Consider the following 144,179-nt stretch of genomic DNA (forward strand, 5'->3'; position numbering starts at 1 on the left):
CCCCAAGGGCATTTATTTTTTCTTGGATTGCCACCCAAATGGCCCTTTTCTGGGACTCAGGCACGTTTAGTGACCTCTTACCAAAGAGCTGGTCATGTCTTTCACTACTTCCTCAATGAGGACCTCCAACTCCTTCTCACTACATTTAGTTTTTCTTCTTCTCCCAGCTGCAGAATCCTTGCTTTTCTCAGAAGGTGATCTCCCTGAGCACCTACAAAATTACTAACATTGTCTGATCTATAGACTTTCAACTTTACTTGGGAGTGCAGCGGTTGCTTTATCAATTTCCTATATTTTCTCAGATGTGGCCATGGTGCAGTTTGTCTCTGTGTACTGGGTGTTGGCTGTTCTGCTCCTCTGCTGTTGCTGCTGCTCCCAGTCTCTCCAAACACCAACTGATTCAGTGCACCTGCATGGTTGTGGCCACTTCCTGGTTGGGAGTCATGTGCTTGTTCTGGATTGGCTGAATCCAAAATTCCTGTTTTTTTGAATTACCGATTCGGTATTTACCGATTCGATATTACAGATTCTGTATTTTACCGATTCGGTAATGGGTTTTCGGTAATATTTTTACTGAATTCTAAGGAATCAGTAACTATTACCGAATTTTACCGATTCAGTAATTCTTACCGAATTTTTACCTGCATCGCAAATACCGATTCCTTATTACCGATTCGGTAAAAATCGGTAATAACGATTCGGCATTTGTGATTTACCTACATCTAGCCCTTAGTCTTTAAAGACTTACATTTTGCAGTTTGCAGTGCACATTTTTAGAAGATTTCTTTTATTGCATAGAGTCACTGCTCTTTTTATTTTGTTTTAGACATTTTGCTTGATTTCTTTCACACTCACATAGGTGGTCCTTTTCTGGAGCGGCCGGTACAGGGCAGCGCACTGTTGGGGGGGAGTTGATGAGGGAAAATTGCATTAAAAAAAGAAAACCACTTACCTTGCACTTGCCGCATAACCAAGTCCGCAATGCGGCGAGGGCAAGGTAAGTGGTTGTCGTTTTTTATGTTATTTTCCCTCATCGTCGTCTGCTGGCTCCCCCCACGCCTGACTCAAAACGCTTATCTGCACCGTCTGCTGCTGGCCCTTTTGTACACCAGCAGGACAGCAGTGTTGTGATTGGTCTGAGCAGGTGGTTCGGCGCTCATATAGGGAGTGAGAGCATTTGCATGTTCTCCACCCAGGCTGTGCATTACAGTGCAGTGGAGAACATGCTAAGTATGCACTACTGTTTGGCCAGCGCTAGACGGCTGACCAAACCATCATGCGTACTTAAGTGCCCCAACCACTCCTCCCCCTGCTGGCCAGCCCGTGAAACTGCCTCAGAAAAATAAAATGATAATAACATTGTGTTATTATCATTTTATTTTTCCTTTTTCCACTTCTCAAAGAGCAGTGGGGCGGCTCTCCTATGCCTCAGCGGAGGAGCTACGGCTGAATTTGAATATATATGCAAAACTGAGAACTGGAGAAGCCTGGTCATTTAGCCAGCACATGTGTCTTTATTGGTCTTGGCTAAATACATTGAGGGGCATATTTATGAAAGGGGGTGTGTCGTGCATGTACCACACAATGTGATGCAAGCATGACAAGTCCAAAATGTGATTTATGAAGCCAGTCAGGGCCACCTTGCCTGGCCCTGAATGTCTTCATGAATTTGCAGTAACACACTGCAGCGCAAATCGCTGTGTTGCATTAGTCTGCCCTGAGAAAGCATTCCATGGGCATTGTGTAGGTGTTCCCACCAACTCCCATGTTTTTTTTATGCATTCCCAGATTTACCAAAAGTGGTAGACCTGGGAATGTGCCAAAAAGGTACGCCTTCTCAGGGGAGGAGTAATGAGGGGATTTCTCCTCATTACTTTCTCTTTCTATGTGTGCTGCATTCTGCAGCACACATAGAAAGAGGAATATCCCTCAGCCTTGCTTCTGTGCAGGATTCCTGCACAAAAACAATCCTAAATGCAACACAGGCACCCTTGCACCACGGTGCAAGAGTGCTTGCAAAGGCGCTAGGGAGAGAAAACAGGGCCAGGGCAGGGAGAAAGCCAGGAATGTGCTGTATTCCTCTAAATGTGGCGCATTCTTTCCCTTTCACTGTCACTCAGCACTGCACAACAAGGTGACTTACTAAGCTGCACTTTGTGACTTTGTTATAAATATGCCTCTGAGTTTGTGGATACTCCCCTTTCCGCAAATTGACCCCCCTTCATGTAAGTTGATTGGAGAGTCAACATCGACTATTCTCGGCTACCTCAAGAAATGGGATGTTTACAGAGATGTGGCTTCAGCTTTGTAAGGAGAACTCTTAGATTACCTTTTTTCTAGACAGAACCGGCCAGGGACTAGATTATTCTGGCAGAACACTCTAGAAACTGAGTACTCAGAAGAAAACGGTGTCTCCATACTCTCCACACATGATTTCTCTATCATAAGCTTGACTCAAATTATTGTTCTTTAAACTATTATGGAATGGTTAATGAACACCCCTTAAATTGCACAGCTTAGGCCATTTCCTCTACTCAGACTGCTGGAGATGTGGTAATTCAGCTTGCAATTTATTACGTATATTCCAGGAATGCCCAAATTTGTCTAGATATTGGTATTCCGTAATTCCGTACACAACAATTTGGCCGCAAGGTAACCCCTTCACCACAATTAGCTGTTCTCCATGTAATGACTGATATTGTCCGTATTTCCAACCATAGAAAGCAGTAGATGGCAACAGGTCTATCTGTGGCCAAGATTTGTATCAAGCAAGATTGGGGGAAAACGACAGCTCCCGACCTAGGTGAATGGGTGACTGGACTTAGGAAAGTCACCTCCTGTGAATGTTTGATATAAAAATTCAAGATTAAATGGTTGTATTCTCCAAAATATGTGATTCCTTTTAACATCCCCAGCCGTGATCAGGGTATTGCTTGAAGACCCAATTGCCTATTGGGCGACTCGTTATTTTTATTTGATAGAGGCAGTCAACCCTGACAATGCTCTAATGTAAAGCTGTGTGTACATGCTATCCTTTACCTACTTAGAATGAGAAGCCATTGCCCCAAAACCTGTATAACTACCTCTAGCAAGGGCAAGTGCAGAGTAAGTCAAGTGGGTCTACCATCAACAAGACAATGTTAGGAGGGATCCAATGAATACTGTCCCAATTTCCCCTATCTCACAGCTCTGGGGCGTTGTCCCTGACTGCACTCTCATTCTGTGCGACCTGCGTAGAAAGGGACTGTGCACCTAAATATGTAAAAGTAAATGTCCTTTCAGCAGTGCAGGCATTTATTCTGACAGTCTACGGCTGGCCTGGGGAGAGTACATACTTGAAAGATACAGCCACCATCTGAGATTTGGGGCTTTGGCATGGTCTTTCACTGCCAGAAGACCTGGTTCAATTTTCAAGAGGCATCAGGGCGTGGCTTCATGCACCTTCCCGGGGATGCCTGTGGGTTCCTTGGACCCACCACCCTCATCCTAATGGTTATCCGCAGGAGTCACTCTAGCTGTGCACTACTTGTGGCGCACAATGAATGCACGTACAGGTGGCCCATTTACCCCTGCACCAAAATGTGTAACATGATGTGGCTGCATGGACATTTCCTCATTTGCATGGGGTCATGTGCCCAAAGAAATTAGAGAAAATCCCCTTGGGGTTCAGCAGGTGTAAAAAATATGCTGGAAGATAAATATTTCAGGAAGGACGCATACATGTCTATGACTTCTTCTGTAATCCCAAAGTAATGAAAAATGTGCCATAGAATATGCTGTTTGAGCACATATTTTAACAATGTCTGAAAGAGCCATCACCTAAACTACACGCTTGGTAAATCAGACACTGTTCACAAGTGCTAGGAATTTGGTGAAATGATGCAGCTGGCTTCAGGCTAAAGGGGAGATGGGGATGGGGTGGGAGAGTGCCGGGGGCAGCATTTCTAATGGTATGGTAGTGGTCAGGAACAGTAGCCTCATAGGAATAGCAGGCCTATAACCTTTAGTTTCCAAGCCAGCAAGGCCAGGATAAAACATTAATCAATATATCTATATGACCCCGGTGACGTCCACCTTTTGAATACCCAACTGGGGCACGTCTTCAAATAATGAATCTGTGAAAATGGGAATCCATCGTTGTTGCACACGTTATTCGAATTAAAGGGTCCTGCTGGGGAAATAGGATGTTGCAATAATGTGCATAAAATATATATTTTCTCATTTGTGCCTCGCACAGTTGTAGAACAGGGATGCTAAGGGGGCCTTTGTGCAAATGTTCCGTGAATTCTGACTGGGGGCATGAGGACCCCACACTGGGTTTTAATAAGAAGGCACATATTTTTCAGCATGCACCAGTTCCAAGGTCGGTAATCTCTTTAGGCAATGTCCATATTTGTGTGGGTTACTCATTTGCTCTTTGTGTACTTAGTAAATAATTAGAATAAGCAGGTCTTGCGGGAAATGCAAACTGGTAAACACCCGCATGTGAGAGGAAGGGGGTATAAATTCACCTTTAAGCCCGAAAACGGCATGCCAGAATTCCCAACCTCCGTCACAATGGCACCTCTTTCCATACTTCTTGGCTTGGCTGCCCTGGTATTGGCTGAAACAGCACCTGCGGTAGGTTATTTTTTTGGATATGTGTTTTATCAGATTTTCTTATGACCAAGCCACTCGTTACTTGGGGCACATAGCAAAAAAAGCAGGGGAATCATCTTACAGTGATTTGCATTGTGGGCCTGATTCACAAAGGTAAACCTCCTCTTTAGGTTATGTTTACGATTTTTTTTGCTGTTCACAAGGCTAATTTACGCATAGTGGGGCAGATTTACAAGCCCCTTGCGCTGCCAGTACGGTACGTCACTTTTTCTGACGCAATGGCAGCACGAATATCTCTGTCCCATATTTCTAAGTACAGGAAAAGCCACCCTGTGTGGCTTTTCCTTTCCTTGTAAATAAGGCCCTTTTACATGCAGCACTTTGCGTGAAAGGGGCGTTCCTTGGCTGTTGCTGTGGGTGTTCTCACACAACACCCAAGGAACCAGCCACATTTCCAGATTTAGGAGAAATCGTAAACCTGGAAATGTGTCAGTTTGCTACGCCACCCTAGGGGTGGCGTAGCCAGGTGCAACGAGGAGAAATGTTTTCATTTCTCCTCGTTTTTTCCTCTTTCAATGCATGCTGCATTCTTCAGCACCGAGCTGGTGTTGTTAATCCACAAACTCATTTGTTTTAATTCACAATTATTCTCAGAGAATAATTGTGAAATAAACCACACAAGCCTGTGGATTAACAACACCGGCTCATTGGATGGTGAATTGTGTATTTAACTTGTGCCACTAGAAACTTTTGTGTAAAAAAAGTACTGTTGTCCTTTCTAGTGTACAATTTGCACCTAAACCATTCATAGGTTTATAGTATTCTACAGCAAGCATTGAAAGAGAAAAATGCCTGTAGTGATTGTTTTTGTGCATGAAGGTTCCCCTTCCTCCGCAAAAAAAAACAATTTCCCTATGGCGCAGACATCCTTGCACCATGGTGCAAGGGTGCCTGCGCCGGCGCATGGCAGCTGTTTGTGCACCAGCGCAGGGGAGAGCACAGGAATACAACATATCATTGTAAATATGTTGCATTCCTGTGCTCTGAAAGTGCAGCAGAGTGGCGCAGCCAGAGGGCTTGCGGTGCCACGCTGCAGCACTTTCTTGTAGATCTGCCCCAGTATCTTTACGATTGCCTATCTTTTTATGTGAGGAGTTTCCGCCATGCATGTGGGACTCTGGAGTAGTAAAGATACTACTCGTAAAATTGATTTGTGAATTGCCAAAAAATCTTAAACTTACACAAAAGTGTCTGTTGACATTTGTGAATCAGACCCACTGTGTATTACTGCCGCCTTCGACCATGCCGGGTTTGTTGTAAGAATCCGACTTTGCTTTTACATATATCCAAGGTGCTGCACGTGTCTCTTCGCTTCTGGTTGGCAGCTGGCCCTGGGACTCAGGATATTGACTTTGGACGTAGGAGTGGCTCCTGCTGTACTTTCTATTGGTGACCATCGAGCCCTTGAGGTTTCGGTTAAAGTAAAGCAGTGAGTTGCAGTCTGATTACCGATACTTTTTTGGAACAGTGTAGAATTGTTGTCCAGAAGATTGGATGGATCAAAGCTAGCATTAGGAAGCCACAAAACAAAACTCTCTCCCAATGATACTTTAGTTCTGCCCGGTGGAAAATTGAACCCTGTTGTTGCAATATTGCATTATGCCAGGGGACTTCTGCGACCATGAAACCATATGTTCTAAAGCCAGGTTCATCTGAGACTACATCCTCGTGAGCATCACAAAAATGTAATGCACACAACTTACCTCGGAACCTAGGGGATCATGTGACTATCGTTTCAGTTTATTTATGGGGAATAGCACCGGTTGTTTTCTTCAGTGGGTTGATTCTACAGGGCAGAACCTGTTTCATAAATCTGTACACTCACGTTTGCGACAGGTAAAATGCATTTTGCCATGCACGAGAGGCAAAATGCAACTCTGTAACTTGTTACCAAATAGTATTTTGCTTTTGTGATTCGGTATTAGGAAAGGGTGTGTTTAGCACGTCCCTTCCTAATACCGAAAAGCACTGATATGTATGAATGTTCTGCAGCCAGAATGCAATTGCAAAACATTTATAATATTCCGACTCCTTAAAGGAGGCAGTAACCCATTCACAAACAGGAAGAGATCCCCAAGGAACCCCTTTGAGAATGTGGGTGAAAACATTTTTTTAGACCAGGCACTGGTCTCACGGACCACTGCCTACTCTCAAAATGCAGCCTGTTTTCCTTTAAGGTAAGCCGACTTTCTTACAAAAAAAAATATAACTTTATTTAAAAAGCAATCACTGCCTTGGTGGTTTGCTGATCCAAGCAGGCCAACATCCCAGTGATTGTAGCCATTCACAATGGGTCGCAAAGTGCGACCTACCTCATGAATATTGATGAGGCAGGTCCATTTGCGACCCATTAGGAACCACAAACAGTGTTTGAGAGACTCTTATATAGCTGTTCGCGATTTCCTAATTGCAAATTGCAAAACTTAGGAAATTGCAAACAGACTTTTTTGTACATCTGGGACTTACGTATTACGAATTCTAATCCTAAATTGTATTGCTTTCCTTCTACTGTTTTCATTTTTCCGGGTATTAATGCTGCCCACATATTGGTATTGTGATATATTACATTCTTTAATAATTAAGTTGATGTTTTCAAGAATTGCTTAAAATGTAGATTGATTTATCTGTATAATTATATCTACTCTTAATTAAAAAAATATAAAATGTTTGCAAAATAATATTTTTGCCTAAAAAGGGTCTACTTCAAATGGTACTGCTTAGGATATGGTACTGCTCTGGGATTTAGTGTAGTTCAAGTAGTTACAGTAGTGGCATTGACAGCCCCAGGAAAGAGGCCCTCAGAATGTATTTGTCTGGTTGAATGAAGCCTAAATGCCATGTAGCTGGTGACGGAAATGGAATCATAAGTAATGAAAATGGACAAGAAAAAATCTTTTTTTTTCACTTTTTGGCTTTCCCAATGCCAAAGTCTAATGAAGGTCATATGGACCGTGCTTTGAAAAGTGGGGCTTCGAGCGCTGCGATGGGTGGAGGTGCTAGACTTGTGCTTCGTAAATTAAATTAATAATGAGACATTGGTACTTAAGATGATTTTTGGTTCAGAACGTAGACACCAAAAAAAATCCATGAAACCTTGAGGCAACAAGCCAAAAGCAAGTCACATATTTAACACTGTAATAAGGAAATAGCCCCTCCCATACGTGATCCCGCCCCCTGGGACACGTGATCATTTTCGGGGCGTGGTATCTGTCACTTTTAGGTAATGAGCACAAAGGTATCCCAATTTACTACTATAAATATCTGCTTTTTCTTCTTTTTCCAATCCATCTGTCAATGTTGCACAGTTTTAATGGCAGCAACACTTTGAGAAGGGAATTTTAGGACAAGTCTATCTTTTTATGTGCGAAGTTCCTGCCCCAGAGTCTCCTCAGTCGTAAAGTTACTACTACTAACATATTTCTGCATTCTCTTTATGTTTTAAGGGTGACACTGCCCTGGAGACTAACGATTCGAAATCCTCTTTGTCGGTGAAAATTCTGGATGCCGCCTTTGGAAAGCCTGCGAACAATATGATTGTTGAAGTATATAAGCAGACGGAAAATGGGAGCTGGAGTTTCTTTGCCGATGGGTAAGTTGCAGTTTACAGAAAAAAAGATATTCACTGACAGTGCTGATAGTGTGAATTTTTTGCACAGATCAGAAAAAAATATACATGCAGGAAATACCCTTTAAGAAATATAGGTGAGACATGGTTAAATATACACTTGCGGCTCGCAGAGAAATACTCTATATTAGGAATGTGCGAAATTCCAGTGCGGAAAGTGAAACGTGGAAAGTTCATGCATTTATGTTTTTGCACATGAAGTGGAATTACACTAAATCAAACTGCTTAGGTTAGTCTTGAGGCATTAAGGTAAATACATTGCCCCTCGCAAGCAGGTGTCACAGCCAAGCTCCCCTTCTGGGGAAGTACCTATAAAGAGCACTGTCAGGAGCTGTGGTGGCTGGTAATTCGAAAGGGGGTGGCAAGCAGGGCACACAGGGACAAAAATACACCCACCCATCTACATGCACATTCACTCACACCCCCATGCAATCACAAGCGTGCACAGATACACTCATTATTCACAAGCATACACACAGACCCATTTATAGAATGTGTGCACAAACACAAATATATTCGTACATACACACATGCACTCGCTTACCAGTCATTACAAAAACAACTTGGCAGCTGCACCAGTCATCTCGGCTGGCAGCCGGGAAACCTCTGAGGTTCCTGGAGGGATGGGACTGCCACCTCCCCTCATTGTCTGACCTTAGGTCAGCTGATCAGGGGAGGCGGCAGTCCCTTACTCATCAGAGAATGGGATGGGGTCAGTAAGAGCTGCTGGCTCCACACCAGTCTGTGATGAGGTGTCACTGATTGACACTCAGCCCTGGGTACTTTAGGGCTTAGAACTGAAGTGCCCAGGCCGAGGCTATCAGTGACGCTCCCTCTCGTCATGAGAGTGAGGACATCGCAGTGCTTTGCAGAGCTAAGGAGGTCACGCTCCCCTTTTTTCAGTCCATGGGGATCAAATGCAAAAACAACATTTATTCACAGTTTCACATCTGGGGGGGGGACTTTTCATGCATGTTCATTCCCTATGATAGCTGAGACTTCCAAAATCCAAAGTGAATGTGAATGTGCCTGTCTACATTACCTTCATGAGGTTCATGGAAAATCCAGGTTTCTCACACACATAACCACAAAGAAGAAGAGGTTTTTATAGCCTATTAGACTTCTGAGAGTCAAAATGTGAACCCCCCTTTAGACATGTGAGCACTGCAGTGCTATGTATCAGGGCATCAGTGCCTTTCTTATCCATCAGCTGCAGAGTTTACAAAATCAAGGTGCCAGGGTTATCCGCCCTGCTACTCATTTTAGGAAAGTTACTCAGATAATAAAATAACTCCACTAGCTACCATCCTCGGCCAGAATGTATGTTCATAAGATCACTAAAGGCAATCAAATGGAATTCAATATTTGACACAACTATGTCGATCATCAAGTTCACTTTTTTGTATAGGTTAGCTGGGCAGCGAACACATAACTTGTCATTGTATGTGGGTATTGGAAGAGGAGGCTGTCAAAAGTTTATTTTGCAGTTGTAATTATTTATTATATTTTCTGTAGAGCGGATGCGATCCAAGAAAATGTTAGTGTGCGGGATATATATATATATATTTATATATTTTCTCTCCTCCAGTGCCGGTTTGCGCACCTTGGGCTGTCATGGAACGGTCCCGGATAGGCCACCGACCGGCCTTCAACATGTACCAAAAAAATACCTCTTCTGTTCCGAAGTAAGCCAGGACACCCAGAATGTGTTTGCGAAAATTTATTCAGCAAGTGAAAAAGTGCGACGCGTTTCGCCGATAAGGCTTGCTCACGCTCGTCAAGCATACAATGACGGCCATTTTTAAAGTGCTCAAAACACACCCCCAGTGTGCGCATATTACCACCATGGTAATGCGGGCTGCCATCTTATACAAGTACTAATAATACACATTCATTATGTACATAATGCATTAATGTCATGATTGAACCTTGTATCGTAATTAGAACCAATATTGAAACGTCTACATATAAAACGACGTAATTATAGACAAAAGTTACATGTTGTGCCTCATGTTCATAAATGTGAAAAAACACGAAAAACAATTTTAGACCAGGCACATTTAAGATATTTGAATTCCTTGATCAGACACATATTAAACCCAATGCTAAGGAGTTGTCACAATATCACAAAATAGTTGTACATCGTACATCGCGGTCACGTGTTCACAGTGTACATGACATCTAGATTGTCATTGGATGTTCGACTGTACGCCTGTAATACGCCTATTACAATTGGATCTCGCTGTTGGGATGCATATTGTAAACAACGTGCCGGCTGTGTTCATATTGTTGACTAGTAAAGCCCAAGTGGGCTAAGTAGATATCCATACACTCACAAAAATTCAGGTACTGTATGATACATATTGTTCAAATCCTTGCCCCAGTGGGCTGGTATTATACCAAGATATTGCCAGAAAAAAGTTGGCACATAATTCCCAAAGTACGTCTCCAATATGTCCAAACTCGTGCAACAAGTCCTTGCCCAAGTGGGCGATTACAACTCCATACCGCATAAGGCATTGACAAGGTAAGTATATGAGGTTCAACAAGGTCATTTTTCAACTGATTCATTGTATCCAGCAGTTCCCCACATTGCCTGTGAAAAAATATAATATTTAAACTATTACAAATTAATTAAAACCATTTAAAAATTATTTTAAAATACAGACAGCAAATGTGCTAATTCATCAGATACATTTAATTATTCTTCATACAAATGAACTGACAGTTCCTCACTGGTGTTAAGCCCTAATGGAGTCAAGCATTGGAATTCAATTATGTATTTGGACTCTAGCTTCCTCCTAGAGAGTTCATAGTTCCCAACTCTTATTCCCAGTTCAACACAATCAATGACCACCATACGTAATTTAGTCTCATCCTGCATATGGTATTCAAAGAAATGCCTGGCGACCGGATATTGTCTGTTGAGGTTCCGTATCGCTCTCAGATGTTCTAATACCCTCTTTTTTGCCTCATGCTTCGTACTGCCCACATAACACTTGTTGCATGGGCATATCAGTACGTAGACACTGTATGGGGTATTGCAGGATAATCTCTTTCTGATAGTAAATTCTCTGGAAGTTCCTGGTATCAGTAGGTTTTTACAATCTGTGCTGAATTTGCAAGCTTTACATTTCTTGCAGCATCTAAATCCAGCATTTGTAGCATGGTCAAGTGGATCATTCTCAGTCACGTAATTGTGACTAAGTTCGTCCCGGAGGGATTTACCCTTCCTGAACGTGATCTGGGGGTTGTCACCTAAATACTTCTTAAGATGTTCATCAGTATTTAAAACATGCCAATGTTTTTTAAACACTTTTCTCACATCCTGAGATTGTCCAGAGAAAGTGGTAATGAATCTGATGGTTTCAGATTGTGTCTGGGGTGGTTTGGGAGCTAGTAGTTCATCCCTAGATTTCTTATGACTCCGTTCTACAGCTTTGGCAATTACTTTGTTACCATACCCTCTCTGCCTGAACCTCTGGCACATCACAACTTCTTCTTTTTCGTATCCATCTTGGGTACTGCAGTTGCGCCTGGCGCGCAATAGTTCTCCATAGGGGATACTATAGACAAGACTTTTAGGATGGCAACTCGAAGCCCTCAAAAGACTATTCCCAGAAGTGCTTTTTCTGAAGAGTTTAGTGGTCAGGATGTTATTTACCACTTCTACCTCCACATCCAGGAACTCCATCTTAGTCTTACTGATATGTTCTGTTAAGATTAGATTAAAGGTGTTAGCATTCAGTTTGTCAATAAACCGTTTGGCCGAGTCCTCATCGCCATTCCAAATGAAAAAAATATCGTCTATGTATCTCAGCCACAGGGACACATTGTTGAAGTCAGCCATCTCCTGGACAACCTGCTCCTCACACCAGCCCATGAATAAATTCGCGTAGCTGGGGGCGAAGCAGGTTCCCATAGCTGTGCCCTGTGACCGATGATACATGACGTCATTAAAGAAAAATAAATTGTTAGTTAAACAGAAGTTAATCATAGACAGAAGCATTTGTGAGTGTAGTAACAATGAGATAGACCTGGTGTTCAGAAAGTGCCTCACTGCTTTCAAACCTTGTTCGTGTTGAATACTGGTATAGAGACTACTGACATCTAAGGTAACCAGTGTGAAACTGTTCTCCCAGTGGATACCATTGATGATACTCAAAAATTGGGTGGTATCCTTGACATATGATGGTAAGGCCATGACAAAATTTCTCAAGTAGTGGTCAATATATTTGGAGGTGTGCTCAAGGAGGGAACCTATGGAGGACACAATAGGGCAACCCGGCGGGTTGCATTGGTCTTTGTGGAGTTTGGGGAGGAGGTACATTATTGGGACCTTAGGGTGGGCACAGTATAAATATTGATATTCCTCCGTTTCTATCAACCCTTTGTCTTTCCATTCCAATAGGAGGTAGCCCACACAGGGCTAGATTGATTTGAGTATTTGCCTACAGAGCGCATAATAGCCCATCTGTGGGCATTATTATTGGTGTATAATAATAATATTATTATTTACCTTAACAAAATATGTATTTTGTTTATGGGATGTTTCCCAGAGTTGTGCTCTGTTTATATCTTATGTTCAATTTGGAATTTTAAGATGGCGCCTCATTTGCAAGCAGAATTGTAAATAGCCAATCCGTTTTCTATGTTGTTGCAGGCAATGTAATGTTTAAAAACATGGCGGCCAGACGCTTCGGTAAACATCGCGAAAGGTTGTTACTGAAACGCGTCTGTTGGTTGTGCGAGTTTTCTGTGAAAATAAACAACAGAAACGTGCCTCAGGAGTGCTTTTCTTCTTTACACGGGATCGTGGTTTCAGAAGGCGTGCTGGTAGTAATATATATATTTCCACAACGGGGGAGAAACAGATGTCATATATATATATATATATATATATATATATATATATATATATATATATATATATATATATATATATATATATATATATATATATATATATATATATATATATATATATATATATATCATGTGATCAAGGCCGGGGCAACCTGGTTGAAACGCGCCATGTTGGAGGAGAATAAAATTGCACTTTAAGAACTTACCTTTTGTTGCGGTCCATTCCTGTTTGAGAAGCGCTGGGTGGAGTCTTGCCCTACTTCGTGCTCTCCAAGGACTTGGTTGTCATATATATATATATATATATATATATATATATATATATATATATATATATATATATATATATATATATATATATATATATATATATATGTATATATATATATATATATATATATATATATATATATATATATATATATATATATATATATATATAATCCAAGCCCGAACTCCGCACAGGTAAGTTGAAACACCAACATTTAATTAGAGTAAAGCAAGCATTTTATATATATTTTGGGGATCGCCACTGTGTAGTTAGGTTAGACTTTCCATAGGAAGAGCAGGGTTTGGGTATGTTACTTTACGTTAAAAACACCCAAAAAGTCACTGAAAAAAATCTAGTGGCTTGTATCTTGATCTTTGTGTCTCTGAATAGTAGGTGCACAAGCCCACCCAGTGACATAAACATAGAGGGGGCAGTGGGGCTACGTTTATGTTAACGTCCATGGACAATAATCCATTGGGCGATGAGTATCCCTTCACAGAAGCCTTTTCTTCTCATAGTGAGTGGTGATACGTAGGCAGAGTGTAAGAGTTAGGCAGTGGCACTTGAAGTTGAAAACTACAGCCACAAAAAGTGTGGCCAACACTAAGACCAATTGATTTGGAAAGGGTACTCAAAAGATTGTGGCATACTTATGAAGCAGTTGCCTCTCCCTTGCGCCATACAACGGGTCGCACAGGCGACGCAACTACTAAGTAATTGTTATCAAGCTATGCAAGGCCACCTTATGTTGCCCTGAGTGGCTTGATAAATCTGCAATAGTGCAACGCAGCACAAATGCCTGCATTGCGTTCCTCTGCACCAGGGAGGCATTCCATAGGTGGAGTATGGATGTTCCCATGCATTCACCCATGGATTGTGGCGCATTCCTAGATTTACCATGAGTGTTAGACCTGGGAATACGTAAAAATGCTACACCTCCCCAGGTGAGGCGTAACAAAGATAAATATCTGCATTTCTCCTAGTTTTCTTCTTCTTTCCATGTGGGTTGCATTCTGCATCACACATAGAAAGAGGAAAAAGCCTCTAAGGATTATTTTTGTGCGAGGTCTCCCTTCCTACACAAAAACAATCCTGCTTGCAACGCAGGCACTCTGGCACCATTGTGTAAGGGTGCATGCATTGGCGCTAGGCAGCACATCGTACCCCAGCGCAGGGAAAATACAGGCATGCGCCGTGTAATGTTAAATACAGTACATTCCTGCCTTTTCTCAATCACAAAGCGCAGCAAGGTGGCTTGTGGCGCTGCTTGTTTTTTTGATAAATATGCCCCATTATACAGTCAATTCAGGGAAACACTCCAGCTTAGTTAAACAGCTAGGCATGTAGGTAAATGGAGGCATTTTATGAGATGATTTGGCACGTGACAGGCCTGGAGGTCTTTGATGGCGACAGAGCTGGGTTGTTGGAAACTGGAATGGTTTTAGAGCATGATGGTTTCTCTACTGGTTATTAATGTTGGCAGAATGAAACAAAGAGTTAGTTTGTGAATAAGAGCCTTTGAAAGGCTGGGGGTGCTGAAACCGAGTCAGAATAGTGCTGTAGGAAACAGGAAATGCTTAAGATCATGACAGGCCATCTATTGTCTTTCCTAAAATGCCAATATCACACCAGGCAAAATGCTAATACCCCATGAGTAGCAGGTCCTAGGTGTTGTATGGGCATGTATGAAGAAAGACAGGGCGTGTAGGACCAACATGAACGTATTGGGGAACAGAAGCAAGGAAGGTGAAGAAGTCATGGGTACATAGATAGTGAGGGCCCTGGCTGGTAGTGAGTGGAATCCGGTTATGCCAGATATTTATTTTTTTAAAGGTGGGACGCCGTTCAAGATGTACTAGGGTCAACCAGAGAGAACTTCTGGACTCATGGTGACTGTCTCCACTCACTACCCACAGTATCTGCATTGAGATGCCCTATTCTCATTCTAATGAATAAATACATTTATCAGTCACACATCGGCTTAAAGCAAGTAAGAATGAGGTAGAGGGCTCTTCATTTCCCTAGGTACTCAGGCGTCTAAGAGGGCAGAGGCAGTAGGCTTAGACGAGGTTCCTCAAAAAGCACTGAAGGCTTGGCCTGTGTTAGCTAGGGTGGTCTGCACTGCGTTGCAGCACACAAGACCCCACTGCATGTTGTCTACCTGAGACTTTAGAGTGTCAGCACTGTTGAATGTAGGGGTCCTCACTGTATTGAAGACAGGAATCCGTCCAGCATGCACCATATCATCTTGGTGGTTTGGTCTACCTCCTTTAGCTGATAAAGACGGGATGCCCTCTTTATAAATGCACTTTTGACGTTGGTTGAAGTTCTTCTTTTGCCAGTTGTATACCAACACATACAAAAAAACAATATCTCAACCAGTAATTATTTTGCAAGGCAATTTAAACACAGACAATAATCAAAAGGAGAGTTGGAACAAAGGCAGACCCAAAATAATTGTTAGAAAAACAAAAGGTTCTTATTTGCAAGTAATTATAATAGCACTACAATAAATTATATGTATAAGTAACCATAAGTGAGTTGTGCACTGTATGTGCTTGTGATTGTGAATGGTGCAGAGACACAATACAGTGAGAAAGCAGCATGAACAGCGCTAAAATAACAGAGTTTGTGGTCAATCACAAAAAAGAAGGTGCATACAGGGTAAGTATTCAGTTTTTAAATTATTTAAATTGACTACATTGGAGCCAAAGGTAACGCCGGATGGTCAACAGCGTTTCGACCTGTCTGAGTTCGGGTTGTCATCAGGACCAGGTTACTTGTGTTCGTAATAGTGCTGTATAGGTAAAGAAAAACAGGAATGAGGCCCAGGAGTGACCATGGATCAATTAATAAAAGAGCAAGGTAGTGTTGAGAGGAAAAACGACCTGAAGGTTGGGTGGAAGTGTCCCAAACAGAGGGTGGAGGGGAGAAGACTGTCCAGGTGGTATCTGGGGGGGAGAAGGGGGGTGATTAATGGAATGGAATAGGGAAAGGGTAGTGAAATATAAGGCCAGAAGCTCATATCCATACTTGCAGGAGACAGGTAGAACACCGTAGGATTGATGACTGTCCCTTGGCGTACAAAAGATAATTCAAATAGGTGAGGAAGAATAAGCCCGAAGCAGAATTGGCTGCGGGAGAAAAAGGGGTAGGGGTGAAGTGGTTAATAAAATAATATGGCTGGCTGTGGAAACCATCAAACCTAACGTGGGCACTTTTTAACAAAAGAATATGGCTGGGTGTAGAGACCGTCAAGCCTAATGCGGGCAGCAAAGGCAAGTACCTGATGGAGATTAAACGAGGTGCGAATAGTAGGAGTGATCGTCGTTACGTAGGGCAATGGATGCAATCCAGAGTGTGCAGGCGAAGGAAGCACCGCAGCAACTACCAGCCATGGTCAATGGCGGTCAGGGCGAGGGAGAAAGTGAAGCTGAGTCACCTTAAGTAAAGTGCAGTCAAAGCGAAGGACAGTAACACACTGGGGCACGCGAGCAGAATGAAACGACCCGTGCGGGTGCCCAAAATACAATGGTGCAACACTGGGGGCCAGCGAGTGGAACTACTTAACAGTGGAGGGAGGCGGGTCTCGTGATATGGGCGGAACTAGTCCAAGAGCTAGGAAGCAATCTGTGGTTCCCCAGGGGAGCAGAAGAAGGAATGGCAGCAGGACGGAGCACCCGAGAAAGTGACTCGTGAAACATTGGTACTCTGTGTGACACGTGGAGCCACGCAACATTTTAATTAAATTAAAACACCGAGTCCATAACAAGAAAACATTAGTTATTGACAATAAATGTACACTTTGAATAAATCAGTTTGCATACAATAATACAGATAAAAAATACAATTACATTTTGAATTGAAAGTTAATAAACACGAACAAGTGCAGGACTAATGATACAGTAGACCTGTCCGAATGGAAACATTATAAAGGGGTAAATAAGAAAACCAGAACGGAAATAGACTGGAAGGTGAGTATAGGGGTGAACGACTGGGAGACCTCGAGGAAGATCACTCAAAGTGAAAAAGGGATTATTGCATCATAGCAATTTAAATATTTACATGGAGAGAAATACAAACAAGGAAACCGTTGTAATGGACACAATGTAATACAAGGAACTGCAAATGCCATAGAGCAGATATTCAGTACAGTTTGAAGTTAAAAGTCATAGGTGTATACAATAACTGGTAAAACATAGGGTACTGATCACAACAAGGAGGACAGTCAGAAGAGCCACTGGGGGTGTCAAGGTGTATCAATAGTCGTATTCCACTCATCATGTGTGCTGAGACCATTATTGACAGAATCACATCTTGTGGTCCAACGGCATACGCATTTGTTCAGAAGCATACGTAAATTACCACCTCGCATGGGTAGTACTGGTTGATGAATAACTTGCGAGACCATATCAGTTTCAGAATGATTATGGCTTTTGTAATGTGAAACAAAGGGAGCTGACTCAACGCTGCATCTAATGCAGCTCCTATGTTGTGAGATGTGTTCTTTGACCATTTGGGTTGTCTGGCCAATATATAGTAAGTTACAGGGGCAGCGGATGGAGTAGATCACGTTAGTGGTCTTGCAGTTAGAGAATTGTATGAGTTGGTAAGATAGATTGAACTAGACAAGAACCAAAGGAGACAGTGCATGAGTATTATGAGAGATTGTTACAGATATTTAAACAGTGCAGTGGTCTGGATGTGATGAATCTAAAAGTTATTGCTAATATGCCCCTTGATGAGTGTCAGCGAGTGAATCTGGATGCCAGCTTGCAGGGGAGAGTCAGAGAAATAATCCGGGGTAAATTAACAAGGGCCAGATCGCCGCTTTATCTGCACTTTTTGCCGATAAAGCGGCGATTTTTCTATCACCCAATTTCCAAGCTGTCGCTAACAGCAGTTAGCAACAGCTTCCAGGAGATAGCGACCAGTTTGGGGCCCGCTTTGCATGTCACTGATATTTATCGCTAATGGCATGCACAGTGGACGTACCCAAACTGGTAGCGACTGAAAGCAGTCGCTAACACAGCTATCGCCTATTAGCAATACCTGTGACGCGATAAAAAAACGCGTGCTAACCGCGATTAGCACCAGGATTTTACACCTGGTTAAAACCTGATTTAGCTATAATAGTCAATGGGAAGTGGATTCTCGGCCAAGTCCCCACCTGCCTATTAGCGAGATTTTCCTTAGTGTTAGGATTTTTAACGCTGGAAATCTCACGTTAAAGGTGGGATTCGCTGCTATCGCTGGATTTTTTATCGCTGTAGAGATAAACGTTGGTAATACTGCATTATCTCCGCGATTATATACAGCGATAGGAGGCGATAAAAAAAAGTCGCTAAGCGCGGTTTGCGATAATTATTGTAAGTTATTGCTAATATGCCCCTTGATGAGTGCCAGCAAGTGAATCTGGATGCCAGCTTGCAGGGGAGAGTCAGATAAATAATCTGGGGGTAAATTAACAAGGGCCAGATCACCACTTTATCTGCACTTTTTGCTGATAAAGTGGCGATTTTTCTATCGCCCAATTACCAAGCTGTCGCTAACAGCAGCTAGCAACAGCTTCCAGGAGATAGCGACCGGTTTGGGGCCCGCTTTGCATGTCAGCGATATTTATCGCTAATGGCATGCACAGTGGACGTACCCAAACTGGTAACGACTGAAAGAAGTCGCTAACACAGCTATCGCCTATTCGCAATACCCGCGGTGCTCTAACCGCGATTAGCTCCAGGATTTTACACCTGGTAAACACCTGACCTAGCCATAATAGTCAATGGGAGGTGGATTCTACAGCTAAGTCCCCACCTGCCTATTAGCGAGATTTCCCTTAGCAATAGGATTTTTATCACTGGAACTCTCACATTAAAGATGGGATTCGCCGCTATCTCTGAATTTTTTATCGCCGTGGAGATAAACGTTGGTAATACTGTGTTATCTTCGCAATTAAATCCAGTGATAGGAGGTGATAAAAAATCGCGCTATGGGCGGTTTAAGATACTTATTGCAAGTTGTTGCTAATATGCTCCCGGGTGAGGATCCTGAAGAGAGTTCTAGTCAGTGGTTAGCTGTGCTTTCAAGAGAGACAACCTTGTAGCTGCACGTATCACATTCCTTTGAGGCTAGAGCCCAGCCCCCCAGTGATCATATAGGGATCACTCCTGCATCCCTTGGGGGCCCAATGCCTGCATGGAGCTAGTATATGGCATTTGTACTGTTGGACAGATTCCCAAGGGTCATACTTATTTGTAGATCTGTCCTCAAGATGCACCATGATGTTGAGGCTATTGAAGGTATTTTCTCAAGCTGCCCATCCTCCAGTCATCTGCTTCTTCAAACAGCCATGTCATTTGAAGATTCTATAGTCACATCTTAAAAGTTGGCACCGTAATTGTTTGCCAATATTGTAATATCAGCGATGTCTAGCCATGGCTAGAGATAGAGAAATAAAATTCAAGCAATACTTATCCAGCTGCAAAGTTTGACTATATATCCTAAAAGTACCAGCTTTGTGTCTGTCAGGATTACAGTTTGAACACCCTAACTTAATGCTTGGAAGATCAACTCTCAAATTTGTAGCATTCAACAAAAATGGTTCAGCACACCATACAATATATAATGACAGTATTAATGAGGTTAATAATATCAATAAGCCATGGTGTTTTCTTTTCTTGTTTTATTCCAAATCTTCACATACAAGTAGCCAACGCGTTTCGTCCGAAGGACTTCTTCAGGGCGAATAGTAATCAAAATACTGTTTTGTGTTCTGGACTTTAACAGTGAGAACCAGTCTCCAGCTACTTTGGTGGAACCAGTCTCCAGGAACTTGGATGGCAAATATCCTTTATTCTGTGATGGACTGGTCAAATCTCTGTTATAGATATATTCCAGCAAAAAGAAAGGATGTCACAATACACATCCGTGGGAGGTGATATCAATATTCACCTTCGGTAAGCAACATGTCTCCGTTCTCCTCGGTCTCCTCGGTCGTCGTCTCGGAAAAGTAGTTCGAACTACTTTTCTGAGACGACGACCGAGGACCGAGTCCATTCGTTTTCAACCTTCCTCAGATGGTACGCAATCAATGGGTAATCTGTGAACATCCGAAGGGACCTATACCAGTTCTCTTTCCACATCAATTGGCTTTTGTACCATAACTTCATCAACCACTCTGAGGAAGGCTCATTTCTTGTACACAGCTGTTATTCAAACCGTTAATCTGAACAAAGCGGTGCCGCCGCTTCTTGTGTTCCCTCCCTATTTGTAACTGAATTTCCTCCCAGTTTGTCATCTGAGAACAAAATCGTTCAATGAATAATACTCTTGCAAATTCCATATTTTGCAAATCACTTTTTATATCACAAGTCCTTGCCCCCGAAAATCCTGCAACATTACCATATGGTGACTTTTAAAAATACACTATAGAAGATTTCTGAATAAAAATAAAAACAACAGCTGGATAGACATTTTTATTAACGACACTCTTCCTATTAATGTAAGAGGCAACATGGACCACCTATTCAATAGACACTTCACCTTCTCCAGCAACTTCACATTGTTCAGTTTGAGGATATCAGTGTATTTATTTGTCACATAGGTCCCCAGATAGCAAATGGGATGACTACTATTATAGTTCTTAATTATGTCCGCAGGCAGTATTGACGCCTGCATATTAAAAAGCAATGTATCGGTTTTATCTTTATTAACTTTGTATTCCCTCAGGTTTGTATATTCTTGAATAACGTTCAAAGCCACCTTAATATTAACTTGGTCAGCTTTTAAGTATAGGACTCTATCATCTGCAAATAACTTAAGTTTGCACATCCCTTGCAGCAGGGCAATGATATTTGTGGCACTACTTATTCTTTCTCCTAACGGTTCAATGAATAGGGCAAAAAGTATAGGGAACATTGGGCACCCTTATCGCGTGCCACATTTAAATTGTATAGTGCCTGCTAACCTTGTTTTAATTATCAGACAAGCTTCGCCCCCTTGCTATAGTTTAATAAGCATTGCCAATATTTTAGCTGGATATCCAAACCCAATTGACGAGGTCGAATGCCTTTACAACTTTGATCATTACAATTACAGCTTTGTCTTGACCGCTGGAAAAGAATCCTATAACCCGAACCAAATACTGTGTATTTGCTGCTATTTTTCGCTTTGGTAGAAACCCATACTGATCCTTATGAATCAGCGCATGACCCACCACAACTATACCTAATGCCCCTATTTTGTTAATTGCTTGTAATCTCCATTACGCAGGCTTATTGGGCAATAACATTTGTATTAAGGAGATCTTTATCTTTTTTAAAAAGCTTATCACCACTGACTCTTTAAATGTCAAAGAAATGCCCAGTCCACCTCTTATTTCATTAAACATTTGTACCAGATGCAGCATAAGTTCTTTCTGAATTGGATTTATTCCTTAGTTGGTATTCAGTTGGTGCCAGTTGCCTTTGCATTAAGCATCTTTTGTAATGCCTATTTGGCCTCCCCATATGAAATATCTTGCAGCAAAGTCTCTACCTCGGTCTAGGTCAAACACGGAAGCCGAAACTGCCTGTAAAATTCCTCAAGATCTGGAGACAGAATTAGAATTCCCAAAAATATTTTTTATAATATCAAGGTCATATTTTTGGCCTTCATTCGAGTTGGCATCCTTAATTTCCCCAGTACACAATGCAACGTGTTTCAGATGTGTTGACCAAGTCAACAGCCTGCCCACTAACTGGCTCTCTTCATACAGTTTCTGCTGAAACGTTTTTGTATTATTGATCTCTTCAAGGATAAAAATATCTCTCAGTCTTAGCTTGGCCGTGTCATGTTTTCCTCCAAATCCTGGTCTTAAGTCTATCCTTCCCCTTACTAATGCATCTTGTACATTATGTAGAGTACATTGTATGTCCTTGGCTTGAGCTTTTCTGAGCTGAATTATATGCACTTATCCTACCTCTAAATGTGGCTTTGAATGATTCCCATATGACAAAAGACAAGGAAGTACTTTGAATTGCCTTAAAAAATACTCCATTATAAACCTACATGTTGCACCTAGCCAAATATGATCTACTAGGGGTTGCCTATCAAACTGCCATTGTGAGCTTGAAGTTTTAGAAGCTTCCATCTCTATTGTGATCCCCACTACTGAATGATCTGAGAATGCATTAGCCCAAATCATCATTCTGCCCCACTCTTAAAAAAAAATGTGATTAAGAAGAAATCCAGTTGTGAAGCTGTCTTATATCCACTTAAAAAATACGTAAACTGTGCCTGGTTCGGATGATCCAAGCACCACAAATTGACCAGATTTAAAATATATTTCATGGAATCAATAGCCTGTGCCATTAAGGTTTCAACTATTTTTTATTTCTGTTAGAAGTATCCCGTTTGAGGTCCCGTATATCGTTAAAATTGCTTCCCCAAATTGAGGGCCCTTCTTCCATCATTGCAGGAGCAAATATTTCCTTCAAGGGCCCATTATCATCTGGTACTGGACCATACAAATTAAGCAGATCAAAGGGGACTGCTTGGACTCGAACTTTTACCCAAATCCATCGAACCTCTTTGTCTCTTATCACCTACCTTACCTCACAGTCCCCTCAGTTAGAGAGGCTAATAGCTAATCCCCGAACAGCTAGAACTGCTTTTGTAAAAAAGGCATGCAAATATTGTTTTTGTTGTGTGTTTATAAACAAGGAATAGGGTTGAAAAGGTTCTTGATGGTGTTCACATGTTTTATTCCCTGAGACATGTGCATTAGGTCTTTCATTGAAAGAAACCTCTGGAATGTCTCAGTGGCATAGCAGGGCAACAATAGGGTCAGGTGCAAGCAAGGAAAATGCCTCACCACCTCTCATTTATTTGATCAATTGTAAATACAGCTATAATTTGGATGCATTAGGCCCCTATCACAACTGGACCCGGGGACCGCTGCATCTGTCTCACTGTTGATAGCCAGGCCATTTGCACGGTTACATCTGGGTGTTGATTAGATGTTTAGCCATTAAGAGTAGTCTTGGGTGGTCCACATTCTGGTGCAGAGATGAATGAGGCCTTTAATTTGGTTTGTAAAAGAAAGGTCGCAGACTGTTACTATGCTTCCAAGCTTGCAGACAATAAGAATGATGATACATTTACAGCAGCCTAGATAAATTAGTCGTCACTTTACTTTTGACTGCATCTTGCTTTCTTATTTATGAAAGTAAATTGTAGGAAAGTTTCCCTTTTGACATAGTCACCCACCACCTTCTGCCTGGTTTCTGGTGCAACTTTGATTGAAACTGTATGATTATTCCACAATTGGCACCCTTTTAGAATCCCTGTGAGTCCTTAATAAGGGGTACCTCGGGCCTTGGAACTAAAGAGAGCCCCTAAGGGCTGCAACACGATTTGTGCCAACTTAAGGACCCCTCACCAAACTCATGCAGACCTCCATTGCAGCCTGCATGTCTTTGTGCAGAGAAAAATGTAGAGTCGACATGACACCCATCTCTTCGGGCCATGCCTACTAAGCACTGCATGTGGTATATGTATGTCACCCTTATGGCAGGTTTTACAGCCCTAAGGAAGGGTGCACTATACCGAGGTGTGGGGATATCTGAGGGAGTGTATATGTCTCTTTGATATCTAAGCTCACCCTTAGATATTACAAGTGCACACAGAAGCCATGACGAGTGAATAGGCTGGAGACTCGTGATTACGAGTTCTCCAGCTACATGATGGCTTCACTGTATCCCATTGTGTTTGGTACCATCACCTCTTCTCAATAAACCCATACTGATTCCATTGCTGTAATTATTCATTACTGCACCCAGAGAGCACCTTAAAGGTGACCCCTGAAAATCTACTGACTATTAGTATGTTGACTGACCAGTCTTAACCAGCCAGTCACCATTAACATGTTTCTGACCTCCTGGGTGAGAGCCTTTGCTCTTGGAGGCCAGGGACAAAGCCTGCTCCGGGTGGACGTGTTCACAACTCCTCCACGCAGTAAGTGCATTCCAGTGTGGGAAGCTTCAAAGGCCCTGCCACCTTTGTAATGCGACCCAGGCCTTTCCAGAGAGTGGGAATGCCCAACCCTCTGTACCGACCCCACTTTTTGGTGGCAAGATAGGTGGGAAAACTAGTAAGATTAGAAGGAGTGCCTACATTCAGCCGGAACCACCCCTAGGGCGGGGCCAGCTGATGTGGACCCCACGTTTCAGATTCCTCCATCTTGTTTAGGATGAAATTAGCATTCTAGGGTCAGGCATATGCCCACTTCCCACAGAAATGGTAATATAGAGGGTGATGACACGGGAAATAACCTTTACAACGCAGTCATTACATCGCAATACCTTTACATAGCAGTCATTACATTGCAACATTCTTTACATCGCATGTCATTACAACGCAGCCATTACATTGCATGCCACTACAACGCATGTCATTACAACGCATGTCACTACAATGCAGGCATTGCATCGCAAGTCATTACACACGCATAGTACCCTTACACTATCCGACACTTACCCTAGTGTTGCACTCACTGGAGTTAGATTAGTCATTTTTACCCCTACACTATCCAACACTTACTCTACTGTTGCACTCACTGGAGTTAGAATAGTAATTTTTACCCCTATACTATCCAACACTTACCCTAAATGCAATGTAATGGTATGCATTGTAATAGTATGCGTTGTAAAGGTATAATGCAATGTATTGAAATGCGTTGTAAAGGTAGTTTCTACAAAATGCGATGTAATGGCATGCTAGATAAAAGAATGCATTGTAAAGGATGTTGCAATGTAAAAACTGTGATGCAAAGACAGGAATTGTAAATGTATGCGTTGTAACGTCATACATTCGTTGACGCCCTAAAGGTAGGTAGCGCATTGGCTACTACCAGTTACTTCCCTTAAACACCTCTAAATGGAGTATTTAGCTAGCACCCCTGGATCCAAGAACTCAGATTCGACAAATCAAGAGAATAAGGTCGAAAAAGAGTCACTGCTAGGAGAGAACTGCAGCAGACCTGTGTACTTTGTTGCAAAACCGTGCCCGACCTGTGAGCTATAGCATTGCCAAAGCCTTAGGTAGCCTGCCAGCACTTTGAAAATCACATATAGTCTCTCTTGGGGTTGAGGAGGTACTCCTCTGCAGTTTTCAGGCACCGACAAGCAAAGTCCAGTCCATTGCTATGCAGCTCCCAGGTCTGACTGACACTGCAGATGACCAGGAGAAGGTACTCGTGCTCTGAAATGTCAGATCTGTCTCCCCACAGACTATGAAGACAACAGGACCAACTGAAGCTGTGCAACACGAACCGCCAGGGTACTGTACGTCCTGCACCAACCACCAACAGTGAGTGTCCAGTCCAGTCCATTGAGGGACGTCAGTATCACTGAGACCAACTTTGAGAGTGGCCCAGCTGCCTTGATTTCTCCCCTGCTAGCTGTTTGTCCCTGAACGTGATGCATCTATGCGCACCCAGCCCAGTCAGCCAAACACTCTGCACCGAGCATCCCAGCCCAGGTCAGGATGAACTAGCTTTGCCCCCTTGCTCCAAGCCCCCGAAGCCCCTGGACCCACTGGACTCTCTGCACAATGTACTTCATTTTATTACACTATATAGAGAGCCAGCTTCCTACATGAATGAGGGACCTCGATGCACAAATTGTGAAATTTGATTTACATGGCATGTATAATCGCCAATATTTCAGATAGCTGCAGGGCAAGTCCCTATAGCCCTAAAGGAGGGTCCCAATCAGCCCAAGGTATATTTTAATGTTTAGTGGACGTTTATTTATTAATTTGCATGGTTAATTAAAACCTTTGCATCAATAAAACTGCAATGTTACACTGACATCTTAAATGGTTCCACGGAATGAAATACAAAGGATACAATTTAGGAGTGTCACTATCAATAGACTAAAAAAAGAATTCTTCTGTACACATTAGAGACAGGTCCACAGTACAGTCACCCAAGCACACATTAAACGGCATTGTCATTAGAGAAAGGGTTAAAAATATGTATATGAAGAGCAACATGTTCTTCAGATTAAAAGAAGAGTGGATCATAAAGGTGACTCGACACTTAAGTTGGCTTTTTGCAGTATTATTGGTTGTTGAGGAAGTTCCAAGACTGCAGGGTGTTCCCTGTTTCGAGTCTTATATGTACAAGTATGCAGCCATTTGTTCCTTGTCCTTATGTATCACTGCCATGGGATGCCATTCGTTTCTTTTCGTCCCTGAGGAGAAAGCTCACGAAGCCTGCAGTTCATTTGTGTGTCTGTTGGGGAAACACAGGTCAATACCATCTGCCTGCATGACCAAATTCCTCTTTGGTTGGAGAGTGGGCGTAACATTATTTTTCTCTCTCCCAGTAATTCCTTACAAGGGCATACCTAGTGCAACATATCTTCTTTCCCATTTCCATATAGCTGACAGTCGGTTGCGGTCGAGAAGCATTTCCATGGAGGAGTGATGGTAGGATACCCAGTCGATATCTCAGGAATTTTTCTTTTAGAAAGTTAGAAAAGCCTGCATGAAAGTAGGGTTGGGGTGAGGCTCTGTCATAGCTTTGCAGCACAGGCCAACAATGTGTTCTGGCCCCCACTGCTGCCTTCTCTTGGGTCAACGAGATGAGTTTGATGGTTTTAGTTACCACCTTTTTAAAGCTGGAATGAGTTGCAGATGTTGTCCAGAGATCTTGTAGGCCAAGTTGCGTTCTAGTTTCATTGAGGTAGGCCTGGGCAGGCGAACTGATTTTGGTTGTCAGTTTCAGCCATAAATACGAATTTTATCGGTTTGGTTCAGTGCTCTACATTTTGTACTACGCATCTCTCCTGGTGAGGATTGTTTCTGAAGCCCAAACTTCAGCCTTATCTGAGATGGAGAGGTGTATTTGGGGAGGCCAAAGGTCATTCTACAGGCCCTAGACAAAATCCCGTCTAGTGTTGATGTGTCCCTTCCAAGTAGTGGCTCGCTACTGTAAGTATTTTAGAGATCAAGGTGTATGAAAATCTGTTAAATAAGGAATATTCAAGGACCTCCTTCAACACATAAATGAAAGGGGCCTAATCATTTTCGGATGTATGATAGCGAACAATGATTTTTGAAGACCAGTCATAATCCTTCCATTTGACTTTTTCAGATTGTTTAGTTTTACATTTTCATTTTATGTATTGTATCCATGTATTCTATTTGTTCTAATTTAGAAAGTTATTTACTCTTTAATCCAATACTGAATTGCTATATAGTTACAACTTCGACCATACTTGTTCTTACGTTCACATCTTTTTTTAGAGGTGGGCAATAATGGGAAATCAAGGAGAATTTAGTGTCTCCCCTGACACTCACTTCTTGCAATCACTGCTTCGTGGGTCGACGTTCAAGGTTTTCATTATAGTGGAGCCACCTCTAGCTGTGCTGTTTTGTAATCCCTCTCTGTGGAGTTACCAAAGTTAGACATAGACCAGACCAGAAGAGACACCAGGCTTTGCTAATGTTTTATTCAGGGCAGCAAGCAAAGCTGCTGTGTTGTGTGAAACGGAGAGAGCTGAAATCCCCCGTATATGGTAAGATGTGTGTTGCACGATGCAGAATGCCTCAGACATAGAAAGAGGAAATAACAAGGAGAAAAAAGATTTTTCTTCTTGTTACACCATTCTCTGGTAGGTGTACTGATATGACGCAGTCCCAGGTTTACAAACGTTTGTAAATCTGGAACAGCATCAAATGATATGCAACCTTTACAACGTAACTTTTACCACTCAGTGCTGTTACAACGCATGTATTACAATGAAAACCATTACAACGCATTGCGCTGGGGGGCGCTATAGGATAAGGAATAGTTTTAATTTACTATCCAACACCTTCCCTAGTGTCCACGGGGACTGGAGTTGGAATAGTAAATTAAACTATTAACTATCCAGCAGTGCTTAATTTGTAAAATATGAAGTGCAGGTGCTCACCTTTTTGTGGGAAGCCACACCCACTTCCCCAGACTCCACCCACTTCCTTCACTGGCACCACCCACATCCTCAACTGGCTTGGCTGAAAGACACATGTAATACCCGATTTGAATTCCTACCTTAGTAATCTAAATTCAGTCACTACTGGCAAGAAAGTAGTTCAGGGTGGACTAAAGTAATCAGTGAACTGGACAAAACCATTTCCAACATGGCACCAAAGCTCTGGAACTATGGAACAAGATGAGGAAACTGTTCAGCACAGAACTTGGACTTGATTGCGGAGCAAGGAGAAGCAGTTCTAAAGGTGTATAGGTAGAGCTGAAACAGGATGTTCTTTCATCTTGGATGGAAAACTGAAGAAAGGTTCTAGACCTTTCTGGAAGGTTAAAGATGTTTCGAAAAAAATTTGGAACAAAGATTAAACCAAGGTAACAAAACTTTCTAGATGGTGTTTAAAAATGAGTTTACATTATAAATGTCATAGCTGCCAAGGTTTCAGATTGCTATGTGTGACATTTTCATAATTTCAGTGTAAATATGAGTGACATTTCCACAAATATGAGTGACACTTTCTCGAAAGCAATGAAGACAAGGGAAACATATAAATATCAGAAATTACACCCATTAAAGCACAGCTGCTAATGTTTGAGATTGCTTATGCGTGACAATTTCATTGATAGCAAGTGCTATTAAAGCTGTTTTTTAATTTCTAAGTAATCAGCACCCTCCACCCGAACCAAACCTCCAGCTGAGGCTGAACCGCGCAAGTATCAAAGGGGACTCTGTGACAAAAGCAGTAACCTGCGCAGCAAACCACATACAATACAGTTCTGTAATATGCTGGTAGACTTTCTTTATAGCAAGCATATTAACCCTTTGCACTGGTGAGTGTGAAAACTGCCAGTAGAGAATAGTATGTATGACCTCTATCCAGCGGGAACTTTAATCACCCTACTTATCTGTGAGTTTCACTTAGCAAGTCTCTTAGTGTTGCAAAAATAAAACCAGATGCTTCGTACTGTCAAGCAAGGATATTAAACCGTTCAAACTAATAAATCAGCATAACAACTGCTAGTTTAATGAGACAAAACTCCCGCCTTAGATGGCCCAGTACTTACGGCACGGTCAACGTGAGTGTGCCATTTGCAAGGCGCTATGCTATGCTGGAGCCCCCTCGCAACAAACATTTTAAATGACAGGAGTAAAAATGATATTAAAATGTGACTTACTAAGTCTCTTGATAGAAGGATCCACCAAGAGAAGCTGCTGTGGCGCCTTGGAGATTGTTTGCCCGTCTCTCTGAGGAGGTGAGCAGAGCAGTACTGGATCAGAGTTGAACTGTTCTCGAACACCGGCTTCTTGCTTTTCTCGGCCATGCAGCAGGGCACGCAGCAGAACAGCAAGTACTTCCTGGGTGCCTTGGGGCCCGTCTGGCGGGCATGAAATTGAACATTCCTGCTACAGCCTGGGCCCACCGGAACCGGGTCCTCCCCAACCAACAGGCAGTGTGTTCACGTGGAACCTAATGCGACCCGATACTGAAAGCAGGTTTGACCCTAGTTTAACCAGCCCAGCTACTTTGTAAAGCCTTCTTTAAACTCAATCATTAATTTGGAATAGGAAGGTAGCCGGCGGTGCCTCTGCAGAAAGGAGTTAGAGATAAGTGTCTGTCTCCTCTCGCCTCACGAGTCCAATCACGTGACGACAGCCCCCTACCCTCACAAGCCCACTCTCCTCTTTAGTTCACATCCCTTGCTTGGTTATCTGCCTTGTAGCTTCTGGGTGCCTGGCGTGAGTTGGGCGTGAATACATTGATATGGAAATCTGCTCCGGGTTATTACTCAGCTGAGGTGCGCATGCTGTCAGCAGGGAGGTGGATTTAGAGAACTATAGGCTTGTTATCTGTTTCCTCCACACCTGTATGCCATATGAGACTCAGTAGGAAATAGCTTGAAACATACCTTCATTCGAACATTCATTCTGCTGAGATTGGGCTAGGAACCGGACTGTCTGATTGGGTGTTTGCATTTCCACCTTTCTGCAGCGACATTGTTTTTCTTGGGCTGAACTCGTGCCTGCTCTCTATCTGAGGGCGCTGAAGGGAATAGATGAAGGGGGAGGGGGGTGGGGGGAGGTGGAGTTGAAGTGCCGAGAAGAAGCTGAAAAGCATGTGGTTTGAGAAGGGCCCTGCCACCTGTGCCCTGGCTGCGTGCCTCTCGATCTCATCCTCCGGGCACGGCACAGATCCGACGACCGACAACTTCCTTCCTGTTAACTGTTCCAGAGGACGTGAGGTGACCAGGTCACATGCCCCCCCACGGAGCCACATCCATTAACGCAACGACCTGCTCAGGCCAGGCCCCAGCCCCGCCCGGGATCTCGGTATTGGGCAGTGACTCGGTGACTCACAGGCGCGAATATCAACGCAGGCAAGCCCCAGGGCACATTCAATTGTAACATTGTTGTAGCACTCGATTCACCCGGAGATGAGCAGGACCTTTAACTGTTTGTGAGCTGCCTGCTGGCAATTTTAAGTCAGCGAGGAAGAGAGCACAGCAGCTGCAGAGCCGGCGCACACACAGGTGTCAGAGGCTCCGGCACGAGCGCTAGGCTAGCACCTTGGCTTAACGCGTAGCCAGTTTCAACGCAGTCAGCAGAGTACAGTCCCAGTACAGTACATTTTAAAACAACAATGTGTGACACGTGCAGCAGATGCATAGACCCGGCCCTGATAATTAAGTGCCGGTGCTAAGCACCGGAAAGCACCGGCACAAATTAAGCACTGCTATCCAGCACCCCCAAGTGTAAATCGTTGTAAAGGTGAAAGTGAAAAGTGAAAGTGAAAAAGCTTTTATTGTTCAATTATTTAAAATCATTAAAATATACTAACTGTGTAAAAATAGTAATCTAAAAAAGAAACATAAGTTGTATTCCCTGGGCTTTTTCCTCCAGTCAATTAAACGTAAAACCTTCGTAAAATGTCATATTCTGACTATGCAGTTTAAAAACAGTGTGCGTTTAAATGTTTTTAAATTGGGGGTGTGTCCACCTCTCTCCTCCGTCCCGACCTACAGTTTCCTTTTTGCAGCTCGGCGTTTGCGGACAGTCCCGCACGAATTAGGTCTGTAAATTTCCCCAGCCGTGCTACTGTTTGACTTGCTGTAGACGTAAAACACAAGTCCGAAATTTCGCAGCATCGATTGCGGCCCTGAGCTCTGCAAATTGGAATGACCAAACGTTGTCTCTCTCTGGCTAACTTTGAGCAGCAACACAGCAAGTGATACCAGGATTCCTGGTGATAGTCACAGAGTCTGCATGCTACTGATTTATCCGGTCGGGCCCAGCTTGGGATGAACTCCACTATAGGTAGTACCAGGAGCCTCATGTGAGTGATCTTTTTTCAAATTTGAACGGAAAGAGCTTGTTCAAAGTAGGGCTGTGCTTTACCCACTTTATAAGAGGCATCCAGTGCGGGGAGATTTGGGTGAAGGTAAAGGTTTTTGTTGTAATACTTGCGTTGTAACAGCATACGTGGTAAAAGCATGCGTTGTAACGTCATACATCCGCATCAAAATGATGGTTGGATGCATAGGTACACACATGCTCCACCCATGGAACTACTACCAGCTCAAAATGTAATGCAATGCAGCACAAGCTGCAGCGTTGCGTTATATGTATCTAACAAAGTCATGCAAGGTGGTGCGAATAGCCTCTTGTGTGGCTTGGTAAATCTTACTGAAGCCTTTTCATTGTCCTTGCGTTGCGCAATGCAAAGGTTTAGAAAATCTGTCCTGTGATGTTTAGGCTAGCCCTTCTGACACTGTGGGGCATATTGCGTGACTCTTCTTGGCCTTGTAATTATGGCGTAAGGCAATGCCTTACTCTACAAGGAAGGGGCGTTCAATGGCTGTTGCTCTGGGTGTTCCCAGGCACCACTCATGGTTTTTGGCACTGCCCTTGATTTACAGCATAGTGTAAATCTGGGGCATCACCAAATCTGAAAACTTTCCAAAACAGGCATAAGAGGAGAAATATTTGCAATTGTTCTTGTTTTTTTTCTCTTTCCACGTGTGCTGCATTCTAAAGCATGCATAGAACGAAGAAAATGCCTCCTATTTTTGTTTTTGTGCAGGAAGGTGTCCCTTCCTGAACAAAACCAATCATGCCGACAACACAGACACTTTTGCATCGTGGGGCAAGGGAGCCCAACTTGATGCTCGGCTGCAGTTTGTGCGCCGGCAGAAAGGACAGGAATGCACTGTATCTTGTAGATACGGCGCATTCCCGCCCTTTTCTTTTGACTCAGGGCAGCGCAGGTAGAAGGATTGTCACGTTCTACAAGTGACAAGCCTTCACTAAATTGTAAATATTGTAAATATGCCCCTGTGTCCCCTAGTTTTTATAATCCCTTGACACAGTTTACTTCATGTTTCCACCATGCAACATGGTGCATGCGCAACTCAGACCTTTGCGCTGCCCTGAGTGGCTCCATAAATCTGGAGTAAAGCAACTCAGCTGAATCACTTTGTTGCCTTACTCTTCCCTGAGAAGGCGTTCCATGGGCGTTTCATGGTGGTTCCCATGCAACTCACATGTATTTTGACCATCCCCAGATTTACCAGAGTTGGTAAACCTGGGAGTGAACCAAAAAGATACACCTTTTCAGGAGAGGCATGGCAAGAAAAAATATCTTTATTTCACCTTGTTACTTCCCCTTTCTATGTGTGCTTCTGTCTTCACATATAGAAAGAGAAATATGCCTCTCAGGATTGTTTCTGTGCAGGAAGCTGCCCTTTCCTGCACAAAAACAATCCTGCATGCATTGGCGCTAGGCTGCCAAAAGGGTGCCAGCACATGGGAAAAGGAAGGAATGTGCCGTATTGACTTAAATAAGGCACATTCCTGCCCCTTCCCTGCCATGCAATGCACTGCAGCACAGTGAATTGTTGTGCTGCACTGTGTGACGAGTTCGTAAATCTACCCCTGTGTGTCTTCATGTAGAACATTGCTGGCAGAAATCTCCCAGTCCGTCTGGAACATTGGTTTTAAGCAGTGGCGGCACACATAGGGCGTGCTTAGGAGCAGTGGGGTGGGGAGGGGTGGCGAAGGGGGGAGGGGAGGGGCAGAGTGGGGGGGTAGTAAACTCAGACAAATGATGGAACAGAGGAAAGTAATTATTACGTTCCTCCGTTCAGTCGTATGTATGAGTTTACTACCCCCCCCCCCCACCCCGCCCCACCGGCTGCAGCTCACCCTATGTGAGCCACCACTGGTTTTAAATTTCCAAAGACAGACTGTCACTTTGTCGGCTGGCTTTTTTTTTGTTTAAAAATGTTTATTGATGTTTTTTTATAGAGAAAACCATACATATGTTATAGTAAACATCATAAAAGAACATGGAGCCGAAGACATATGTAATAATAGAGAAAGAAGTATAGAAAAGGAGAAAGAGAGGAGGGAAGAGATACATGAGGAAAAGAAAAGAAAGAAGAGCAGAGGAAAGAAGGAAACAAGGAAGAAAGGGAAGAGTGAGAAGCAATACAGGTATACATGTGGTAATAAATTTAAAGCAGTCAACTAGGGGAGTTGGAAGAAAGATACGTAGTAAAGTGGAGCCAAAGGAGATCAGATTTAATTTTTAGGGGAATAGAAGAGGAGGAAGCAATAGCGATCCTATGTTCATCACAGATGAAATTCCACCAAGTATGTACAGAAAGTTAAGAGTTATCCTTCCAACACAATAAAATACCTTCAAATGCAAGAGCAATAAACAGGCCCAACAATCTAGCAGAAGAAGATACAATATCAATATCAGTTGATAATGAACCTAGAAAAACATTCAATAGTGATAATGCGGTGGAACAGTGAAACATTGGCATGCAAATATTCCAAACATCATTCCAAAAAGACAAAACAGAAGAGCACTCATATAACTGATGTTTTAGAGTACCTAGTTCTTTAGAGCATGACCAGCATAGAGGGGTGGCACTTGGGGAAAACTTGTGAATACTAACAGGAGTAATAACAACTCTATGATAAATGAAAAACAAAGATTGAGTAATGCAAGCAGAAATTGATACTTTAAACATTTTGGACCATAAACGATCCCACAACGAGACAAGAAGGGAGAGAGCAAGATCATTTTCCCATGCAGTCTCTGTATTTAATTTAAGGCGATCCGTAACATTTGACAACAAAATTGTATAAACAAGAGCAGCCTTAGGCTGTTGAGCTGAGAATAACGGGTAAAGTTGAGTGGTAGGAGTGTAAACGGGAAAGGCATCAGGCAACGAAAGAGAGGATAAGTGCGATTGAATGGCAGACGTTATAATAGTATATTCCTTAAGAGACGATGGAGGCAGGTGATTGGAAAGGGGCGACCACTCGGTCCCCCCGAACGTATGGCAGAGTGCCTCGATCCCCCCGGCAAGCCATTTTGGGCGGGAGGCGCGTCTCGGCTGGTATGCCCGAAGCGGCGTAGCCGGGGCGCGCTTTTTCCCGCCCTAGAGTGGGCTGGCCTAGACACTGACGCGGCTGGCCACGCCCTCGGGGCAGGCAGGGGCGGGTTTACGCCCGCCCTGAGGATGGATAAAAAGGGACGCAAGACCAGAAGACATCCTCTTGTTCCTGTGCTCTGAAGCTGCACCTCCTCGCTGCACGTGAGCTCGAGACGGAACGAAGAGCCAATTTTGAGCGTTTTAATCGTTCTTGTTTGTTTTACAGTTACTTTGTTGGAGAATGCCGAAGAAGGTGGGAAAGCGCATGACTACTGACCAGATGCTGCGTGTTCTCATGAAGGAGATGTCCGAGCTAAAGAAGCGGGTGGACAAGAATGAGGAAGGGGGTCCAAAACGTCCTTTGGCGGGAGCAGCCCCGGGAGGGAAAAACAAGAGGCCCAGGAGGGGGGCAGCGGGTGAAGACATCCCGGGTCCCAGTGCCCCGCTCGAGGCTCCAACTCCCGTGCCGGAGGGGGGGAATCCAATTCCCGTTGTGGTCACCCCCGTGTCCGAGGATGATATGCCGCCCGAGCTGGCAGCACAATTGGCAGCGTGGTTGGGTAAAGGTAACGAGGGCGCCACGGCTGTCGATGCGCAGGCGCTGATAAAGCAACTGCGTGAGAAACGGGAAGCAGCCAAGGTGCCCGTGCCGCCTGCAGTAGGGGACAAGACACCAGGGACGATTGCGACCACAGAGGCAGCGTCAGGTGCAGGTAAGCGGCCATTGCCGATCGCGAGGGATGAGTCAACACCCTCTCGGAGAGAAAAGTTGGGGCAACATGTTCCTTTGGCAATTAAGGAAAAGATTTGGGCGGGGGAGTATGTGAACATTTTCTCACTGCTTGTTGATCATTATGAGGTAGAGCATGTAAAGAGTCAGAAGGATCTCATGCATCCGAGTGTTTGGCGCGCAAAAATGGCCGCCTTTAAAGTGAATGAGAATATCGGCAATTGGGGCAATGCTTGGGGAATCTTTACATCAATCTTGGGGGAACGTAGACCTGAGTTGCTTTCCGAGTTCCCAATCTATCAATCACGAATCATGGGGTACTCGACATCGCACCAGGGTAATCATTGGTTCTGTTACGATAATCTGTTCAGAAAGGAAAAGGAGCATAATAAAAGTTTAACCTGGGATTGTTATGATTCCTTGACTTGGGATAAAATGAAGGAGTCAGGAATGTTGAAAATGCCGTTGGTGGGAAGTAATGTTGGCGAATCCTCCCGGCAATATGCGGGGACGCCCTTTCGATCAGGTACGGGTGCCGACGATTACTCGAAACCTGCCGGCAATACCGGAAAAAGGGGTTTCTGCTTTAATTACAACAGAGGTAAATGTACTAGACCCCAGGGATCGTGTAAATTCAAACATGAATGTAGTGGTTGTGGGTCGTCCCATCCTGAGTCCTCGTGCAGAGCCAAAACGGGTGATAACGGGGGGAGAGGAGGTGCCAAACAGGTCTAATATAGTCCGAGGGGCGCCTTTACCTACCCCAATTGATACCCTGGCGATGATTCCCTGGCTCAGTGAATACCCGGATCGTACTTCTGCTGGGGTGCTGCGGAACGGGTTTTCGTATGGTTTCCGCATCCCGGTAGGGGACTTTCAGGGTGTGGAAAAGTGTAAAAATCAACTTTCCGTCCTGCAGCATACAACCGTAGTACAGGATAAGATCTGGAAAGAGGTGACTCGAGGTCGGGTCGCCGGCCCGTTTAGTTTACCCCCGGTCCAGAATTTTGTTTGTTCTCCCTTAGGGGCAGTCCCCAAGAAAGACCCCGGTGAGTTCCGACTGATTCATAATTTATCAGCTCCACGAGGTCTTTCCGTAAATGATGCAATCGATCCAGAAGTGTGTTCGGTGCGGTACGCATCCTTCGATGAGGCCGTAGCCATTTTAAATCGCCTGGGGCCCGGGGCGCTGATGGCGAAGTCAGATATCGAGTCAGCGTTCCGATTGCTCCCGGTACACCCAGACGACCAGCGTCTCCTAGGATTCATGTTTCAGGGTTGTTATTACATGGATAGGTGTATGCCAATGGGGTGCTCTATATCCTGTGCTTATTTCGAGAAATTCAGTAGTTTTCTACAATGGGTCTTCACAAAGAAAACAGGTTTCCAAGATGTAATGCACTACCTTGATGATTTTCTGTTTCTTGGGGCAGCCGGGGATCTTGAATGTGGCCGGGCCTTGGCCGAATTTTGTGTGTTAATGAAACAGTTTGGTGTGCCATTGGCACCGGGTAAAACAGTGGGTCCTACGACTTGCCTCGAGTTTCTGGGGATCGAGTTGGACTCCATTGAAGGGTGTTTCCGTTTGCCAGCTGAGAAAGTGTTGAAGTTCAGGGCTGCGCTGCAAGTGTGTATAAATGCATCAAAAGTTACGCTGCAACAATTACAGCAGTTGGTGGGACAGTTGAATTTTGCCCTGAGGGTAATACCAATGGCCCGCCCCTTTTCCCGTTCAATTGCCCAAGCGATGGTCGGCCTTAAAGAGTGCCATCATCGCACGAGACTATCGGCCGAGATCCGCCAGGACATGCGTATTTGGTTAGCATTTCTGGCGGACTTCAATGGTAGAATCGTCTGGAATGAACCAGCCGTGTCTTCTGAAGAGCTGGGGCTGTGGACAGATTCAGCAGGAAGCATAGGTTTTGGCGCCATCTTCGGCACGAAATGGTTGGCACAAAGATGGCCGACATGGTGGCATGAGAATGGTCTGACGAATAATATTGCTTTCCTGGAACTGTTTCCCATCTTGGTGGCCTTGAGAACATGGCCCGATGGGTTCAAAGATCACTCTGTCATATTTTGGTCTGACAATATGACCGTGGTCGAGTGCATCAATAGTCAGGCAGCACGTTGTAAACTGATTTTAAGACTGCTTAAGGAAATTGTTTTACTATGTATGCAATTGAACGTGCTATTCAGAGCAAAACATGTTCCAGGGGTGATGAATCAGGCGGCTGACGCACTGTCTCGTTTTCAAATGCAGGCTTTTTCGGGTTTCCTCCCCTCAGCGGACCCAGAGCCGGCACCCTTTCCCGAAGCTCTCTGGTCTCTCGGTGCCCCGAACTTCGTCACCTCGTGGGAGAGAGTCTAGCACCAAGGACGAGGAAGGCATACGAAGGGGCGTTTCGGGCCTATTTAGCCTTTTTGGGGAGTGATAGAGAGCGACTTTGGGGTCACGAGGAATGGGTAGTGAATTTCCTGATGTCCTTACGTAGGGCTGGGAAATCGGTGGCTACGGCCCAGAGGCATCGTGCTGCCATTTCCTTTGTTGCCAGAGCACACGCTATCCAGGACCCAACAGCGTCTTTCGTTGTACAGAAAGCGCTGCGTGGGTGGCAACGCCTTGAGGGTCGCAGAGTAGATGAAAGGCGCCCGATAGGTTTGGATAGATTGTCCCAGTTGTTGGCCACACTCCCGGCCACATGTTCATCCCAGTTTGAGGCGGTGCTGTTCCGAGCCGCTTTTACGCTAGCATTTCACGGAGCAATGCGGGTAAGCGAACTAGTTGCAAGGAACAAACTGGATGTGGCAGGGGGTTTGTGCCAGGAACACGTTCAGATCAGGGGAGAAACAATGACTGTCTCCTTTGTAAAATCCAAGACTGATCAAGATGGGATGGGTGACTGCGTCATCATACGCAGGATTCCTGGGTCCTCCATATGTCCGGTAAAGTGTTTAGAGGATTACCTAGCACGAAGGGTGGCATCATGGGGGGGGACTTTGTTAAGACACGCTGACGCCACCCCACTGACGAAATTTCAGTTTCAGCGGGTGCTTGCGATGTCAATTGCCGCTGCGGGCTTGAACCCGGGCGAATTTGGGACCCATTCCTTTCGGATAGGGGCTGCTACGGAAGCTACAGCCAGGGGTCTTAATGTTGAGCAAGTGAAACGAGTGGGGCGTTGGTCCTCCAATTGTTACAAGAGATACGTGCGGTTGCACATGTTGTGAAGCTGTAATAATATACTCACGCTTCTTGTTTTTGTTTGGTTTTCAGTTACGCAAGCCTACGAGGCGGGGCGGACTATGCAGTCGACCCTACACCGGGCCAGCGGTCTGACATCACCGGCTGTGAAAAAGGAGGTGTGGGTCGTGGGCCACTCATACGTGAGGCGTGCCGCAGACGTATTCAAAGCAGGTGACATGATTCACGTAGCTGGGGAATACGGGTACAGGATGTCCTTCTACGGAAGGGGCGGTCTCTGTATTGACCAGTTTCAAACATTTTTCGAGGGTTTGTTAGGGCGGACAAGGTCACCGCCGTCTATAGTTATAGTGCATGTTGGGGGTAATGATTTGGTCACCATCGGTAGACGACTACTCCTGGAGGCAATGCTTTCCACCGTAAGTTGGTTGGCGAGGAGAGTTCCGGGGTGCACGATTGCATGGTCCCATTTGATTCCACGAAAGGTGTGGCGGGGGGCTATCTCTATTCCTGCTTTGAACCATTCTGTTAGAAAGCTTAACAATAAAGTGAGTAGGTTGTTCCGTTCCAGGACATTGCATTCTATTTCTCATAGCTGTATTAATGATGACAGTATGTATTTGGGGGATGGTGTGCATTTGTCTTGGGTGGGGAATAAGTTACTCTTAGGAGACTTCTTAGCATGGTTAAAATCGTTGAAACATGACCTTTAGGTAGGAGTTGTGTGGGGGGTCCGGATAGCCGGTCAACTATCCGGCCTGTGGCGGTAAGGTCATGATCGGTGAGCACTAATTGGAAGATCCCTATGAGTGGGCGTCACCCAACACGGATGGGAGCGCTCGGGGGAGGTGGCCTTTGGCCCCTCAACGGGGAGGCGGTCCCTTCTAAGGATGGGTCGCCGAAAGAAGAGGAAAGGCGGTCAAGGCCCCTTCCTGTGTAGGAGGGGTTACAGCCCCCTCCTGGGGAATTTCCCGGGGCCAGTGACATCTGCAACGGCAGATGCGGTAAGTTGTGTGGGGTTGGGGGGAGGTCTACGATACCTTCTAGATACCTCACACGAGTCTTCGAACGACCTTTAACTGGCGTCGAGTTGATAAGTGCCCCCGTCAAGTCAAGGGAAATTGGTAGTAGTTGCACTTGAGTACGCCTCAGTGCTGTCGCCCCTCCAAGTGGGGGGGGTATGTCTGGTTAGGGATCTTGACACCGGTTACGACCTTGCCGTTGGCCCTTAAACGTTAGGATGTACAATTTCAATATTTCAAGTAAATGTTTTGTAGGATGTTAGTTCGGCTAGGAGAACCTCTGTATTAGAGAATCTGTTAAGGTTAGCCAAACATCGCAATGTGGTATGAAATTGTACATTAATGTTTAAATGTTTATAATTTTTTGTTTTTAATAAATACGGCCGGGAGGGTCACTCCCTCCCACTTCCAAAAACTTCAAGAACTGTTTCCGGTTTCCCTCCTTTGGGGATTGTGTTGAGAGGGGGTGGCGGGTATCTCAGCCATATGGAAAGGGGCGACCACTCGGTCCCCCCGAACGTATGGCAGAGTGCCTCGATCCCCCCGGGAAGCCATTTTGGGCGGGAGGCGCGTCTCGGCTGGTATGCCCGAAGCGGCGTAGCCGGGGCGCGCTTTTTCCCGCCCTAGAGTGGGCTGGCCTAGACACTGACGCGGCTGGCCACGCCCTCGGGGCAGGCAGGGGCGGGTTTACGCCCGCCCTGAAGATGGATAAAAAGGGACGCAAGACCAGAAGACATCCTCTTGTTCCTGTGCTCTGAAGCTGCACCTCCTCGCTGCACGTGAGCTCGAGACGGAACGAAGAGCCAATTTTGACCCACCCACCAGCCCCTGAGGACAGCCAGTTGTTTTAATAAATTTGATCAATTATTCTATTTCGTTTACAGGTTATTGTTGTGTTGATGTTGAATGTGTAATAAAGATTGGTCTAATTTGACAAGTTTGCGATTAAAGAACTTCGGATGTAAGGTCCATTTATAAACAGGCTTTTTCGGTCATAGTGGCCAATGTAGTTTCGTTTAGTTAGCATTTGTCGTATTTATTTTGGTCGGGCGGTAAGGTCATGATCGGTGAGCACTAATTGGAAGATCCCTATGAGTGGGCGTCACCCAACACGGATGGGAGCGCTCGGGGGAGGTGGCCTTTGGCCCCTCAACGGGGAGGCGGTCCCTTCTAAGGATGGGTCGCCGAAAGAAGAGGAAAGGCGGTCAAGGCCCCTTCCTGTGTAGGAGGGGTTACAGCCCCCTCCTGGGGAATTTCCCGGGGCCAGTGACATCTGCGACGGCAGATGCGGTAAGTTGTGTGGGGTTGGGGGGAGGTCTACGATACCTTCTAGATACCTCACACGAGTCTTCGAACGACCTTTAACTGGCGTCGAGTTGATAAGTGCCCCCGTCAAGTCAAGGGAAATTGGTAGTAGTTGCACTTGAGTACGCCTCAGTGCTGTCGCCCCTCCAAGTGGGGGGGGTATGTCTGGTTAGGGATCTTGACACCGGTTACGACCTTGCCGTTGGCCCTTAAACGTTAGGATGTACAATTTCAATATTTCAAGTAAATGTTTTGTAGGATGTTAGTTCGGCTAGGAGAACCTCTGTATTAGAGAATCTGTTAAGGTTAGCCAAACATCGCAATGTGGTATGAAATTGTACATTAATGTTTAAATGTTTATAATTTTTTGTTTTTAATAAATACGGCCGGGAGGGTCACTCCCTCCCACTTCCAAAAACTTCAAGAACTGTTTCCGGTTTCCCTCCTTTGGGGATTGTGTTGAGAGGGGGTGGCGGGTATCTCAGCCATAATACATTTTGCTGCACATGGAAAGGGATGATTGAGTTACTTTTAAAAATTGATGAACAACCAAAATATCCTTCTCTTTCCAATATTTGAAGTAAAACGATTTGCCTTTATATTTATGGAATTTGTTATACCACAAAACGGAGAATAAGAAACATTGGAGAGGAGAGAGGTTAGAAGAGAATGCATTATAAAGCAGTGTCTGTGTGTATTTTAAAATAGGGAATTTAGTCAAAAAAGAGCAGTTTGTCATGAATACAATATGTTGGAATGAAAAACCTTTTAAGAGGGAATGTTCTAGGAGAACCCATTTAGGCACAGGATTATCAAGGAAATCATAGGCTAAAGAAAAGGACTGTTTAATCAAGAAGGCGGAGTGATAAGATTTAAAGTTGGGGAAACAAACACCACCCTCATTTTTAGGATGGGTCAGTTTATGTAAAGCTATACGAGGGTGTTTGTCAAGTCAAGTCAAGTCAATAATCTTTATTCGGATATTACATTATCGATAAAAGTACACACATAATTACATACATGGTCAAGATAAAAAAAATCACATTAAAATGGGGTAGCATTGCTGAATATTTCCTTATTAAAAACGATAACCGCAAAAAAGTGCAAGGTGCCATTATTATCCGGATCCTCCAATTCATGTCTTTTTCTTTGGCATTATCCAAAAATAAAGTGCATATGCAAGAATTGCCCTTTAAAGTGACACAATATATACACAGAACACATGTCTTGTGCATCAATTAGAGCGAGAGCTTGCTAGGTCATTTAGCAGCATTATTTAAGGCGCAGATTTTATTAAGTGCATAGAGCATAAATCCTGGTTGGTAGACCATCTTGATAAAATGCAAAGTACAATGTCAACCGATGATCATTAAAAGTAGACAGAATTCTACAACTCAATATATGCAAGTAGAAAATAAATAACATCTTTGGATACCAATAAAACATTTTGGCCAGATAGGCATTAGTTCTCGAATTATTTTGATTCATATATTTGCAGATAGCAGCCTAAATTAGAATGTGGATGTGCAAAGTGCAAAGAGCAAATAGGCCTCTTCCAAGTGCATATTAATCACATTGGTCTAGTTGAATGAATATTAATTCATAGAGGAACGGGATCGGGTAGCCATTTTTAAAAAAGTACACACACAGTATATTAATTCCTCATCTCTAAGGAGAAGCACAGTCTTATATGCCATTTTAAGATTCTTCATATTAGGATGGTAGCCCATGGGGAAACACAATAAAAACTTTATGGATCCTACTCTGAGACGAGACAGAAGACTAAGGGGTGTTTGTCATTCCACAAAAATTTTGTACAAATAGAGTTGATGCAGGAAAAATACGAATTGGGGATTTTGAAAGGGAGCATAGATACAGTATAGAGGACATGGGGAGTAATCATCATTTTAATCGTATCCAATCTACCCCACCAGGAAAGGAATAATGTAATGTAATGTAGGTGTACTTATAGAGCGCGGTCCTGTCACCCAAAGGGCATCCTGGCGCTTGAACTTCGGGCGGTCACACTTTTCACTGATCAGACATTTCTAGGAAAGAGATGCGTTTTTAAAGCTTTCCTGAACGGGAAGTAGTCCCTGTGGCTTCTCAAGGAGAGTGGCAGGGAGTTCCAGAGTTTGGCCGCTGCAACACTAAATGAACGGCCACCCATCCTGACTCTCTGAAACCTGGGGACCACAAGCAGTTGTGCCGAAGAAGAGCGGAGGGGCCGCGAAGCAGAGTACCAGGCAAACATATTCTGCAAGGGCACTGGACCCTGTTGATGTACCGCCTTAAACACCAGGCACGCCGCTTTATACAGTACACGCAGGTGCACCGGTAGCCAATGTAGATCTCTTAGAGCTAGAGTAGAAGAGCTAAGATTAGGGTGGGAAAGAGCCAACTTGCCGGCCATATTCTGCACCCGTTGTAACTTCCCCAGCAGATTTTTTGGGGCCTCCAGAAGTAGCGCATTACAATAGTCTAAACGACTTAGTATGGTCCCGCGGACTACTTCTGGCCTGGCCTGGGCGGGGAGGAGGGGCAGAACCTTACACAACATGCGTAGCAGCATCATGCACGTAGAGATGGTTTTATTGACGTGCATGTCAAGCTGTAAATTTGGGCCGAAGATCACCCCCAAATTACGAGCTGATTCCGCGGCCGCCACTGGCTCGGGAAAAGTGGCAGGCCAAAAGTTCTCTGGAAGTACCCGCGGGATCCGGTCCATGGAGCAGTAGAGCACCTTCGTCTTTGTGCTGTTAAATTGTAAGGAATTGGCCCGTAGCCAATCCGCTGTGGCTGCCATACAGCAATGAAATGTCTCCAACGGGACCGCGTTGTTACCTTCCAGAGAAAAAGCCAGCTGGGTGTCGTCAGCGTAGTTAAAAGCCGAGACACCAAAAGATTTTATAAGCTGGACCAGGGGGCGGAGGTACAGATTAAAGAGTATAGGGCTGATGGCCGAGCCCTGTGGGACCCCCTGCCCTACCTTCCGTGGCTCAGAACGAAATGGAGGGAGCGAGACCAACTGCTGCCGGCTACCAAGATAGGATACCAGCCAATCTCTTGCTCCCTCTGTGACCCCACACTCCTCAAGTCTCCTGATAAGGGTCCGATGGTAAACCGTGTCAAACGCGGCCGACATGTCGAGCAGCACTAAAAAGGCTGCCCGACCACTGTCGACACGCGAACGAAGATTGTCCAGTACGGTTACCAGTGCAGATTCCGTCCCGTGCCCAGGGCGGAAGCCAAACTGTGACTCATCGAACCATCCGATTTCCTCCAGGAAGCCTGAAAGTGAGCAGGTCACCCATTTTTCCATGATCTTAATAGGAAAAGGGAGCAGAGAGGTTGGCCTATAGTTGGAAAGACAGGCAGGGTCCAACGTTGGTTTCTTGAGCAGAGGTGACACTACTGCTAGCTTCCAACACTCTGGAACAAATGCCAGATCCAGAGACTGGAGGCAGATGGAATACAAAGGCTGGAAAAGTTCCGCCTGGAAAACCTTCCAGAATTTGGGAGGCAGTGGGTCAAGCGGAGAACCCGAGGACACCGTGTGTGCCATGCTGCAAAATTCCTCAAAGGAGGGACAGGGAAAAAGTCTTAGTTGGGGTCGACTGGAGGAGATATGCGGAGCTCCCAAACTAAGAACTAGGTCGCTCAGCTGGGATCGACTGGGTGATCCGTCCGGAGCTCCCAGACTAGGGCCAAGGGCACCTGGCTGGGGTCGACTGGACGGGCCAACCGGAGCTCCCGAGCCGAGAGCTCCCAAAATGAGAGCTGAGTCAATCGGCTGGGGTCGACTGGGTAACCCGTTCGGAGCTCCCAAGCCAGGGCTGGAGACATCCGGCTGGGGTCGACTGGACGGGCTAACCGGAGCTCCCAAACCGAGAGCAGGAGGCAGAGAATTTTTTAAGCCATCTAAGATCTTTGCAGTCTTCTCCTCAAAAGCACCCGCCAGGAAGTCACACAGGGCCTGCAACGCAAAGACCGTGTTGGCCACGCATACGGGATGGGACAAGTCCCTGACAATTTTAAACAGGGCTTGAGACTTATTAGGCGCCTGGTTCAGAGTGGTAATAATGGGGACCAAATCGGAAGGAGGGATTGGAGTTTCTTTAAGAGGGAATCAAAAGTAAGTTTAAGTGTATTAACTAAGGAAGTTGAGAACCAAATACCAAGGTATTTAATTTTGGAGGGACACCATGCAAATTCAGTAGCACTAAAAATATACTGATAACCAACCGCATTTAGGGGCAGAACTTCTGTTTTGGATAAATTGAGCTTATATCCTGATATAGAAGAATACAGCCGCACTTCATCCAAAAAGTGTGGAAGGGAAGAAGTAGGGTCAGCCATATAAACCAGTACATCATCCGCATAAGCAGACAATTTAATCTCAGTAGAGGGGAGCTTGAAGCCAACAATCTTGGGATTGGAACAAATGCGTTCTAAAAAAGGTTCAAGACATAAAATAAATAATAAAGGAGAAAGGGGACAAACTTGCTGTGTACCCCTAGAGAGAGAGAAGAACTTGGAATACTGACTATTAACGAAAATGCTGGCCCGGAGAGAGGAATAAAGGAGTTTGACCAGAGAAATGAAAGAGGGACCAAAACCAAACCATTGGAGGGTGCGGAACATGAACTGACAATTAATGCGGTCAAACGCTTTGTCTGCGTCTAAGGACAAAGCTGCCATTGGAACCTTAAGATTTTTACTATGAGCAATAACATTGGAAAACATGCGAGCATTATCAGCAGCAAGTCTACCCTTCACAAACCCCACTTGGTCTGTTTTAACTGGCCGGGGAATAACGGAGTCAAGACGTAAGGACAGAATTTTAGCAAAAATTTTGCAGTCATAATTCATTAATGAAATCGGGCGGAAATTTTTACATTGTGAATGATCTTTATCAGGTTTAGGGATTATTATAATTAACGCATCTAGAAAGGATCCAGAAGCCTTAGCATCTGCAATAAAGGAATTAAACAATTGTAGGAGTTTTAGAGCAAAAAAGGCATGAAAAGCAGAATAAAACTCAACAGGCAGTCCGTCAGGGCCTGGCGCTTTTGATTTTTTTAAGGGAGTTAATGGCCCGAGTAACTTCCTGGAGAGAAATATCTTTCTCCAATAGTGCAAATTCATCTTTAAGGGAAGAAGGAGGGGGGAGGGCGTTAAAAAAGGAGGTTAAATTTATCTCAGAGGGGTGAGTATTATCAGTGTACAAGGATTTGTAAAAATTATGAAACACCTCAACAATATCTTCATCTGACGAGATAGAGTCATTGAAGATAGGGCCTATAGTTTTACGTTCTGACTTGATTTTTAAATAATTTGCCAACATTTTCCCCGCTTTATTTTGGCCACCAAGAAATTTAGATTTGATTTTGATAAGGGTGTTACAAGCTTCATTGGTGATAATTTTATTTAGGTCCGTTTTAGCTTGGATTAAGTCCTGAAGTGCAGAGGGGGGTTTGGAGGAGAAGTAAATATGTTCAAGCGTTTTAATTTTCTGAAGTTGGTCCTCATATTTCCTTCTGTTTAGTTTCTTTTTTCTGGAGACATAAGAGATAGTAAAGGCCCTGAGTGCAGCCTTAAAAGCATCCCAATTATTAGGGACAGAGGTGTCCAAAGGGTCATTAAGGGAAACAAATTCTGTAAAAAAAAACTCAATTTCTTTCATTAAAACAGTATCAGATAAAAGAAATGAATTACATTTCCTACGACTAAATTTAGAGGAAATAAGGGAGAGGTCTAGGGAAGTATAAAAAGGAGCATGGTCAGATATGAATATGAATCCAATCACAGAATTCTGAATAGAGGGAAGTAGGGATTTACTGACCATAATGTAATCAATTCTTGAGCGGGTATGGTGTACATTAGAAAAAAAAGTATATTCAAGCAAGTCAGGATTGCACATTTTCCATGAATCAAATAAAGGATGAGAGGCAATGGCAGATTGAAAACTCTTATGAGATCTATCAGGCTGAAACTTACTGGAGGATAATCTATCTGAAAAAGGGTCTAACCATTGGTTAACACCTTGGCTGCTAGGGAGATTTTTCTGCTGTGCTGGACTCAAACAGCCATGGGTGTGTTCATGACGAGCTCAGCTCGTCATAAGCACACAACCAGTGTACTGCATGACGAGCTGAGCTGAGCAGGGAAGGGTTTAAAATCACCCGCAATAACAAAGTCTGAACAATCAATGGACGATATCATAACTTTTATGTCTTTCCAAAATTTGGGATCTGGACGAACGGGGCCATAAATGTTCAGTAAAACCAATGTTGTATTTTGGATAACAACCTCAGCCAATGCCCAACGTCCTTCATCATCATTCTGGGATGAAATAATTTGAACATTTAACGCTTTATGAAATAAAATAGCACCCCCCCCCTTTTTAGTAACAGCAGGAGAGAATCATACTTGCCCCACCCATTGCCGCTTCAACTTAAGAGATTCAACATCAGAACAATGTGTTTCCTGGAGAAAAACAACCCGCGAATTAAGGTTAGACAAGTGAGACAATACCTTTTGACGCTTGACAGGGTGACCGAGACCTCGTACCTTCCACGATACAAAGTTACACATGGCGATAGGCGGGAATGATGGGCGACAAATGGAGTAGACACACTTCAAGGAGGTAACTATAAAAAGGGAAACAACAAAGAATCATTGACCAAGAGGAGAAAACTCCCAACACAACCACAAACCTGAAGTACAATGCATCTGAAGTCAAAAAGGATAACCACACACAGAACAGATAGAGAAGAAGAGATTGTTCAATAATACAGACACATGGGACACAGATGACAAGGCAGAAAAGCCAGATAGAGGGAGAACAGGAGATAGGAAAGAAGTCGGGGATATAGATGAAGAGGAAAAAGAAAAGAGTAAGCAGATCAAGGCATAGAGGCCTGATCAGAGAAGAGAACAGCAACCAAGACAACAGGGGCGTAGGTACACCAAAGAGGGGACACATCCCCACGGGCTGCCAATGAAAGGACATATACGTGAAGAAAAACATAAAAAAGATGAAAAAGCGGAATCACAGAAAAGGAGGCAGAAACTAGGAGAAAAATTCAATAGAGACCAAAGTGGAGACAAGAAATGCTACAATGAAGACCATAGGAAGGGAGACACTAATTAGCAGTGTCCATGTTGGAGGAAGAGACACTCATCATCAAAGGAGCTGGTATGGCCATTGTGCGTTATTTGGCAGAAGCACAGATTCAGAATTCCATATTGAATGTTCAACTGTCTCATCCGAGGACGAAGGTTCAAAAATTCCTTACGTCGAGCATTCGTGGCAGATGAAAGATCCTGTGAGATAAAGATGTTGTGACTGACCATTGGAGACGCCGTTTAAGCCTAGCTGCCTTCAAGACAGACATTAACTCTGTAAACTCAAGGAAAAGCATAATAATACCCTGTGGTTTGGAAGAGTTGGAATTCAAACGACCTAAACGGTGAGCTCTCTGTATGTTTAGGGGATGAGATGAAGCCTGGAGATCCAAAAGTTCCTGTAGGAATTTACGGATGAAAGACACCATGTCTGGACCCTCAACGTTCTCCAGAATACTATAAACGCGTAGATTGTTCCTACGATTACGGTCCTCAGTGTGCAGTTTGTTTCAATTTGTGGATCGCTTGTTCCAGCATGGGAATTTTAACAGAGGCATTCTGGATATTGCTCACTCTCTGGTCCAAATTCAACACCTTGCCCTCCATAACAACCCAGCGCTCCTCAATCTGCTTAAGCTTTTCGTTTGTGGCAGACATGAACGGTTGGAGACCACGAACCTCTTCCAAAATGGAGTCTAGGACAGGGTTAAAAGCATTCGTGGCAGACGAAAGATCCTGTGAGATAAAGATGTTGTGACTGACCATTGGAGACGCCGTTTAAGCCTAGCTGCCTTCAAGACAGACATTAACTCTGTAAACTCAAGGAAAAGCATAATAATACCCTGTGGTTTGGAAGAGTTGGAATTCAAACGACCTAAACGGTGAGCTCTCTGTATGTTTAGGGGATGAGATGAAGCCTGGAGATCCAAACGTTCCTGTAGGAATTTACGGATGAAAGACACCATGTCTGGACCCTCAACGTTCTCCAGAATACTATAAACGCGTAGATTGTTCCTACGATTACGGTCCTCAGTGTGCAGTTTGTTTCAATTTGTGGATCGCTTGTTCCAGCATGGGAATTTTAACAGAGGCATTCTGGATATTGCTCACTCTCTGGTCCAAATTCAACACCTTGCCCTCCATAACAACCCAGCGCTCCTCAATCTGCTTAAGCTTTTCGTTTGTGGCAGACATGAACGGTTGGAGACCACGAACCTCTTCCAAAATGGAGTCTAGGACAGGGTTAGAAGAAGACTGAATGGGGGAGGGTGGGTCATTCTTGGGTCTCTTCGGTTTGGTGCCAGTCTGAGACAATTTTGGAGTAGGTGAGACGTTCGCCATTTTGTTATCAAGGTAATGTGCAAAGAAAAAAGTACAGTAATGGTAGGTACTCAGTGATGTATACTGTACGAACACCACCGGAACCTATACTGCTTGTGTAGTCTTCCCATCCGCGGGGAGACTAACGCAGCAATAGGAGCACAAGACCCCAGCACAAGAAGTAGTGATAAATGATGTAACTGCACGCAAAAGAAAACACTTGAGTGAATGTGAGAGAACGAGGTCGAGTTATTCGGATTATTCGTCACAACATCTGTCGAAGAGAGATTAAAGAACCTTCAAGAGAGTCTCCTCCATAGGTCAAAACAATTTAAAAGCACAACTTTGTAGTAAAATCCACATTTATCTTCATTGTAAAAGCATTGACTAGCTTAGAGCAAACAGTCTCGTCAGGTAAAGCATATCTAAAATGGAGGCCATGTTACTTCACATAGAGTGAAAGAAAGCTGCTTAAAGCTTAATATCGTCATGAAACTAGCAGACATCAGCATTGGTTATGGCACAAGAGGAAATCTCAGCATCGCTAACAGTTTATGAAGTAGTAGAAGCGGTAAAGCGCAAGACAGGCTGAATGAGAGACTCGGGAAACGGCGGCTCAAAATGGCGGCCACCCGCGTCTCCAGAGACAAAAAAATTACCGGTATTAAAATACGGCGATGTACGGCATGGAATCAGCCACCGATAGTCTCAACATGATCCCCACACCTTCCGACGACGCTGTAAAGTAGACAGCTGCTCAGAAATGCGGCGAGAAAGGTTTTCAAGGCATCTGCGAGTCCGGTCCACCACGGAGCTCACGGGGATTCCGTCCTCGCTCTCCGGCGCTGAAGCCACGCCCCCCTTTGCGGCTGGCTTTGGGAAAACAAAAGTTCTAACAGATTTTCCTTGCACCATGGATCTGCCATCTCTGGGTTTTTTTCTCACAAAAGCAGCTCTGCCTTAATAGTTCGAAGATACTTCAGTACAAAATACCCAAAACATTGTTTGGCTGGCGGGTGGCACTGCCCTGGGCTGGCGGGTGGCACCGGCCTGCATGCCTTATAGTGGCCAGAGCACCCAGGTAAAATAGCATTTTCATTGCAGTTGCTTTTTATTAACTAATCGGCATGAATATATGCTTAACTATCTAAACGTATACAAAATAAGTTTGGGGCTTTAGATACCATGGGACGCATCCATGAATAATTGGATCGGGCAAGGCAGAACCGATACAGAATTCTGAAAATTGATACCTCGCACTGGCCAGTTTCTAGGGATGGTGATGTTTTAGTTTACAATCGTGTCATATAAATGTCTGGTTTCCATCCCATTTTGTCATTACACTGATAGTGAATACTAACTTGTTATTCACTATTCGTGTAATAAAAAACATAAAGCACCAGGAACTGAAATGAGATCTGCAGTGGCAGATGATGTAAGTAAAAAAAGAAAATCCTAAATTTATATTGTGGTCGGTGCTTGCGGGTAAGAGTGTATTTGTATGTGAGTGTGTGTATTTGTGGGCATTTGTGGGCGTGTGTTTATGTAAGTGAAAATAAGTCTATTATATGAAGTGAGTAAGAGTGAGTGCAAGAGAGACTGAGAATGAATGAATTGGCATGAGTGGCAATATGGTGTTATACATGTGAGTCTGCAGTTGGCCCGGGCATATAAAACCTTACATAGTCACCTATGGCATAATGCTCTCACAGGCGTACCTGAGGCAATTATTGGCATGAGAGGCAGCTCTGACTAAATACTGGCACAATGGCGGTCTATAAGTAATTTTTGGCACAATGGGCACCCATAATAAATATTGGTACCGGGTGTAATTGCGGCATATGGGGCATGTGTGGAAGAATGCTGGTATGCTTGAGAACATTCTTGGACTACCTGTAGCAAAATACAGGCACAGGTTCACTGGAGGTACTTCTTGGGATAAAAAAGGAAAACCATGGCTGAAGGGTGCAACCATGACAAAATACATGCCATGACATACTAAGTTACATTTTTACATAAGGGTCACTAATAATATATTAAGATGGTATTAATTGCAAAATTCTGACACTGGCATTTTTTTTGCAATTTTTGGCTTAAGGGGGCACCCATGAAAATGCCTCTGGCACAATGAAGGTAATTTTTGACAATGTATCTATAGGAAATTTTGAGAACAATGGGGTCAATTCCTAAGGAGCGTCAGATTTCATAAGCTTGGCACACCATGAAAGGACATCACTATTTAATGAGTACTTTCATTAAATGCCCCTTTTTGCTGAATTTCGTTGCTGGCTTTTAGACTCTGCACACTGGGACACTGTTGCCCAGTGCCCAGTCTATGTGCTCTGATCCCCAAAACATGGAGAAATTGGCTAATCCCTGATTGATGTATTTAACTTTTCTATAAGACCATAATATATGGTGTGGAAACAGACCCAAGGAATTACATTTTAAAATTCACCTGTGGACTGCAACACTTATTGTACAATTCACCAGTGGCCTACCTCTGAAACTTGCCACAGCAGTGTAAAATCTGTGGTGCGACCTGTTAAAATAACCCTTTTTCACTAGTAAAAGCCTCCATTTTAATTATTAGTAAGTCACCCCTGTGCAGGCCTGTAACACACAAGTAGGGTGCATAGTATTTACAAGTCAAATCTGTAGAAAATTAATGTTACCATGTCCTAGAGTGACAATGCCCTAAAAGATGTTGTCACTATTGCAGGCCTATCTGTTCTATGTAGAAAATCAAAGTACTATGGGCCCAATTCACAAAGGTAAACTTACTCTTTTGTGTAAGTTTACTTTTTTTAGGTATTCACAAACCAGCAATTTAATAATAACTGTGTGACTGCAGAGCCTCTGCCATTGGGGCAGAGAACTCCACATATATAAAGATAGGACAGACATATCTTCATATGTGCAGGGTTCTCATCCCTACTGGGGAGTCTCCGGAGTCATAACGTTACTATTAAATAGTTTTTTTGTGAATACCCAAAAAGAGTAGAATTACACAAATGTATAAGTTTACCTTTGTGAATTAAGCCCTAATAAAGCATTTCGGTAATGGGACCAGCTAAACAAATAATTCAACAACTAATAGTAATAGTTATTAAAAGCCCATTTCAGTGGTGCAGTCAGATTTTAAAAAAATATTAACCGAAAGTCACCTCTCCAGTTTCTCCCAGCCTGTAATTGGACTTAATAAGGTGTGATATTCCTCCCAAGAGCACATAATAGGATGACCAGAATGGACAGATATGACTCCTCTGAGCTCAGTAGTTTATGCATGTGGAGGCACGTGCCCTCCTGTTGACACCACAGTGTCAAATCCTGCATGACAGAACTGTCTAATGCACGTGAAAAGGTGTGCACTCTTCAAAGAGAGCAAACAGGATGCCAGGGTAATGCTTATGCATCCCCTGTCTGGTTGGTGATGGACCCTGCTTTTGTCCTACCAGATTTTTGTGTCTGGGTTTGTTATTTGTTGCATCAAATTAGGTTTTACTGTTAGATGTGGGAGGACACTAGTATTACTATTGTACACTTCCCACTTTTACCCCCAGCCACATAGTCGAAGTTTAGTATCGACGAAGATCTTCACCATCTTGAATTTGCCATGATACAGTGCTTTTGGGCCACTTTGAAAGTAAAGCAAACAGGAACTATTACGAAAGTAGAAAGATCAGGGACTCTGAACCATTATTTCATTGGCCAGAGAAGGACAAGGAGTGTCTTAGGGTGTTCTTAACCCACAAGCTTGTGAACCCTACAAAGCTGGACCTGCTGGACTTGCAAAAGGATACCAGGTAGACCGAACTTGCTGCACTTGGCATCTGTGACCCATGAGAAGGACCTGAGGAGGTTGGAGCACCGTCTACTTTAGGCCGAAGGACAACAATCCTGATCTCCAAGGATCAGAATGGCTGATTCCCAAAGATCAGAATGGCTGATCCCACAGGTGGTTCCAAGAACAAAAAAATCTGATGAGAAAATATTTATGAAGAATCCCAGCAGGCCAGGGGCAACTGGACCAGGAGTGAACTTTGCTGTTGCCCTCTGACTGACCCTGGGAGTCTCTATAAACAAATATGTGCACCCATGGGGTCCTGGTTGGGAGAGGGCTTAGGAGTGTACACTTGTGGTTGTGTGGGTACCAAAAGAAATTTGGTGATTTTTTTCAAAACGGTTTCTCAAAATCTTCGAGTAATTACCGTGAAAAGTATCCGGTTTGCAGTTACACAGAATTAGATTGACTTTCAAGATTGTCCCAGGCAGGGAAGAGTTTTTTCTCAGGAAAATGACGAAGTCCATTTTCAGACTCGGACTTAAACCCTTTTCAATGGTCCTTGATTAATGTTTGTGATTTTGTTGTCATTTTATTTAGTAACATTTTCCCTATTTTCATACATTTTTGTGGAATTTTTACTGTGTTGTGTTTTTAACATGTTAACTGTTTAATTACTTTTAAATGCTTTGCATATGTCTCTAAGTTAAGCATGTCTGTTCTGTGCCATAACTACAAGGGATTTAGCTCATGTTTAAATTAACGACACCTTTGATTGGACCTGACAAGTTAGTGACATTACTACTTCTGGTGGACTACCATCCAACGCAATTGATAATTCATTTTCTCACAAGTACCATTTCAGATCCTACAGCTATTTTTGCAAATGTAGGTGAAAATTGTCCTTATAAATGCACAAGTTAATCCCATGTTGTATAAACTTTTCTTGTAGGGGAGAACCCAACCCTCATCTGAGCCATCATAGAAGAAGTCTGGCTCATTTGCATGCTACAAATTAGGGCATTACGTCCTACCACTTTCAAAGATCATGTTAGCAACCTAATATAGGTGGTATCCAAAATCGACATGATCTTGTGTTATGTTAAATTGTTCATGCAGTTATCATAGAACTTCAGCTTTGTGAATTATTGGGATGTCTTCATGGTTAAGGCCATTTGACACTGCTTCCTGTACGTCATTCCTGGTCAAAGGTCATATGATGTAATATCCAGTGATTTCATTAGGGTCTAAGGGTGTGTGATATTACTTCCACTTAGGTTTTCAGGGGGTACCTCCAAGGTGCTCTCTGAGTGCATTTATTAATAAATCCAGCCTTGACATCTGTGTGGGTTTATCAACAGGAGGTGTTTAGTAGATAACACCTTGGCGTACATGGAAGCCATCATGTAGCTGGAGAACTTGTCACCATGAGTGTCCCATGTACTCATCATGGCGTCCCTGTAAACTTGTAATATCTATGGGTGAGCTTAGATCTCACAGGAACGCATCCACTACTGGAGATATACCCACACATCGGTATAGTGCACCCTGCCTTAGGGTGGTAAGTCCTTCCATGGGGATGACTTACCTATACCACATGCAGTGCTTGGTAGGCATGGCACAGAGGGATGTGTGAATTCATACCATGTGGAGCTACATTACGCTCCATCCACCAGTCGCACAGTCAATTCGGTAAATATTAAAAAGACTCAATCATTAGTTAAATCATCCATTTTAATCCATTTTTAGTCCATGTTTAATTTCATAACTTTCTCTTTGCCTTCTCCATGGACATACAAGTCTGCTTATTTTCCCATTTGTTTCAAATGCTCAAATAATGCCTATCCAGGCCTTTTTAGTATCATGTTGAAATACATATTCAGCCCAGGCAGCTGTATTCGCTTTGACCCAATTCCTCAGGGGTACCTATAAATTCAAAATAAAAACCACAATTAATATATTACCACTTTAGACGTAAAGCAAAAACTGCTGTATCTCACAACATCTTACACTCTATATCCATACAAGTTCGGTACAAACAATTATACATACACCTGTGCCTCTTAAATCCCAAACATTGTCTTACTTAACATTGTGAATGAAAATACTAAATGTACAACATCAACCAAAAGCTCCTCCAGTGGAACTCAATGCCACCCAGTGTCTACCAAACTGTCCCCCATGTCATGAAAACTTCCCCAAAACCTCCATAATCATTTGTACCTGCACATACTAAATACTGTTCCTAGTCGTTATACCTTCCCATCTCCTCCTCACCGCTGCACCATGTGAATGCAACAAACAGTAATCTGTTGTTTCGTGGTCTCAAATTAAACCCACCCAATATTGCTTCCTTCTTTAACCCTCCCCTACTTGCATTCCAAATGGTGCCAAAAGCAATTTTGCTTTCCCGATCTGCGTCATATTCACAAGAATACGGCGCATTCCTGTACTCATCACTGTGCTGGTTGGTGCACAAACAGCACCGAGCGCCAACGCAGACAAGCTTGCACCATGGTGCCAGGGTGTCTGCATTGCAAGGATGATTGTTGTGCAGGAAGGGACACCTTCCTACACAGAAACAATTATTCATGGTGTTTTTCTCCTTCGGTGTGCACTGCAGAATGCAGCACAAATCAAAAGAGCAAAAAATGAGGAGGAATAAAAGTATTTCTCCTTGTTGCGCCACCCTTATACCTCTCCTGGGCAAGCCAGAGGTGTTGCTGGGAGCACCCAATTTAATGCTGAGATCTACGTCAAAGGGAATGATATTCACAAGGCCGCGTTAAGCAACTGCCTTGTAAATATGGAGCAGGACCCAGTGCCACTAGAGCATCGCAAAAAGTGATGCTCTGGTGGTGGAGGGGCCCTGTACATAAGCCCCTAACAGCCTGATTCATGTACCGGCCGTTTTGCGTGTCCCTAATAGCGAATCATAGCGATTCGCTATTGAGGACACGCAAAACGGCATTCATGTAGGAATTGCTACTTAAATAGCGATTCCTACATGTTCTTTATTTGCGAGTAGCAATTTGCTACTCGCAAATACTCCCCATTCATTCCTATGGGCCAAGAGGCCCATTGGAATGAATGGGGATTTGCGAGTAGCAATTTGCTACTCGCAACTGAGATAGCGATTTTAAGGGTGACAGGGGTGTCCAAAGGACGCCCTGTAGCACCCCTAAAATGCACTTTTGGACTGGTGTTGCGCACACACATGTCCAAAGGACATGTGTGTGTGCTACATGCAACTTTGAAAAATGCTTTTAAAAGCATTTTTCGGAGTTTTTGCTATTTACCGACAGGTCTGACCTGTCGGTAAATAGCGGCCCCAAAAGTCCAAAATCGCTATTTTGTTGTGTGTCATGAATAGCATTTAAGGAATCTCTATTAGAGATTCCTTAAATGCCATTCCACGCAAATATGCGAATTCTTAAATAGCGATTTTTGCATTTGGTATCATGAATACCAAATGCAAAAATAGCGCTCGCAAAGGGCCAGATTCTGAGAATCTGGCCCTTTGCGAGTGCAATTTAGCTACATGAATCAGGCTGTAAGTGTATTGCATATAACACTTTTGCGATTGCAACTCTGTGAATATATGGCGAACAGGATTTGTGAATGCAGAAGTGTTTCCGATATTCGGCCAATAGTGTTCATACTATTTATGTAATGTTGATGGGGAAGCTACGAGTCTTTGCAAAATTAACCACCATCCTAGTTGTGGACATAGTAATTCGGGATTATACCTAACATAATAATGCTGATAATGTAATACGTCATATAATTTATCAACTTTTTGATTTTGTTCAGTAATAACTCGGATTCAGATAAATATTACAGGAGTACTATGCATACAAACACATATGTCTATATTTTTTGTATTAAACAGGAAAACATCAACAATAGGTGAGATTTCGGATCTTTTAACTAACGAAGAAATTGGCGAAGGACTTTACAAAGTTAAAATTTGCTCATGGGCGTACTGGAAGAAAGCGAGCATCACCCCATTCTACGAAAATGTGCAAGTAAGTGGTATACTGTGCCTTCAGCATCACCTGAGACTTCAAAACAAACTGAGGCATGTAACTCATTATGCTGTTTCTGTGTCCAAGAAAACATGTCATTATTTTTTACCACAAACTTTCCAGTCGTACCATGTTCAGCATTCTAGAATTGTATTTCCAATACAATTTGGGTTCGATTATTAAAAAGGAGTCTGTCCAGTCCAGTCCAGGCTGGGCAGGACTTATATTCCACGGACATTTCCCCGGCGGGCTGGAGCCTTGGAGCAGATCGAGGAGACGAAGAGAGCAGGGCTGGTTAGAGCTTTTTAGCCATAGCAGAAGGGCTGCTTTTCAGTTCCTAAGACCTGCCCTGAGGCTAAGGGCCATAATATCAAACCTAATATCACTGCTTTAGCGGCCATTTTCAGCCGAAAAGTGGCGATGAAAATCTCTCACTATTATCAAGGACACACTAGTGCATGTTTCCTTGAGTTGGTAGTCGTTTTTACTCCACTTTGCATGTCAGCGATTATTATCGCTAATAAGCGATTATTATCGCTAATGACATGCAAAGTGGGCGTTCCTCGCAATGACTGCATGATATACGATGCAAACTCAACATCGCACTATTTACAATGCGGCCCCAGTGATAAGAAAAGCCACGCTAACTGCGGTTATCGCCGGATTGTAACGCCTGCTTTCAACTTTACTTAGCTATCTTCACACTGGGAGGTGGATTGACAGCTTAAAGCCACACTCCCCTATTAGCAAGCTTCTCTGACATTATCGCTGGATTTCCCTCTGTAATCTTGATTATTGCCGTCTGTCCCTGTGTTTTACTTCGCCTAAGTGCTAAGCATTGCTGATTTGCTGCGAACACGGCAAAGTGAAAACAGCGATAGACAGAGTTATTTAAAAACGCTCCATGTGTGTTTAGCGATAATTATCGATTGTCCTTGTTAATATGTTCCTTTGTCTACTACTCAAAGGCTTACATTTATATATTTTTTTAGATGTATCTGCTTTAGGAGAGGTACAAAAATTCATCAATGGTGTGCATTGAAATCTATGAAATTGGTAGTTTTCCAGCCATACACTTCTTCCTTTTAATGCTTGGTCAGAAAACAGATGCTTTTCAGAACAGTTGATGTCAAGTGAAAAGTGCACATCCCGGTCTGCAGATTTTCCTTTCCATCATGGAAACCATTCTATGGGGCATATTAACATGGACAAGCGTGAAAATCCTCTCAAGAGTCTATAATATACTGGGTTGCAACACCAACTTCTATCAATATTGTACTCATTATGAATACATTTATCATATACGCATTTTACAGTTATACTTCGAACCAGCCAATGTTCCTGAAATAGAAAAAAAAATCCATTCTTGGAGGTGGAGTTGGTTGCACTTAGATTTGAAGATCCCCTTAGGATGTTGTCTGAGGAAGTGTCTTCAGTCCGCCCTAGCCTGTGGCCAAAAGTTGCTTGGTTTGACTAAGCTGACTTTACATGAAACATCTTAAGTTTATTGATTGCATTCTAACAGCCTACTGCCCCAATTGTCCTTACAGAAATAGTACCGGGCACCCAGCTTCCTTAACTTGAGACTCCAGCAGCGGCGGGCAGCAAATGTAAGCATGGGGTGGCAGTGGGGCCGGGGGGTGAAAAGGGGAGTCGACAGACAACAGAATAGGTATTATTTATTTATTTATTATACCTATTCCGTATTCTATCGGTTCCCCCCTCCCACCCCGCCTCGTCCCCTCACCGCCCCCGCCCAGCCCCACTGTGCTTACCTTTGACTGCTGCCCCTGGACTCCAGGGCATCTTCCTTTAGGTTTTCTGTTGTCAAAAGTCCCACATAGGTGCCAACTACTAATAATATGAAAACAAGAAAACGTTTTCACTGTCCTTTTATATTGGAAGGGAGAAAAGAAATAGGGACAATGTAGCCTAATAGATTGAAATCTGAAAGGCTGGAAAAATTGCCACCAGTGTCCTATCACGCCCTGTAGGCAGCAGTTGAGCAAATTCTTTTTTCTGGCTCCTGGTGACAGAATCCTGAAGAACTGAGCTTGACCTTTCAAAAGTTGTTTTATTCTTACCTTTCAAAAACATCTTCATGCAGCGTCTTTAGAGACAAAGAGTACATTTTTACTGATTACCAAAAGGAAACGTTTTTGTCTTTACAAAGAGCCTTCCCTTTTTGTGAAGTTGCCAGCTTGGGGAAGAAAGAAAGTCCAAACAGACCCTCATGCTGTATGTATTGTGTGCCTTCTCACTTCATCTCATCTATACTATTGCCAAATTTGTCAGGAAATATCCTGGGTATGAAGGACAGGGAGAAGATCAAGTTACAGAGACCGGTGGAGGTCTAGCAGAGGCATGAAGGAGGATATGCCAGAAGTTCTGAGGGTCATGGAGATGGTGCTCCTCCACCACAGTTTTTTCCACAATTTCCAGGGATTCCTCTTTAGGAGTATCCAGGAAAGGAACGCGGACACAGCACTTTGATATTGAGATCCATGCTATCCAAGGTGGGATACATGGTGATATGTTTACTGTCAAGTGCCGACATCAAGCACGGTAAGTATGTTGAAGTCTGTCAGGTCGCAGTCAAACACAATATATTTATTTAGGAGGTGCTTGACATTGAGGAAATCATCACCTTATAGGCCCTTCTACCTATCAGTTGAATGGGTCAACAAGATGAAAAAAGGAGAATAACGTGAATATCATATTCAGACTACTCCAGGACAGAATCGCAGTCGGAGATCATTCTCACTGGCATTAAACCTATCATCTGCCTAAAATCACAGATTGTCATCTCAGAAAGATAGTACTCTACAGTTCTTCAACATTCTGCATCAGTGGTGCCTAGATGCCTGTTCCACCTCAACCTACCCTGCCTGTGCCTACAGTGACTCTGTATCCTGTGTTGGGGTCCCATATACTCTTGCCACTTCCATCTCTATGATCCAATCAGACATCCTAGCTCAAGAGATACCACTGTTTTAAGATATTTAAGGCAACACGCTTTTCATTGGCATTCAAGATCACATGGTTCAAAATCTACTTATCGATCTTAACCAATATGATGCTCTAGATGTCTACACCTTTATACTTCCGCTCAGGTACTTTGGAGGACAAGCTTACTCTCTCTTGGGCTGCATTTAACTCTTTTACTTGTTGGTGTAAATCTACCAATCTCCTTAAGGGAGGTCCATAAACATGGACATGCCATCCTAAACCTTTGTGACAGGTGATTCCTTGTTATGCTGAAAACTTATCACAGCATCTTGCTGGAGTTAGGAATAGTCCATCTGAGCCTCAAATCTTTCCTACTGAGCTTCAAAACCACTTCCCTGCTAGCTGAGTTCTGTGGTTTAGTGGACCAATGCGTCCACTGTAGGGGCCTCTATTCGACCTCATGGTCATTGGTTCTAATCCCGGTTCTAATGTGTCCACTTGTAGGGGCCTGTGTTCTACCTCATAGTCACAGGTTCTGAACCCAACGGGTCCACTCAGCCTTTAATACTTCCGAGGTCGATAAACTGAGTACCATTGAGTTGGGTAGAAATAAACATCTGTTAGTGCCAAGATCCACTTGGGTGACCATGGCTTTACAAATACTCAGGTTATGCACGTTCAAACAAACAAAACAGCAACAACACATTACATCAATGATTGATGCTCTACTCACAGATGACAATATCAATATTCACCAATATGCCGATGATATACACAACTCTACTTGATGAATGTTGCACCTGCTTCAGACAGCCAGCATCTCAAACACAGGGTGCACATCATCCAGATCTAGAGGTCCAGTGCCTACCTGAACCTCGCCTAATCAAGACAGAATACCTAGTATTTGCCAAGAACAACAAGCAAGAAACAGTACAAACCTGGTCTCAATGACATAAACCTTGATTGCTTCAAACCCCAACTTTCACTGAAAGTCAAGTTACTTTGATTCCCCTTAGACAGTGACTTCACCCGTAAGAAACACACTGCCAAAAAACAAAGACAGCCTTGTAACAGTTTACTCTTTTAAAGAAAATGAAACTGTTTCTTACTGGTACGAATTTAGAACTGTTGTTCAAGCTCTTATACTCTTGCATCTGGATCATCCTAGTAGTCTTTTCCCTGGCCTCCTAGACTCCACACTGACACCCCTCAAAGTCATTCTACACTTTGCAGAATGTCTCATCCAGTGTAAGTATGATTGGATTGTCCTCATCCTGACGGAACTCCTTTGTCTCCCCTTGCCGTTCCGCACCATATTTAAAACCAGCTCCATAATTTGCAAAACCATCACAACCAGGACCCCCTTTTATCGTGCAGACACCTTACCATTTCTTGTGACTTTTTTTACACCCTCAGCCAGTACACAACAGGCTTCAGACTAAAAAGTGTAAACAAGAAAAAAACAAGGCAGCGGCCCTTTTTCATCACTGCACCCAGGATCTCAAACAACATCCCTGTATCCATCACGACCGCCAAAACCTTTCACCAGTTAAGGAAACAAGTAACGACTATTGCATTGCAATGCGTTAACAGTTTACAAACCAGTTTCCTGTTGTTAGATTTGACAGTCTGTGACGTGGTCTTCCCCAAACAGTTTGTCTACTCGCCTCCTGTTGTTGCTATTTGTTTTTGTTGGCTTTAGGACTTTGCACACTTTAACACTGGCTGTGCACTTTGCCACTATTAACCAGTGTTAAAGTGCTTCTTCTTACTCCTTAAAACATAATAAAATTGTCCTCCATCAGATTGATACATTTAATACAGTTATACGTCCCTAGTAAAGTGGTACTACATGTACCCAGGGCCTGTAAATTAAATGCTACTGGTGGGCCTGTAGCACAAATTGTGCAACCCACTTAAGAGGCACTTCAAAACATGTTTCAGGCCAGCCATTGCAGCCTGTGTGCAGTTTTAAACTGCCAAATTGACTTAACCAGCCACTAGCATAAGGAGCAGAGTATTTAAAATGTTGAACATGTACTTTACCTTTTACATGTCCTGGTAGTGGAAAACTCTTAAATTATATTTTCACTACTGTGAGGCCTACCTTTCCCATACTATAACATTGCGTTACCTTATTATAAGTAATATGTTGTAACTCTTGTTTAGGAACAGGTAGAAATGGCATGTTGAGTCTGAAATGGTTTGTAATTTAAATATCTCTTTAATGGTAAAGTCAGATTTTAAATTGCATTTCTGAAAATGGCCCTTTTACGAAATTGGAATTTTCTTGTCCTAACCAATTGGTGCCTGAAGCCTGTCTCCTGGGCTACATGACTAGTTGTAGTTGACAGTTGTCCTTTTTGTGTATTCCTCCCAGTGAGACAAAAGGGGCCTTGATGTTGGCAGGATGGGCCATTCTGCTAGGATGGGAGGAGCAGAGATGTTCTCCACCCCACTTACATTTCAAAGGGGCTGCCTCAATTCCCTTACAAAGGACATGACACCAGTCATTTGTCAGCTGAGACATCTTAGAGCCTGGGCAGGGCAAGGAATGAAATTCTAGAACCAAATGTAAGGGAACTCGAGAAGTTTCTACTACTTCAAAGCTGGCACCAAGTATAAATATTGGACCCTCAGACAAACTCAGTTCACTCCCGGACCTGCAGAGGACTCCCAAAAGGACTGTTTTGTACTTCAGAGGACTGCTCTGCTGCTTGAAGCTTGCCTTGTACTCTCAGAGGACTGCCCTGCTGCTTGAGGCCTGCCTTGCTGCTTGATCCCATGACTACAAGAGTGGCTCCAAGAGTCAGGTGGTTGCCATCCTGCTTTCAGCAACATGGACACAACGAGCTCCAGACGCCTCCCTGCAACTTCTGAGCTGACCTGTTGCACTGGACCTGCAAATGGACCTGCCTGAGCCCTGTTGCCCTTTGCTGGAGTAATTTTCTGATCCATAAGGGCAGTCTGCCCAGGTCCTGGACCCTTGGCTGAGATAGTGGAGCCCATACTGTGAAGAAAAGCAGAAATCCTGAGGTTTTGGGTTCTTTGCGATCGCGAACATTGGCCAGTGGCTATGGACTGTTTAGACCCAAACCCAGAGGTTTCCTGCAGAAACGGTTCTCCTCTTGCTGGTGGCCTTACAGTTGCTGTACCCTTAAATTGCAGCACCACACAACAGTACAGGAATACATTTCAGTTGGTATATTTTCAGTAAGGGCAAAATGGGTTTACTCCCTATCAAGGATGTAAACCCCAGGTAAGAAAATGCAGGCACACTGGAAACCGTCTTCCTCCTAATGGCGATGGCCATGGGTTTTGGTGATTGCCTCCCACATACCATATAATGTGTTTTCGTGATATTGGTATCCAGCTGCAGCTCATCCATGAAGCTAAGAAAAAGGTCAACAAGCACTTTAAGACTGTTGGCTGTTTGGGACAGTGATACTGAATCATCAGCGTAGAGCAGGGATGGTACGAATACACATGACTGGTTATGTTGGAAGTGGCAGAGGAACCAGAGTCTGCAAAGAGAAGAGAGTTATTAGCTACATTAACAGTCACAATGGTCTTGGATAAATCTGACACAACAGACTCAATGAAGCCTTTCCACTAGTGGAGCAACACACTGTGTGATGGTGTCCCTATGTTTGCCAAATTTATGGCCACTATCCAAGTTTGAAGTAACCCAAGAGGTTAGGGTAGTCACAGTTCCTTTGGGAATTAATTGGGAATTTGGCGGTGCCAGTGTGCTTCGATTGAGGCTTCCTCTTAGCTAAAGGTGGACAAATGCTGTTATTGAGAACTTCAGGTGAGGCACTCTCATTCATTTGTCCCTGGACCACAGGGGATTCATTGGGGGAGTCGGGGGGAGATCCTCGTCACAGGGCTGCGATTGGAGAGCAGTGCATAAACAATAGTTAGATTGGGCACCTTGCAGGTTGCTAGTCCCCTCCTCTGTATCCAAGTATAGCCTATGTTCTGCCAAATTAAGTAAATGTCAACAAAATACTCAGTTTCACTCAGCAACTTAGATACATAAAGATGGCATTTTAATTCTTCAATAGTCTCCTCCCTTCCCTTCTTCGGTTTCAAGAAATTGTGTTGCTCTGAAAATATGGATGGTTCATCCGAATATTGTTTCTCGTTCTGGGCCACAGCGTCACAATACCAATCCTATATTCTCGTATACCAAGCCAGATTGAGGTGCTACCATGTCAGACAAATTGTCAGAAACGTGTTAGCCAGTCTCCCCTAAATGGTTGGGCAGTACATCATATGCCTTCATATTTACTGACATCGATGGCAATGAGGTAGTTCTCAAAAACTCTCCGCCACTCCACCTCAAGGGAGGTTTACCAGGAAGCTGTATGAATGGCAGAGGCTGAATCACATTTTGTTCAGTAGCCATTGTTTACAAGGACAGTTAAATGTACACACTAACGGGCAAATTTACAAGCCCCTTGCAATATTTTCGCACCGCTGTTGTGTCACTTTTTGTGACGCAGCCGCGGTGTAAACAATGCACCACATTGCGCCTAAGTTACACCGTGACGCATTTAAGGAGATGTGTCACTATTGAAAGCCCTGCGCCACATAATATCTGCGTCAGGTATAATGTATGCTGGGTGGGCGTTACCAGGCAGGAAAGCCTCATAGAAGTGACAAAGTGAAGTATACAAGATTTCACTGCGCCACTTCTAGGACGCAACTGCTGCGAAACCCTGCATCTGCTTGGAGCAGGTGTTAGAAGTGACACTGTGTATTGGGAATAGGCCTCCCTGTGTATTGCTGGGGTTGCATCGTGCTTGCAACACGACTCCAGCAATGTGAGACTTTGCACCAACAGATGCATCAGCAGTAAACAGTAAATACAGCGCATCCATTGTGGCGTAAGGGATTAGCATAGAGGCACAGGGAAACTGACGCATCCGTACAGATGTGTTCGTTTCTTGTAAATCTGTCCCAAATGGTTGAAAAGGTGACACACTAGAATAGAGAAGATTGTGGGGGTAATGAAAATAGATAGAATGGTACATTTTGTAATGTACCAGCATGCCATACCAATAATCAAGATCTACATGTATATCTGACTTGGGTGAGGCAGGAAGTGAGGCTCTGAGTTTCAGATATATGAAGCACTTGAGGATCCTGTTCCAGCAAAGTATGTGCCACAGTCCAATATTTTCCACATTGTATAGTTAGGCTTCATTGCTTGGAGACCAATTACAGTGGAAAGATGGCTGCCATTCTGACATGCGTGAACAAAAGATACAGCGTGACGCATGGATGCAATGACGTCAGAGTGCCATGACAGCTCAAGACATGTTTCAGGATACACAGTGAGTAGAACGATGCCCTCGAAATCCCCGTTCTATGTTCCAGTGAACAAGACTCTAGCGTAATCCTGAATTGGATAACAACAAGTTAAAATTAGTCCTCTAGTCCTTGCTATGCTGACAGCGATTAGCCAGCCGCATGCAGTGTCCACAGCTGATCTCTGCCAGAAACGAAAACCACATCTATTCCGTTCTGTGCATTTCCAAAAACTGTATGCTTTTCATCTCCTTTCCAATATGCACTAACACACCCAACTCTTCTGCCCACAAATGTAAATTCTAGTTTGACAGTGAAATGAGCCTCGCGCAGTTCATCACTAAAATCTACTTTCATCCCAGTGATAGCCCTTCCCCACTCAGTAAAAAACTCTGAGCTAAGTCATAGCTATCACCAAACTTGTCAACAGCTGCAACATATCCCTCGATCTCGACTTCACTCATTTGCCTAGGAAAATTAATTCTACTTTGAAAACCTTCAATCTCTCCATTTCTTCCATACATCTGCTTATGTACAAAATGCAGGATGTCAAATTTTTCTCCCTAGTTATCAAACTTCTTGGTGGCCTGTCAGTCTCTGTCTTGCATAAGCAAATTCTTTCTGCTCCATAACTACATATTTTGGCCTCATCACCTACTATCCTCAGCTAACCTATACTACCCATTACCTTACAGGCTAACTACCTACATTTACTTATTCAAGATTACCTCAGAACTTTCTCTTGCAGTCAGATGACTCCTTGTATATATATTTTGTCTTGCCAGGGAATGCAGGGGCCCTTCTAATCATGTTATGGTTACATGTGATATGTACTGTGCTATCGAACCAACGTGTAGTGTATGTTTAGTAATACTGCTGAGAGAACCCAATGAGTGCACGTTACAAACAGTTGTATAGCACTAGTACCCCAGCTGAAAGATTATTAACATAATATTAATTAGAACATTGGAATGTTGGGAGCTCCATTGAAGACAATAGAGTGCCCTGGGCTTATAATGGCTGGTATAAGCCTGGTGCTCCAACAGTCCAATGTTTCTTTGTTCACAGCTCTGGCTGTGAACAAAGGCTTCAGGGAACCTGAGGGGATTCCAATCCCCTCACGCTCCCAAAAGGCTTTTTTTTTTTTGTTAGAACATTCTGTCCTCTAATGACAGAATGTTCTAATAGCCTTATAGCCCTTCGTAGATGGGCTATACTGCTATTAAAGTCCCTCTCCCTTGTTAAAGGTCCTCACCTTCGGCTCGGGGCCTATAACGCTGGAGAGGGCCTTTTAATAGCCGGTATAACCCTCTACGGCGGGCTATAAGGCTATATTAGAACATTGAAAACAATGGAGTGCTCCGGGCTTCTAATGGCTGGTAGAACCCCGTAGAGCAACGTTCCAATGTTTATTTTATTTCACAGTTGTTGCTGTGAACAAAGGTCTCTCGGAGCCCGAGGGGATGTAAAGCCCCTTGGGCTCCGAAAGGCCTTTCCGCTCGATTCATCAAAGAAAATAGCGCTCGCAAAGGGCCAGATTCTGAGAATCTGGCCCTTTGCAAGAGCGATTTTTGCATTTGGGATTCAGCATCCCAAATGTAAAAATCGCTAATTGCGATCTCGCAATTTTGCGAGGAATGACATTTAAGGAATCTCTATTTGAGATTCCTTAAATGCAATTCAACATCCAATTTAATTTTGCGAATTCGCAATTTCTTGCCGCTATTTACCGCGAGGTCAGACCTCGTGGTAAATTGCGAAAACTCAGAAAAATGCATTTAAATGCATTTTTCTGAGTTGCATGTTACACACACACATGTCCTTTGGACATGTGTGTGTGCAACACCTGTGTAAAATTTCATTTGAGGGGTGCTACAGGGTGTCCTTTGGACACCCCTGGCACCCTTCAAATCGCTATCTTATTTGCGATTAGCAAATTGCTAATCGCAAATAAGGAATACTCCCCATTCATTCCTATGGGCCTTTTGGCCATAGGAATGAATGGCGAGTTATTCCTTATTTGCGATTAGCAATTTGCTAATCGCAAATAAGGAATATGTAGGAATCGCATTTCTTCATGCAATTTCTACATGAATCCCGTTTTGCGAGTCCTTAATAGCGATTCGCTATGAATCGCTATTAGGGCCCCGCAAAACGGGAGTATGATGAATCAGGCTGTTTGTTTTTACAAATTAGAAAAATGTTCCCTCTCGGGGCAGAATGTTCTAATAGCCTTAGAGCACTCCATAGCTGGCTCTACCGGCCATTTAAGGTTTGCAGTGGCAGAAGAGCTTTTGTTTAAGTACGAAAGCTCTTTTAATAGTTGCAAAATTTGTTGGGATTCACAAAAAGGCTTTTAAGATCTTTTTCCGATTCACAAGTAGGTGGGACGTGAAAGGGGTGTATATGTCGAAATATAAATGGAAATTTCTCCGTTATGGTGATGTATTAATAATTTTTTTTTTTAAATAACTTGGTAATCTGCAATTTATGCTGAATGGACTTTATTGCTTTTTTAAAACTGTCCATGTGCACTAAAACATTCTGTGGTGGAATAGTAATGTATGTGATTGCTCGGATTTGCGAATTAAAATGTTAGTTTTTCAGACACCATGTCCCTACTGAAGGTAATCTGTGAGATGGGGCAGGATTTCAAGCAAAATTCATGGGGAAATGTCCACACCTAGGCCTAGCAACTGTTTTAGTCTACTAATAAAAAATTAGGCACTCAAATTAATAAAAAATGCCAATAAATGATTCCAAACATGCAAATTCCAATTTAAGAAGTAAATAATATGAAATCAAGAAACTATTGCAAGAAATGTCTGGAAAGTGATTGTTACACTAAGAATTCTATTTATGTTTAAGATGATAACCCAAGGATAGGACCCCGCTTGGGGTGCAGCTACGAAGCATTTCACATATTTTTTCACTTACCTTGAATTTGTTAGTACTTTAATGTCGCTTTCTGTTTCTTTTCCAGGTGATCTTCAAGGCTAATCAGGTTGTACGCCGCAACTACGTCATTGCTGCTCTTCTCAGCCCTTATTCACATACAATCAGCGCAGTAGTTAGCGAGCCAGTAAATTAAGTTTAGCATCAAATTGCAAAATTACCCACTTTTCTAATCTCGGTTTATGACTGTTAGGTGTTTTTTATGACTGGTATGGCTTGTTTGTTCTGTGCAAATGCATTTCTCGTACTTCAAGTTGCGTTAAAATGTGTATCAAATATAAAAGTTGTCTTCAATTTTTATTGACTCCCTTGTTTTGTGTGGTTTGCAGCAGGATTGACAGAGTATGGCAATTGTGGAATACACTGTTGAGTGTGTCATGTAAGGGCTGAGTGGATTTTCTGAAAATTAGGTTTTTACCAGACGCAAATAAATGTCTGTTTCAAACTGCTTCTAAGTTCTGCTGTTTCAAACTTTTTATCCACTATATTAGACAGTCACCACATCTAATTCCAAGTGTGTGCTGGTAACTCCCACCCACATCGAAATGTGCCAAAGCAGTAACCAAGGAACTGGACAAACATGGCTGAATGCTTTGACCACACATTCCACTGGATAGAAATAGAACGTTCATTGTCCAAATGGAAGAAAACAGTGATGGTGTGTTGAACACGGTTACCATTTCCATCCAATACATTTTTCTGGTTGACTGAGAGGCAAAAGGAGTTAGCATTCAACAAAACAATTTAAATTTGTGTATCCCATTTGGCTACACAATAAGGACCAAGAATCAATGGCTAAAGTTAAGTGGGCTTATTGCAAGTGAGCACGTAATTAAAATAAATGCAAATCAGGCATCATAAAGATACTGAAATCCAAAGAGGAAGTGTGTTTATGAAGTACTTTCAGTTTCAGTAATATTAGATAGGCAATAAGTGCAACCTCAAGGCTATAAATAGTGAAAAACTGAAATTGATGTCCCTTAAATAATTTCAAAGGCTTCTTTTCCAACATGAATATATTCTAAAGTCATCTAACCAGGGTTCTAAGTTTAGAATGAGGATGGTTCAGAAGTGAAAAGTCTCAGGGAGAGATAGGAATGTTGGAAGGTGTCAGCATAGTAAAAACTCCAGTAGAAGTCTTCTAAAACAGGGAATAAGTATCCAGCATATGGCTACACAACCATGAGAATAAAGGGAAGCACAGAGGTCAGTATCTTTCAAAGTTCAAAGGGATCTGCTCTAAACTCTAACATTGCAAACATTAATTAAAACACAGATACTTCAACATCAGCCGGTATCTCTCCCCACTTCTCTAGGGACCAATGGCTTACAAGTCCACCAGTATGATTGCAACATCTCCAGACTATCCTATCCCACAAGCAGAAATTATAGTTTCAGTCTTTGATACCTCGCGGTATACAGAATTAACAGAAGATTTCATCAGCTCGTTAGCTCCTCACACTTCTCCCAAGATTTCCTTCTCATGTCTCCTTTTTACTAATTCAACAATACTCCTTTCACTAGCTATGAAACCTTGAGAAAGCACCTGCAGAGAATAGAACACGCAAGAAAACAAAATGCATTTCAACATTATGTCCTAGTCACATTAACTTTAGTCAAGCATTACAATGTGCACTTCAAATGCATGATTATATGTGCACACATAACTTCAAAATAAATGCAACATGAATACATTCAATACATGAATAAAGTAGTTCATGGTTACGTATACAACGCACCTTCAACTAAATGCCGTATAACTTGGAATATAAGTGTAAATAGATATGAGAGCTACATTTCTTCATGGTTAAGCTAAATATTAAAGTGCACACATTTATGAATCTCTAGTTTCTACACTGAATGGACTTCAGTAGTACATTTTTTCATGGCACATTAATAAAGTTAAGACACACAGAGCACATGGTGCTAAGTGCACATATACATTGCTCATCTGTGACGTGCAAAGGTGGAGCCTAAATTGTACTGCTCCAATGCCCTCTTGATGGTGAATCTAGCCATCACAATGAAGATGTAGATCTTATCAGATGGACCAGTCAGAACTTCATGGATTTCATACAATTACGTCTGGACTACTACTAATGTTTCATGTCATCATAGTATCTACACTGAATTTCATCTAATTCCACAGCCACTCTTTTTTTTTCACTCCCTTCTTTGCCTGTTTGCTTTTATACCACTTAAAGATCACAACTGGGACTATTTCACAAACAGCAATTATCATAAGGGACTCCAAAATGGGATTCAATATCCCAAATCCAAGGTTTACAAACCCTCTACCTACTGCTGCAAATCCAATTCCTTTCCAAGCACCAGTCACTTCTAATTCCTTCAAACCTTCCTTCAGACCAGTAATGTCTTGATATATTTCTTCGTACGCGATACCTTCTGCAGCTGATGCAGGTAATTGTGTAGAGAGGTAGCAATCCCTTCCAGCCATAGTGTCAATGCACTCATAAAGTAATTTAAAGTAAGCATTTGAGGAAAGATATTTTCTAGATAATTCTACATGTAATTCCCTCCCATCAAGTGAATGCAAACTACTATCAGTGGATCTCGATAGGATAAGAGTAGCTCTAGATCTAGTCTTAGATAAACTTCAGGACATGGGTGAATATAAGACTACAAGCAACATAATTAGTACTGCAAACACACATGCTATTATGAACCTATGTATACTATGGTTATTGGTTTCCATTACTCTTCTAGAATCAGATCTTTGCGTGGAAAGTAGCAGCATCAGAGTCTTCATTGTCAGTTTCCACCTGTGCAAATGGAAAAATAAAGTTCAAAGGATGTGCAATTAAACTATTTACAAAGTCTTTGTGAATCATACTTAGCCCTACTCAGTGTTCTAAATGACACCCTTACATTCCTTCAGCAGTGTTGGGCCTAGGTAACCTTCTTAGTTCAACAAAGTCTATTTAAATGCCTCTGATAAAGGTACAATATAAATTCAGTGTGAGATCACGTCAATGATAAATTGTGCCAGTCTATTCAGTGGCAGGGTAAGTTCAAAATGCAGTTCAGCCACAACACTCAGTTCAAGAAGGCTCAGTTGGAACTGTACTGTTAGCCTCAAAATCCCTAAACTCTCACTCTCGGTCATTGGCGGCAAGGTATGTCCATTCAAGTGACATGTACCTTCGACAAGGGGCTCTAGCTCTTTTGGACTTCCTGAGTGCAAGCCCTTCACATTCACTGTCACTCAGGTCAGAATGCTCAGTATCCTCTGGAATAGTGTGTGGCACATGTTCCTCTGACAATCTCGGTATCTCGCTCTCTTGCCTTCTTGGCCAACGTTCCCCAGCCTTCGCTCATGTTACTACAGCATTAGGACCTTCATCAGGGTCGGAATATGGCTCAGTCAACACCACAGGACTAGACTCTCCTGCCTCAGCTTCAACTGTTGACTCATCAAGACCCCACTCGGACTAAACATGTGACATTTCAGAATCTCAGTGGTCCCCTACAGCTTATCTAACCTACTTCCGATTTCTCTTGGTTACAACTGCCACTTCTGTCACATCATCAAGGGAACTTTCGAATCTGCGAGTATTGGCAGTGTGCACCCATTTGGGGAGACCTCTGCACTTGCCAGAAGTTGTTGTCGCTAGAATAACTTGGTAAGTACCACGCCAATGAGGGTCTATGCATGTTTTCCTAGCATGCTTCTTCACCAGAACCCTGTCGCCGGGTCTGATGTCATGGCAGTGCTCCTAATGTGGTGGGGCTGTGGTGGTTCCAATCTGGTGAGACACTGAATGCACAGCATGAGCCAGTCCTTTGCAGTAATCAAGAATTATGTCATCTGTAATGTTCATAAGTGCATTTATGGGTACAGCTGGCAATCTCATCGTTCAGCCCATGATTATTTCATGAGGGGACAATGCTGTCCTACAATCAGGAACACTGAAAAGACCCATCAACACATGGACAAAGCATCAGGCCATATTAAAAATGTTGATGTACACACTTAAGCCAGTCTGGATTTCAGCATGCCATTCACCTATTCCACTATTCCTGAAGCCTCAGGTCGGTAACTCCAATGTAGTATCTGCTCTTCTTGTAATGCCACACATAACATTTTCAGGACCTCTTGTTTATTGAAATGAGTCCCTCAGTCTAACTCCAGAGAAGTCGGGAAATGAAACCTAGAAATTAAACCCCTCAACAACAATTTAGCTACTGTGAGACTGTTATTTCCTCTGGTCGGGTTAGTTTCAACCCAATAGGAGAAGATGCACGCAAACACCAGTACGAATCTTCTAGGCTCGTTCCACAGAGGCATCTCGATAAAGTCCAACTGCATATTGTTGAATGGACCTCCTGATCTCCCTATGTGGCTCAATGTTACTGCAGTTCATTTCCCTACATTCATCAGCTGACACACAACACAGCTGTGACACAATCATCAAGCCATCATTCTGAATCTGGGATTAAACCAAGTCTGCAGGAATGCACAGTACATAGCATCCCTCCCTACATAAGGCAGACCATGATAATGTCTACCCATTGGGAGCAACAGACTGTCTGGCAACACAGGTCTTCCATCTGCCGAAACAAGAATGTGATCATCTCTTTTGACACAACCGGCTTTGACCCAACTTTGCTGTTCTGCTTCTGACACTTTTTCCTGTACCCTCTTAACATCCTCTCACATATTAGCTCTGGTTTACAAAAGTGTGTGATTGGTCTCATCTTCAGATTCGTTACAATATTCACTACTGAATATACAAGCACCATGGGCACAGTATTGTACGACTTCAGTTCCCATCTGCAATCTGGCCAGGCAGCTGTAATGCCGGTAGCAACCTCTTTACATCCTCACCAATCTGAATAGGGGAATCCAAAGAAGTCATGACTCCCTTTTGTGACAATAATTGTCTAAAGCCGTGAACAACATCAAAGCCATACTGGCTAACAGTGAAAATTGTCAATTTCAGATATGAAGAAACCCAACACAACCTAGTAAGAGCGATCAATTCAAACACTTGTGCTGATGTCTCTCCTTGAACTTGCCACTCCTCATCCTTAACTTCAGGCAGGGGTATGAGGGTAGCAGGATTCAAGGTAGCACATCCTTTCAAAGTCACATTATCTGCTGCCATTATGGCCTGCTCATATCTGGTCAGGTGAGTCTTTGGTAAGTGTTGGGTACGGGTCAACAATATCTCAACTGAATGGGACACAACTACAGTAAGGGATGACCCATCACAATAATTTCACACTGCTCTATGTTGACACCTTTTGCTGTCACAGCTTTAAGGGTTCCGGGCAGCGCTGCAGCTACGGGATCAGGCGTAGTAGTAAAATAGGCCACTGGCCTTTGACCATTTCCATATAACCGTGTAAGCACTGAGAGAGTGCAGCCCTCCCTCTCACTGCAAAAGAGAGCAAATGCTTTATTGTAATCAAGAATTCCCAACACTGGGGCACAATAGAGACTTTCTCTCAGCTCTAGGAAGGCAATCAAACAGTTAGTATTTCAAGGTACCAGATCAGACACATCCTTGTGTGTTGGCCTCCGTAAAGGCTTGGCCACTAGGGAAAGTGTGGGAATCCAAAGGCTACAGTAGTCCACCATTCCTAAAAACATCCTGACTTCTTTCTGAATAGTTGGTAGATTAATTTTCAGAATTGTTGAGAATCTTTCTTGTGACACTTTCCTCATTCCCTTGTCAATGTGATGTCCAAAATAGAGGGCTTCTTGTTGACAATACTGCAACCTGCTTGGAGACACTTTAAGTCCATTCTCAGCCAGGTGGTTCAACAGAGCCATGGTGTCTTGTTTACAAGCTTCCTGTGTAGGTGACGCAACCAACAGGTTGTTGATATACTTGAACTGAATTACCGGGTATAACCAAAGGCTCAAGGTTCTTTTAAAGGATCTGATTGAAAATTGAGGGGCTCTCCATATACCCTTGTAAGACTGGCACCAAGCCAAAACACGGTTCTAGAACTGAAATTCAAAGTGGAACTGATTGTCCTCGTGCAACGGTATGGAAAAAAAGCTGGATGTAAGTCAATAACAGTAAAACACTCAGCCTCATGTGGAATTTGAAATAAAATCACAGCTGGATTTGGTACCACGGACAACATGGAATAACTATGTTGTTTATCTTTCTCAGGTCCTGGACTGTGCAGTGCTTTCCGTTGGGCTTCTGTAAGTGCATAATGGGTGAATTACATGGACTTCCCATTATCTCCTTCAAAATGCCTTCATTGAGTCAATCACTGGAGTGATCCAGCGAAAGTTTCAGGGGTCAGATTATATTGCGGTGTTCTTGGGTAATCAAGGTTTTACATTATTGCGGACCGGCTCAACTCTCTTGGTGAGACCTATGTCTTTTCCTGAAAAATCTCAGACCTCTTGTTTCACAGTACCTTTAAGATCTGAAGGTAAATCATAATTTGTCATCAAGGGGAACAGTCAAATGTCTGGACCTTGTCTTGGCCATTCAATGGAAACATCCTCTTCATTGGTCTAATACTCTACACCCTATGGGGTAGAGTAAATGGTGGAGTTCAATTTGCACAAAAGATCATGCCCTACTAGATTTACAGGCATCTAGTCACACACCACAAACTTGTGATTCTCCTCAAAGACTCTATTTTAACAGGTTCTTCTGTCACAAGGCTTGCCATTTTCTTTTTTGCAATTTCTACAACTTGGATTCCTTTTCCTGACAACGGTAGACTTGTAACTTACACTGTTCTGCCAGTGGAGCAGATAGCAACAGTATCAATCAGAAATGATAAGGGTGACAATTCACCTCACCTTCTACAAATGGACCACTCTGATCTACCGCTAAGACTGTACCAAGCACGCAATCCTCCTCCCCCCTCAGGCACGATCATTGTGACAGGTCAGAACTGTAATCTACAAATGCTTTAAACATAGGAAATTGTTGAAACACACTCTGATTTTAGAAAGAATGCTGAATCAAATTTGGGACTGGATATGAATTAAATCGTGGACCGCTCGCATTTTGCTGCAGAATCGGAGCTTGTGGAGACTGCATTACTGGAGTTTGTGGCACTTAAAAATGTAGCATTCTTGGTCTCTGTACATACTGTGACTCCAGGGAATTATTATTCTGTGGCAGTGCAAACCTTAAATTCTAGACCTGGTTCTCATTCACCATGATATGGGGATTAAGATGACATTCCCACTTCCAATGCCCCAACTTATTGAAATAATCACAAGGATTTATTCTCTTCAAATTTGCTACATCAACCTCATGATTCAGGTCAATCAAAACTCCACAACCTCTACCTTGTGGTGGGGACCCATTGCCACCTTGCATCATAGGAGTTCCCTGCTGACGTATTCTTTGTATAGAGCCAACATTCCCTACAAAAGGTAAGCTTGGATGGAGTTTGTGGAGTTCCGCTACGTGGAACTCTGCGAAGTAACCCAAAAACTTCACCACGCCAAGCGGAGTTCCGCTTGGTCACGCCTTTCGTGTTGATTTTCACCACCGGATGTTTGCCCTGTGCTGGAAAATCAATGTGAACAGCACCATGCACAGTTCAAGAGGGCGCTGCTTCTTTTCTGCTGTCGAGTAGATTTTCTACGTGACCGGCAACTTTCTCACCGCGAACAGAAAGTTTCACAATGCGAGAGGTCGTGACCACCCGCGACCGCCTGCATTGAGAAATCGACCGCCTGCGTTGAGAAATCTTGCAGAGAGGTGGACTTTTCTTGCTCGTGCCCGTCAACTTGGTGTTGAGGAGGGTGAGCCAGGAAAAATATCACCAGGAGGTGGATTTTCCTCGCCCGCCATGATGTTGAGGGAAGAACTCCGCTCCATGAGTTTTTCAGAACTCTGCGTGCTCTGCGGAGTGCAGAAAACCCAATAACAGCGCGGCTTAACACCCACTGACCAATCTCAGTGCAGCACACTGGGACACAATCCTCACTCCTCACAGCAGTTCACCCTCCTCAAACAGTGGGAATCACCCAGATTGATGCATCGTCTCCTTGTGCACTAGGATCCACTATACCAACCACAATTTACTCTCACACAAAGCTAAATTTCCCTATCTCAATTGTGCCGTCGATGACGTCTCACGACAAGCACTACAAAATATGACGGACAATAACAACAGTGTTTTCTACACTAATAATTCATTATTATCATGGGATCTTAGGTTTTATAGAGCCAAATATCACCCTCAACTTCTCTGCATTAAGTGCTACACTCACACAACAACCTAAAACATTACTTCATCAACCACACAATCTCTGCATAACACCGCAAGATAGATGTAAGCAAATGCAAACAACCACCTAAATAATTCTCACTTCTCCATGGTTACAAGTGTCTCCCAAACTTCTGGAACTTCATCAATCCTCAAACGCAAGACATGGGCTTTAGGGGCTTGGACTGGATTTGGAAAATTTCAGAATGGGATGTCCTAACTACCTTTGCTTCAGTACCCAACCTTTCTCTGCTACCATCTTATGGTGCACTGGAACGCGGTTACCATTTTTCATCCGATAAATCTTCTGGTTGACTGAGAGGCAAAAGGAGTTAGCATTCAACAAAACAATTAAAATTTGTTTCACTCGTATGGCTACACCAGAAGGACCTGGAATCGCAGGCTAAATTTAAGTGGGTTTATTACAAGTCAACAAATAAATCAATGCAAATCAAGCACTATAAAAATACAGAATTCAAAAAGGATGTGTGATTAGATGAAGTAAATTCAGTTTCAGTAGAATTAGATAAGCAATGAGTGCAACCTCTATAACACAAATAGTGAAAAATAGAAATTGATGTCCCTTAAAGAAATTCACATTCTTCTTTCCCAACATAAATAGATCCTAAAGTCATATAACCAGGGCTCTATGTTTAGAATGAGTTTGGCTCAGAATGAAAAGACTCAAGGAGATTAAGGAAAGCAGGAAGGTGCCAGCATAGTTGTTAGAAAGTGGGGGGAATTTTTTGTGATGCTAGTTTTTTTAGGCCACATTTACAAAGTTATGCATCGAGGGAGATGCATCATGGGAGACAGCCCAGCATTAGGAAATGTGCTGTGAAACGTAAATTTAAATATGTGCAAGGTAGGCGTTCCTACGTAAAATGTATTGCAATACTGATGCAGGGATATTTACAACCATTCTGCATGAAGAAGCATCTCTGGGCTGCGTCATGGAATTTTAAAAGTGCATTAGAATCCCTGCACCTCACAAACCCATGAGTAGAAAATTACACATGTGCTATAGAAACAAAAGAGAAGCCTGGCAGAACAGTCTGGCATCAAATTAGACAACATGGACCTCCAAATCTTGCAGCTGGTAGTGGGACAGAGAAGACTACAACCACCAGCAGACCAAATACCACAACCACCCCCACCTCCACCACTTCAAAGGCAGCGCAGGAGAAGGGAGCGCATCTATCGCCAGAGGACCACCCTCATTGGGCTCAGGGATGAAGATGTCATAAGATATTATCGCCACCGGAGGGCGCCAATTGTGACCTTGCTGCATCAGATCTCACCATGGCTACAGCCACCAACTGACAGGGACTGCAACACAGTCCAAGTTCCTGCCCATCTTACACATGATGGGCTCCAGATCATTTCAGACCACTGCAGCACCAGTGGCAGGTGTCTCCCGGACATCGTTTTCAGCCTTCCTCCATCCGTCCTGGATGCCACTATTCACCTCACACCATAGTAGCCACAATTCCCCAACACACAACATCAACAGATGGAGATTAAAGAAGGCTTCTATGGCATCACAGGCTTTCCACATGTTCTTGAGGCAATAGACTGCACGCATGTAAAACTGGCCCCTCCTGCAGCATCTGCCCATCTATACCATAACAGGAAACATATGTACAATCCTATCACACCAACTTTAGATATTTCACAAGAAACAATGTCACAAATTTCAATTCACAAAATTAATACAGATTGAATTATATGTATGGTTCATTTAATCTTTAAGGCTTTCTCCAAGTCTTCTTTCCCTGTCTTTTCCTTTCTACTTCCCTGTCTCTCTAGATTATTTCTTCTTCTTGTTTTGATAACAACTTCAGGTATTTCATTCACTAGTATACAGTCTTCATTTCGTGTTGAAATTGTTTATTAGCATTTATTAAATATAAGACAATAAAAGCAATAAAATACAGAAATCTTAAATATAGTACCCGGTCTTCTTGACTTGTACTTGGTTGCTCTTCATCCAATTGTCTGTCAGAATCTATTTCTCTAGATTCTTCAGCTTCATCACCTTCAGCTTCTGACGTTTCAGCTTGTTCAGTCACTTGTTGCTCTTGCTGTTCAGGTGGACTTGGTACTCTTCTGGTATGACTAGCATGAATCCAATTGGGTAAACCTGCACACTTCACTGCTGTTGTAGTGTCCAGCATGACTAGTTGTGGTTTATCCCACCTGGGTGCTAGACACAATTTCCTGGTGTGTTACTTCACTAACACCCAATCCCCAGGATTCAAATCATGCACTTGACTTGGCTGCCTTGCAACTGCATCTTCTCCAACCTGATGAGAGACAGAACGCACCAGATCAGCCAATCCTTTGCAATAGTCCAATACCAGATCATCAGTTATATTTATTAATTTATTTCCAGGAATGAATGTTTGTCTCATTACCCTTTCCATCAGGATTTCGTGTGGACTCAATATGGTTTTTCTGTCAGAGTTGCTTCTGAGACCCATCAGTACAAGAGATAGTTCATCTGGCCATTTCAGCATCATGGATGCACACACCTTCCCTAATCTTGATTTGATTATGCCATTAAGCTGTTCAACAAATCCAGAAGCCTCTGGGCGATAAGCACAGTGCAGTTTTTGTTCAATGTTAAATGCAACACAGATTAATCGGATTACCTCAGTATTAAAATGCGGTCCTCTGTCTGATTCAAAAGTGACTGGAAAACAGAATTGCGGTATCAATTCCCTCAACAATAATTTTGCAACTGTTACACTGTAATTTCTTCTAGTGGGGTATGCCTCTACCCATCTTGAGAACAAACACACTATGACCAGAACATATTTCAATCTTTTGCATGGAGGTAACTCAATAAAAATTTGACTGTAGCCTGGAGAATGGTCCTTCTGCCTTTCCAATTTTTTCCGAGCTAACCACTGTCTTTCTACCTGGGTTTTGCTGCTGACAGATTAAACATTATTGGCAAAGGCTCTCTGCGACTACTCTAAACTTTGAATTATACCAATTTTGTCTACAAAGTCTGATCATCTCATCCCTGCCAATGTGTGTTGTCCCATGATATACTCTTGCCATTTGAGAGAGCAAGCAGTCTGGCATGACTGGTCTGCCATCTGAGCACACCCACACTTCATCTTCTGTCCTTTTTGTACAACCTTACCTTTCCAGATTTCTTTCTCTCTCTCCTCAGCTTCTTCCTGCAATTGTCTGACCTCATCCCATGTTTCTAATGCTGAAAAAAACATCAGTTGGCAGCTGGTTTAATCTTTTTCCATTTTCTTATTGATTGACAATTTGTTTCTTGCACAATATTGGGCAATTTTATCCACATATGGATTACCTGCAGTCACATATTCATTTCTTGACTGATGTGCAGCATATTTGACTCCTGCTATTTCTTTTGGCATTTGTAATGCTTCTAAAAATTCCTTCACATTTTTGCTATTTCTGATGGGAGATCCTGAAGAAGTCAGAAATCTCCTCTTCATTCAAAGTTGGCCAAAATCATGCACAACCCCAAACCCATATTGACTGTCTGTGAATATGGTTACTCTCCACTTTTTCCCAATTTTACAAGCTTTTGTTAAGGCCACCAATTTGGCTACTTGTGCAGACTTGACTCCTTGTAAAGAGAATGCTTCAATAACTCCTTACATCTTGCATACAGCATATGCAACACTTAGGCCTCCTTCTTTCATCCTCAAACATGACCAATCCACAAATAATACATGATCTGATTCCGTCAAGGGTAATTCTTTTATATCTGGGCGGGGCTTTGTACACATTTCAGTCACATCCAAACAATCATGATCTGCTTCATCTTTCACCTCTTCACAACATGGATCTGGTAACAATGTAGCAGGATTCATCATTGTGCACCTCATCACTGTCACTCTGCTCCTAAAATTACTCTTTCATACCTAGTCATCCGACTTGGAGTGAGGTGCTGTATTTGAGTTCTTGTTAAAAGAATCTCAACTGAATGTGGCATATAAACCTTAACTGGATGTCCCATCACAATAGATTCACTTTGCTCCAGACTCACACAAGTAGCAGCTACTGCTTTTAAGCAGCCAGGTAAAGCTGGAGTCACTGGATCCAAAGTGGCAGAGTAATACGCCACTGAACATCGGCTCAGTCTGTGTCTCTGAGTCAAAATTGAAAGTGCACAACTCTCTCTTTCACAACAGAATAATGCAAATTATTTTGAATAATCTGGCATTCCCAAGACTGGCGCCTCACATCGACAACATTTTGCAACTTTACAAATGCTTCCAAATATTCAACATTCCAATCAATTGGATCTTCTGCTCTTTTCCGTGCCAATTGGATCTATGGTTTCACCAGCAGGGAAAATCCTTTTATCCACTGCCTACAGTAACCAACCACTCCCAGAAACATTCTCATCTTCTTTTGTGGCTGAGATAGTTGCATTTGTTTGATTATTATTTTAATTTTTTTAATATTTTTATTTGCATTTTTTCAAAAAACAACAATAGAATCACATCATCATTGGTCACCATACCCCGTCCCCGTTCACTGGCACTATCCACATCTCATTCGGCAGAGTCGTATCACCGCAGGCTTGGGGCCCATCCAGACCTGCACGAGCCCTGCCTCTGCTCCTCATCTCACAGTCCCCCATCAAGGCCATGATATTTCCTCCATTTGTTCCATAGTCTCCCAAACCTTTTTGGGGCAGCCCGTGCCTTGTACGTGACCCTCTCAGCTGCCATATACAGGTCCTCATCAGCATCTCCCCTAGCAATTCTCTTAACAACTCAACTCTAACTAACTAAAGCTATCTTAATTATACCTTTCGTTCTGCATGTTCCAGCCATAAATGTTTCCATATTGGGAAAATACAAAATTTGATTGGTCAGGGAAAGGGTGGTCTTCATCATAACATGCTTACATGCCACAAGTTTCAGCTAAACCATTGTTCTTTAACTCAACCCCTTACTTTTTATTCATAAACTTTATTCCCATGTGCTACATGTAATGATACTGCAACAAATTAAACTTTAATGTGAATGCATTTCTTTATGGTTGAACTCAGCACCATCCTGTTCTCACGATGTTGCTCTTGCTCTTGATCTTTGACTCCCTTTCAAACGCCCTGTCATGGCCTTCATGACTCTCCTCAGTGAGCATGCGCAGACTTCGCGTCACTCTGTTCAAGTCAGTAATGTGATAAAGGCCCAAATACACACTAATGATAAAAGTCAAAAGACAAATGTTAATTTCTCAAATAAAGTGTTTGCACTGTATACCACCCACCTCTATTCTATCTCATTTTATTTATTAAGCCTTTCCCCGCATTAGCATTAGTAAAATAGCTTGCTTTTATTTCTGATAAGCAGGTGCCATGCATGCGAGTCTTCAAGATTCCATTTATACGTTTTTGCTTATGCTCAAGAATTTTCCCTCCAAACATTACTTTGTAATCCTACGTAGAGGTAGTTGATGCAGATTTCCTGTTTAAAGCGGTGGTAGTCCTTTCAATCTTATCCGATTAATACATGCATATGCAACCTTCACTAATCCAAATGTTCATGTGATTGCTTAGCAATTTCCAAAAAACTTTATTAATAACTTGTTAGTGAGTTTGCAGTGAGATTGCTTTCGAGCAAGACTCTTTTCTCTCAGACCTTGCTCCAGCAGCATAACTTTAATGCACACAGCTCGATGCACCAATCAGAAAATTGGCACCCTGGGCCTAGGCTCAGCTTGCCCATGCCAAAGGCGGGCCCTGACGATGGAGTTAGGCCCAGATCTCTGTACTGGGGGTGAATGTTAGACATTGTACAGCATTCTGTCCATCAATTGGAGAAGTTTGGCTCAATGGTTAGAGCGGCAGACCCTGATGCAGAGGGCTGGCCCGGGACCAGGGTTCAATTCCCGCCTCGGCGGCTCTTGGACTCAATTTCCCCGGACCTGATAATTCTCGCCTCGGTGCCTTGTCTAATCATGGGTCCCACTCTGTGACTCTGGGCAATAGCTTGCTTAATCTCCACAACGGCCCCAGCAGTGCTTGGATGCCTGGCTTCACCTTGGGGGTGCCCAGGAGTGGATATCTCACAGGAAAGCCCGGAAGGGTTCCACAGCGGTTTGAGTGCAGCGTCGGGGAGCCCTGTTGCTGAGGCAGCTGTGCGCTTTACAAGTACAGCTACATTTACATTTATTTACATTTACAATTGTTCTTTCTGTATAAAACAATATTCTACAGCACTCAATAAAAAAAAGAAACTATCTCTGTATAATTCTAATTGCTTTTCTCTAATTATTGCACATCTTAGTCAGAAGTAGAGAGAAGGGTGAGAAGAAATATAATATAAAAGTTCCATCAGGCACTGGGTCAGACTAATTTGCATATAGCCAGGTTCTGAACTGGGGTGATGCAGTGAGCTAAATAACGGTGATGGATCAAGCCCTGATCTCTTGACTGGATAAGAGTGGTCTGCTTAATTCAGACACTCTGTTCATCACCACCCCCTTTTTTGAATCGTTTTTGGTCACCACAAGTGTGGCAGGGTATACTCAGACATGAGTCCCTTGCTCACTGCACCACCAGGATTCAAGCAAGCCGGGCCGACGACGGCTGAAATGCCAGAAACCGGTCCCCGGAAGCTTGTCTCCTTTCCGGTGAAGAATTGGCTTGGTAGTTTGGTCTGCCCTGTTCCCATGAGGCACTGGGTCAGACTAATTTGCATATAGCCAGGTTCTGAACTGGGGTGATGCAGTGAGCTAAATAACGGTGATGGATCAAGCCCTGATCTCTTGACTGGGTAAGAGTGGTCTGCTTAATTCAGACACTCTGTTCATCACCACCCCCTTTTTTGAATCGTTTTTGGTCACCACAAGTGTGGCAGGGTATACTCAGACATGAGTCCCTTGCTCACTGCACCACCAGGATTCAAGCAAGCCGGGCCGACGACGGCTGAAATGCCAGAAACCGGTCCCCGGAAGCTTGTCTCCTTTCCGGTGAAGAATTGGCTTGGTAGTTTGGTCTGCCCTGTTCCCATGAGGCACTGGGTCAGACTGATTTGCATATAGCCAGGTTCTGAACTGGGGTGATGCAGTGAGCTAAATAACGGTGATGGATCAAGCCCTGATCTCTTGACTGGGTAAGAGTGGTCTGCTTAATTCAGACACTCTGTTCATCACCACCCCCTTTTTTGAATCGTTTTTGGTCACCACAAGTGTGGCAGGGTATACTCAGACATGAGTCCCTTGCTCACTGCACCACCAGGATTCAAGCAAGCCGGGCCGACGACGGCTGAAATGCCAGAAACCGGTACCCGGAAGCTTGTCTCCTTTCCGGTGAAGAATTGGCTTGGTAGTTTGGTCTGCCCTGTTCCCATGAGGCACTGGGTCAGACTAATTTGCATATAGCCAGGTTCTGAACTGGGGTGATGCAGTGAGCTAAATAACGGTGATGGATCAAGCCCTGATCTCTTGACTGGGTAAGAGTGGTCTGCTTAATTCAGACACTCTGTTCATCACCACCCCCTTTTTTGAATCGTTTTAGGTCACCACAAGTGTGGCAGGGTATACTCAGACATGAGTCCCTTGCTCACTGCACCACCAGGATTCAAGCAAGCCGGGCCGACGACGGCTGAAATGCCAGAAACCGGTCCCCGGAAGCTTGTCTCCTTTCCGGTGAAGAATTGGCTTGGTAGTTCGGTCTGCCCTGTTCCCATGAGGCACTGGGTCAGACTAATTTGCATATAGCCAGGTTCTGAACTGGGGTGATCCAGTGAGCTAAATAACGGTGATGGATCAAGCCCTGATCTCTTGACTGGGTAAGAGTGGTCTGCTTAATTCAGACACTCTGTTCATCACCACCCCCTTTTTTGAATCATCAGGCAAATGATGGCAATGACACTCATTTGTACATTATAAATGTAAAAGGCAATAACTGCAGAGCAGGTATTGCGAGACGTGGCACTCCCTAGACAGCTACCTGAGCTTGCACAAACCGCCTTAGGTACGCCGTCGGGGCTCAGTACCTCCACATCCAGCCTCCTCATATCACAAACTCAGGAAGTCTGGGCGGCTAACAACCACGTGGCCCATCTTGTCCTCTTTTTCCTTTCTCTCCTTTCCCACCTTTTTTTCCTTTCCAACGAGGGCAATGCATAAGACCACCAATGACAGCTTACGCCGAGTTAATGATCAACCAGCTATTTGTGTACAGACCGCCACCAGGTCAGCCATATGCAGAATGTAACCCCACCGCGTACGTTGACACCAGAATTGCCTTCACTATATCTGCACTGTATATCTGTACTGTACAAAAAAAAAATTCTAATAAAATCCTTTGAAATAAAAAAAGCGCAGAAATTTCAGGAGACTGAATTAGATAAAAAAACGAATAACTGCTATTAATGATCATAGAGCTTCCGGAGTAGAAAACGAGATCAATATAGACTTTAACTAATGCTCCTGTTCAGTGTGAAGAGCTGTCTAAGCATCATTTAAAAATAAGTGTGAAACAACTAGCTATTAGTGACCAAGTCAAATGCGAGACAGTCAATAACTGAACATTTCGACCTGTAATTAAAATAATCACGGCATGATATATGAGTTCACCTTGCAGAAAGGGTCTGTAATCTAGTAAACTGCATGCTCCTAACAATAAAAAAAGGCTAAATATATTTATTCCCGATAATTTTGCCCTGAGAAATGGTCACAGACTTCAATTCCATTTCACTCATGAAATATGATACATTTGCACGTTGCAAAACACAACTCAATAAACCGAAATGACTGTAAAAAGGATGTGCTGTTCAGACACTTTGTGGTGTCTGCTGCCAACATGAAAGTCAGCACAGCCCAGAAATATAGCATGCACTACCCTAAGCCGGTCTGAATTACAGCAACACCGGAGTGCTTCCAGAGGCCGGCCTGTTACTAGACGTACACAGTGACTGGGGGCATATTACCAAGGGTCATCATCGCCGCATTAGCGGGACTTTTTCCCACTAATGCGGCGATAATTTAATCGCCCTATTACCAAGCTGTCGCTAACACCAGTTAGCGACCAGCTTGTAGGTGATAGCGGGCATTTAGGGGCCCACTTTGCATGTCAGCGATAATTATCGCTAATGACATGCAAAGTGGACATGCCAAGATGTTAGGGACTGAAAACAGTCGCTAACATCGCTATCTCCGATTACCAACTTTTGGAAATATTTGCGCTAAGCGCGAATATCTCCAAAAGCTAACGCCTGCCCTGAGCAGTTCTTAGCTATGTTATCCAATGGTAGGTGGATAACATGGCTAAGAGCATTAGCTCGGTAATGCATGAATATCGCTGACTTTTCAGCGATTTTCGTGCATTTCGGCCGATTTTTATCGCTTAGGAGATAAACCTTGATAATAGCAAGGCTCCTAAGCGATAAAAATAGGCGAAGCACGGCGATAAAATTATTGCCGCTAACCAAGCATAGCGATAATTATCGCTTATGCTTGGTAATATGCCCCTACATCCATAACAACTATATAGAACAGGGATTTTCTCTATGATGCATCATTCAACAGTAATTTGGCTTCTAGGCAGTTATCCGCTCAATTGTGGGTTTCCCTACTGAGCAGACCACCAGGATGTTGCGGCTTTGAGTGACAAATTTTGCAGCAAAAAGAAAGCAACATTTGCGGCCCAAAACCTCAAAATTCACATTATTTTTGCGGTGGGCAAAAGAATGTTCCCGTCACAAAAATACCAATGGATTGTGCTCTATCACCGCTGGAGACCTAGGGGCATATTATCAAGAACAGGCGATAAAATGAACGCCGCTTTATCAGCAGGAAACTGCAGCTAAAGCGGCGATAATGGGCTTGATAATATGCCCTTGTGAATTCCCATAGCAGCCCAGGTTAACACCAGAACCTGGGCAGCTACGGGAATTCACAAGGACATAATATCAAGCCCATTATCGGTGCTTTAGCGGCAGTTTCCTGCCGATAAAGCAGTGATAATTTTATCGCCTGCACTTGATAATATGGCCCTGACTGTGCTATGTCACCGTCTGTAACTTTGCAGAGTGTCCACCAGCGCAGAGCGCCTGGAACTGGAGGGTGTCTTGCTAACGTTACACCAAAGAGAGCATATTACAATATGAAACCTGCTCTTTTTGGCATCTGACAACTTATTCGTGCAGAGCGGCAGGGGTGGAGGGCTGGGAGAGGTAAGGGATGAAGGTGGCTGCAGAGAAGGTTGAGGGTAGGTAAATAAAACAATAGGAGACGTGGAAGGTTAGGGGTTAGTCCACAGGGGACACAAATGTGTGAGGAGGCAGGCTAACTGCTTAGGAGGGGGCTAGCTGCATTTCAAAGGCAGGCAGTAGAGGCATTTAACACCTCTACTGCCTGCTGGCCTGTTGCTCACCCTCTCTTTACTGGCTCAGTGGCAGCACAGAGCCAGTAAAGAGAGTGTGAACTGCAGTTTTTTGTTTTAACATATTTTGCTGGCACTTTTGTAAAAATTGCAGCATTTTTACAAAAGTGCTGATTTCGTGATTTTTTTGCAAAACGCGAAATCCTGGGGGGTCTGACTGAGGTTTTCTCCTTAGAGGGCAGTTGTTCAACTACCCTTTGGTCAGATGGGGTTTTGGGGGGGGATGGTTTGCAGAGTGAGTGTTATATCCCCAATGGGGCTCTGTTGCATGGTGGGTCCAGGTAATCTGCTGGGAGCCTCCTCTGATCTTCCATCCTATCCTATGAGTTTGGATGTGTCTCCTGTAATTTCTCTGATTAGGGTATTGTAGTTGTGGTTCAGTTATGCAGTGCTTTGTGTATTCAGATTCAGCTAGAGGAGAATGATACATCAATTTCCGTGGCCTTGCTCACCTCTCCACCAGTGACTGGTTGAAAGCTTTCAAAAGGAACAGTTGGCAATCAGTTGTCCTGTTTCCTTGTCAATGGTATTTAATTCCTGAAGTAAGTGGGCGGAACATTTTCAATGAGTATCAGATCCCTACACCTATCAAGTGCTGCAGTTACCTCCACGATCACATTTTCCCACTGGCCACAGAATGAACTCACAAAGAATATCAGAAGATATTGACTAGCAGATGATGTGGATCACACGGGTGAAGATCAAATACCACACTACGGGGCATATTATCAAACCGCTATCGCCACCACAACGTCACTTTTTGTGACGTTGTGGTGGCGATAGGGTCAGCTCCCTAAAGCCATGTTAAGTGGCTTAACGCTGCCTTGATAATAGTGCCCCTTTCACGCTAAACTTAGCGTGAAAGGGGGCATGCAGTGGGTGTTGTGGTGGGCGTTCCATCACAACACCCATTGAATTTGACGCCTCCACCTATTATCAAGGGTGGGGATAATAGATGGTAGCGCCAAACTTAAGACCAGGAAAATCCTAGTCTTAAAATGGCGAAAAGAGGAGAAATTCTTTATTTCTCCTCTTTTTTGCTTTTTCCATGTGTTCTGCCTTGTGCAGCACACATGGAAAAAGTAAAATGGCATGGCTTGTTTATGTACAGGAAGGTGTCCCTTCCTGTATATAAACAAACGTTTTTTAGGTCTCGCTGAGCCAGCGCATACTGGCCGGAGAGACATTTAGTAGATGAATTTTCAAAGTGCTACAGGCTGGCCTAGGGCTTGCCTTCACAGGAGCGTGCCACTGCCATCTGTCTCCTCAGTCACAGGTCATTAAGTTGCTTGTTCCTTTCTTTCATGGCTCATTAAGCCTTACAGCATGCTCCTCCACCCCCTTGCTCTCTGCCCTCACTACCCCCTCCCACACAGCCCTCACTATGCCCTCCCACGCAGCCCTCCTCCTCTGTAGCAACCCCCTTCCCTGCCTAGCCTTTCGCCATGACAAACGCATAAAAACACAGCCACACACACAACCACACACACACACAACCACACACACCCACAACCACACACACAACCACACACACCACAACCACACACACACACACAACCACACAGACACACTAGCACACCCACACACACACAACTACACACACAACCACACCCACACCCAACTACACACACAACCACACACACAACCACACGCACACAACACACTCACACACACAACCCCACACACACAACCACACACACAACCACAACCAGACACAACCACAACCACGCACAACTACAACCACACACAACCACACACACAACCACACATGCACACAACCACACCCACACAAACACACACAACCACACCAACAACCACACCCAAAACCACACCCACAACCACACAAAACCACACACACAACCACATTCACACACACAACCACAAACAACCACACACAACACACACACAACCACACACAACCACAACCACACACAACCACACCCACAATCACGCACATACAACCACACACTCAACCACACCCACAACCACACACAACCACACCCACAATCACAACCACACACACAACCACAACCACACACAACCACACACACATAACCACACATGCACAACCACACCCACAACCGCACACAACCACACACACACAACCACACACACAACCACACACACACAACCACAACCACACACACAACCACACACCAACCACACACTCAACCACACACACAACACCCACACACAACCACACCCACACCCACACAGCCACACACACAACTGTAACCCCCCACAGCCACACCCATACACACAACCACATACACACACACAACCACACCCATAACCACACACAACCACACCACACACACAAACACACACAACCACACCCACACATACACATAACCACACACACAACCACACACAACCACACCCCCACACACATAACCACACACACATACACAGAACCACACTCACAACCACACAGACACACAAGCACACCCACACACATACAACCACCCACACAACCACACCCACAACCACACACACAAACACACAACCACACACACAACCCCACACACACAACCACAACCACACACAACCACACACAACCACACCCACACACAACCACACACAACCACACACACAACCACACGCACAACCACACACAACCTCACACAATCACAACCATACACACAACCACACACACATCACCACACATACAACCACAACCACACACACAACCACACCCACAACCACACCCACACCTACAACCACACCCACAACCACACACAACCACACACACAACCACACTCACAACCACACTCACACACACAACCACAACCACAACCCCAAACAACCACACACAACAACACACACATAACCACACACAACCACACACAACCACACCCACAACCACACACACACAACCACACACATACAACCACACCCACAATAACACCCATACACACAACCGCAACCACACACAACCACACACACAACCACACACACAACCACACACACATAGCCACAAACAAACAACTACACCCACAACCGCACACAACCACACACACAACCACACACACAACACACACACACTCAACCCCACAAACAACCACACCCACACAGCCAAACACAAAACCACACACAACCACACCCACACACACAACCACAACCACACTCAACCACACACACAACAACACCATACACGCACACACAACCACACACAACCACACCCACACAACCACAACCACGCCCACAACCACACACAACCACACCCACAACCACACTCACACACAACCACACACACACAACCACACACACATCCACACACACACACAACCACACACACACAACCATACCCACAACCACACACACCCACACACACAACCACACACAACCACACAAACCACACCCCCACACAACCATCCACCCCTACACACACAACCACCCCCACAACCATAACCAAATACACACCCACAAACACACCAACAACCGCACAATCACACACACAATCACAACCACACACACAACCACACAGACACACAAGCACACCCACACAACCACACCCACACCCACACAACCACACACACACAACCATACACACAACCACACACACACAACCACACACGCAACCACACCCACACAACCACACACACACAAACACACAACCACACACACAACCACACACACACACATACACAATCACACCCACTACACACATACCCACACACAACCACAGCCACACACACAACCATAAAACACATACACAACCACACACACACACAACCACACACAACCACAACCACACACAACCACACACAACCACACACACACAACCACACACACAACCACACCCACAACCACAACCACACACACAACCACACACTCACACACACAACCACAACCACACAAACCAAACCCACACACGCAACCACAGCCACACAACCACACACAACCACACACACAACCACACACATACAACCACACACACAACCACACAACACCACACAAACACAAAACCAACCACACACACAGACTACCACACACACACAACCACACCCACACACAACCACACATACAACCACACACACAACCACACACAACCACCCACACAACCACACCCACACACACACAACTGCACATATAACCACAACCACACACACAACCATACAACCACACCCACAACCACACCCACACCTACAACCACACACAAACAAAACTACAACCACACACACACACACACACACAACCATACCCACACAACCACACACACAACCACACACATGCAACAACACACAACACCACACAACCACAAAACCAACCACACACACACAGACAACCATACACACACAACCACACACACAACCACAACCACACACACAACCACACACACACAACCACACACAGAACCACACCCACACCCAACCACACCCACACACACAACCACAAACATACAACCACACACAACCATACACACAACCACACACAACCACACACACACAACCCCCCATACAACCACACACACAACCACACAACCACAACCACACACTCAAACACACCCACACCTACAACCACACACACAACCACAAACACACACAACCACAACCACACCCACAACCACACACAACCACACAACCACAACTACACACACACACAATCACACCCACAACACCCATACCCACACACAACCACAGCCACACACACAACCATAAAACACACACACAACCACACACACAACCACAATCTCACACAACCACGCACAACTACAACCACACACACACACACAACCACACACACAACCACACACACAACCACACACAAAACCACACACGCAACCACACACTCACACACACAACCACACAAAACCACAACCAAACAACCACACACACACACACACACATCCACACCCATACACACAACCACACCCACACACAACCACACACACAACCAAACACACACAACCACACACACAACCACACTCAACCACAAAACCAACCAAACACACAGACAACCACACACACAACCCCAACCACACACACACAACCACACACACAACCACATCCACACACAACCACACACACACACACAACCACACATGCAACCATAACCACACACGCAACCACACACAACCACACAATCACAACCACACCCACAACCACACCCACACCTACAACCACACACACACCTACAACCACACACACAACCACACTCAACCACAAACACACTCAACCACACACAACCACACCCAAGCACACCCCCACAACCACACCCACAACTACACACACACAACCAATCACACACAAACAACCACTCACACAATCACAACCACAACCACACACACAACCACACACACACTCCTGTACTAAGGTTATGAGTGACCTGGCATCTGCCTTTCAGAGGTTCTTGCATCCACCCAAGTCTTGCCTGGCACTGGTGCATCCCAGCCTGGCATACACCTGGTGTTGATCTTTCCACCTCCATCTAGACCCCAGCTCACTACTGTTTGCAGTGTCTCACTCGCCCATCACCTCCCTGGCACTCATCCTTCACATCTCAGGCCTGGCAGTCATTCCTAGCACCTAGCACTTACCCTTCTCCCTCTCAGGCACTCAGCATTGACTCTCTGTGACACCCAACTGTCACCTCCCTGTCACTCACCCTTGACCCTCCTGGTACTCATACTTCCCCTCCCTGGCACATATCAATTACCTCCCTGACACTCACCCGTGACCCTCCTGGCATTCACTACTCGCCCCCTTGGCACTCACCCTTCACCTCCATGGCACTAGCCCTTCATCCCCCTGGCCTGGCATCTACCCTTAACCCCTTGCACTCCCCCTCCCCCTCCTTGGTACTCACTTGTCCCTCCTGACTCTTACATCTCACCTCCATGGCACTCAACCTTCACCTCCGTGGCACTAGCCCTTCAACCCCCTGGCTGGGCAGCTTCCCCTCACCCCTGGCACTAATACTTCACCACTCACCCTTCCTCTCCCTGGCACTTACCCTTGACGCTCATGACTCTTACCTCTCATCTCCCTGGCACTCACTCCTCATCTCTCTGGCACTCACCCTTCACCCCCATGGCCTGACAGTCACCCTTGTCCCCCCTGGCATTCACTCCTCACCTCCCTGCCACTCACCCTTGACACTCCTGGCACAAGGCCTTGAGTGGTCAACTCTTGCTGATTTGTTACCAGATTTTTGAGGTTTTAATCTTCAATCTGCTGCATTACCTACCACTATTGCCCACCAATGTTTCACTAATGACCCCCGGTTCTTTCTTGAACAGTGTTCCACCACCTTCTCCCTCATAAAGCAGGCCACCATTTTCGGTCAGATACTGACCTGGAACATCCAACTTTTACCGATCTCCATTCCTAGCATATATGTGTTGGAACAACAATCCTATACTCACATTTTGGCAAACTTCAATTATCTATACTGTACCACGCATCTCTCCTCATACAAATTAACAACCAGCAACATACTTTTCAAGACCTAAACTTCACTGCCACAATTGCTACTACACTTTTGACATTGCTAAGATTTTGGCACCTGCACCAATCTAGTCCCATAAACACCCCTGAGGATGTGATATATTATGGGCCAGATTTATCATTGGATTGCGTTGCCCTTGCATCATGATTGGTGTTGCAAGGGCAATGCAATCCTTAACTCAGGTTTACCAAGCAACGCAAGGCCACTTTGCATGGCCCTGCGATGCTTGGTAAATCCTGAGTAGCGTGAGTCAGTGCAAGTCGCTGTAGTGCATTACTCTACTCTGGAAAGGTGTTCAGTGATGGAGCATGGGTGTTCACACATATCCACTCATAGATTTTGACACATTCCCATATTTGCCAAAACTCGCCAAAACTCGTAAACCTGGAAACGCATCAAAATTCTACGTCACCTGATAGAGGTGCAACAAGGAGAATTGTTTTAATTCTCCTCGTTGTTTACTCTTTCTAACTGTTCTGCATTCTGCAGCACACTTAGAAAGAGGAAAAGTTCTCTAAGGATTGGTTTTGTGCAGGAAGGTGTCCCTTCAGCAATGAAGGCACCCGAGCTTGCACTGACGCTAGGCTGCATGGAGTGTGCCAGAGTGGGTCGAGAGCAGGAATCTGCCATACCTTGATAGATATGGCACATTCCTGCCTTGTCCATTTGATGCAATACAGTGCAGCAAGTTGTCTTGCTGCGTTGACTCAATGTTTGATAATTATGGCCCATTATGTACTTTGTGACTGAACTCAAATGTAATGAGAGGAGAATAAGTGAGGGCACTGGTGGGAGAAGAATCTGAAGAGCTGGTGAAGAACTAAGGAAGAGATTATAGTTTATGAATTAAGAGTAAGCACAGCAACACAAGAACCTACTCTGTTCTCTAAAGTTTGGTGATACATGAGGAACAGAAAATCCCTAAAGTTTTTCACAATTCACAAAAATTCTATAATGTAAAGAGAACTGTGGCATGGTTTGGTGCCTTTGCTGATTGGCACAGCACACTTGTTCTTCTTTTTTAACCCCTAATAAGTCAGACTTACCCGGTGAGTGGGCGGTGGCAGAGACCGTGCACTGCTGGCGCCTAGCTCGCTTGACTGATTGCTGCTTTTAAAAATTGCACTGTTACGTCTGACGCTGCATTTTTATTGAAACAACTGCAACTGGGGCATTTTAAAAATTAACAACTGGGACTCATACCGGGGGTTAATTCCTTAAGAGCGTCACACGTTCAGCGCCCAGTGCTGAACGTTCGAATAACGGGTGCTGGCCCGTCAGCCAACAGTCGTACGCAGCACTGGCAAGGTAGTGCTCGCGACGACCGTTGGCACTTAAAGGGTTAATTGCCGGTTTCGAGGGGCTTCTGGGCTTGCTCGGTGCTTGGGCTCATTCTTGCAGCCTTCCTGCCCTGGTCCGACGCGGCGATTAGCGCCGTTGCACGGAGGGCGAGGAAGGGGCAGCCAAGTCACTTCCGGTGGACCGGGTAGCGGTCTAGTTGTTGCAGGAGAGCGGGGATAAAGGTCACATGCATAAACGGCCGCGCAGTGGACGCGTGCAGCGGGCGCGCTGCCGACGCACCAAAGGTGCGCCAAAGGTAAGCCCGTCTGCGCCCGTCCGCGGCCGTACGAAGACTGGGGCCAGAAATCCTGCTCTAACTGCGTCACATATTTAATATAGCTCTACAGACCTTCAGGCACTGTGCCCTCCCATTGCTAGTGGCTGTATGCATATTATGGCGGCCACCCTTGATGAGGCCTGCAGTCATTGCTCATTCAGGTGGAATACTGAGCGGGTAAGGCAATCTAGTAGCACTATCCTATACTGCGAGCTACTGAACTGTAGATCCCTTTGTAAACATAAAAGTGAAATCTTTGATCTGCTTGTTGATAACAAGTTTGATATCTTGTTTCTTACGGAGACCTGGCTAGATAACGATTCTGAGCCAGGTATCCTAGAAGCACTTCCCCTGGCTACACCTTAGCCAGAATAGATAGGGCTACAGGAAGAGGTGGGGGGATAGCGGTCATTTTTAAACCCCCCTTGAATGTCTTCTTTAACCCTCTATGATTTGTGACAGTGAGGCAGGTTCCTTCACACTTAAAATTAATGCTAATTTTGCGGTGAAAGGGCTTTGATTTGATTGGCTATTTTCCCTGGTGGATCTCCTTCTGATGGGACCACCAGCAGTGAATAGAAATAAAAATCTTTGAAAAACGTTCTGGTGACGATCTTATCCTTTTTGTTTGAAAACATGTGATAACCTTCACAATATCTTACCCTTATTTGTGTGCTCTGGACCTGGCTTGGCTTTTGATTTATAGACCTCCCGTCCCCCCTACACGTTTCCTCTCGAGTCTGGTTGAGGGGATCGCCCACTTGGCACTAAGACATGATAAGCTTTTGGTGCTGGGTGACCTGAACTTGCACTTGGAGGATCCATTGGACAAGGAAGCCTATAGCCTACATCAGGACCTGTTATCGCTTCAGATGAGCCTAAAATCATGTGCCCCCACACATCAACACGGACACCTTTTAGTCCCTGTGTTTGCCAGTTGGGAGGATGTAGGAGTTACCCCCTCTCTCCTGGTTCCCTGGTCGGATCATTGTTTGATCCCCTTCAAGGAGAAGGTTCCAGAGACTGCTGGTGGGGAAAAAGAGCTGTACAATCACCCGTGCAGGAAATGGAAAATATTTGCGCTGGATGATTTCAACAGAGCATTGACAACACGCGGGCCCCCAGGAGGCATGGATATTGAAACTGCCTGCCTTAACCTGGAAAGGCGCATAGACACTGCTCTTAATAAGGTGGCCCGCTACCCCCCAATAAATCTGGGGTAGGGCTTAGAAATCTGTTCCATGGTTTACACCAGCTTTGCATCTTGCTAGGGCCGAATGTAAACGCCTGGAGAGGCGGTGGAGAAAGGAGTTTGTGGGTCATGACAAAGCGAAGTACACTGAGGAACGGAAAAAATATTATGGTCTAATTAGGAGGGCTACTATCAGATAAAAATTGGATCGGCGGAAAATTCCACCAAAGAGCTCTTTAAAATATATAAAGAGATCTCCTCCCTTGAAGTTACCGTCGCACCAGCGGCTGGCTCAGATGAGTCATGCAACCGAATTGCGAACTTTTTCGCAGAAAAAGTGGAGAAAATGTATTCCTCCTTTCCGGGGTCGGGAATGAGGGGTGTGGATTTTGAGGAAATGACTGGGGAAGTTGAGGTGGATCAGAGATTGTATAATTGTATTATTCCTTCCCCCGAGCTCCTCAGAAAAATTTGTTGTAGCATCGAGTCGGGCTCACCCAGGGACCCTGCCCCACCTAAGGTGTTGGGTGAAAGTGTGGATATTCTGGAGCCCTATATCAGGCACGTTTTGGAGGTCTCATTTAAATCTCATATGGTGCTGGGTAGGAGGACAAGGGCCATTGTTCTCCCTATCCAGAAGAACCCGAATATCAGCCCAGACATATTGGAAAATCTGCGCCCTATCTCGCTTTTGCCATACATGGCTAAAATAGCTGAGAAAGTGGTCAATCAACAGCTACCTATGCTGAAGAATCTAGCCTTCTGCATCCATCTCAATCGGGCTTTCGGCATTCCATTCTACGGAGTCTGCATTACTCCTGGCCACAGAATCCATCAGACAGGGGGCTGACGCTGGACACACTATGGCCCTCGTTATGCTAGACCTCAGCGCTGCCTTTGACACTGTGGCACACTACACCTTGCTGCAGTGTCTGAATAAAGGCGGAGTCTCTGGCCCGGCTCTGAAATGGCTGAAATCATTTCTGGTAGAGCGGCGCTTTCAGGTCAGACAAGGGACGCCCTATTCCAAGGATATCAAGCTGGAGCAGGGTGTCCCCATGGGTCTGCCCTAAGCCCTACCTTGTTTAATCTATATGTCACCCCATTGGCTGACATTGCACAGGGCTTCGGAGTAGAGGTGGTCTCATATGCCAACGACACTCAGCTGGTGATCTCCCTATCTCAGGCGCCAGAGATTGTTGCCTCTAACTTCAGGGCATGCATGCAGGAGCTTGCCTCCTGGATGGCAAATAACTGCCTGAAGCTGAATGGCAGCAAAACGGAGGTTCTCGTGGTAGGGGGAAATGCATCAGGCTGGACGTCGGCATGGTGGCCTCCTAGTCTGGGCCCCACTCCGGTTCCATGTACCCTGGCTAAAAATCTCGGGGTCTGGCTGGACCCCACTCTCTCCTATGAAACACACACTAGACATGTAGCGGGAAAATTATTTGGAGTCCTGAAAAATGTGCGGAAAACAATGGATCTCCTGCCTATAGAAGCAAGGATGACGTTGGTGCACGCCCTCATTAAATCTCGCCTTGATTATGGCAATATTCTCTATCTGGGCGGTACCGTGAAATGCATGGGGAGACTGCAGGTAGTGCAGAACGCGGCCGCGAGACTTGTACTGGCACAACTAAGGATGGGCTGCTTCCAAAAGCGCCCTTGACGCTTTGCATGGCTTCCAATTAGGAAGCGAGTGATGTTTAAAGCATTGTGCCCATGCCATCGTATTACCCAGGACGCAGGACCCTCCTATCTGAAGGACTTGGTCACCAGATATGTGCCTGGTAGGTCCCTGAGATCAACTGGGACTGTCCTATTTATGGTGCCTAAAGTGAAGAAGGCCAGAATGGGAGGTAGATCCTTTCGGGTCTTGGCAGCTCAGAACTGGAATAAACTCCTGATAAATCTTCTTAGATTTAGGAAAGCGCTTAAAACCCACTTGTTTTCGGTTAGCTATTGTTGAGGCCTGAAGTTGGGTTGATGCCACTATATCTCACCCTACCGCGGGGACACACCGAGATGGCGAAACCATGCGCTTTATAAACGTCTTTATTATTATTATTGTATACTAATCTTCCCCTCATGAGTGCTGCCGAACACTGCACTTACACTGCTGTTTTCCCTTCTCCTCTTCTGGAAGTTTGGTTTCCCAGAATTCAACGGGTTCGTTAAGCTTCTTGCTGATTGACAAGGAAGTACTCACCTTGTGATGGTTTACTGACACCTATTGGTTGCTTTTGATTCTACAACGCCTCACATCAATATTATTTTTTAATCTCCTTTTGCCCTTTTCTTTATTGAGACTCAACGAACAGTTAACAATATTGTAAAGCTTCCGCTTCCTATTTCATCTTCTCAACCATATTTTTGTTGTTGTTACATTTACATCTCATTGTTATTCTTAAGTTACAGTGTGGTGTGATCATCGCTTTCTGCGGTTTGTGCTTTGGTGTTAATTTTATTTACTGGCAGTCATGCAAAAAAAACATCCCAGCACTTCCTTTCTTTCTATCCACTCCTGGTACACCTCCCTTTAAGTGGATGAAATGGAGAAGAGTTTTTGAGAGATATGTGAAGGTTTGTTGTGCAACGTTAAGTGCTGAGCTTAAAACAGCACTGTTAATGCACTGCCTAGGGTCAGAGGATCAGGATGTTTTTGATCACCTAACTATGCCACCTCAAGCAGACATTGAAGGTTTGGATGAATATGAATTGTGCATCCTTCAGCTTGACATACATTATCTTCCAAAGGTAAGCACCATTTTAGAACGTTACCATTTCACAAGAAGGCACCAAGGTAAAGGCCAATCTATTGAAAGTTATGTTACACACAGGCTTGCATCATCTTGTAATTTTGGTGGCTTGATAGATGAGCGTATACGTGATGAGTTTATGGTTGGCTGCATTATTGAAAAGGTACATGATGAGTTAAGGTTGAAAGAGGGCCGTTCTTTAGATGAATTCTTAGCTATTGCCAAGAAGGTGGAGCATTCAATGGAATATGTTTGGGTCATTAAGAAAGTAAATGAGAAAGATGATGGTAATGTCCATGTTATCAAAGAAAAGAGTAATGAGTGTGTGAGGAAGAAAGGAGACGACAACTCCAGGGCTATTGCTAATGTGAGAAGATGTTACAGATTAAACAAAGTTGGATTTTTGGCTAATGACAAAAATTGCCTAGCTATAAAGGCTACCTGCATCAAATGTAGAAAGAAAGGACACTTTGCCGTTGCTTGCAAAGCGAAAATTGCTAAACCTAAAGTGGGGATTGATTCAGTGCAAGAAGAGGGTCATACTGATTTTGTGTGTGGTCAAATAATTTTACAAGTCCATGGGGATTCCTTGGTTAAAAGCTCACCTGTGGATACTATTAGTATCCATGGTGAGACTGCTGATGTTCTTTTTGATTCTGGGGCAAAAATGTCTATTGTTTCTAACAGTTTTTATCAAAATTCACTCCAGGACAAGGTTACACTAAACCAACCTAATATTAAACCGTTTGCCTATGGTGGAGAGCCCACCAAATTGCATGGCTTCTTTGAGGGTGTTATTGAGTATAATAAAGGTTAACTTCCAGAAAGATTTACGTGTCTCAGAAAGGTGACAGTGTCATAGGTTGGTCACATCAAGGTGATGTGGGGGTCATCTTGGATCCAAGATGTCCTGTTTCCATTCTTTTAAAGGACAGAGACATGGCATGTCCTGTTGGTATGTTGGATGAGTCAGATTTAGTTGTGCAGATGAGAAAAGATTCCCCATAGGTTTTCAAGGAGGAATTGGAATGCCTGGTAGATTACGAACACGAAATACGGTTGGTAGCTCATACACAACCTGTACACTGCAAGGTGAGGAATGTGCCCATTGCTGTTTGTTATGAGATGTGTGTTGAGATTGAAAAACTTAAGGATGGTGGCATTATAGAGCAGGTTGAGGGATGTAGTAGCCGCAAGAAAGGCCAATGTTAGTCTACGCCTGTGTGTGGACTTAAGACACCTCCACAAGTGTGTTATTAAATAAATATCCTCTGCCCAACATAACAGAACTTGTTCTTTTGCTGGGGAGTGCTACAGTTTTTAGTACCATTGATCTCACCTCACCGTATCACCGGATCAAATTGCAAGAGTCGTAGAGGGATTTGACAGCTTTTGTGGCTCCCTTTGGCACCTTCAGGTTTATCAGACTTCCCTTTGGCGTGGTTTTGGCTGCTTCTATTTTTTTCAAAGGGTGATGGAAAGTGTTCTAAAAGGCATTTGTGGTGTCTGTGTATACCAGGTGTCTCCAATCAGTAGCTCGGGAGCTACTGGTAGCTCAACAGCATCCTCGAAGTAACTTTCAGAGGTGTAGCTAAGCATCTCATTCAGAGAGTCTGTGCATATTAAAGAAGGCATACAGCTAAACTCAAGACCATTAGAGTAACAGCCAGGCAAATCAATGACACACCTCATAATAATCACATACACACTCTGGCAGCCTAAGGGATCTGCAAAATCACCATCAGTCTCCAGTCTCAATCTAGCTATGTACCAAAGACATTGAACATGTTGTAGGCCCTGTTCTATTAGTTACCCACTGTGTGTGAAGAATGGGCCATGAAAGAAGAGTGACAGCAGTAGCTTGAGCAGTAATTGGTGCTGACCCACCGAAGTTTCGGACAACAGGAGCCAGAGTGAAAAAAGTGTTATTTAGATGCATGATGAATCAAAGAGCAGAGAAGAACAGGATATGGACACAGAGATTAAACAATTAAGAGCCCCACCTGGGTGTGTGTATGCATGTTTGCACATTTATGTCTGTCTATGTGTGTGACATTATGTCCCTCCATAATAACTAGTATCACTCACTGAAAGCTTTGCCTGGTGTAAAGGACAACAGAAGTATAAGCTACCCCTACCCCCATCATAATTGGGTTAATCTCTGGCCCAATTTTGTTTGTTCATGTCATAATAGTGGGTATGGCACAATAATAGTTATCCTTGACCATTCTGGGCTTTCTTGGTCTAGCTGTGGCCTTCTGGAAACCATCATTGGCCTAATTAGTGCATGACTGCCTTTCTTATAGCCATACCTGACAATATTGGCAGCCCCTCGCAAGAACATGGCAATGGCTAATAGTTGATTGAAAGTTAATTCAAGCTGAGTTGGGACGACCTATTGCTGTGGTTATGTCCTTTGTGCTGGAGGGCATGTGATGCTTTGGCTGTTATTTCATTAATTAGGGAGAGGCTTTAAATACGGATAACATTTATCCTGCTGATTCTTGTGATAACCTCACCTGTATTGCTTGGGTGGACTGCTTAGGTTGTGTCATATCTTGTGTTAGACCTGGCACCTTGGCGTGAGTCTCCCTTCCACTTTTTTGCTGATGTGCCTCCGATGTTTTGCTGGTTTTCCGATACTCAGGGCACTGCGCCATGGCTGATCCGTGCCGCAGTGCAAGTGCTCCCTACTGTAAATTGTACATACGATTGGTATCCATGATTGGTACATTGGATTTACTGTTAGTCCCTAGTAAAGGGCACGAGAGAGTGCCGGGGCTTGTAGATGCCAATACTGCTGGTGGGCCTGCAGCGCTGGTTGCGCCACCCACCGAAGCAGCCGTAAAGACGTGTCTGGGAACTGCGACCGCAGAACCCGCGTGCGGTCTCGTACTGTCACACTAGCTGGGCAAGTGTCCCCACTTGCCAGCACCGACCCTTCCCTTGACTACATATTAGTCACCCCTATGGTAGGCCTGCGGGCAGGGTGCGTTGTAGGTGTAAGGTAGGACAAGCCTTGATGTGCGTGGCATGTCCTAGTAGTGACTTACAACGAAGACCGTATTTCACTACTGAAGGCTACCTGCTCCATTAGGCCAGACTGAGCTGCGAGGATTATTACACCCTATAATCCCCGCAGGCTCAAGGAGCGTGGTAGTGAGTCATGTTTAGTATGCCTGAACTCAGGATAATGAGATATTTCTTGTAGTCAAGTTTATTTCAGTATCCTGGGTTTGCAAATGCTACTTTTAGAAAGTTAGCCTTTGCTTGCTTAACCATTTCAGCCGCCTCTGCTGGTATGTGTATCTGACTGTCTGGGATGTGTGAGTGACAGGGCTGGAGGGATGACAGGTGGCGAATGCGCAGATTACACCTTAGTGGGAGGTAGGAGTGCCTCTTGACTCGAACTGTCACTGTGCTCGGCCACCACAATGCTGGCTCCACCCTCCTGGGGAGCGGCGGATGACTCTGCCGGCACCTGGCCCAGGAAGGGCGAAGCCCCCATCAACAAGGTACTCTGGCCACCCCTGTCCAGACAATGCTGGCTCCACCTCCTGTGGGGCGTCTGATGTGCCTGCCCCTCACACTAAAAGCAGAAGCCGGAGTACACCCGCGGGGGTACTCCAGAACTGAGAGTGGCTATGCAAAGGCCCCCCCGGCCTGCGAGAACAAAAGAATTGGCCTATAAAAGAAGGAGCCCTGCTCCTTGAAAATTAGATCCGGTTTGGGCCACAGAAAGACTCTGCCCTACGAGAAGGACCGTGAGAGACAAGGAAGGGTGCTGACTCTTGCCTGTGTCTGGTGCCTTGCTGCTGAAGGAGAGGAAGACAAAAAGACTACGAAAAGACTTTTGTGCTACTTGTGCCAAACTCTGCAAAAGAGATCTCCAAGGGCTTGCAACTGAACTTGCCCCCTAACCAGCGTCCCAGGACCAGTGGACGCTACCCCCTTGGAAGAAAGCGACTGCGGGTGCTGACCATCGCCGCAGCACTGACGGAGGAATCTCCTCTAAGGCATCAACGACCTCCCGACCACCGTGACCGGGGCCCAAAGCAACAGCGGAAGCACAGTAAGGACCAGCCGCCGCTGGCCCGAACACCGTGACCGCAACTGCACCGGGAGCCCGAGAGCAAAGCAAAGGAGGACCCGTCCGGTCCGAGCTCTCGAGGTGACTGCACAACGAGCAGCCGCTCACCTGCAAAGACGGACACTTGCCCTACGAGAATCCGCCAGGTCGGTAAGCCTGCCCGACAGCCCAGCTGTGAGCCCACAGCTGCACCGACATTTGGCTGGGTACGTCCTGCACTTGGGGACCGTACTGCCGCTTGTCACCACCGCACAACCGCCGCCTCCAGGGTCGGAGCGAACGACGAGGAGAGGACCCTGCCGCCACAGAACACCGCTGCCCCGGACGACCAGTGACCTGCTTGGCCGAAGAGCCGCAACGATCAGCGACCCCGGGAAGGCAACGCGACGTGGGACAGATCCCTTGGAAGCCGCTGGCTCCACAAGAACTTTTAGTAACACCGGCCTACGGGCCTCAAGAGAACTGCAATAAGAACTGTGGTAACCCGAATTAAGTAACTTGCAACCGTCTTCATAAAGTTATTGACTGTATTCCCAATCCTGCTTAAAATCTATATAAAGATATATATTTTTACAAGAATACGGTCTGGTCTCGTTGTGTGGTGGGTTGGTTGTAAAGGTGTACTATTGCAAGTGTTTAACCCTATGTGCCCCAAAGATTAGCCTACGACTGCTTAAGCCACACTACCTAGAGGGTAAGCAGAGGTTGTCTGGAAGGTAACCCTCAGCCCTGACGAGGAAGAGAGAGTCCCTGCTTGTCGCTAGTGTTGCACTGCGCCAACTAGAGCCTCCCCCTTCCTACATTGGTGGCAGCGGTGGGATTTCGAATTTACACTTGCGATAGCTATACCTGAGCTTCTGACCACTACACAAGGATTACGGTCCAGTTACTAGCCGCAGACTTTGATTTGTGAACTTTGCTGAAAGAAGATTCCGAGCGCAGAAACCATGCCGGGCACAAAGAGCTTGGATGGAGCGGAGTCCACAACCTCCGAGGTGTTGGAGATAGAGTGGGATGCCGCAAAGCTGGACAAATACTCAAAGATGGAGCTGAAGTTTTTCTGTAGGAAACTGAAGGTTCCGCACGCTGGTTGCAAAAACAAGCCGGAGCTCTACAAGGCCCTGAAAGCCTGGGTGGAGTCCAGAAAGACCCCAAAAGAGCAAGACGTCCTCGCCGAGCAGAATACGACGGAGGAGCAGAATGCGCTGGGGGATCTGATCGATCTAGAAAGGCAAGACAGCGAGCACAGCTTGGGTAAAGGCCTGTCGCCAGAGGAGCTGGCGGACAGGAAGGAAACCCGGAATCACGAGAGAAAGTTGGCAGAAATGAAAATCCAGCTGGAGCTGGAAACCAAAAGAATGGCGCTGGAAGAGCGAAAGCACCAGATGGATTACGAAATCAAGATGAGGGAGATAAGTCTCAAGGAGAGAGACTTGGATCGGCCTCCCTCTGGTGGCAGCACATCGCCAGTGCAGGTAGAGTCAAGAGTGCACATCCCGAAGGACGTAGTTAAGGAGTTCTTTAAGGGGGATGACATAGGACAGTGGTTTAGGGCATACGAGGTAGCCATGTCCTCCCACCGGGTCCCTGACAAGGATTGGGGAGCGGGGTTGTGGGGAAGGTTCCTTAGCGAAGGGAGAGATACCTTGCTAGATTTGCCCGTTGAGAATCAGAGATCCTATGCCCACATGAAAGAAGCTTTATTGAACAGGTACGGGCTTACCCCTGAAATGTATAGACAGAAGTTTAGGGGATGTACTAAGCGGCCTGGGAATACGTATGTGGAGTATGTGACTTACTTTTGCAGAGCACTGGATGGTTGGGTGAAAGGTAACAAAGTTAATGATTTTCAAGGTCTCTTTGATTTAATTGCATGGGAGCACTTGGCTGATCACTGTTTTCCTGAGTTACGCCAACACCTGATCGATAGCAAGCTGTCCAACCCGAGGAAGCTTGCTGAGGAGGCGGACCGCTGGCTCAGCACCAGGGTCCACAAGGGTCCCGTGGGAGATTCCGCCAAGAGTGGGCAGGGTCCCCAGCAGAAGAGTGGGGGGGACAAGGGGGGAAAACAGAAAGGGTTCCAAAAAGGCCCCCAAAGTAATCCCCAAGGGGACCAGCAGAAAGGTTCTCAGCCTCCCCCACCCCCGAAGCAGAATGGGGCCCCGACAGGTAAACCTGTTCCAAAGGGGCCCTTCAATTGTTTCAAATGTGGCGAGCCTGGGCACATATCCAGTGACCCCAAGTGTCGCCTATTTGGAAAACCTGCACCCACTGGTGCTCCGCCCCGACAAGTGACTAGCGTTCACCTGGGAGAAGAAATGATGGTCCCGGGGGGTGGAGATCCCGTTCACATGACCCTGGTCTCGTTAGGAGACAGCGAGATGATCCCTACGAACTACCTGCCCTCTAACACTAAAAAATATGGGCAGGTGGTGATCATCAATGGTAAGGAAGCCGAGGCTCTTAGAGACACAGGAGCCAGTGTGACTGCAGTGAGGCAGCACCTGGTGTCTCAAGAGCAGGTTGTACCCCATGCCTACTGTAGGGTTATCAATGCTGATAATTCAGAGAGTCAGTGTCCGATGGCTCAAGTTCCCTTCGAGTGGGGGGGGGTCTCTGGTACTCTACAGGTCTGTGTGAGAAAAACCATGCCTGTTGACTGTTTGCTAGGGAACGACTTGGAGCACTCCCCTTGGGAAAAGGTGGAGAAAGCGACTCACCTACGGATGGTGGGTCTGCCTGACTGGGCGTGCGTGACCACCCGGTCGATGGCAGCCAGTAAGGGTGATCGAGAGGTCCTGGGGCCTGATGGAGAGGCCCAGGAACCGGCCTTAGGGAGAAGGCGCAGGGGGCGTGGGAAACCGGCCCCTGAAGTTCCTACGGTCCAGGAGGAGGCAGACCTTGAGGGGGATGCCCTGGAGCCTACAGGGGAACAGATCGCCGAACTGGGGGACCTGCCTGAGCTGACCCATTGGCAGCAAGAAGGAGGACCCTCCAGGGAGGAATTCTGCAGGGAGCAGAAAGAATGCCCTTCTCTCACGGGTATGCGGCAGCAGGCTGCAGACCAGGCCAATGGTGTTCAGGCCAAAACACATTACGTATACTGGGAGAACGACCTCCTGTATTCGGAGCCTAAGGCTGCTGAACCTGGGTCAGCCCGTGTGCTGGTGGTACCCCAGAAGTTCAGAGCCTTCCTACTGGGTCTGGCTCATGATGTGCCTTTAGCAGGACATTTGGGGATGGACAAGACCTATGACAGGCTTGTCACCCACTTTTACTGGCCCCAAATGCACAAGAGTTCCGATGCGTATTGCAGAACCTGTCCAACTTGCCAGGCAAGTGGGAAGACGGGAGGGAAGAACAAGGCTCCCCTCCAACCCTTCCCTGTGGTCGGTACGCCATTCCAGCGAGTGGGTATTGACATCGTTGGGCCTCTGGACCCCAAGACAGCCATGGGCAACAGGTTCATCCTGGTCTTGGTGGACCATGCCACCCGGTACCCTGAAGCCATCCCTCTGAGGACAGTGACGGCTCCCGTGGTGGGGCGTGCACTGATGGGAATTTTCTCACGAGTAGGATTCCCTCTAGAGGTGGTGAGCGACAGAGGGACCAATTGCATATCGAAATATATGAAGTCCCTTTGGCAGGAGTGTGGCGTAACGTACAAGTTCACCACACCCTACCATCCCCAAGGTAACGGGTTGGTTGAAAGATTCAACCGAACCCTCAAAGGCATGATAATGGGCCTGGAAGGTCCGATGAGGCGTAAGTGGGACGTCCTCTTGCCATGCCTGCTGTTTGCGTATCGCGAGGTACCACAGAAGTCCCTAGGGTTCAGCCCCTTTGAACTGCTGTACGGTCACCCCGTGAGAGGACCACTGAGTTTGGTAAAGGAAGGCTGGGAGCAATCTCCCAGGAAACCTCCCCAGAATGTATATAGCTACATGCTGGCCTTCAGAAACCAAACCAGACGCTTCAGACAACTTGCCGAGGCAAATCTGGAAGCAAGCCAGGAGGAAATGAAGCGGTGGTACGATCAGAATGCCACTCTGGTCGAGCTTCAGCCTGGACAGGAGGTGTATGTCTTGGCCCCAGTGGAGCCCTGTGCCCTTCAGGATAAGTGGACAGGACCATTTGAGGTTGTGGAGTGCAAGAGCCCCGTGACATACTTGGTGGACATGAAGACGCCCAGGAACCCTTTGCGGGTCCTACATGTCAACCGCCTCAAGCCCCACTTGCGAAGGTCCGAAGTGGGCATGTTGTTGGCAACCGATGACGGAATGGAGGAGGAGTCGGAGCCTCTTCCTGACCTCTTGGTGGCCTGTGAGAAGGACGGGTCAGTGGATGGAGTTAACCTCTCACCCTCCCTGACCGCCGAACAACAGGAGGACTGCCGCCAGTTGCTGGGGCAGTTTCCAGACCTGTTTTCCCTGGTTCCGAGTGTCACAGATTGGTGCGTCCATGATGTGGACACTGGAGACAGCTTACCGGTGAAGCATAAGGCTTACCGGGTAACTGACAGGGTACGGGCCTGCATCAAGGAGGAGGTCTCCAAGATGCTTGCCCTCGGGGTGGTTGAGTCTTCCAGCAGTCCTTGGTCCAGCCCCGTGGTCTTGGTTCCGAAGGCTGCTGCGCCGGGAGCCACACCCGAACTCCGGTTCTGTGTGGACTACAGAGGACTCAATTCAGTCACGAAGACTGACGCGCACCCCATCCCCAGAGCTGACGAGCTCATTGATCGGCTAGGGGCTGCCCGGTTCCTCAGCACGTTTGATTTAACGTCTGGGTACTGGCAGATCGCCTTGACCGATGGGGCAAAGGAGAGGTCGGCATTCTCTACACCAGATGGGCATTTCCAGTTCCGGGTTATGCCATTTGGAATGAAGAATGCCCCTGCCACCTTTCAGAGATTGGTCAACCAGGTGTTGGCTGGACTGGACGAGTTCAGTGCCGCCTACCTGGATGACATCGCGGTGTTCAGCGGCACCTGGCCCGAACACCTGCGACACCTCTGGGAAGTGTTGATGGCCCTGCGCAGAGCAGGCCTCACAATCAAGGCAAGCAAGTGCCAGATTGGGCAGGGTTCAGTGGTGTACTTGGGACACCAAGTTGGGAGTGGCAAGGTAGCCCCCTTGCAGCCCAAGATCGAAACCATCCTGGCTTGGGAACCCCCCAAGACCCAGACTGCCGTGAGAGCCTTCCTGGGGCTCACTGGGTATTACAGGAGGTTTGTCAAGGGCTATGGCACGATCGTGACCCCCTTGACAGAGCTGACTTCGAAGAAGCAGCCCAGGAATGTGATTTGGACTGACACCTGTCAGAAGGCTTTCGACACCCTGAAGACTGCCATGTGCACGGCGCCCGTGCTCCTGGCCCCCGATTTCTCCAAGGAGTTCATTGTGCAAACAGACGCTTCAGAGCATGGTGTAGGGGCTGTTCTTTCACAGATGACTGAGGAGGGCTTTGACCAACCCGTAGCCTTCATAAGTCGGAGGTTACTTCCACGGGAAAGTAGGTGGAGTGCAATAGAGCGTGAAGCATTTGCTGTGGTCTGGGCGCTGAAGAAGCTAAGACCCTACTTGTTTGGGTCTCACTTCCGAGTTCAGACGGACCACAGACCCCTCAGATGGTTGATGCAGATGAGGGGTGAGAACCCGAAACTGTTGAGGTGGTCCATTTCTCTACAGAGTATGGACTTTACGGTGGAACACCGCCCTGGCACCGATCACGCCAACGCTGACGGTCTGTCCAGATTTTTCCGCCTTAGTGATGTGGAACTCCCTGGGGAAGGGTAGTTCCCCCAACATTTCAGCTGGAGGGGACACATGTTAGACCTGGCACCTTGGCGTGAGTCTCCCTTCCACTTTTTTGCTGATGTGCCTCCGATGTTTTGCTGGTTTTCCGATACTCAGGGCACTGCGCCATGGCTGATCCGTGCCGCAGTGCAAGTGCTCCCTACTGTAAATTGTACATACGATTGGTATCCATGATTGGTACATTGGATTTACTGTTAGTCCCTAGTAAAGGGCACGAGAGAGTGCCGGGGCTTGTAGATGCCAATACTGCTGGTGGGCCTGCAGCGCTGGTTGCGCCACCCACCGAAGCAGCCGTAAAGACGTGTCTGGGAACTGCGACCACAGAACCCGCGTGCGGTCTCGTACTGTCACACTAGCTGGGCAAGTGTCCCCACTTGCCAGCACCGACCCTTCCCTTGACTACATATTAGTCACCCCTATGGTAGGCCTGCGGGCAGGGTGCGTTGTAGGTGTAAGGTAGGACAAGCCTTGATGTGCGTGGCATGTCCTAGTAGTGACTTACAACGAAGACCGTATTTCACTACTGAAGGCTACCTGCTCCATTAGGCCAGACTGAGCTGCGAGGATTATTACACCCTATAATCCCCGCAGGCTCAAGGAGCGTGGTAGTGAGTCATGTTTAGTATGCCTGAACTCAGGATAATGAGATATTTTTTGTAGTCAAGTTTATTTCAGTATCCTGGGTTTGCAAATGCTACTTTTAGAAAGTTAGCCTTTGCTTGCTTAACCATTTCAGCCGCCTCTGCTGGTATGTGTATCTGACTGTCTGGGATGTGTGAGTGACAGGGCTGGAGGGATGACAGGTGGCGAATGCGCAGATTACACCTTAGTGGGAGGTAGGAGTGCCTCTTGACTCGAACTGTCACTGTGCTCGGCCACCACAATGCTGGCTCCACCCTCCTGGGGAGCGGCGGATGACTCTGCCGGCACCTGGCCCAGGAAGGGCGAAGCCCCCATCAACAAGGTACTCTGGCCACCCCTGTCCAGACAATGCTGGCTCCACCTCCTGTGGGGCGTCTGATGTGCCTGCCCCTCACACTAAAAGCAGAAGCCGGAGTACACCCGCGGGGGTACTCCAGAACTGAGAGTGGCTATGCAAAGGCCCCCCCGGCCTGCGAGAACAAAAGAATTGGCCTATAAAAGAAGGAGCCCTGCTCCTTGAAAATTAGATCCGGTTTGGGCCACAGAAAGAGTCTGCCCTACGAGAAGGACCGTGAGAGACAAGGAAGGGTGCTGACTCTTGCCTGTGTCTGGTGCCTTGCTGCTGAAGGAGAGGAAGACAAAAAGACTACGAAAAGACTTTTGTGCTACTTGTGCCAAACTCTGCAAAAGAGATCTCCAAGGGCTTGCAACTGAACTTGCCCCCTGACCAGCGTCCCAGGACCAGTGGACGCTACCCCCTTGGAAGAAAGCGACTGCGGGTGCTGACCATCGCCGCAGCACTGACGGAGGAATCTCCTCTAAGGCATCAACGACCTCCCGACCACCGTGACCGGGGCCCAAAGCAACAGCGGAAGCACAGTAAGGACCAGCCGCCGCTGGCCCGAACACCGTGACCGCAACTGCACCGGGAGCCCGAGAGCAAAGCAAAGGAGGACCCGTCCGGTCCGAGCTCTCGAGGTGACTGCACAACGAGCAGCCGCTCACCTGCAAAGACGGACACTTGCCCTACGAGAATCCGCCAGGTCGGTAAGCCTGCCCGACAGCCCAGCTGTGAGCCCACAGCTGCACCGACATTTGGCTGGGTACGTCCTGCACTTGGGGACCGTACTGCCGCTTGTCACCACCGCACAACCGCCGCCTCCAGGGTCGGAGCGAACGACGAGGAGAGGACCCTGCCGCCACAGAACACCGCTGCCCCGGACGACCAGTGACCTGCTTGGCCGAAGAGCCGCAACGATCAGCGACCCCGGGAAGGCAACGCGACGTGGGACAGATCCCTTGGAAGCCGCTGGCTCCACAAGAACTTTTAGTAACACCGGCCTACGGGCCTCAAGAGAACTGCAATAAGAACTGTGGTAACCCGAATTAAGTAACTTGCAACCGTCTTCATAAAGTTATTGACTGTATTCCCAATCCTGCTTAAAATCTATATAAAGATATATATTTTTACAAGAATACGGTCTGGTCTCGTTGTGTGGTGGGTTGGTTGTAAAGGTGTACTATTGCAAGTGTTTAACCCTATGTGCCCCAAAGATTAGCCTACGACTGCTTAAGCCACACTACCTAGAGGGTAAGCAGAGGTTGTCTGGAAGGTAACCCTCAGCCCTGACGAGGAAGAGAGAGTCCCTGCTTGTCGCTAGTGTTGCACTGCGCCAACTAGAGCCTCCCCCTTCCTACATCTTGTCACTATTTTACAGTGATAGAATATGCTGGTAGCTCATGAGGTCTTTCCTTGAGCAGAAGTAGCGCTCACTACATAAAAGGTTTGACATCTTGGTCTTTGGTAAAGGCGTGGCTGATCATGAGAGATGTTTAACAGAGTGTTGGGTAGGCTTTCCAAGGCTAATCTCACCATAAAAGCTGAAAAAATTTAAGTTTGGCATGAAGATGGTTGACTACTTGGGACACACCATAGCTGGTGATGGGGTATTTCCCAAAGCAGAGTTGGTTGACACCATTTCTAGAATGGTTTCACCAACATCGTGTGAGGAATTAATGAAATTGCTAGGTATGGTGGAGTTTTATGGGAAGTTTCTCAAAACATTTGCTGACATGAGTGTCAATATGAGGTGCCAATTGAGGAAAGGAGATGCTTTTACTTACTTAAGGCTACCTGCATCAAATGTAGAAAGAAAGGACACTTTGCCGTTGCTTGCAAAGCGAAAATTGCTAAACCTAAAGTGGGGATTGATTCAGTGCAAGAAGAGGGTCATACTGATTAGGCAAGAAGGGATTATTTTCTGACAACCGCATAAACATGACAACTTTGCTCCCTCAGAATAAAGAGTATATCTCTAGAGTCCTGTGAAAACAATAGACAACTATTTCACTCAGTCAAACGTGCATGCTTAATTTCACCAGAGCGCAACGAAATAGAGAGACGGGCGTTTTCAATAAAAGGTGTTATTTTATTGAGCAGTCTTCTTTCTCATGCAGGAGAAATGAATTGCCACCATAGCAATACTTATTATAAAGTAAAGTGCGTACAGTAAAAGTAGTATTATGAAATAATACTGTAAAAGCATTGATCTGGTTTCTTAGCCATATGATACTTTACAATATATACATACATAAAAACATTGACTAACGAACTCAACTGGTGCTTCTAAGATACGCCTACCCCGGTGCACCTGACCTAAGCCTAATACGTGGGAAGGAGTAAGTAAGTTGCAGTTTTAAGTTAAGTTAAGTTTTAGCCAAGAATCGGAATCAAGAATTCTCTCTAAGGTTTTAATCAGCTCTGTTCCTTGGTTACAGAATGAAGGAGGTCTTGTATCTCGTTTCTCAGGACTCGATCTCCCAGCAACCCGCGAGGGTGACTTGGGAACACCAAAGCTGGATTTTCTCGGCTGGAGAAAAAGACGGAGTCTCTCTCAGTGCGTCAAAAGGGAGGGGCGGTTTCCTCCGGTTCTAGCAACAGCTGGGCTCCCGGGCAAGTTGAATGTCGCTCTGCTCCCACCACCGTGTGTTTGCTTAAAGCAACGTTGGCATATTTATACCTGAAATGTGCCGGGTTTGACGTAAGGTTGGACATAAGACGTCACTAAGAACTAACAGTTCTTTCTGGACTCCAGGAGTTCTTGTGCAAATCAAAACAAAAGCAGGGGGTATTCCCGGGCTGCTGGAGGCTTGGTTTGTTTAAAGAACACTTTGTGCTTTCCAGGAGTCTATGGGAGTAGCCTTGCCGTGTTTGGACTGCATGGGCTATTACTAAATATGGATATGATTCCTATGCCTTTATAAGGATATTATTTGTTATAACCACATAAGGGCATGAATCGGGAATATCGAATTAGGGTCCTAGATAGAAACACAGCACCCACTCCACGTATTATTGTCCATCATTACTAAATAAGCAATATTAAACATATAACGATGCATGTGTGTTTTCCAACCCACCTCTAAATACATAAATTGCATTTGAAATGGTGTATTGTTTATACACGAAAATTAGTATTGGTTCTGTACGCTTTTCAAGCAGGGTTATCATTCAGTTAAATGCATATATATATCAGCTGAATGAATTGCGAAAATTACACATGAAATGGCTCTGTATACAGAAAAGAATGTCAAGACCATTTCATCACATATTTACACTATACTGTACATGTGCTAGAGGCTGAGGTAAAATATTTGTCTCTAATGTCTCTAAAAATAGAAGCTCTGTTCTCTAAGAATAGTTCTACTTTAAGCAGAGTACCATGTGCCAGAAAAAGGGTAAATATTTTTGATGTGAAAGAAAAATAATTTTGCTTTCATGGGAAAAAATAGTTCAAAATGTTTTCAGTAGCTTTGTTTTAACAAAACCGAAGGCCGAATTCAGAGTTCAGGAAACGCTGTGTGCTTGTTGTTTTTAAAAGTTATTCTCGTTGTTCAGGGGAGAACATCATATCAGACAGGCTTGCAAAAAATTGGTCTACAACATCAGGTGAAAGTGTGACCAAGTTTGAAAATGCTGTAACTGTGCAGTTGTGAGCGTGATTGCTAGCATCTATGTTTTGATCAGCAATGCTCACAGAAGGTTGTACCTGTTTGGTGCTGCTTTCCTCCCGTACTTCACCGCCACCTACTTGTAATGGTGAAGTCTCAACGAATGCCGTCATCGTCATCAGAATAGGTAGCCGCTGGGGACAACACCTTGCATGAGTCGTTACCGGAAAAAGCAAAGTATTGATATCCATTGGTACTGCTGATGGTAGTGTCAGACAGACGTCCAACACGCATTCTTCCCCGCGTAGCAGACATGGAAGCACAGGTAAGATGCAATCTTGCCAGATTGGTCTGAATGAAAGAAACCAAGTTGTACTCAGATCCCTTAGCCGGGCTAAACCGAGGACCTTAGTGATTTTGTCTCGGTAGCGAATTGCTATGATCGTTTCCTCCATCGTTGCTGGAGTCTTGTCTGTGGCTTGGCTTGCCATATCGGAGCAGAAGAAACAAAAATAAAATTCCTGCTACGAGTCCCAAAATTAAAGGTAGGCCGCCAAAGACAGAATGGACAAAATTCGGGAAGATGCCCAGAACTGTTTCAAATGGTGTTAACAGTCCCGAAAAAATTGTCTTAAATACATGTGCGATGCCACTGGTATCAGACATGTTTAAAATTTGACTTAACATTTCTACAAAATGCACGGGGCAATTTGTCGATAAAAGGGTATGTATCTCTGCCGCTGTCCTTGCAACTTGCAGATCATACGTTTCTTTGGACGAGGTCAAAGGCACAGTAGTCTGTAAAAAAATAGACTTCATTCTGCTTAAAGTATCAATTCAAATAGAAGAGATATTCACATAAGGCCATATTGCCGCCTCCATGTCTGGGTTGCTGTTTGGATACAATACTTGCATACAGCAAATGACCCTGGAAGTAACGGTTACGAGATAGGATTCTCCTGGCACCATTCCACAACAGCTGTGGTCATTTATTACAACGTAGCTGCCGTTGGATAGCTGTCTGTAGAATGGCTCTATCTGTGTTGCAGGAGTGCCTTGCAGGTGACATGAAAGGTTATTTGAAGATCCTTCGCAGGCTCCATGCAAGTTAATACCTTGACACAGAAGTGTACCGCTTAGTGATTTTTTACAATTATTACCCCTAAGGAATACCTCAGTTTTCCCTTCACTATAACATTTGTGTGTGTAAGGTAAATCCCAGGTTGATTTGATGTATCCTTTACCCAACTTTTCATAATGGCCTGCTGGTATATATTCTTGGCAATATTTAAACTGGAAAGTTGTTATCGGAATTGTAATTGTTCCGTGTATTATCCATTCAATGACATGTCTCTCTGACATTGTCAATGGTAATCTCTCAAGTTTTTCAATGCTCAGAATCGTATAGTCTGCTCCTTTTTGTGCCAAACTGATTTGTTTATCAGTAAGTTTAAAGATAAAAAATAATGACGTTATGTTGATTAGGCGCCATGGCACTTAGCCTGAACGTAGGTTTTGCAACGTCCAGCCAAGCTGTACAATAGAACGCAATTGGGACTTACCATGTTGTAACATTAGCAAGTCTTGCTCTACTATATCAAAGGCAGATGATACAATGCTGTCCAGTGAATATATTCTGGAGGACAGAGTCGTTAACCCATTGTCTACTACAGAAAGTAATTTTTCCACATTTATACGATCAATTTCTCATATCTTTTCAGCTGTTTCAATTTGCATCACTTTCCAAGCTTCGTTGTATGCAGCGTATATACCGGCCACAATGAAACGTTTTTGACGCTGTTTGCGAGATCCCATTATGAAATCTCATAAGTCAGCACCTATCCCTGGATGTTGTCTCTGGGAATATCTTGGGTCTGGCCTAGTCAGTTTGAACTCCTGTATTTTGTTCAGGAATCTATCTTGACAGTTATTTGTGTCTGTGGGCCAGATCAACCATTTTTTCCAATCAGGATTTGTTCTGTTTTGGTGAAAAATATGGGATACGTCTATTTCCACATCCGCAGTACTATTACTATCAGGTATGGGCTTCGGAATAGACAGTTTATTTAAGTCTTTTATCTTAGCTAAACCAAGACAAGTAGTTTGTTGAATGGTATCATTCAGGAATATTATTTGTTCTTGGATTATGCAGGCTCTAAATATTGATTCTAGACCTTGTACCTGCCAATTATTTGTACCCCAGATGATTTTTGTTTCAATGTTATTTTTCCAAAATTCAAAACCAAATTAGACATTTTGTCATAACAATTTTCAGAATAAATCAATTTAGTATTTGTCAACATTGTTTTCATTCCTGTCTTATTTTACATTTTAAAATAAAACGTTTCTGGATCACTGTTGTTGAACCGTGAGAAGTATGGAAATTTCTCAAAAAAATGTCCTCTATCTTCCTTTTGGTGGAGTTGGACAATGTTCCCATTGATTATAAGTAAAAACATTTCTAGGTTGAGCAGATTTATGCAAATATTGATGACCATAGTGATTGTAATAGTATAATTCTTCATAATTTGATGAACCCTGCAAATAATCATGTTCTGTGAATTTAGCTGACATTACTAAATCTGACATCATATTATTAATATTTTCAAAATCCCAATCATCAGAGAAAGAACTTGGTATCACAAAGTCACTTAAGAAAACCTTAAACTGGTGTGGATACTTCAAGAGCTCAATCAGGCCATAGATTTCATAATCAGTTCTGTCCCATGCTATCCCACCGGGTATTTGATTGGCTGTGATGTTCACTGATGATAGTTCTTTTTTCTCGATGTGAGAGGATCTGTGAGACTTTAGGACCAAGTTGATGTTCTGACTTGCTGTGTCCATTGTACTATATTTTCCATCAATGAATTTACCCAAGCATAAAATCATGATGAGCCAAAGCAGGAGGAAAGGTACACCTAACACAGTCCAAAATTCAATCCATGGTGAAATCAGATATGTTTCTTTTAGTTGGTGGAAAAGTTCGGTCATGTGTTCTTTGAAAGTTTTTGTTGCTGGCTTGTCTCCATTGTCACTTGGATCATCGGAAAAGTCATCAAAGTTGATAAAGTAGCCAGATGCAGTTCTGTCAATTGGCGGGATTGCTTCTGGATTTCCATTGATCTTTGCATTTTCTTTTGTTACATTTGTTTAGTCCGAGGCTACATCGTTGTAGATTGGTGTATCTTCACTAACTGTTCCAATTTGGGTTTCAAGAGGCACAAGTTCTATGGCTTTGTTGCATAGTCCTTTTTTATTTACTGCAGGTTTATCAAATGTGATTAGTCTATCAGTTTGAACCTCTTGGATTGTAGAAAAGTTTGGTCTTCTGCTATTTCTTGGTAGTCCACTGGGCCTGCTATTTATTATCGGCCACATGTTTGTGGTTTCACCAGGTCGATGGAAACAATTCTGTTTTCCTTTTTACCAGCAAGTGGCGGTAGTACTACTGATCTTGTTCCGCTGACAGCTAAGACAGGTACTGCTTTTCTGTAAGAAGTCCCAAATTCCTTCTTCACCGCGATCTTTTCTCTGACCAGATCCCCAATCTTTGGAATCCAGACAGGTCTTGCTGGGACAGGTGGTTCTTCAGTGTTTGTTGGCTTAAAGGTTATGTTACTTAGACTCTTTCTTGTTTCATTCTAGTCCTGTAAAACAGCCAAACGATCTTTGATATCAAAGTTTTTTTCTTCTACCACTGAAGTTTGACGATCCAAATCCTGGATAATCATTCTAGTACCAAACAAAAGTTCATACGGACTGATACCTCCTAGAGAATTTCTTGGCATGTTATTAAGACTACGTTGGACACTTATTAGATGTTTGACCCACCCGTCACCCGAACCTAATACCCTCGCTGTTATAGATTGCTTTATGTCATGTTTTTTTCTTTCCACTACCGCATTTCCCTCAGGATGGAAGGGAGAAGAGTACCGCAGTGCAATGCCCATGCTGGCCATGGCCTCTTTGTAAGCTCGAGAGCTAAACGCAGGACCCTGGTCAGAATGTAGCATGCCAATTGCGTATGTGCCGATAAAGACTCGCAAATCTTTTATAACAGTTCTGGCATCAGCCGAGCGCTGGGGTCTACATTTTTAAGTGGATCAGGTCTTAATAATTATGGGAACACAACAGGTGATGGACCGAATGTGGATCAATGTCACACACTCAACCCAGTCCAAAGATCTGGGCATAAATCCATCGGTATTTTGCACTCCACACCACCCTGGGTTAGACAATGGTGATATGCAAATCAGCTCTGACCCTGTGCCCCATGGGAACAGTCCAGTCCGAACTACAAAAGCCATGTCCTTCCCAGAACGGAATCAAGCATCCGAGGACCGGACCGGTTTCGAGGTAACACCTCTCATCAGCCCGGCTAGCTTGACTCCAGTGGTGTGGAGTGCCTGGGACCCACGTCTGGGCATCCCCAGTGCACTTAGGGCGGAATATGCAAACACAACAGGTGATGGACCGAATGTGGATCAATGTCACACACTCAACCCAGTCCAAAGATCTGGGCCCAAATCCATCGTTATTTTGCACTCCATACCACCCTGGGTTAGACAATGGCGATATGCAAATCAGCTCTGACCCTGTGCCCCATGGGAACAGTCCAGTCCGAACTACAAAAGCCATGTCCTTCCCAGAACGGAATCAAGCATCCGAGGACCGGACCGGTTTCCAGGTAACACCTCTCATCAGCCCGGCTAGCTTGACTCCAGTGGTGTGGAGTGCCTGGGACCCACGTCTGGGCATCCCCAGCGCATTTAGGGCGGAATATGCAAACACAACAGGTGATGGACCGAATGTGGATCAATGTCACACACTCAACCCAGTCCGAAGATCTGGGCCCAAATCCATCGTTATTTTGCACTCCACACCACCCTGGGTTAGACAATGGCGATATGCAAATCAGCTCTGACCCTGTGCCCCATGGGAACAGTCCAGTCCGAACTACAAAAGCCATGTCCTTCCCAGAACGGAATCAAGCATCCGAGGACCGGACCGGTTTCGAGGTAACACCTCTCATCAGCCCGGCTAGCTTGACTCCAGTGGTGTGGAGTACCTGGGACCCACGTCTGGGCATCCCCAGCGCACTTAGGGCGGAATATGCAAACACAACAGGTGATGGAACGAATGTGGATCAATGTCACACACTCACCCCAGTCCGAAGATCTGAGCCCAAATCCATCGTTTTTTTGCACTCCACACCACCCCGGGTTAGACAATGGCGATATGCAAATCAGCTCTGACCCTGTGCCCCACCGGAACAGTCCAGTCCGAACTGGACTGTTCCCATGGGGCACAGTCCAAAATCAAGCATCCGAGGACCGGACCGGTTTCGAGGTAACACCTCTCATCAGCCCGGCTAGCTTGACTCCATATCGCCATTGTCTAACCCAGGGTGGTGTGGAGTGCAAAATAACGATGGATTTGGGCCCAGATCTTTGGACTGGGTTGAGTGTGTGACATTGATCCACATTCGGTCCATCACCTGTTGTGTTTGCATATTCCGCCCTAAGTGCGCTGGGGATGCCCAGACGTGGGTCCCAGGCACTCCACACCACTGGAGTCAAGCTAGCCGGGCTGATGAGAGGTGTTACCTCGAAACCGGTCCGGTCCTCGGATGCTTGATTCCGTTCTGGGAAAGACATGGCTTTTGCAGTTCGGACTGGACTGTTCCCATGGGGCACAGGGTCAGAGCTGATTTGCATATCGCCATTGTCTAACCCAGGGTGGTGTGGAGTGCAAAATAACGATGGATTTGGGCCCAGATCTTTGGACTGGGTTGAGTGTGTGACATTGATCCACATTCGGCCCATCACCTGTTGTGTTTGCATATTCCGCCCTAAGTGCGCTGGGGATGCCCAGACGTGGGTCCCAGGCACTCCACACCACTGGAGTCAACCTAGCCGGGCTGATGAGAGGTGTTACCTCGAAACCGGTCCGGTCCTCGGATGCTTGATTCCGTTCTGGGAAGGACATGGCTTTTGTAGTTCGGACTGGACTGTTCCCATGGGGCACAGGGTCAGAGCTGATTTGCATATCGCCATTGTCTAACCCAGGGTGGTGTGGAGTGCAAAATAACGATGGATTTGGGCCCAGATCTTTGGACTGGGTTGAGTGTGTGACATTGATCCACATTCGGTCCATCACCTGTTGTGTTTGCATATTCCGCCCTAAGTGCGCTGGGGATGCCCAGACGTGGGTCCCAGGCACTCCACACCACTGGAGTCAAGCTAGCCGGGCTGATGAGAGGTGTTACCTCGAAACCGGTCCGGTCCTCGGATGCTGGATTCCGTTCTGGGAAGGACATGGGTCTTGTAGTTCGGACTGGACTGTTCCCATGGGGCACAGGGTCAGAGCTGATTTCCATATCGCCATTGTCTAACCCAGGGTGGTGTGGAGTGCAAAATAACGATGGATTTGGGCCTAGATCTTTGGACTGGGTTGAGTGTGTGACATTGATCCACATTCGGTCCATCACCTGTTGTGTTTGCATATTCCGCCCTAAGTGCGCTGGGGATGCCCAGACGTGGGTCCCAGGCACTCCACACCACTGGAGTCAAGCTAGCCGGGCTGATGAGAGGTGTTACCTCGAAACCGGTCCGGTCCTCGGATGCTTGATTCCGTTCTGGGAAGGACATGGCTTTTGTAGTTCGGGCTGGACTGTTCTCATGGGGCACAGGGTCAGAGCTGATTTGCATATCGCCATTGTCTAACCCAGGGCGGTGGGGAGTGCAAAATAACGATGGATTTGGGCCCAGATCTTTGGACTGGGTTGAGTGTGTGACATTGATCCACATTCGGTCCATCACCTGTTGTGTTTGCATATTCCGCCCTAAGTGCGCTGGGGATGCCCAGACGTGGGTCCCAGGCACTCCACACCACTGGAGTCAAACTAGCCGGGCTGATGAGAGGTGTTACCTCGAAACCGGTCCGGTCCTCGGATGCTTGATTCCGTTCTGGGAAGGACATGGCTTTTGTAGTTCGGACTGGACTGTTCCCATGGGGCACAGGGTCAGAGCTGATTTGCATATCGCCATTGTCTAACCCAGGGTGGTGTGGAGTGCAAAATAACGATGGATTTGGGCCCAGATCTTTGGACTGGGTTGAGTGTGTGACATTGATCCACATTCGGTCCATCACCTGTTGTGTTTGCATATTCCGCCCTAAGTGCGCTGGGGATGCCCAGACGTGGGTCCCAGGCACTCCACACCACTGGAGTCAAGCTAGCCGGGCTGATGAGAGGTGTTACCTCGAAACCGGTCCGGTCCTCGGATGCTTGATTCCGTTCTGGGAAGGACATGGCTTTTGTAGTTCGGACTGGACTGTTCCCATGGGGCACAGGGTCAGAGCTGATTTGCATATCGCCATTGTCTAACCCAGGGTGGTGTGGAGTGCAAAATAACGATGGATTTGGGCCCAGATCTTTGGACTGGGTTGAGTGTGTGACATTGATCCACATTCGGTCCATCACCTGTTGTGTTTGCATATTCCGCCCTAAGTGCGCTGGGGATGCCCAGACGTGGGTCCCAGGCACTCCACACCACTGAAGTCAAGCTAGCCGGGCTGATGAGAGGTGTTACCTCGAAACCGGTCCGGTCCTCGGATGCTTGATTTCGTTCGGGAAGGACATGGCTTTTGTAGTTCGGACTGGACTGTTCCCATGGGGCACAGGGTCAGAGCTGATTTGCATATCGCCATTGTCTAACCCGGGGTGGTGTGGAGTGCAAAAAAACGATGGATTTGGGCCCAGATCTTCGGACTGGGGTGAGTGTGTGACATTGATCCACATTCGGTCCATCACCTGTTGTGTTTGCAAATTCCGCCCTAAGTGCGCTGGGGATGCCCAGACATGGGTCCCAGGCACTCCACACCACTGGAGTCAAGCTAGCCGGGCTGATGAGAGGTGTTACCTCGAAACCGGTCCGGTCCTCGGATGCTTGATTTCGTTCTGGGAAGGACATGGCTTTTGTAGTTCGGACTGGACTGTTCCCATGGGGCACAGGGTCAGAGCTGATTTGCATATCGCCATTGTCTAACCCGGGGTGGTGTGGAGTGCAAAAAAACGATGGATTTGGGCCCAGATCTTCGGACTGGGGTGAGTGTGTGACATTGATCCACATTCGGTCCATCACCTGTTGTGTTTGCAAATTCCGCCCTAAGTGCGCTGGGGATGCCCAGACGTGGGTCCCAGGCACTCCACACCACTGGAGTCAAGCTAGCCGGGCTGATGAGAGGTGTTACCTCGAAACCAGTCCGGTCCTCGGATGCTTGATTCCGTTCTGGGAAGGACATGGCTTTTGTAGTTCGGACTGGACTGTTCCCATGGGGCACAGGGTCAGAGCTGATTTGCATATCGCCATTGTCTAACCCAGGGTGGTGTGGAGTGCAAAATAATGATGGATTTGGGCCCAGATCTTTGGACTGGGTTGAGTGTGTGACATTGATCCACATTCGGTCCATCACCTGTTGTGTTTGCATATTCCGCCCTAAGTGCGCTGGGGATGCCCAGACGTGGGTCCCAGGCACTCCACACCACTGGAGTCAAGCTAGCCGGGCTGATGAGAGGTGTTACCTCGAAACCGGTCCAGTCCTCGGATGCTTGATTCCATTCTGGGAAGGACATGGCTTTTGTAGTTCGGACTGGACTGTTCCCATGGGGCACAGGGTCAGAGCTGATTTGCATATCGCCATTGTCTAACCCAGGGTGGTGTGGAGTGCAAAATAACGATGGATTTGGGCCCAGATCTTTGGACTGGGTTGAGTGTGTGACATTGATCCACATTCGGTCCATCACCTGTTTTGTTTGCATATTCCGCCCTAAGTGCGCTGGGGATGCCCAGACGTGGGTCCCAGGCACTCCACACCACTGGAGTCAAGCTAGCCGGGCTGATGAGAGGTGTTACCTCGAAACCGGTCCGGTCCTCGGATGCTTGATTTCATTCTGGGAAGGACATGGCTTTTGTAGTTCGGACTGGACTGTTCCCATGGGGCACAGGGTCAGAGCTGATTTGCATATCGCCATTGTCTAACCCGGGGTGGTGTGGAGTGCAAAAAAACGATGGATTTGGGCCCAGATCTTCGGACTGGGGTGAGTGTGTGACATTGATCCACATTCGGTCCATCACCTGTTGTGTTTGCAAATTCCGCCCTAAGTGCGCTGGGGATGCCCAGACATGGGTCCCAGGCACTCCACACCACTGGAGTCAAGCTAGCCGGGCTGATGAGAGGTGTTACCTCGAAACCGGTCCGGTCCTCGGATGCTTGATTTCGTTCTGGGAAGGACATGGCTTTTGTAGTTCGGACTGGACTGTTCCCATGGGGCACAGGGTCAGAGCTGATTTGCATATCGCCATGGTCTAACCCGGGGTGGTGTGGAGTGCAAAAAAACGATGGGTTTGGGCCCAGATCTTCGGACTGGGGTGAGTGTGTGACATTGATCCACATTCGGTCCATCACCTGTTGTGTTTGCAAATTCCGCCCTAAGTGCGCTGGGGATGCCCAGACGTGGGTCCCAGGCACTCCACACCACTGGAGTCAAGCTAGCCGGGCTGATGAGAGGTGTTACCTCGAAACCGGTCCGGTCCTCGGATGCTTGATTTCGTTCTGGGAAGGACATGGCTTTTGTAGTTCGGACTGGACTGTTCCCATGGGGCACAGGGTCAGAGCTGATTTGCATATCGCCATTGTCTAACCCGGGGTGGTGTGGAGTGCAAAAAAACGATGGATTTGGGCCCAGATCTTCGGACTGGGGTGAGTGTGTGACATTGATCCACGTTCGGTCCATCACCTGTTGTGTTTGCAAATTCCGCCCTAAGTGCGCTGGGGATGCCCAGACGTGGGTCCCAGGCACTCCACACCACTGGAGTCAAGCTAGCCGGGCTGATGAGAGGTGTTACCTTGAAACCGGTCCGGTCCTCGGATGCTTGATTTCATTCTGGGAAGGACATGGCTTTTGTAGTTCGGACTGGACTGTTCCCATGGGGCACAGGGTCAGAGCTGATTTGCATATCGCCATTGTCTAACCCGGGGTGGTGTGGAGTGCAAAAAAACGATGGATTTGGGCCCAGATCTTCGGACTGGGGTGAGTGTGTGACATTGATCCACATTCGGTCCATCACCTGTTGTGTTTGCAAATTCCGCCCTAAGTGCGCTGGGGATGCCCAGACGTGGGTCCCAGGCACTCCACACCACTGGAGTCAAGCTAGCCGGGCTGATGAGAGGTGTTACCTCGAAACCGGTCCGGTCCTCGGATGCTTGATTTCGTTCTGGGAAGGACATGGCTTTTGTAGTTCGGACTGGACTGTTCCCATGGGGCACAGGGTCAGAGCTGATTTGCATATCGCCATTGTCTAACCCGGGGTGGTGTGGAGTGCAAAAAAACGATGGATTTGGGCCCAGATCTTCGGACTGGGGTGAGTGTGTGACATTGATCCACATTCGGTCCATCACCTGTTGTGTTTGCAAATTCCGCCCTAAGTGGGCTGGGGATGCCGAGACGTGGGTCCCAGGCACTCCACACCACTGGAGTCAAGCTAGCCGGGCTGATGAGAGGTGTTACCTCGAAACCGGTCCGGTCCTCGGATGCTTGATTTCGTTCTGGGAAGGACATGGCTTTTGTAGTTCGGACTGGACTGTTCCCATGGGGCCCAGGGTCAGAGCTGATTTGCATATCGCCATTGTCTAACCCCGGGGTGGTGTGGAGTGCAAAAAAACGATGGATTTGGGCCCAGATCTTCGGACTGGGGTGAGTGTGTGACATTGATCCACATTCGGTCCATCACCTGTTGTGTTTGCAAATTCCGCCCTAAGTGCGCTGGGGATGCCCAGACGTGGGTCCCAGGCACTCCACACCACTGGAGTCAAGCTAGCCGGGCTGATGAGAGGTGTTACCTCGAAACCGGTCCGGTCCTCGGATGCTTGATTTCGTTCTGGGAAGGACATGGCTTTTGTAGTTCGGACTGGACTGTTCCCATGGGGCACAGGGTCAGAGCTGATTTGCATATCGCCATTGTCTAACCCGGGGTGGTGTGGAGTGCAAAAAAACGATGGATTTGGGCCCAGATCTTCGGACTGGGGTGAGTGTGTGACATTGATCCACATTCGGTCCATCACCTGTTGTGTTTGCAAATTCCGCCCTAAGTGGGCTGGGGATGCCGAGACGTGGGTCCCAGGCACTCCACACCACTGGAGTCAAGCTAGCCGGGCTGATGAGAGGTGTTACCTCGAAACCGGTCCGGTCCTCGGATGCTTGATTTCGTTCTGGGAAGGACATGGCTTTTGTAGTTCGGACTGGACTGTTCCCATGGGGCACAGGGTCAGAGCTGATTTGCATATCGCCATTGTCTAACCCCGGGGTGGTGTGGAGTGCAAAAAAACGATGGATTTGGGCCCAGATCTTCGGACTGGGGTGAGTGTGTGACATTGATCCACATTCGGTCCATCACCTGTTGTGTTTGCAAATTCCGCCCTAAGTGCGCTGGGAATGCCCAGACATGGGTCCCAGGCACTCCACACCACTGGAGTCAAGCTAGCCGGGCTGATGAGAGGTGTTACCTCGAAACCGGTCCTGTCCTCGGATGCTTGATTTCGTTCTGGGAAGGACATGGCTTTTGTAGTTCGGACTGGACTGTTCCCATGGGGCACAGGGTCAGAGCTGATTTGCATATCGCCATTGTCTAACCCGGGGTGGTGTGGAGTGCAAAAAAACGATGGATTTGGGCCCAGATCTTCGGACTGGGGTGAGTGTGTGACATTGATCCACATTCGGTCCATCACCTGTTGTGTTTGCTTAATAATTATGGGGACGCATTTCTCCGGCTGGATTTCTGCGTATAGATCGCCTGATGCTTTCTAATAAAGGTTTCCTGGCAATAGCCTGGTCCGGTTCACAACTGCGATCTCTGTTGCAGTCTGGACAATCCATTTCAAATTTGTAAATTTTCAAGCTCATCCCCGGCTACCAGTATTCTGATTGTAATTCTATTAGAGATTTCAAGATCCCTTGGTGCCTTAGACCCAATCCCATGTGTGCGTCTTCAAACAAGAAAACTCTCCGGTTCGTGTTTGGAATTACTCTATCTCCCACTCCAGGGATTTGAGCAAAAGGAACGGAGTTTGCATCAATTATGTATGTACTACTGAGTGGATAGTTGAGAGGTAATGCTGCATAATTGCCTTTTAACGACGCTTTTACCGCCAGCATGGTTTCTCCATCTATGTTTTTTTTAGAGCGCTTTTTTGTGGCTACGGAAGCCGGTTGAACCGCTGCCGCTGTGACTCTGTTAGCCAATGAATTCCCTGTAACGTGAACGCCATCACGTTGATGACTCAGTGTATGTATCATGTGAGTCTTTTGTAGTTGTTTCTGCAAAAGAACTACTTTTTCCCAAAGCGTTTTATGCTTTATTGTGGCACCTGTGTCATCTTTGTAACCATTTTTGCTCCATGTCTGCATGTCACTATTGTATGACTTGACGCAGTAATGCGAATCGCAAGCTATCAGGCTATCAGTGTGGGGAATTCACGATCAGCATTTTCAAGCGCCATCTTTAAAGATCTTATTTCAGCTCGCTGAGCTGACCAGTTTCTGAGTGATTCAGTTTTGGTAATCATCGGTCTGAATTTACCAGAGCGCCAGCGACCTTTAACAATCGCGCACGCTGCATTGTAGGATTTTTTATCTACATCATAATGGTGTGCAAATCTGTCCATATAGATCACACAGGTATATTGTTCGAGAGGCAGAATTTCGATTGACAGAGGATATTCTTTTTCGTATTCTAGATCGTTTAGTTTTTTCATTTTCGATCAAAATAGTATTTCACGTCTTCTGTAGCAAGAGAATTTTCCCATTGTATCCATTTTGGATCTAATGCCACTGCATTTAGATTGCTTGGACTTGTTAATGCCTCAAGGGCTGATTCTGCTGTTAATGTAAGGCTTCGCACTCCGCAGGATTCACGTGCAGCAACAATGCTCCACCTCCGGACCGACCGAACACCCTGAAGTATAAACACAGGGTGCTCAGACGATACGGCGAGGGAAAAAAACCCAAAAGGGGAAAAACCCAGAAAGAATAAAGAGAAGAAGGAAGGGGCAGCAGGGATAAAGAAACTGAAAGACAAAAATACACAGGTTAATACATTGCTAAATCCTACTCTCATTAGTTCTTACTAACACCATATCAACATGTATTCACCTGAAAACGATTGACTCTAAACCACCCTTTGCTGTATCTCCCGTCTTCCTTCCTGATCAATACAAAAAGAAAAGGTTACTATCAAGCCTGGTTGGGATGTGCAAAGCCTGAAATAACCGACTTAAACCTACCCCACTGTGATAACATATGAGTTTGTAAAAAGGATCCCAAAAAGTATAATGAAAGGGCACTTCCTGTGCTCGAACAAGAACTGAAACTTAACACTGTTATCTGATTCGAACCGAAACAGATGAGTTCCTTCTTTCCTTGCAGATGCCAAGAATACCCAGACACGGCAGTGTGTAGTTCATTCACTACCACACTCCGCTTTGGTAATTGCCTTGCCACAAATCCAATATGCAAATGAACCCTATGCTTTGGGTTCGTGACGGCAGTGCGGAGGTCCAACAATCCCCCCCTGCACTCCGCCACTTGGAGGTTCGTATCAACACCAATATGCTCGCACTCCTATGAGCATGGACACAAAGAGCGAAGCGCTCGCAATCCCCAAATGTTTCCTCGCAGCCGCGAGGCGAATTTCCCAAACCACAACTGTCTTCGTGATTTCGAGATCGGAAATCACTTAAAAATGTCTACATCGCTCAGCACGCTAGCCAGCGCGCTGTCATAGAACAAACAAACTGCTCCCGCCAAATACCGGTCAATGTGGACACACACGGAGCCTCTGGAAATGCGCCGATCCGAGGAGCAGCCGCCGCTATGGAATCCAGGAAGAATCACTGACACCGGACTTCCTGGTTGGCCGGCAGATATCCCAGAATCCCCGCCGGGAACTCTGGGTAATGTAGTCCCGCGCCCAGGACAGTCGGTAATTGTAGTTCGTTGGGCAGGCGCGTTGGGCTAGATCCAGACAGTACGCCCTCCCCCCAAGCGCCTCCTAGGCCCAGGCTTTGCGGGATGTCTGACATGGAATGATCGCACAGCTCTAGGAGCATGGATATTGTGTACTGGTTCCCAGGAGTCCTCCTCCGCCCCGTAGCCTTTCCAAGATACCAAGTACCACAGGACACCCCTGCGAAATTTGGAGTCTTTTATGGATCTCACCTCATACTCTAGGTTCCCATCCTTGGCCAGCACAGGAGGTGCTGTTCTGCGTGAGGTAAGAGCTATTTTCAGCAACTGTACATGAAACACCGGGTGGATTCGTAACGTGTTAGGCAACTTCAATTTGTATGCCACAGGATTGATGCGGCGCACAACAGGATAGGGCCCAATGAAGCGCGGATGGAATACGCTTCGGAGCTTGAAACGAATATATTTGGTTGATAGCCAAACCTTGTCTCCTACCTCGAACTGAGGACCAGGTACCCTATGTCTGTCCTCCCACCGTTTGTATGTTTCCTTGGCCTTCAGCAGATGTTCTTGCACTGCGCTGTGTATTTTCCTTAACGTTAGCACCCGCTCCTTCACCGTGGGGTGATCGTCTAACTCTTCCGGAATATGTATCGGCAAAGTTCGTACATCATACCCATAATTTGCTTTGAATGGGGACATACCTATGGAGCTATGCGAAGCGTTGTTGTATGCCATCTCCGCCATCCACAACAGCTCCACCCAAGACCCATGAGCCTCCTTCGAGTAACAACGCAAATACTTCTTTAGAGTCTGATTTAGACGTTCTGTCTGTCCATCCGTTTGTGGATGGAAGCTAGTAGACAACGCTGATTCTATGCCCAATGCACGATACCATACTCTCCAGAAACGAGCAATGAATTGTGGCCCCCTATCGGACACAATGACTCTTGGAATGCCATGCAAACGAAAGACTTGTGATGCCATTATCTGTGCTGTTTGACTAGCTATGGGGAGGTTCACACACGGTACGAAATGGCCCATTTTCGTCAAATTGTCCACAACCACCAGCGCTGCGGTGTTTCCCTGATCTTTCGGGAGGCCCGTGATGAAATCCAAACTAATGTTTGACCATAGGCGATCAGGCGTGGGCATTGGCATTAACAACCCTTTCTTTTTTGATGTTTCCCCCTTGCTTCTAGCACAGACTTCACATCTGCCCACCCATTGAGTGGTGTCCTTCACCAGAGTTTCCCACCAGAAATGCCTCCTAAGCAAATCCACAGTCTTTGTGATCCCTGGACGTCCAGCCGCAGGAGCTTCATGACACCAACTGAATGCCTTCTTTCTAATCTCCACATTTGGCAGAAACAAGCACTCTCCATAGAAGGGTAAGCCCTGCCTAATCTTCCTATCTGGTTTGGCAGAAGCCCAACGAACCCAACATTCCATGGACCTAGAGTCCTTGATGTCCTCCAGAAACTTCTCGGCTCTTATTACACAAACCACCTTCGTGGAAGGGAGTATTGACTGTTCCTCTGCACTTTGTTTGGTGGGGATTCCCTGTCTAGAAAGAGCATCCGCTTTCCTGTTCTCCGAGCCAGGACGAAATGTTACTACAAAGTTATACTCGGAAAAGAACAGCATCCACCGCATCTGCCTTTGTGTAAGGTGCCTAGCAGCGGACATGTACTGGAGATTCCTGTGATCTGTGTACACAGTTACTGCCTGACTTGCGCCCCACAGATACTGCCTCCACTCCTGGAAAGCCTTTTTTATCGCCAAGAGTTCTTTTTCCGCGATTGAATAGTTGACCTCAGCCGAACTCAGTTTTTTCGACAAGTAGGCAACAGGATGAAGCTGACCAGTATGTACATCTCTCTGAGACAGGATTGCACCTATGGCTTCATCCGAAGCGTCTGCTTCAACGATGAATGGATGTTCCAAAACAGGATGTGCCAACACTGGAGTGGTAGTAAAGGCTTTTTTCAGTGCCTGAAAAGCTTGCTCAGCCTCCACTGTCCACTCAAATGACCTCCCTTTCCGTAACAGCCTAGTGATAGGGACAGCGGTTTGGGAGAAGTGTACGATGAACCTGCGATAATAGTTGGCAAACCCCAAAAAGCTCTGTACCTCTTTCACGTTCTTAGGGGCTGGCCAATCCCTCACCGCCTGTACCTTCCTCTCTGACATCTGTAATCCTTCAGGACTAAGGTTCACACCCAAAAATTCCACCTCATGCACCCCGAACTCACATTTACTCAGCTTTACATACAGATGGTGTTCTCTCAATTTATCCAGAACCTTGCAGACATGGTTCGTGTGGCATGAAACGTCCTGAGAGTATATCAAGATGTCATCTATATACATCACCACGAATTGATCCACATATTCCTTTAGCACATCGTTTATAAAAAACTGAAATGCTGCAGGGGCGTTACAAAGCCCAAAAGGCATCACTAGGTATTCATACAAACCAAACCGTGTCTTGAACGCCGTTTTCCACTCATCCCCTTCTCTTACTCTGACCAGGTGATATGCCCCACGTAAGTCTAAACGGGTGTAAATCTTGGCCTCTCTCACCTGATCGAGCAAGACTGAAATGAGCGGAAGAGGGTATCAATTACGAATGGTGTTCTTATTCAACACTCTGTAGTCCACACAGGCTCTCAAGTCCCCATTGGCCTTTGATATGAAGAAAAGAGGGGAAGCTGCGGGAGAGCGAGAGGGGCGAATAAATCACAAACGAGAATAATGGTCAATATACTGCTTCAAATGGGAGGTCTCTGGCACAGACAAAGCATACACTCTACAGGATGGTAACGATGCCCCCTCCACCAAATCGATTCGACAGTCATATTCCCGATGAGGGGGCAGAGCTTCTGCCTTCACCTCACTGAACACATCACTGTAAGAAGCGTATACCACCGGTAGCTTGACGTCCTTTTCCGCAGCAGTTGCTGCCAAAAACGGTGTGGCTAATACAGTGACATTAGCAGACATACAAGGAGTTAAATGGTCATTACAAGTCTATGGTTCAAACTGAATGGTCTTTGACTGCCAATTCACCACAGGGTTATGTTTATGCAACCAAGGGATGCCCAAAATAATTTCGTACTGAGGAGCATCTATGATATTTAATGTCAACACCTCAGAATGCACATACCCCTGCGTCACCATTGATAACCCCAAATCACCAGTCCTCTCCGTTATCTGACCTGAGGTTAAGGGCTGCCCATCCACTGCCAACACATCTTCCGGCGTCTCCCTAGGAACACGAGGCAATTCTAGACGTCTTACCAGACCTTCGTCTACAAAATTACCAGTCGCCCCGGAATCCACCATCACCATTACCGGACATCTTTCTAACTCGTATTCTAACGTCATCACCACCACCAAGTGGGGCTCTGTTTCCTCATCACCCAAAGAGGACAGGGAGGTAAGTTTCCATGCTTGTTCCCCGTCTACTCCCACTGTGCGGTCCTCCTTCTGTTCGTTATCTGGTACGGTTTTAGACACCGCAACCTTCTTAAACCTACCAAAGGACCCTGATGACTTAGGTTTAGAAGGACATTCCCGAACGTAATGCCCCTTCTTACCACAGTACATGCACAAGCCCTGTACCCTTCTGGCTTCTCTCTCTTCTCTAGACAATGGTACTCTGAGAGCCCCTATCTCCATTGGTTCAGACGTAGTGTCCGTACCCCCGGATGCTTTCCTCGGGTTTCTTTCTCCGAAATACGCTCCTCTTTCCCACCGTCTCCTGTTACTACCCCTATCCGTAAGTCTACTATCCAACCTTAACACCAGGTTTACCATGTCCACAAAGGAAGTGGGCTGAGGATCCACCTGTGCTACCACATCCTTTAAATCATCGTGTAGCCCCTGATAAAACAAAGACAGCTTTTTCTCCTCTGGCCGTGCCGCTTCGGCCACAAGCCTATTGAAAGCAGTCAGGTACGTTATCAACTCACCCCTACCTTGTCTTAATGTCAACAGCTCACGATCAGCACTGAAAGTAGTTGCTCTTCCGTCAAAGACCCTCTAAAATTCCTTTTTAAACTCTGACCAATTGGACAAAATAGCATCATCACGTTTCACCAATGGTACCACCCAATCAGCTGCATCCCCTGTCAAATATGAAATCAAAAATGCCACCCTTGAATGATTTGTGGGGAATGAGGACGGTTTACAAGAAAAATGCATGAGAACCTGTGTCATAAACACATGCACCTTACGAGGATCCCCTGAGAACCGTTCAGGAGTAGCCAGAGGAATGGGTGGGGGTACAGTAACCTGAACATTAGAAGTCGAAGCGGAAGCGTTGAACGGATTACCACTCAAACGCTCCACCTTCTCCCGCAAAGCTGCGGTCTCAGCCTTGGAGGAGGCCAGCTCCTGCTGTACCAGGACCAAGGCTTGTAACACATCCTCCATGGACGCCATTGTTGCTACATATGAACCAGGCAGAGTGTAATTCTTGGGTCAGTGATTCTGTAAGGCTTCGCACTCCGCAGGATTCACGTGCAGCAACAATGCTCCACCTCCGGACCGACCGAACACCCTGAAGTATAAACACAGGGTGCTCAGACGATACGGCGAGGGAAAAAACCCCAAAGGGGGAAAAACCCAGAAAGAATAAAGAGAAGAAGGAAGGGGCAGCAGGGATAAAGAAACTGAAAGACAAAAATACACGGGTTAATACATTGCTAAATCCTACTCTCATTAGTTCTTACTAACACCATATCAACATGTATTCACCAGAAAACGATTGACTCTAAACCACCCTTTGCTGTATCTCCCGTCTTCCTTCCTGATCAATACAAAAAGAAAAGGTTACTATCAAGCCTGGTTGGGATGTGCAAAGCCTGAAATAACCGACTTAAACCTACCCCACTGTGATAACATATGAGTTTGTAAAAAGGATCCCAAAAAGTATAATGAAAGGGCACTTCCTGTGCTCGAACAAGAACTGAAACTTAACACTGTTATCTGATTCGAACCGAAACAGATGAGTTCCTTCTTTCCTTGCAGATGCCAAGAATACCCAAACATGGCAGTGTGTAGTTCATTCACTACCACTCTCCGCTTTGGTAATTGCCTTGCCACAAATCCAATATGCAAATGAACCCTATGCTTTGAGTTCGTGACGGCAGTGCGGAGGTCCAACAATCCCCCTCTGCACTCCGCCACTTGGAGGTTTGTATCAACACTAATATGCTCGCACTCCTATGAGCATGGACACAAAGAGCGAAGCGCTCGCAATCCCCAAATGTTTCCTCGCAGCCGCGAGGCGAATTTCCCAAACCACAACTGTCTTCGTGATTTCGAGATCGGAAATCACTTAAAAATGTCTACATCGCTCAGCACGCTAGCCAGCGCGCTGTCATAGAACAAACAAACTGCTCCCGCCAAATACCGGTCAATGTGGACACACACGGAGCCTCTGGAAATGCGCCAATCCGAGGAGCAGCCGCCGCCTTGGAATCCAGGAAGAATCACTGACACCGGACTTCCTGGTTGGCTGGCAGATATCCCAGAATCCCCGCCGGGAACTCTGGGTAATGTAGTCCCACGCCCAGGACAGTCGGTAATTGTAGTTCGTTGGGCAGGCGCGTTGGGCTAGATCCCGACAGTTAAAACAGATATTCTCTTGCCTTTGGCAAGGGCTCTTTCTTTTGCTACAGCAGTTTGAACCGCTATTAGAATTTTTTCAGTTGAACTGAATTTCATTTCAGCTTGTGTGTACAAGTGTAATTTGAAAGCTATAGGTACCGTTTCTCCCTCATTAGAGGTCAGGTATGTGAATCCGCATCTTCCTGGGATGACTCGGATTGCAAGGTTGCGTATGTTTTCGTGAGTTTGCAATTTTATTTTAGCTAACATGTCTGTTTGTAATGATCTTAAATTTTCTGTGTGTTTCTGAGTCCCATTTATTGGTTTGAAATCAGGTTTCATTAATTCATAGAGAGGTTTAACCCTCCCTGCATAATTTAGAATGTATGTTCTTCCAAAATTCATGAAACCTAGTATTAATTGTAAATTTTTCAGCGTTTTTGTTGCTTGGAGTACTGAACACTTCTCTAAGAAGTTGTCTGCCAGGCTTTTGCCTTCAATTGATAATTCATATCCTAGAAATAGGACAGTGAGATGGGCAATTCTTGACTTTTTAAAGTTGAATTCGTAACCCTCTGATGCGAACCCAAGTATTATGGTGTTCACTCTTTTTAAGTGAGTCTCCAGGTCATCGTCTGTAAGATAGATGTCATCAACATAGGATAATGCCTCATCATCATATATTTGTAGTAAAACTGTTACCCTTGCTGAGAATAATCCTGGGCTATTCTTGAATCCCTGTGGGAGTCGACAAAATTGTTTTTACGACCCCATTATTGAGAAAGCGGTCAAATACCTGCTTTCAGGTGCAAAGTTTTGACGAAAGAATCCATTAGAGATATCTAATGTCGTTTTATATTTTTTGCGCACGATGTTGTTCATTAGTGTTGCACTGTGTGAGTTTTGTACTGCAAATGTTTTATAGCAGATGTTTAGGTGTCTGTAGTCCAAAACTAGACGTTATGAATCGTCTGGCTTGGAAACAGGAAACAATGGATCGTTCATTTGTGGGGTGCATGCTTCAATCACCCCCTGATATTCAAGATGATCTAAAATCTCACAGACTTGCTTTTTAGCTTCTTGTTTTACTGGGTACTGCCTTTGTGCAGTGGGTTGATTTTTTAACTGGATTTTGTGGTGAGGAGAGTCCTCATCCATCCTACATGATTTTTATATAAAGCAGGAGCTTGGGCCACTGCCCATTTTCTTGCAAATGTGCATTGTTTATGAATTAGAATATGATTTGAGAAGGCAGGCATAATCATTTCTTCGCCATGAGGGCATTCCCTGACAAATTCTGGAGGCCAGTCTTTTTCAACTAACAGGATGTCATAGCCTTTCGAAAGGTTATCCCAAAAGAGACCCCTCACTTTCCTAGTCTTGTCCCCCTCTATGCGTAATGTTATATTGTATAATTTATGGGGTATGCTAACTCTGGTGTCTGCAGTTTCCACTTGAATGTATTCATTCGTGTCCACTGTCTCCAGAAGATTCATCAGGATCTTGTGAGCTATGGTTACTTCTGCTGCGCTGTCTAGCATTGTCTGGGCCCACTCTCCGTTTTTCAGTTGTGTCCTCAGAATCCTCGGCATGTTTAATTTTAATACTGGCTACCTTCTTCTTTGGATAATGTAATTTTTTTTCTTTGATGAGCAGGTTCCTGGTCTTTGGACTTGGCGTGCTCTTCTTTGTGTTCTGACCGTCCTCTTCTTTCCGATTTCTGTGAGGAAGTCTGGAAAGATCGAGAGGGACGTGTATCAATATCTTGATATCTGTCAGGTTTTCTCAATTTATCCCTATCTCTAAGGTTGTATCTTTTCTCAGAGGGTTCCCTTTGGGGAGACTTGCCTTCTCGGCCAGGAGATCTATCTCTCCGTTGAGGAGACCTTCCTCTGGACTGGAATCGTTTTTCCTTGGGAGGGGATTGTTTATTACCATCCCAACTTTTTTTGGGAGTGTTTAGATTATTTTTAATAAATGTTGTTTTCAGGATTTTCAGTTAGTTGGGGTTTTATTGGTTTCCCACCCACACTATCTCTTCCTAGTTCTTCATAGGATTTTTCTATGATTCTGGCAAGTTCAAATGGTTGGTCTGTTATATCTGTCTCCTTCAATTTTTTGCGGATTGCCACACATGCTGCTTCTCCTTTTATGTTGGCTAATAATATAGCTGAGACCTGCTTAAAGTCTTTCAGTAATTTCATACCCAGAGTGAAAGCAGGTTCTGGACCGTATTCGTTTTGAATTTGTCTTAGTACATCTGGTATGACCGCCATACACGGGGTTTTTGTGTAGATGGAAGCAAAGACCGTGCCCCAAGTATCAAAGTCCTCCACATGTGGTGCGATCCCAATTGGGAGGCAGATAGTCAGAAATTATGTGTTTTTCATGAGGTGTAGTATTAGGAAATACTGCCTCTATTTGAGTTATTTTTCGAGCTAACCAGAATGGGATTTTTTCCCGTTTTATGGGTGTTTTACCAAGACATGATTGTATGTTCTATGGTGTAATTTTGTTTGAGTTCCCCTTATGAGGGGTCAGTTGTGGAATGATAATCGCTGGTTAGATTGTTGAAGTCCGCATGACATATTGGACCAATTGTCTATGTATTTTAATTAATAGTTTTAGCTGAGCTAAAAGTTCCCGGTCCGACATTTTATCAATGTCTGGATGTGGTGTGTAGCTGGCTAGAACCGGCCATGTGGCTCCCGGTCTACCTAGTGGACCGTGCCTGGTGATGTGATTTTGATGTTTTAGGGCACCATTAAACCAGAGCAGGTGCTCTTGGTGAATTAGGGGGATTTCAACATCCTCAAAAGGAGTGTATACATCCAGAGGTTCCTCTATTTTGTAATAGTGGAAATCTTTTGTCACAGCGTGTGCTGCTGGAAAATGTATCCATGAATAGAACACCTCTGTCTGCCGATACTCATGTGCCTCTATCACGAGTATGACTGTACCACCTCTTGGTGATAGTCCATTTTCTATAAGTTTAAGAGTTATAGTTTTTCTTATATTGACTGGAATGATTATAGCATTCGGGTCATCTTGCTGGAGACTTGTGTCTTCCGCTAAGAGTTGAGTTGCTAATGCTTCTCTATCTCTTTCTTCTTCACTTTCCGTCATTTTATTGACTAAAAATGTTTTTGTTGCAGAGCAAGTTTCAAGGAAACAAAGATTAGGTGCACAATATTTTGGAACACTGTATCCTTCAACGCTGACTATACCAAAAACTAATACGTAGGATTCTCATCCTACTAAGTTTTGGTGGATATTAACCTTTCGAAAAAACACAGGAGGTACTCTAAGTCTGAGTGAGAAAGATGGACCCAAGTGGTATCCAAAGATGCATGCAGACCACACAGTTGATCTTGATAGAGGACACTATTATGTCCAAGAGATGAAGGATGAAAAGGAGAAGATACAAAGTCATTGAGACTAGAAAACAGTACCCATCAGCCCACTCAAAAGCGGAGACTCGTCATCTGGGTAGTGGGAGAAAAGGTGTCCTATAGGCTTATCCTCAGCTGAAGTCTAAGGTTGCCTGATCATGGACCCTTAGGTTGAAGCATCCAACCCACAGAAGACAGAATGTGAGCAGACAGGGCAAAAAAGAAAAGTTGCAGTGCAGAAAATAAAGGAAAAAGTGCTCCTAGTGATTAAAAATGCCTAGTTTGATGACATAAGGTAACTTTATTAGATTTGACCATCAAATTGGCATCATTAAAAAGCAGTATGCTGATAGCATGGAAGAAATTGCTATCTATCATGCGTGTTACTTGGTCGACATGTTTCAGCCTTTAACGGCTTTCTTCAGGACCTATGATGAGCTACCGCAACACATACTTATCGTGAATAACGACCCATGTCCCATGGATTTCAAAGGAAAAAGGTGTATCTTCTCCTGTATAAACAGTGTAGGAAACAAAAAATAGGACATCATGTTAAGATATATACACAATGTAAAACACATACCATGATTATGTTTGTTAGAAGGTATTTCAAACAGCACTCACCCTGAATGTAGGGAGAGAAAACCTCACCTCGCCTGGCAACTGCTCAGGTAAGAAGGAGGCCACGCACTAAAAAGAAGTGCATGAAAAAGAAAATTAGTTATCAGAAACCTAGGATAACAAGCGTTCCAGACAGCAGTACCACAGAGGCAGATATATAGGACCAGATCTCTAAGAGAGACTTACAAAATCCCTCTCTAAAGGAGACTGAGAGAGGAATCCCTCTCTGAACAAAATAAAGTTGCAAAATGGCCATTAAAACCGTAAAGGTTACTTGAAAATGACCTTGGTTTAGAACAGCGTGTTAGCCCTGGACGAAATATAAAGAGAAGCGCTCAGCTAGCTGTGGCCCTGAGCAGTTCAAAGCGTCAGTAGAGAGCTCAAGGCACCCTACCTCTCCGTCTGTTAGACGGACCGGGAGGGTCGGCCGAGGATAAGGGGAGAGGTCTCCGGGGAGAGCCGTCTCCAGCGATCGTACAGACAAGTAACTTCCCCCCCACAGACGGACACCACACAAGGGTAAAGTTCAACGAGACTTTATAGGCAATTCTTTAAGGTTACGATGGAATGGTACAAGGAGGTCTGGACTCAGGGGTCCCCTCGGTTCTGGTCTCTGGCTTGGGAAAAGGGTAGCGGGACAGTCTTGTTACCAAAAGATGAAACTAGCTCTCAATCCTCGAGCTCGGCGTTCTAGATGATCGGGCCGCGGCGGAGCCAGCAGGTCCCGAGATGGACGAAGGAAACGACGGTCCGCGGCGGAGCCAGCAGGTCCCGGTGAAGATGGTGAATGCAAACGGTCCGCGGCCACGCCAGCAGGTCCCGACGACGATGAAGGATATGAAGGTTACGAAGGTTGCGGCAGCGCCAACAGGCAAGACGATGGTGCACGAGACAGAGCTATGGCAGCGCCAGTAGTCCGTCAAGGATGAGTTCTTCTCTGCGTCTCTCGACTCCAAGATACAACTGCCTTCCTGCTCTGGAGCTGCCCCAGTTATAGGGCTGGTGCCCTTTGATGTCCGGACCCTCGCACTTGGAGGTCGGGAGGTCCGGGATGAGGGAGTCCAGACACCCAGCAGGGGGGTGGAGCCAGCGCCCGGGGAGGCGATGGGCGAGCGGCACCTGGCGGGGGAGAGCCATCGACACCTCTTTCCCCCAGTGACTTGCCAAGTAGCCCGCTCACCTCCTGGGTGGATGGTGGTGCCGGGATGTCTGAGACCTGGCCAGGCCCAGGGTTGAGGTCGATCTGGGGCCAGGCGGCCTCGTGGTGGAGTGTCCAAGATGGCGCCCAGGATGGGCGCGCAGGCCGGCAGTGGATCAGGCCCACGAGGTCGACATGTTCGAGGGTAGGGGTCCCGGAGGGGACGGAGGACGTGTAATGGTGGTGGGTGGTACCTGCGTGACCGGGCTCGGGCCTGGTCGGGCCGGGGGAGAGTGGCCCTTCATGTGGCCTGTCCAACATGCGTCCCCCCCAGCTGAAGGCGGGGAGAGTTACCCATCCTCTTGGGGACTCTCCTCGTCGAGGCGGAAGAACCGGGACAGGCCATCCGCGTTGGCGTGATCTGGCCCAGGCCGATGTTCAACTGTGAAGTCCATCCCTTGGAGGGAGATGGACCAACGTAGTAACTTCGGGTTTTCTCCCCGCATCTGCATCAGCCACTGCAGGGGTCGGTGGTCGGTCTGCACCCGAAAGTGTGTGCCAAAGAGGTAGGGCCGGAGTTTCTTGAGGGCCCATACCACGGCGAAGTCCTCCCTCTCAATGGTGCTCCAGCGTTGTTCTCGTGGTAGGAGTCGCCTGCTGATGAAGGCCACTGGCTGATCAAGGCCTTCGGTGTTCACTTGAGACAGGACTGCCCCGATGCCATGGTCGGAGGCATCCGTCTGGACGACGAACTCCCGGCTGTAGTCGGGGGCCTGGAGCACGGGGGCGGAACACATGGCGGCTTTCTATTGTTCGAATGCTGTTTGACACTCTGGGGTCCAGTTGACTGCCTTGGGTTGATTTTTTGACGTGAGTTCCGTGAGGGGACCCACTATAGTACCATAGTCTTTCACGAACCTTCGGTAGTAGCCCGTGAGGCCCAGGAAGGCTCGTACCTCGGTCTGGGTGATGGGGGGCTGCCAGGACTGGATGGCGGCAATTTTGAGCTGCAGAGGGGCCACCAGGCCGCTTCCCACCTGGTGTCCGAGGTAGGTTACAGACCCTTGACCAATTTGACATTTGCTGGCCTTGATCGTGAGGCCAGCTCGCTGAAGGGCTTGTAGCACGGCTCGGAGGTGGCGGAGGTGCTCGGTCCAATGGTGGCTGTATACAGCGATGTCATCTAGGTAGGCGGCGCTGAACCCTTCGAGCCCCGCCAGGACTTGATTGACGAGCCGCTGAAAGGTTGCTGGGGCATTCTTCATGCCAAAGGGCATGACCTTGAAATGGTAATGGCCATCGGGGGTGGAAAAGGCAGAACGTTCTTGGGCCCGGGGTGTGAGGCCGATTTGCCAGTAGCCCGCCGTCAGGTCGAAAATACTGAGGTAGCGAGCAGCTCCCATGCGGTCGATTAGTTCATCTGCCCGGGGGATAGGATGTGCGTCTGTTCGGGTGACCGCATTCAAGCCCCGGTAGTCGACGCAGAACCGGAGTTCTGGTGTGGTGCCGGGAGCGGCTGCTTTGGGGACCAGTACTACAGGGCTGGCCCAGGGGCTGTCTGAGGGCTCGATGACCCCGAGCGTGAGCATTCTTGCCACCTCTTCCTGGATGCAGGCCCGTACCCGATCTGGCACGCGGTAGGCCCGGTGGCGGATAGGGGGGCTGTCCCCTGTGTCCACATCGTGCACACACCAGGAAGTGACACCTGGGGCGAGGGAGAACAGGCTGGCGAACTGTGACAGGAGGACTCGACACTCCTGGTGTTGCTCTCGGGTGAGGGCCTCCGAGAGTCGGACCCCATCCACGGAGCCGTCTTTCTCCTGAGTCCGTAGGAGGTCAGGGAGGGGCTCGGAGTCCTCTTCAGCCCCATTGTCTGTGGCCATCAGGAGGCTGAGTTCTGAACGCACAAAGTGGGGTTTCAGTCTGTTAGCGTGGAGGACCCGGAGGGGGTTCCGGGGAGATTCCATGTCGATGAGATAGGTGGCAGGACCCTTGCGCTCGACTACCTTGAAGGGCCCTGTCCACTTGTCTTGCAGGGCGCAGGGTTCGGTGGGGGACATCACCCATACTTGTTGCCCAGGTTCAAATTCGATGGAGGAGGCATTCCGGTCATACCACTTTTTCATGTCCTCTTGACTGGCCTCTAGGTTGGCTTTTGCCAGCTCTCTGAACCGCCGGGTCTGGTTGCGGAGGGTTAGGAGGTATCGGAAAACATCTGGTGGGTTCTTTAGAGGGGGCATCTCCCAGCCTTCCTTGACTAGGCTGAGCGGCCCCCGCACTGGGTGTCCATATAGTAGTTCAAACGGGCTGAAGCCCAGGGACTTCTGGGGAACCTCTCGATAGGCGAAGAGGAGGCACGGCAGCAGCACGTCCCACTGGCGACGGAGGGGCTCTTCCAACCCCCCGATCATCCCTTTGAGTGTGCGGTTGAACCGCTCAACGAGTCCGTTTCCTTGAGGGTGATAGGGGGTCGTGAATCGGTAGGTAACCCCGTACTGTTGCCAGAGGGACTTCATATATTTAGAAATAAAGTTCGTGCCTCTGTCGCTGACGACTTCTCGGGGGAAGCCCACACGGGAGAAGATCCCCAACAGAGCCCGGCCGACTACCGGGGCTGTCACAGTTCGCAGGGGAACAGCCTCGGGGTAGCGGGTGGCGTGGTCCACTAGCACCAGGATGAATCGATGGCCTTGTTTGGTGCGCGGGTCCAGGGGTCCCACGATGTCTATCCCGACCCTCTCGAACGGGGTGGTGACCACGGGAAAAGGTTGCAGGGGGGATTTTAGTTTGCGGCCGCTCTTTCCACTGGCTTGGCACGTGGGGCAAGATCGGCAATGCTGGTGTACATCGTTCCTCATTTTGGGCCAGAAGAAGTGGGTCACCAGACGACTATAGGTTTTATCTTGACCCAGGTGTCCCGCCAGGGGGACATCGTGGGCCAGGTTTAGCAGAAAGTCTCTAAAACGGAGGGGCACCACCAGTACTCCGCTAGCCCCCAGCTCCACGATTCTTTGCTCACTGTACAGCAGTTCATTGTCCCAGTAGACCCAGTGCGTTCCGGAGGTATCCCCTGCACTTTGGGCGAGTGCTTGTTGGCGGAGTCCCTCGAGGGAGGGACAGGTCTTCTGTTCTTGGCGAAATTGTTCTTGCGTGGGCCCCCCCTCTTGAGGCCACTGGTCGATGTTAGCGAGGTCTGGAGGTTGAGCTGGTTCTGGGGGGACGTCACGGTCGGTGGTTTCGGCTGGGGCGACCGGAGGCGGTGGCGCCGGCCATTCGGGTTCCTCTGGGCGGGGGTTGGCACGGGCAGCCATGGACCGGGTGGTGACGCACGCCCAGTCCGGGACGCCTAACATCCCCAGGTGTTCTCTTCGTTCTACGGCTGCCCACGGAGAGCTTTCAAGGTCATTCCCCAGGAGGCAGTCTACGGGGGCATCGTCTCGGACCGTTACCTTTAACATGCCGGAGACCCCTCCCCATTCGAAGGGGACGCAGGCCATCCGACAAAGACTTTCCGAGTTATCGGCTGAACGTACAGGGCAGAGAATGTTCGGTAGATATTGTTCTGGGGTCACCAGGTGACAGCGGACGGCTGTTACACTGGCCCCAGTGTCACGAAGGGCTTCGGCCCGGCGTCCATTGATGCTCACCCATTGGCTGTACTTCTGGGTGTTAGCGGGTAGGGGGACCCGCGGAACCATGTCTCTCCCCCCTAAGCAGGCTAGAGCCATGGCGGCTGGCTCCCATTCTTGGTGTTCCTGTTCATATTCCTCCTGTTCTTCTGAGATCTGTTCCTCCCCCAGAGCAGCAGCGGCTACTTGGCGGGGTCTTGGGCTCTGGTACTGGGGGCAGTTTGGGTCGTTTGCATAGTGTCCGATTCGTTGGCATCGATGGCACGTAACATTGGCTCGATATCCCGGTCGCGCCTGGGTGCTGCCCCGGTTGGCCGGGGGGGTGGTGCTGGTAGCGGGGGCGACCGGAACGTTGTCTCTTCCGCGTCCTTGGCCTCCTCCTCCTCCTCGGGGACGGTGTTGACCACTGTTGTTCCGGTTTTGTTCGTAGGACCCATTTCGACCCACTCTGGTGATTTCCCACCGGTCAGCTTCGGCTGCGAGCTGCCGGGGATCCGTTAACTTGCTGTCGAGGAGGTGCTGGCGGAGTTCAATGAAGCAATTGTTCGACAGATGCTCCCAGACCATAAGATTGAACAGTTGTTCGTAGGTTGTGACCTTGCTTCCTTTGATCCAGCCTTCGAAGGCTCGGCTAAAGTAGTTTACATAGTCCACCCAAGTTGTACCCGGGATGCGGGTGCAGTCTCGGAACCTCTGACGGTACATCTCGGGTGTGAGGCCATAGCGGGTGAGGAGTGCAGCTTTCATATGGTCATAGGAGGTCATCTGGTGGTCCGGGAGTTGCAGCAGGGCGTCGCGGCCCTCATTGAGGAATCTCCCCCATAGACCGGCTCCCCAATCGCTTCTATCGATCCGGTGTGCAGTCATAGCGATTTCATAGGCCTTAAACCATTGCTGGATGTCGTCCTCTCGGAAGTACTCTCGGACGACATCCTTGGGGATGTGTACCTTTTTCTCTGTTGCCCCTGGGGTGTGGGGTTGCTCGGACACCCCTACTTCTTTATTCTGCTTGCGTAGGTCGATCTCAGCTAGTTTCCGCTCATGCTCATATGCCAGTTTCTTTTCCTCGAGCTCCCTTTGTCTCTGTTTCTCCTCTCTTTCTTCTCGGAGACGCAGGTGCTCTAAGTTGATTTTTTGTTCGGCCAATTTAAGTTCAATGTCCATTTTGAGCCGGGCCATTTCCAGCTCGTGTAGTCGGGTTTTCTCTCGTTCCTGGATCTCGTCTTGCGAGAGACCCTTTCTTTGCTCCTCGGGGGCCGTGGTGGTTTTTGCTGCGATGCTTTGATCCGAGGTTCCGGCAGCCCCGGTTTCTGCCCAAGATTCTAGGGCCTGCTTAAAATCGTCTTTGGTACTTAGTCCGGTGGTAGCGATACCTAGTTCGATGCAGAACTGTTTTAGTTCACGATGGTTGTACTCGTCCAATTTCTCCATCTGGAATTTCTCCGTTGATCCGCTTTCTTTAGTTGACATCGTGATTCGCCGTGGGGTGAGCTACTCTCTGTACGGTTATGCGGTGATTCGGATCGCGCCGCTGGCCACCAATGTTAGACGGACCGGGAGGGTCGGCCGAGGATAAGGGGAGAGGTCTCCGGGGAGAGCCGTCTCCAGCGATCGTACAGACAAGTAACTTCCCCCCCACAGACGGACACCACACAAGGGTAAAGTTCAACGAGACTTTATAGGCAATTCTTTAAGGTTACGATGGAATGGTACAAGGAGGTCTGGACTCAGGGGTCCCCTCGGTTCTGGTCTCTGGCTTGGGAAAAGGGTAGCGGGACAGTCTTGTTACCAAAAGATGAAACTAGCTCTCAATCCTCGAGCTCGGCGTTCTAGATGATCGGGCCGCGGCGGAGCCAGCAGGTCCCGAGATGGACGAAGGAAACGACGGTCCGCGGCGGAGCCAGCAGGTCCCGGTGAAGATGGTGAATGCAAACGGTCCGCGGCCACGCCAGCAGGTCCCGACGACGATGAAGGATATGAAGGTTACGAAGGTTGCG

At 45.8% G+C, this 144,179-nt stretch overlaps 1 protein-coding gene across 1 annotated transcript; it reads left to right on the top strand.

Moving 5' to 3' along the window:
- The first annotated feature begins 4,457 nt into the window (after nt 1-4,457).
- Nucleotides 4,458-68,918, top strand: LOC147724098 (transthyretin-like). Its single transcript, XM_086965677.1, has 4 exons — nt 4,458-4,620; nt 8,103-8,248; nt 57,265-57,400; nt 68,649-68,918. The coding sequence occupies exons 1-4, from the start codon at nt 4,462-4,464 to the stop codon at nt 68,754-68,756; spliced, it is 549 nt and encodes a 182-aa protein (XP_086821803.1). The 5' UTR covers nt 4,458-4,461; the 3' UTR covers nt 68,757-68,918.
- Nucleotides 68,919-144,179: the final 75,261 nt, after the last annotated feature.

Source organism: Lissotriton vulgaris, chromosome 4_1, assembly GCF_964263255.1.
Source record: "Lissotriton vulgaris chromosome 4_1, aLisVul1.2, whole genome shotgun sequence".
In the NCBI taxonomy this organism is placed as follows: Eukaryota; Metazoa; Chordata; class Amphibia; order Caudata; family Salamandridae; genus Lissotriton; species Lissotriton vulgaris.

Excerpts from the sequence above, each read along its gene's own strand:
- LOC147724098 (XM_086965677.1), top strand. The coding sequence starts at position 4,462 with ATGCAAACTGGTAAACACCCGCATGTGAGAGGAAGGGGGTATAAATTC. Across the intron at positions 4,621-8,102 it reads TGGCTGAAACAGCACCTGCG|GGTGACACTGCCCTGGAGAC; the intron begins GTAGGTTATTTT and ends TTATGTTTTAAG. Across the intron at positions 8,249-57,264 it reads TGGAGTTTCTTTGCCGATGG|GAAAACATCAACAATAGGTG; the intron begins GTAAGTTGCAGT and ends TGTATTAAACAG.